General features: G+C 40.9%; 11 protein-coding genes and 1 pseudogene across 13 annotated transcripts; 5 read left to right on the forward strand and 7 right to left on the reverse strand.

Moving 5' to 3' along the window:
* Nucleotides 1-7,386: 7,386 nt before the first annotated feature.
* LOC131294981 (phospholipase A2 isozymes PA3A/PA3B/PA5) lies at nt 7,387-14,531 on the forward strand. The gene is made up of 5 exons (XM_058323037.1): nt 7,387-7,460; nt 7,771-7,940; nt 8,494-8,688; nt 9,057-9,144; nt 14,429-14,531. The coding sequence occupies exons 1-5, from the start codon at nt 7,402-7,404 to the stop codon at nt 14,529-14,531; spliced, it is 615 nt and encodes a 204-aa protein (XP_058179020.1). The 5' UTR covers nt 7,387-7,401.
* A 1,886-nt stretch (nt 14,532-16,417) lies between these two features.
* LOC131293679 (uncharacterized) lies at nt 16,418-31,066 on the reverse strand. The gene is made up of 4 exons (XM_058321755.1): nt 30,980-31,066; nt 16,900-17,453; nt 16,676-16,822; nt 16,418-16,604 (listed from the first exon to the last, which is right to left on the reverse strand). The coding sequence occupies exons 1-4, from the start codon at nt 31,064-31,066 to the stop codon at nt 16,418-16,420; spliced, it is 975 nt and encodes a 324-aa protein (XP_058177738.1).
* A 9,273-nt stretch (nt 31,067-40,339) lies between these two features.
* On the forward strand, nt 40,340-44,629 carry LOC131288317 (zinc finger and SCAN domain-containing protein 12). 2 transcript variants are annotated; one of them, XM_058317442.1, is made up of 8 exons: nt 40,340-40,770; nt 40,847-41,435; nt 41,501-41,839; nt 41,924-42,051; nt 44,011-44,100; nt 44,188-44,277; nt 44,340-44,480; nt 44,545-44,629. In XM_058317442.1, exons 1-8 carry the CDS (start codon nt 40,630-40,632, stop codon nt 44,608-44,610), a joined length of 1,584 nt encoding a protein of 527 aa, XP_058173425.1. In that variant the 5' UTR covers nt 40,340-40,629; the 3' UTR covers nt 44,611-44,629. The 2 variants fall into 2 exon arrangements, with proteins under 2 accessions (XP_058173425.1, XP_058173433.1); XM_058317450.1 differs by having other exon boundaries at nt 41,501-41,827.
* Nucleotides 44,630-48,711: 4,082 nt separating this feature from the next.
* Nucleotides 48,712-54,157, forward strand: LOC131293680 (armadillo repeat-containing protein 2). The gene is made up of 9 exons (XM_058321756.1): nt 48,712-48,868; nt 48,983-49,297; nt 50,001-50,191; nt 50,256-50,399; nt 50,477-50,611; nt 50,692-50,794; nt 51,668-52,551; nt 53,335-53,887; nt 53,988-54,157. Exons 1-9 carry the CDS (start codon nt 48,712-48,714, stop codon nt 54,155-54,157), a joined length of 2,652 nt encoding a protein of 883 aa, XP_058177739.1.
* A 5,574-nt stretch (nt 54,158-59,731) lies between these two features.
* LOC131293681 (gustatory receptor for sugar taste 43a) lies at nt 59,732-61,988 on the reverse strand. The gene is made up of 13 exons (XM_058321757.1): nt 61,832-61,988; nt 61,715-61,769; nt 61,463-61,607; nt 61,241-61,349; nt 61,080-61,142; nt 60,868-61,011; nt 60,679-60,792; nt 60,502-60,595; nt 60,329-60,425; nt 60,174-60,269; nt 60,051-60,119; nt 59,880-59,969; nt 59,732-59,815 (listed from the first exon to the last, which is right to left on the reverse strand). Exons 1-13 carry the CDS (start codon nt 61,986-61,988, stop codon nt 59,732-59,734), a joined length of 1,317 nt encoding a protein of 438 aa, XP_058177740.1.
* A 4,096-nt stretch (nt 61,989-66,084) lies between these two features.
* LOC131293682 (uncharacterized) lies at nt 66,085-71,760 on the forward strand (annotated as a pseudogene).
* An 8,829-nt stretch (nt 71,761-80,589) lies between these two features.
* Nucleotides 80,590-91,006, forward strand: LOC131293683 (uncharacterized protein CG3556). Its single transcript, XM_058321758.1, has 6 exons — nt 80,590-81,508; nt 81,677-81,960; nt 82,073-82,392; nt 82,465-82,542; nt 82,608-82,690; nt 90,945-91,006. Exons 1-6 carry the CDS (start codon nt 80,590-80,592, stop codon nt 91,004-91,006), a joined length of 1,746 nt encoding a protein of 581 aa, XP_058177741.1.
* Nucleotides 91,007-105,626: 14,620 nt separating this feature from the next.
* Nucleotides 105,627-108,985, reverse strand: LOC131282355 (eukaryotic translation initiation factor 3 subunit C). Of its 2 annotated transcripts, XM_058311792.1 has the most exons (3): nt 108,883-108,985; nt 108,153-108,803; nt 105,627-108,110 (listed from the first exon to the last, which is right to left on the reverse strand). In XM_058311792.1, the coding sequence occupies exons 1-3, from the start codon at nt 108,973-108,975 to the stop codon at nt 105,990-105,992; spliced, it is 2,865 nt and encodes a 954-aa protein (XP_058167775.1). In that variant the 5' UTR covers nt 108,976-108,985; the 3' UTR covers nt 105,627-105,989. The 2 variants fall into 2 exon arrangements, with proteins under 2 accessions (XP_058167775.1, XP_058167774.1); XM_058311791.1 differs by having other exon boundaries at nt 105,627-108,803.
* Nucleotides 108,986-117,319: 8,334 nt separating this feature from the next.
* Nucleotides 117,320-118,164, reverse strand: LOC131291042 (chromobox protein homolog 1-like). The gene is made up of 4 exons (XM_058320235.1): nt 117,983-118,164; nt 117,792-117,912; nt 117,589-117,726; nt 117,320-117,519 (listed from the first exon to the last, which is right to left on the reverse strand). Exons 1-4 carry the CDS (start codon nt 118,076-118,078, stop codon nt 117,338-117,340), a joined length of 537 nt encoding a protein of 178 aa, XP_058176218.1. The 5' UTR covers nt 118,079-118,164; the 3' UTR covers nt 117,320-117,337.
* Nucleotides 118,165-120,262: 2,098 nt separating this feature from the next.
* Nucleotides 120,263-123,124, reverse strand: LOC131293684 (caprin homolog). Its single transcript, XM_058321759.1, has 3 exons — nt 122,772-123,124; nt 122,483-122,665; nt 120,263-122,416 (listed from the first exon to the last, which is right to left on the reverse strand). Exons 1-3 carry the CDS (start codon nt 123,015-123,017, stop codon nt 120,263-120,265), a joined length of 2,583 nt encoding a protein of 860 aa, XP_058177742.1. The 5' UTR covers nt 123,018-123,124.
* Nucleotides 123,125-126,604: 3,480 nt separating this feature from the next.
* Nucleotides 126,605-128,940, reverse strand: LOC131282421 (N-acetylglucosamine-6-sulfatase-like). The gene is made up of 7 exons (XM_058311886.1): nt 128,762-128,940; nt 128,606-128,665; nt 128,206-128,544; nt 127,969-128,143; nt 127,684-127,884; nt 126,852-127,279; nt 126,605-126,788 (listed from the first exon to the last, which is right to left on the reverse strand). Exons 1-7 carry the CDS (start codon nt 128,921-128,923, stop codon nt 126,639-126,641), a joined length of 1,515 nt encoding a protein of 504 aa, XP_058167869.1. The 5' UTR covers nt 128,924-128,940; the 3' UTR covers nt 126,605-126,638.
* Nucleotides 128,892-129,292, reverse strand: LOC131282424 (uncharacterized). Its single transcript, XM_058311890.1, has 2 exons — nt 129,145-129,292; nt 128,892-129,045 (listed from the first exon to the last, which is right to left on the reverse strand). The coding sequence occupies exons 1-2, from the start codon at nt 129,207-129,209 to the stop codon at nt 128,952-128,954; spliced, it is 159 nt and encodes a 52-aa protein (XP_058167873.1). The 5' UTR covers nt 129,210-129,292; the 3' UTR covers nt 128,892-128,951.
* Between the last annotated feature and the right edge of the window lie 13,283 nt (nt 129,293-142,575).

The following is a 142,575-nucleotide window of genomic DNA, read 5'->3' on the forward strand; positions in this document are numbered from 1 at the left end:
GGTATTTGGTTAGGTTTTTTAGTTAATATATCTTTTATATTTTTTCACTTGTTTTTTTATCTTGTTTAATGTGTATGCTAAACGGTAAACAGAGAATGCGAACGGTAGGATTGATGCATAATACATTGTAAGAAAAACGAATGTATGAACAAGAGTGAGTGATAGGGCAAGATAGTATATAGAATCCTGGAACAAGAACCATACATACTGATGAGCAAAGTTTCTAAGCAAGGTTCAAATACAGTGAACGTATAAGCATAAATATAAAGGCAGAGATTGACATAATAAAGAAAGGAGTAAGATGAAAAGATAAATAGAAATAAAAAAACGAATGCGAAAAAAAAGAAAAATGAAAATCGAACAGAAACAAATAAACCGATATGATATGAATATAAGACCGAGTAGATAGTGAGATAACACATAACTAATAGTAAACAAAAGAAATAAAGAGAAAAAATATAGTGTTTTAGTTAAAACATTATTCATTTAGTATAGAAGGTATTGTTCATGCTAACAACGGTAGATTGATTCCCTAGAGGCTACTTGTGCATATTTCCTTAAGCACAAGTTATATTGCTTTATCTCTGATGTTTTTAAAGGCTCTTGAAAGAAATTGGTTATATTCTGTACACTGCCACTATAGAGCGAAAAGAGCAAATTGCCGGGATAAAATTCGGAATCAAATGTTCTGCAATTTTTTCATTGTAATATCGTGTACTACTATTATATTACACGAAATTATGTTTCTGAACAATCCCGCCAGGGTGCGCTGCAAAAACCACATATTTTTGGACTTTTCTATGAGTGCATAATTTTTTAAATCTTTTTATATTACCCGGTTGACAAAAATTCAAATTTTTTGCAGTTGTCATGTAGTACCAGCAAGTTTTTCCATGGCAGATTGCTGGGACTCTTGCTGGAACTACATAGTACCAGCAACAATGTCAATTTCTGTCAACCGGGTACCTTAACGATTTTTTTAGTTTGATGTAAAACAAACTAAATTTACAATAAACTGTCTTTCAAAATATTGTTATCTGGAAAATAATTGATATTCAAAGCATCTAACGCGGACATAACGTCTCCTAACGAAGAGATATTACCTGAATATTATGAACTTGTACCATCATCTTCTTGGTTTTGAATTGGCAAGGGTCTGTTACTATTTTAGGAGCTGTAATCTGCGAAGAATGTTTTTACTGCGTCTGGGTATGGGATTTGCTTTTTATTTTTCAACGATTTATCCAGAGATAATGTTGAAATGTATGGATCGGATGATTGTAATGCTCTCAAAAAAATGTCTTTATGTTGTATTTCTAATCAATTCGTTTATTCACGGAGGAGCACACACGTCTTACCATTACCAGAGAAACTAGAAGAGAGAGAGCTGCCAGTTGTCAGGCCAAAAGCACGCCATCGCAACGCGCCAAAATAAGAGACGTCAAGCATTCTGACGTTTGACGTTTAATCCAGGTTGACTCATACACGCTTTCCAGACTGCACCGTCGCGTAACGCGACGTCGCCTGACAGGCGCTGTACTCCATGCAAAAAAAATCTAGCGCGATTCGCGCGACATCGCGCAAGGGTTTTTTTTATATGGAGTTCAGCTCCTGTCAGACGACGTCGCGCTGTAGTGTGGACCCCGAGATACACGCTTTCCAGACTGCACCGTCGCGTAACGCGACGTCGCCTGACAGGCGCTGAACTCCATGCAAAAAAAACCTAGCGCGATTCACGCGACATCGCGCAAGGTTTTTTTTTACATAAGCTGAAATTCGATTCCGGCCATTATTATAGGAGTTACAGACCTTCAAAGTTGATAGATTTTTTTCAATTTTTCACGCAATATTTTCACAAATCTTGACTTTGACGGGCTGTTTCTCAGAATCTGGAAGAACAGAGGCTCTAGTTTTTGCGTCATTTCTTAGTTTCATCTTACATAAAAAAAAATATTTCATTTTTCTGAAATCCAAAAATGAATTTTTGATTTTTATCCCGGCTTCGCTCCATCGTGGCACTGGTCATATAATGCTTGTAGATGTTTCTTAAGGCTCTTGCACACATTGCCAATGTTGGCGCCAACTTTCACTGCCAATATGCAGATTCTATGGTATCGCCATTTGTCGGAAAAATTTGCAACCAAATCTTGCTCAACCAAAACATTTTGGTTGCAACCCCGCTAGGCGGGTTCGCATGCAAGTTGTATTGCACTTGTTTCACCCAGGCCTCGGGCCAGCGAAAACGGAGTACGTCAAATGGAGATGTGTGCGTGCCTAGAAATTGTAGTTGTGTGAGTGTGCTCGGAGGTGTTTACTTGTGTTGGTGATACCTACCCATGTATGTTTAATGCTAACGATTTTCTTTCGAAGTGAAAGGCAACCTCTGGTTCATAACTGAAATTGTTTCTTCAACATAAACAGTCGCTTTATTCAAAAACGCAATGTACGCGTACACTTGCACTTTGCTGCATCGAATGCAGCAATATATGGGCTAATATCTTTTAACACTTTAAGCGCACAGCGCAAATCGCACTGCTTTCCGTTATGCCGGCGATTTGTGGAAACGTCGGCCTACCTAACGGGCTCTGTCGGTTTGAGCAGACCGACGCCGGCATACGCGAAAGAATGCTCTCGGCCCCACGGCACCGACGTACCGCTTAACGTGTTAACACAATAATAACCTCACTGTATAATGGGACCGCTTTTACACTAAGTATGAATAGTTTTCACTACATTTTTTATCTTACCAATTCCAATGTCTGTTGTCGCTGAATCCTCCGGAACATTCGCTGAACCCTTCTGCTCCAACAATTCTGATTCCACTTCCACTCTAACTCATCCAGAGAGCGAAGACATTGACGATATTTTCTTGATCACTATGCCATTCCCCAACACTTGCGCGTAGATAACCTAAAATATAGAGTTGTCGTTAGTGCGACTTGCTCTTGACTGAAATATGCGCGCCTACCTGACTTGTCAAATTTCCGCCGAATCGTCGAGCAATTCTCGCATCAACACAAGTAAAACAAACGAGTGTACAGATGCGGGTCGCCATGTTTTACACACCATGTTGGACCGAAGCGGTACGTACATAACACAGAAGAGGAAGATAGCAAAAAAATAGCCAGGGCGTGTAAGGGAGAAAGCATGCGCCGAGTCTTGTACACAACATCCAAAGTATAGGTCAGGGGTGGTTGCGGATCGAGGAATGTACTCGAAATCGCCTAGCGGGCGATCAATATGGACTGAAGTCTTGCGTTCGCGATAGGCACCATTGCTTTGGTATTACCTTGGCAGGCATTGGTCAGGTGTGCAAGAGTTTTACAGTCTTTTTGCTGTAGAAACATTTTCGTTAGATGTATTAGCGCAAAATTATATAGAACTAATAACAACTATGAGTTTTCGATGCGCTCTGCGTTTAGACAACGTGAATCAAAAAGCTGTGACTGTGAGCTTTAAATACCCAAAGCTCTTGGAGCTCAACCTAATCGTTGAGACAAAATGTCGGTTTACCGAGGTGCCACACGCAAGTGAACGAATGGGTATAACATTTTTTTTACCCCGAGCTTTGTGTGGCATTAGGTGTATAACATATTTATAATAGTGGGGTTTTTTTTTACCTCTACAAAGGGTAAGGTACAAACAATGAGAAAATCAAATGTATTTCAGCTTTTTGTTTGCTTTTGCATCCCGCTAAAAAGTTCTTAACGGTTTCTCTCAAAACTGCTCAATGCGAACACAAAATCCCTCATTTTTGTATGCGCCGAGGCGCGCTGTAACAAAATTAGGAGCTCGAAAAAGCAATTCTTTTCGAAAAGCTGGTCGAATGCTTGAAAACTTCCCTAATTTTGTTCCAGCCCGCTTCAGCCCAAGCAAAAATGAGAGATTTTTTGTTCCCGTTGAGGAGTTTGAGGGAAACCGTTAGAAAATTTCTAGCAGGATAGCAGCGAACTTGAAGGTTCGGGAAAGCTGTTCAATATCTTTAAATCGCAATAGTTCATACCTCAACCATGACAGAATTAAGATCCCAACGAGAAATTTTGGCGTTATTTTGGGGTAAAAGAATTCTCTTGAGAACTGATCGCTCTTCTTTTGAGAATTCTTTTACCCCTTCTTTTGCAGCAGATTTCCTATGCAATCTTGGATGTAAAACGACTTCTGAAAAGAAGGGTAAAACAATTCTCTTAATACTTGCGGGACACCGCATAAGAGAACAGTTTTGACAACGTGACTGTGAAACGTGTTTATAACACCTACTTCTGACTATACGCGCAAAAAACGTATACCCATTCGTAGTAGATTATATGACCTGGGTTCAGGATATCTTTTCTTTCCCAAAATAATTATTTTCATGCAGGAAAATATTTTTGATTGTTTTATTATTTTGATACATCGATAATATTACGTACATATCGTCCGGTGCGGAAGGCATTCTGGAGAAATGTTCAGAAATCGTCCGACGCCTCCTCTGGTTCGTGCTGGCAAACAGCGACCACGGATCGTAGCAAGCTCCTTCGATGTACGATGCAGCACCACTCCGTCATGCCCAGTGAAAACACGTAGAATGCATTCATATTTATTTCAAGCCGCTTCATCCTCCTTGTCGAGACACTGAAGTGTGTGAAAAGAACGGACAAATCATCATCAGTAAGAACTCTCTGCTGTGGGTTCTTACACACGTACTTACTGTCTGGTGCGAGTTAACCCGGCCCCGGTTAACCACCCCTAGTCGGTCGATCAAAGCGCTGCTATCGGACACGGGCCACCGATGCTATGCTACACCCGTTAACAACCGATGATCGCCGCGATGTCCAACCGACACCGACCAACTATTAACACTGAGTTGCAGTTTCGGCGCCTGTCGATAAGGGTCATCGTCTCATCCTGTTTCCTTTCCTGCCCTTTTCCTACCATGTTTTATGATGTTGTTTAACACATTGTTTAATAAACTTCACTTCGATTCCGACACCCAAACCCGCGAAAGCGTTATTCTTAACTCGCAGCTAGTTGGCCAGACTTGCACAGTGCCTCCGAAAAAAAAAATATTGGTAGGTTATGAGGAGTCCATGCCTACCAAAAATACACTTGGCAAGGTTCTTTTAGGTAGGCATGTATACCTTTGGTAGGAACGTGCAGCAAGGTTCTCCTTGGGATGGTCTTGCGAATGGCAGTGAAGAAGCAAAAATCTGAAACTAAGCTCGCAACATGGCTAATATTATCGCTAAGCAGCAAAGCAAATAGTTCTTCAAAGCAAACAATCGAGCAGATGACCACGGCCATCGCTCATCTTGAATTGGAAACGTGCAATCAACAACACTCCAGCATCAGAAGTTTCGTAGTGGTAGCACTCATCACGTCATCCGGTTTGTGTTAGCCGCACGAACGCACCTTCAGCGCGCATTCGTCCGCATGGTCGGCATGGTCCACATACTACACACATCAGTTGACATTTGACTTTGAACCGATACGGGTTGTGCCTGTAGGCGCGTTCCATATTTTTCATTCCGTGGAACAGATTCAGTACCTTGTAAAGTGTTTCGCGTTATTGTGTGATTCAAGTGTGTCACTCCGTGCGATAGTGGTAATTGAGATTTAGCAACCATTATAGAATAGCAATAGAAGGCTAATAACAAATCGTGAAACATTACATTCGTCTGGTTTTTAGAAAGCATTCGTTCCAAAATACAGTAGCTCGAGTCAATATATTACGGGACGTTATGGATCATGATGCGCACCCCATTCGAGTAATCAGGATCTGGCACGTCGTATACTTCGTCGCAAGTGAATAATTTGTTTTGATTGACGAATGAATGCTATCTGTTTTCTTAGGTGTCACTTTTTTACATACAAATCATTATCTGACGATGTTATTTGCATTATCAGGATTGTGTAGTGTTGACAAATGAACAAGTTTAATGAAACAACGTCAAAATGTGTTAACTTTGCCATAACGACTAAAGTTTCATTTGATATGATTTCATTGATCCATAGATTTATGTTTTGCTTTTCGAAATTAAATTGAAACTGATGGTTGTGTCTACGACTACAGTTAAAATATAAAACAAACTCCTCATTTTGGTATCAGTTCTCGATGTATTGCGGTTGTAAATGTAGATAGTTATCAGCACATTTGTATTCTTGTTAAGGTCTATAGAATATTGAACTACGGAACGTTTATGTAAGGCGTTTTAAAAGTGACCAAATTTACTTGATTATTGACAAGGTGATTGGAAGTTATATTTCAAGAAGACAAACACCCAGTTGATCGCTGTATCGGAGAATTTTGAAGGTTACTTCGATTAGCATAAAAGTGTTTGCAATCGGTGACCCAAACCTGATGCTGTTGATCGAAGATCAATGGACTTTTATCGGCGAAGTTGTAAATGTAAGCGCAAGAGTGAGGGAAACGACCCCACAGTATAAGGTGGCGTTCTCATAAATGTTGTTTGAATACGTATCGTTCGTTGATGATCACAGCCTCTCAAGGTCACTGTCACCAAGGTGCCGAATTTGCCTCATGTGGTTTGGTAGTGCCTATGAAAGATGCAGCATAGAAAATTAAAAACTTGCTTCCAATCCGAAAAGTCAACCCGAGACTGATCGAATACAACAGTGTCTGCTGGATTGCTTGTTCATCCATATTCATTGGTATTATAAATGTCAGGCTCTATCTACAATGAATACACATAAATATATAAGCATAAATTAACCCGTTTTAGGTTTTTTTGCGAGAATATATAGTTTCGATTTTTGAGCAAGAATTGCATAAGCATTACAATAGGTAAAGCTCAGTTTGCACAATGCTTATTGCAAATTGTACGGTCATTAAAAAGAGTTTTATTTTTAAAGTGACCATTACGCACGAATGTATTTTTTTTCTTGATTGAAGCAACCTGTTGTAAAGGGCTGAACCACTTAATTCTTATTCAGTAATCTTAATTTAAAAAAGCAGGCCTTTTCATAACGTTTATAGCAAGTATTATTTATGTTTTACAATTCTGTTTATTAACCTTTTGTTTGATTTCTATCGAATCAAACTGCGAGATTTTAATATAATTTCCGATTTCCTATTTTTTCAATCTTATTCAATTATAAAACTATGCATTTTATTTTCAATGACGGTAGTATGGTAAGATCGAGTAATTTATTGCTTACGCATGTTAGAGAGTGATATCGTGTAAGGCACTTTTTTTAATAATGGTGCCCCAAAAATTCTTATTTAAAACACAGTTCATTACCACACGCATTATAAGAGTATGGTTTTGTTTTGTGTTGCAGATGGCTGAATTCGCTGATGCCGAAAGGTGGCCCAGATTATGCTGGTTCATTGTTCTACTGGTGCTGGTGTGTCATAGCGTGACACGTGGTGCTTGTAGTTCAGTGCTGGTTGCAGACTTCCGGATGACGCGGATGGTCGAACTAAGTAGTCGACCTCCGTACTGCAAGATTCACTCTGACCGGTAAGTGGTGTCCATTTCTAGCATCTAAAGGTGGCTGACCCTTGGTGGAGATACCATAGCAGTCTTTGGTAAGAAGTAGTACCGTCACCAGAAACGCAAAAAGGATATACAATAACCGGTTTGTGTCCGAAAGTAACCTATGGCTCACATGTTTTCTGTGGAAGTTCAAGGTTACCACGTTCATATTGAACATATTTTATGCCGAGCTCGTGCGCCAATCGTAGTGCCCTCAACTGGCGGCCGGTTTTATTTGTTTGCTGCAAAATTTAACACCAATGTGACAATATGACACATGTGCATGTCTTTGCAGAGGGGATATCCAACGGATGTTGTTAGCATCAGATACGAAAAAAGTGCGTCAGGTACCACGAGAATCCGTCACTGCTCTGGAGGAAGTTTGCAGTGAAGCGAGCGGCATTTCGGGTGAACTGCAAGGCGGGCTGGGATTTATATACCCCGGCACAAAATGGTGCGGACCAGGTAAAGGAAATGTTATGATTTAATTAATTAAATTTTAGTTGAATCAGTTGACCAAACGTTACTAAACACGTATGTTAACGGCCGCGTCCTCCCGAAACTTCCGTACTCTTGTATTTCCGTACGCTCGTAGTTTCATACAGCAGAACTTACTATTCACGTGCATGAACCAAAACACCACGTAATTGGCAATCATGAGCTGAAATTGTTGCTTTAATCAGGCAAAAAGAAAAATATCCGGCAAACTGCCTCACACTAGAAGCCGTACGTTAATTGATAGACATGAAATCCTATCTAATCACTTGTTTCTTAACTGCTTGTTGAGATAAATTGCGGGTCAAACTAGTGACTAAAAATTCCTTTTATATCTTGTTCATTTTGATCTATATCATCTGCCTCATCTGTTAAATTTTTTCGGAGGTTTATTTCTATTGTTTATTAAAATCCAAAAAGCAGTTATTGATTTTTGGTGTTTGTCCAAGTAAATATTTTTGTTGTGAGTTGTCACACACATAAATCCCTTTTTTAAACACAACATAGTAAACTGTCTTTACAGGTAACATTGCATCGAATTTTTCCGACGTGGGACGTTACGAAGCAGAGGATCAGTGCTGCCGAGAGCATGATTTGTGCCCTAATATTCTGTTGCCAGGCGAGTGTCGCCGCGGATTGTGCAATAGTGGCGCTTTCACTCGATCGCATTGCGATTGCGACGCTCGTTTCCGAAGGTGCCTGCAAAATTTGAATACAGGTACGTTAGTGCAGAAAATCGTAATCTTTCACTGAACCGAGTGAGGTATTCATTTCAATCCTGCCAATCCTGAGGAACCTTGTACATAAACTGACTGTCATTATCTGGTGTAAAGATCGTTTCCGATCATGCCTGTATATCGAGAACTTACTGTGAGTGTTTCGTTTAGATGGAATCTTCGAAATTCTAAATTTTTTTCACATTTTCAAGAAGTTGTTTTTGAAATCGTTTTTAAACTATCCTTCTTAACATTGATCGAATATTGGATTTGGCAAATAGAAAAGTATAGAAATAAAATGTCGAGGTTTGATTGCAGTGTTTTGTTTTCTTGGTAGTTTTATGTTCCTTTGTTATTCTCTATTTCACAGAAACGGCTAACACACTTGGTGCCATATTCTTTAATGTCGTCCAGGTAACATGCTTCGGCGAGAGAAGACCATGCTCGGTTTGGCAAAGGTTAGTATCCACAATAGTTGCGGCGTTACAGCCATCAAGTTGTCTCACGAATCGTCATTTGATTAATGGGGTTATACAGGACGGGAAGCAATCGCTCTGTACGATCGCCGCCAATCACTACAGAGACACCGGTTCATATGGGAACGGCTGGCTGAGTAGCAAGAGTGTTGCAAGTGTCTTCCGAAATGGCAGTAACTCACCTGCTAGCGGTGGTGATTAACACACGGCTACGCTCCTAGGTGTAGATATCGGTGTCTTTCATGGGTGCTTCGAAACGATTCGTTTCGTCTTTATTTGAACTGCTTGGGCAAGGTCGCACCTAAGATGATGAGCCACCTCAAAAGAAACCAAGCTGAAATTTTCTGCAGCATCGATAAAGATAATTTGGCCTTCCAAGGGCCTGGACTATGTTGGTTCGGCGTTCATATGATGCCTTTTGACTGCGCTGTTTTTCGATAATTACTCAAGAATCACGATAGGTATTGATCATGTGAAATCAATTCGCTGAGTCATGTGCAGAGGACACGCCGGTACCATCGTTTGTCGCCGGAGAGATTGTACTGAAGGTTTAGGAGTGTGTGTTGTGGCTCCATCTTTGTGAAACGATGCTTGGCTGACCTTGACTCTGCGGGCTCAACTTGAGAAATGTTCGCTGTAAATGTAAAAAGAAAACGAAACTTTTCAAGCTACGTCGTGATAGGTACGTTGTGGTTTCAGGGTGAGCCGTAATTGATGCTGCAGGTGATTGAACGAGGAAAAGCGAAAGCTCGACATAGGTTAGTCTTGAATGGCCCGCTCACATTTCCGCCTGTCGTGAACTGAGCCAATCGTGATAAAGTTTAATACCAATTATTCCCAAGATGCAATAGTATGCTAACTATGCTGTTAGGATTTTTTAAAATACGGATTTAGTGTTGTGCCTTAGGAATCTTTTAGCGAGATTCATTTATATCAGTCTTACACGTACAAACTCTTGCACACCTGAGCAATGCCTGCCAAGGTAATACCAAACCAATACTTGACAACCTCTGTTTTTCTGCCAAAATATCACCTTGATAGTACTTGACATCATCGTGAATCTCTGATCAAAATCTTTGATTAAAAGATTCATGAATCCCTTACTCGGGATCCACACTACAGCGCGACGTCACCTGACAGGAGCTGAACTCCATATAAAAAAAAACCTTGCGCGATGTCGCGCGAATCGCGCTAGGTTTTTTTTGCATGGAGTTCAGCGCCTGTCAGGCAACGTCGCGTTAAGCGACGGTGCAGTCTGGAAAGCGTGTTACCCAGGGTCCACACTACAGCGCGACGTCCCGTCACGAAACGCGACGTCGCCTGACAGGCGCCCGAACTCTATACAAAAAAAATGTCGCACAAATCGCGCTAGTGTAGAAACAGAGAAAAACGCGACTACGCGCTAGCTCTTGTCAAATGTCAATTCGAAACGAAAACAAGCCGACAGCTGGATAAAACATAAACAAACCGAAACACAAACGCAAAAAAAACGAGCAATATTCTCCACGAAACATCGGATTTTTCGTTGTACTACTTATGTTTAGGCTTCACAAATGTAATTCAGTTATCAAACTCCGTTTTAATTGATATTTTACCAGGTTTTTTCGGGTGCCGAAACGTAAACAAACTGCTCTTCAACAAGTAGGAGATGATGTGGAAATATATACTTCCTACGGTGGGGCAAAATATCGTCGTTGTTTGTTTAAGTTTGTTTTCTCAGTGAATTTCAAATGTGGAAGCGCCAAACTCACTCAGGGTGCATAAAATACGTAGCTAAACAAATATCGGTAAAAGAGTAAATGAGGCCCCGGGCTAGATTCTCCTCTTCCTACTGGTTCACATTAAGCGCCTGAAGCTATGCAAAGCGCGACGCATGCATACTTTTCAAATATTTGATCGCTAACGGTTCGCTTAAAAGAACATAACGGTTTAAACTAATCACGCAGTGGAGGGTGAATGCGGGTTACTATACTTTTACATGTTGAGTTACTAGTAAGTAAACTATACCACAAATGATGGACAGCATGAAACAATAAGTTTAGCCGAAGAAATGATTTGGAAACGGCGGCGCGCCCGCAGCGAGCGCAGCGAGCGGACTTCGCTAGGTCTACCGAAAAAGAGAGTTTGTTATAGTTTTGAGAAATAAGGGGGGCTCGTGGGCCCCCCTCATACCGCACCGCTAGGTTGATTGCATACCCGAAATTAACGGTACACACTACGATTCAAATACTCGTAGGTTGAATTTAACGAATTAATGTATCACCAATTGCATATATTCAGTTTAAACGTCCACAAGAGGTGTAGCCACGATCGAAAACATGGCGGCCGGGGCCTCATTTACTCTTTTACCCAATTATCATGCATTACTACCTCAAAATTCAATAAAAAATTTTAGCCGAGTTTGCGCCCCAATGTGATACCTATTTCCTCATACTCCCCTACTTCTGTCGCGCTTGGCTTGCGCGATTGTTCTGCCGAAACTGGGCTACTTTTGAAGCTAGTTTGTTTGCGAGCGAGCGAAAGTTTGTTTGTATGTGTTACCGGCCTGCTACACGAGCCGCAAAATCCAACCGCAAACTCAAAAACCGTATAAGTTTACGTCAAAATCTTTGCGGTTCGTTTAGCCGCGTTTTGTGGTACCAATTCTGTGAGCCACGCTACACGAGCAGCAAACTCAAAAACTTTGCGGCGCAAAGAGGTTTTTGTTTTTGATTTTTCAGTTAACTCAAAAATCTTCCTTCAAAGCAAACAAGATCTTATTTCAATTCACACAAAAAGTAAAAGATGGATAATCTGTTGATGAGTGAAGTGTGGCTAATTACCCTATCGCGGGTCATCGAGTTGAGTACCCAAAACTTGCAACAACGCAACAGGCAACGCAACAGGCGTATTGTGCGTAGGCAAGAAGATGGCAACCGTTTGCTGGACAATACTGTAGCAGAGCAAGCAAATGAAACTATAATTAACTTTCTTCGCATGAAGAAGGAAGATTTTGATGTTCTCAAGTTACATAAAAAGTGGTAGGATAAAATATTTTAATCTTTATCATTAAACTTTTTGAAACTTTTGGATAAAATCAGTTGGTGGGCCGGACTTTGCCGACCCCTGATCTATGATGAATTTATAATTGATATTCTAGCTATAAAATGACAAAATATTACTGTAGCTGCAAAATAAACACGTAAATTTATCACCATATGTTCGATTATTTTGTTTATGAGATTTGTTATGTTTACATTTATTTCTTCTTCATCTTCTTCTTCTGGCGCATTTGAGTTTGCGGTTAGCTGCCAAAAACTTCGCGGGTGCAGTTTTCAGCTCACGGAGCTGAAAAGTTTCTGACGCAAACTTTTCGGTTGTTCCCCTCTTTGCGCCGAAAACTTTTTGAGTTTGCGGGTCGTGTAGCGGGGCTCTTATGATTTTTATTCTATGTTATTGGCACAGCTGATTGCTGAGCAATGTAGCGGTCTCCAGATTTACAAGCGTTCGAAATTGGTAGCAATCGCTGCACGGTTCAGTTTGTTTCAATAATGTGAATGGCGATTATTAACCAAAGGCTTTGGCTCACTTCTTTGAACCGAAATCCGATGAACCTTTACTCAAGCTGACACGAGCATACGTAAATTGAATTTACCTTAATCAACCCGTACAACATGCATACAGCGATTAACGGCATTATTGCGGTTGTTGTGCTAATGTGATAACGCAGTACTACCATATTTCAACCCATTGCAATTCATAAATTTTTAATCGTTATTTTAATGTAGTTCTTTCATTCATTCAATTCTATAGTAAAACGTACGAAGAACAAAGAAAATGAAGAAGCAAAACGACAAATAAAGAAATTACTTAGTTTCATGCATGCAATTTCATTCCATTAGCTTGACGCAATTTCATTCCGCAATCAAAACAATCCCCATGCATGCATCGAACACATACACCATTCATATCATTGACTACGAACAGCTGTGAGCGAAACCATCCGTGCTTACACCTGAGCGGAGCAAAGTAGTGCGCCATGATGGGAGATAGAATGGAACGTCATGGAAATCGATGTCCATTCCTCGTAGGTTAATATTGGATGTTAAACCTCGGGCATCGGCAACTGACAAATAGCCCAGAGTGATTATTGCACTGACTTATCCTATCGAGACAACAAGACGACTAAATAGTAGAAAAAGGACGCATTGGTGAGAATTGAAGACGAGCTGGGAGAAAGAGTGGGGCTGAGCATAGTAGCGAGCGGAATAAGAGAGCAACTATGTTTTTGCTCTTTTTTTGCCTGGTGCGCTTGGTGTGCGTGTCACCTCTGACTCACACCATTCGCAGGGTAGTTAGTGCCTCCTTTATCTTACATGAAATAATTCGTTACAACCTTGGATCTTTTGCACCGAAAGTATTACTAACTAATTAATGATACAATAGTAATAATGATATCGTTATTTATCCGCTTCTTTCAGTGGATCGGATTCAATATACAACTGCCCAATGCAATTCTACCGTTCTGGAACGTACAGTCTGCCAGACTTTGCCTCCTACGTCACACATAATTCAATCCGCAATTCACGTTCATTCAAAGTCGGAACGTCCTCACCGAATGATTTAGCGGCAGGTGATAGTCGCTTGAAAATCGATTCGTTGGGCTTGATTTCACAAAATCTATTTAAGGATCTTTTCATTAGGCCGTTGAATGGATACACAAAGTACTGGTTAACGGCTAAATCAGTTATTTATGGCTAGTTCAGATCAGCATAAATATGAGACAAAATAAATTTAGATCCCTGTCAGCTTGAAGCACTTAGTTCAAGTGCATCTACTCATTTTAGACTGAAAAAAATGCACTGCATTAAATACTCTACAGTATTACTACCTCACGCAGTTTGGAGCTTTCATTAGCGATTTTTTTATTTGAATAATATCATTAAAAAGTCTCGATAAAAGATAAGTGAGCAAAATTGCGGGTGTAGAGAACGGGTTCAATTGCTAGAAACAATAAAATCAAACAATGCAGTGGAATTATAAGGCAGACCGAAAGTAATATGATCTGTGCAGGAGTCGGGCCGGATATGATGGTGAGTTGAGGCTGGTTTTCTAATTTGTGCTGTAAATGGTGAAGGTTTTTAAATGAAGAGCTGTTTGTGTTTGAAAAAAAAGAAAGTGCTTGCTTTTTTAATTGGTAAAGGAAGCAATGGTTATTAGAGAATAATAAAAACATATTTCAAGAAGCAAACTAAATTTATTTACATCTTTCTCACTTTTCGATCAGGGTTGGGTTCAATCAGACTGAAGCGGACGAGCTGTGTTCTCGATGGAAGTATCGGCCGAGTGAAAAATACATCCCCATCATGCAACAAAAGTCTAACAAGTAATCATGACTCTATGGAGCGTTTGTCGCAATGCTAATACCACCTGTGCGACCACAAGAAACAACCAAAGAAAACCATCGAAATAAATAAAAGAACAGTGTAACTACAGTAGTATGTTATGATTGCAGTAATACAATTTGTTCTGGTTTAACTGTCCAAGACTAAATTTAAAATTTTCCCTTTGCGAATCACCTTCAATACGGGATGTTCTGTTTGATTTAAGTTTTGCCATTTTTAAATTGTCAAACTATCTTTATCTACTACATATTTTAGCTTTTTTTATGTATGGAGTTTTGTGTACACTAAAAACTCAACCAATACTGAACCGTCGCTTCTGAAACTCTCCACACATTAAGTTTAAGCACTTCAGATGTTGTTGAAAGTTTGTTTGATCATTGTTTTCCGATAAAATCATCTAAATTTTACTTTTTAAACTCAGTTTTACTAACACAAACAAAAGAAGCACAAACACAAATGTCAAGGTGTATCCACAATAGTCACAACAAGGTTTGTATATCATGTGGAAATTAATGAAATATCAAACATTTTAAATATGCCGTTATTGTAACCATTGAATTAAATCATAATTCTTAACGGTAAAAGAGTAAATGAGGCCCCGGCCACCAAGGTTTCGATCGTGGCTACACCTCTTGTGTACGTTTAAACTGAATGTATGCAATTGGTGATTCATTAATTCGTTAAATTCAATCTACGAGTATTTACACCGTAGTGTGTACCGTTAATTTCGGCTACGCAATCAACCTAGCGGTGCGGTATGAGGGGGGCCCACGGGCCCCCCTTATTTCTTAAAACTATAACAAACTCTCTTTTTCGGTAGACCTAGCGCAGTCCGCTCGCTGCGCTCGCTGCGGGCGCGCCGCCGTTTCCAAATCATTTCGGTTAAACTCATTGCTTCATGCTGTCCATCATGTGTGGTATAGTTTAGTTACTAGTAACTTAGGTAAAAGAGTAAATGAGGCCCCGGGCTAGATTCTCCTCTTCCTTCTGGTTCACATTAAGCGCCTGAAGCTATGCAAAGCGCGACGCATGCATACTTTTCAAATATTTGATCGCTAACGGTTCGCTTAAAAGAACATAACGGTTTAAACTAATGACGCAGTGGAGGGTGAATGCGGGTTAATATACTTTTACATGTTAAATTACTGTAAGTTACTAGTAACTAAACTATACCACACATGATGGACAGCATGAAATAATGAGTTTAGCCGAAGAAATGATTTGGAAACGGCGGCGCGCCCGCAGCGAGCGCAGCGAGCGGACTGCGCTAGGTCTACCAAAAAAGAGAGTTTGTTATAGTTTTAAGAAATAAGGGGGGCCCGTGGGCCCCCCTCATACCGCACCCCCTACATTGATTGCGTAGCCGAAATTAACGGTACACACTACGGTTCAAATACTCGTTGGTTGAATTTAACGAATTAATGAATCACCAATTGCATACATTCAGTTTAAACGTACACAAGAGGTGTAGCCACGATCGAAAACTTGGCGGCCGGGGCCTCATTTACTCTTTTACCCAAATTTCTTATTTTTGTATGGGCCGAGACGCAGGACGGCTGGAACAAAATTATGGAATTTTTCCAGCACTCGTGTAGTTTTTAAAGCATAATTACTATTTCGAGCTGCTAATTTTGTTAAAGCCCACCTCAGCGTTCGCGTTCCAGGAGGTTTTGAGCGAAACCGTTAGAAATGTCTAGTGGGATGTTCGCCATATTTGACACTGATTCACTATTTTTTTAACATTTCATTGAAGTTAAATGTATTAGTTTATGGAACATTTTATTATTTCTTGAAAATATGAACAATATTGCCACGGAACAAGCCGTAACGATTGTTGTCAGCATAATCTAAGGGAGCAACTATATTTTGTGTTATGTAGTCTCAAAACTTCGAGGTAAAGATGAGTTGAACCGATCTTGCTCAACATAATATTCCACTTCGGGAAAGAAAAATGTATTCGCGCTAAGATGCGGCAGGTCGAACCACTGCCAACATTTGTCCAAAGAATTATTTACCAAATAGGTTAAGCAGCGATCTGTGGAGAAAATGCCATCGTTTCTGTAAGGAACATTAATCAAAATTCAAGGTCAAAATGTAAAGTTCAGTAAGTATGTAAGTAAGAATTTCACCTTTTCTTGGTGCATTTCATCACTGGATACTCGTAGTCGAAGCAATTTGACTGAAACTTCGTATATATCCATGCAACTGCATAAGAGAAAAATGTTGCAATGTTCTGTAAGCAGCGTATAAAATCCACGTCACAGATGCAGCGAAGTCTGTGGAATAACAGGTATCCTTTGTTATTACTATAAGTATTAAAACACTAGCCTAGTCAATACCCACTATACGCTACCTGGTAAACAACTGTGGTTTATAGGGGAGATTTTTATACCGGCGGTAGTCACTACGATCCACTATTGTATATGGGCACTCGTCGTGTTGCTTGCAGCACTGATCTAAGTTAGAAAAATATGAATTTTGCACTGTATTTCCATCAACGGACCAGTTTCCCGGGCCGCAGTAGTTGGTAACAAATTTGAGACCACCATGTATAGGCAGCAGCGAAACTGGGTCGGCGTGTGGTTGATCATTTTCGTACGTATCATCGTCCTCCTCTAGCTGGCTCTGCAAGGCGATTATCAGCTTCTGATCGTAGTGAGCGAAAGCTGGATTTCTCCACGCTACTAAGCTGTTGGTACTGTTAATTCGAAGGTAGTCCTCCAGGATGGCTGCCAACATAAGCCGGTAGCTTTCATCATTCAAGATATCGTATAGAGCCCGGGCTGAAACACGGTGGTCATCGCCATTAACCGATGTCGGCAAACCCGAACCAAAATAGCAAAATAGTAGGATGATGTTGGAAACAAACACGGCGTTCAAACGCACCATTTCATTACCAAACACTAACTAAACCTTTCTCACGGTTGAATGACGACCAATAGTGGGTGCTATTTATTCTAACCTCATATTAGTGTAACAAGAGAGCAGATGGCGCTATAGAAAAGAGTTCATTGTTGTAAGAGATAGCATTCTGCGCAAGAAAGAAAAGGAAAGATACTAAAAACATGTAAATTTAAATAGTGTGCGTAAGTGTGCACGATAGTGAACGAAGCCTTCAACGTCGGTTAAAGAGGCAGTTAAGCCGTCAGGAGCCCTCCAAGCCAGAAAACGGAAGGTCAAATTTTGTCACACTTATCTACATTTATGAATTAATAACTTTATCTTCTGCCTCTGCCGGTGCGACACATTTGTGTTCTCGAAAACAGCAGCGTTCGAAAACAAACTAGCGAGAATATCTAGTTGATGAAGGTTATGCCCAGTGCCACAAAATCTCACTGGTGAAAGCTTTCTCACCATAGTGAAAAAGTGGCCTTTTAGCTGGCCCCATTTTGGTTCTGCCTTCATGCCCTGTAGGAATTGGCAAAGCTTTGAAAAAAAGCTCGGAGCGTAAGCTTTGACCAGCCACGCCCCGCGATTGCTTCGCATTGACTTCTGCGTTGGTGGTCGTGCACCCGTGGCTCGGTCACCGTTCGCGCCTCTTCTCTGTCTCATCTCTTCTTTCTTTCTTTCCTTAGCCAGCTTGACATCCTGAATCTATCGCGCGTGTCTGTTCGGCAGTATGTCCACAGCGCTGGTACGATGCAGTCTCAGTCGGTTGGCTATGCGTGCTCCGTCCGATTTGCGCACACGTTCTTCCATGCATGCATGCGGCGGGGGTCTTCTATGCGGTGCGATGTCGTCGCGTGTCGATCCCGTTCCTTCCTTCTGAAAATAGCAAACTATACACGTTAGGCCATCGCTGGCTCCAACAATCACCGTTCTTGCGTCCAATATAAAATACGTTTTGATGCGCTCAGGCATCACAAAAAAAAAATTCTAAGTCCAAATACAGAATTTTTCAGTATTTTTTTTTGTTTCAGAAATCGAATGTGCATCATCTGACGACATACTGATGTAATCGATTTGTTCGTGACCCAAAGGGAAACAGTTTTTCGGCTCTAACGGGCAAACGGTTGAAGATAGCTATTTGCGGTCTTCGACAAAGTTTTGGTTAACAATAAATTACAACTTTTTTACTTGCACCACTTTCGTCTCCGAGGCTGCCTTCACCCAATATAAATAAAATTAATAAAACGTTAATTTTTTTTTGCATTCAAAAAATTAACTAAAACTTTGTCCTTGACTGTAAGGTACTGCAAGAAACATAATGAAACGTTTAGGAAACAGTTTTATCCGAGCGAAGATCATATGTAATTTTGTTCTAATTGAAATGTTCTGTACAGGTATTGCGGCGGTGGCAACCGCGTGGCAAGTGTACGGTTGAGACCGCAGCGTGTTTTCATGGTCGATACGGACATTTAATAAAGCGTGTCCAGGAACGAAATTCCGATGCAATGTATGGCCTGCTACCGCGTCGGCTAGCAGCGATAGACTGAAGAGTATATTAACATCATATCGCACGGATGTGAACGCACTGGAAACGAATGAAAGAATGAAGAGAAATCCAGAAACGCGGTACGCGTCTGCTGGTGTGCGTCTGCTGGTGCGAACGAATGGTTGAAGCTAAACCTATACACATTTACACATCGTAAATCGCAGGGGGTACCCTGCTGCAGGTGTGAAAGCGAGGGAAAAAAATAAAAAGGAGACAAAAGTAGTAAAGCTTATTTTTAATTGCGCCGTTCGACGCTTTGAACAGAGAACGACGCAGAATGAGCCAAGTGAGAATCTCGCCTCATCAACTTTGTGGGAGAGGGGTGTTGGAGAGGAATGAAAGGGGAGCAGAGTGAGCAGCTCGCCCGTGTACAGATAGGACAATACATACAAATATTAAAGCTCCCGACTGATTCTTGCGGACTGGGTGGTTGTTCCTAAGTAAAACCATTGATGGATTATTCATAACCGATGGTGTTAATGAAAGATAGTTGGAAAATAGTGTAGGTTTGTTTGTACTTCACAGCAACCCGTTTCACTTGTGCGGTGCTAGATTTGTCCGAGTGCTTTGCTAATTTTTACAAAATAGGTTAAACTTTGGTTCGGAATGTTAACACTAGAATACATTGCTTTGGAAACTTGCCCGAATGCTTTTTAGGGGTCATTTTGACCCCTATTTTGAAAACGCTATAACTTCACTATTTTTGAAGATTTTTCAAATCCGTAAACTGTTACGTTTTAGTATATTTATTGACTATCTTTTGGCGTTTTTCATTTTTTGATATACCACTTCACCATTTCGCTAGCTCGGTGTATAGCAAAAAAGATCGTTATGAGTCGAATTTTAATCCTTTTCAACTTTTATTCTTTCAAAATGTATCATGTAAATTTAGAAAAAAAGTGTGCGCTATGATGTTGATATATTAGGTCACCTTTGAAAAATAATATCATATTTTGTAATTAACAAATAACGCCACAACTTGATCTTGAAGATGTGGATTTTAACATTTTCCATATGAAGTTTCCGTTCTGCGCTTTGTTCTGTTATTCCGTACGCGAGCGTTTCGAAGCGTTATGCGCGATGCGCTACTATGGGAATTGGCGTTATTTTTAATCTTTGCGGCCAATTTATGGAGTCATTTGTAATGGCAAAAATACCAATTAATTTTTGAAATGTTGCTCAACATACTAGCTTTCTAGCGCACACTTTTTTTCTAGATTGACATCAAAGATTTTGAATGAATAAAAGTTGAAAAAAACGCAATTTCGACCTTTTTTGCTATACATTGAGCTAGCGGAATTATGAAGAAATTCATCGTAAAAGCAAAAACGTCAAAAGATAGTTAACAAATATACTAAAAAGTACCAGTTTACGGATTTAAAAAAATTTCAAAAATAGTGAAGTCATAGCGTTTTACAAGTAGGGGTCAAAATGACCCCTAAAAAGCATTCTAGGTATAGTCACGTTGGTTCTCGGAACTGGTCACACAGAAAAATCTGAAATTTTTGTTTTAGATATAGCTTTGGATTTTAAGAAAAGCTTTATTTTTTTTGTAAAAATATTCAGCCGTTTTCGAGATATTAAAATCGAAAACTGCGTTGGGGTCAAAATGACCCCAGTTTGGATTCTAGTGTTAAACAAATGGTCACCATGGTTTACTGATTGAGTTGGTACAAACATTAGAATTAAAAAAGCGGCCATTTTGAAAACTTCGTAATTTTCGTTTTAAATTAGCGAAAACCATAAGGGGTTTTGTTAATTTTTCCAAAGAAAAACTGTGTAGGAAACTAGGAAAAAGTTTGCTCTGGAATAAAAAGTTTTAAAGCATTTAAAAAAATAGTTACGATGAAAAGTGACGCTATAAATGGGCCTCTAGGATCAAAAGCAACGCCAATTGCCATACTAACCCTTCCCGCATAACCCAGCGAAACCCTCGAGCACGGAACAATGCAACAAAGTACCCAATAGAAACAAACTATAGAAAAGACAGAAATCCACAAATTTTCCCGCATAACGCATTGAAACGCTCGCGTACGGAACAACGGAATATAAAGCTGGCCGTAAACGTTGCGAACTTGTTCGCGCGAACAATTTGACAACCAGGCATTGCCTATGTTAAGGAAAGGAAAGGAAGATATAAGAAGATATAAGATATAAGAAGATATCTTCCGTTCCTTTCCTTAACATAGGCAATGCCTGGTTGTCAAATTGTTCGCGCGAACAAGTTGCCTATGTTAAGGAAAGGAAAGGAAGATATAAGAAGATATAAGATATAAGAAGATATCTTCCGTTCCTTTCCTTAACATAGGCAATGCCTGGTTGTCAAATTGTTCGCGCGAACAAGTTCGCAACGTTTACGGCCAGCTTAACACAGCACAGAAACGAACTCTAGAAAAGTCAGAAATCCACAAATTAAGGTCAATTTGTGGTGCCATTTGTCATCTTAAAAATGTGAAGTTGGTTTTTAAAGGTTGCGCAAAGTTTTTTCCCGTGAAACACCATACTCGGGGTCCACACTACAGCGCTACGTCCCGTTACGAAACGCGACGTCGCCTGACAGGCGGCCGAACTCCATACAAAAAAAATGTCGCACAAATCGCGCTAGTGTAGAAACAGCGAAAAACGCGACGTCACGCTAACTCTTGTCAAATGTCAATTCGAAACGTAAACAAACCGACAGCTGGACAAAACTTAAACAAACCGAATCACAAACGCGAACAAAACGAGCAATATTCTTCACGAAAGATCGGATTTTTGGTTGTACTACTTATTTTTAGGCGGCACAAATGTAATTCAGTTATCAAACTCCGTTTTAATTGATATTTTTTCCAAAGTTTTTTCGGGTGCCGAAACGTAAACAAACTGCTCTTCAACAAGTAGGAGATGATGTGGAACCCAAGCGCCACAAGCTTCGGGTCGAGGTAGGAAATCAATGGGCAAGAGCGAGATGGTGATAGCCTTGTCTGTTTTACACGAACGCAGCCAACCGCAAACTCAAAAACCGTATGAGCCCCGCTACACGACCCGAAAACTCAAAAACTTCTCGGCGAGAAGAGGGGAACAACCGAGAAGTTTACGTCAAAAACTTTTCAGCTCCGTGAGCTGAAAACTGCACCCGAGAAGTTTTTGGCAGCTAACCGAAAACTCAAATGCGTCAGAAGAAGAAGACGAAAAAGAAATAAATGTAAACATAACAAATCTCAAAAACAAAATAAACGAACATATGGTGATAAATTTACGTGTTTCTTTTGTAGTTACGGTTAGTTAATATTTTGTTATTTTATAGCTAGAATATCAATTATAAATTCACTATAGATCAGGGGTTCGCAAAGTCCGGCCCACCAACTGATTCCAAAATCTAAAAGTTTCAAAAAGTTTAATGATAAAGATTAAAATATTTTATTCTACCACTTTTTATGTAACTTGAGAACATCAAAATCTTCCTTCTTCATGCGAAGAAAGTTAATTATAGTTTCATTTGCTTGCTCTGCTACAGTATTGTCCAGCAAACGGTTGCCATCTTCTTGCCTCCGCACAATACGCCTGTTGCGTTGTTGCAAGTTTTGGGTACTCAACTCGATGACCCGCGATAGGGTAGTTAGCCACACTTCAACAGATTATCCATCTTTTACTTTTTGTGTGAATTGAAATAAGATCTTGTTTGCTTTGAAGGAAGATTTTTGAGTTAACTGAAAAATCAAAAACAAAAACCTCGTTGCGCCGCAAAGTTTTGAGTTTGCGGCTCGTGTAGCGTGGCTCACAGAATTGGTACCACAAAACGCGGCTACACGAACCGAGAAGATTTTGACGTAAACTTATACGGTTTTTGAGTTCTCGGTTGGAGTTTTCGGTTCGTGTAGCGGCCCGGTATAAGTTTACGTCAACATTTTTGCGGTTCGTGTAGCCGCGTTTTGCGGTACCAATTCTGTGAGCCACGCTACACGAGCCGCAAACTCAAAAACATAGCGGCGCAAAGAGGTTTTTGTTTTTGATTTTTCAGTTAACTCAAAAATCTTCTGGGGAGCTATCCCATCACTACACTGATTTGTCTTTAGACAGCAGGAATGCTGACGGCTACTATGGAAAAATACGATGGTCAAAAATAAATCTAATTGGTGAGCAAAAAACGTGTTTGCGAAGAAATAAACCATAAAAAAATATTTTTGATTGGATACAATTTATTTGTAAGTGCGTCCGGTTGTATATATTGATCAATCGAACTAAAAATCGGCAGTAACATTGTCAAAAAATATCCGGAATAAAACTTTGACCAGATGTTAATCAAACCTTCCTACTGTGGCAAATGTAGTTAGGATTCGAGGGGAGTGAGAGATATTTGAACCATGGATGCCATAGGGGGTGAAGCAGGAAGACGGTGGGTGAAGAGTAGCTAGCAGTTGTGTGCAAGCAGCCCTAGTAGCAATTTTGAGTGGCAAATGTATTTCCGTCTCACTCCAGCGCACGGTCGAGCCTACAGCGCTACCTACCGTCGCTACCGCGACTCGTCTCCCTCGTCCATCAATTGACCCGAACTCTGAAAAGTTCTTGCCCCTCTACGTTTCCTTCCTATCCCGCGCCTATCAATGAGATTGGCGTTGGCTGTTCGTCGTCGATTCACCTTCGCCCCATTGATCCGCACTTCCTACCCCACCCTAGAATGAATCGTTCGTCAAACCGAACTGTTATGCGTTTTGCCCCTCTACCGTTTCGTCCCTATCCCGCGCCTATCGATGAGATTGACTTCAGCTGTTCGTCGTCGATTCACCTTCACCCCATCGATCCGCACTTCCTACCCCGCCCTAAAATGATTTGTTCGTGCAAGTTTTGTTGTTCTCGTTACCTTTTCACGGTAACCAACACACTTTTTTAAATTAATTTAGCGTGTTGCTTCTTTGTTTTTTTGGGGTATGAATCTGCTGAAATTGAAAATTGAAAATTGTTTGAAGAATGAAAATAGGTCAAGGCCATAGGAACGTTTGCTTAACGCTCGAGGAATCGGAAAGTTTGCACGGGTTGAACGAACTTTCCTAAAATAATATCAAATATAGAATAGTTAACTTTATTTCTACAACATAATTTTAAAATAACTAACAACAATGAAAAATGTTATAAAAAGTTATAAAAAGGATCGAAGGATGCAGCTTCGGCCTTTTTCCACAATTTGTAAACCCACATACATTGTGTGGCCATCGTTCATAATCTGTATTGTCAGCTTTCATTTGATAAAGTACAAAAAATGCGGACTTGTGTACAAATAGTAACGGTTTGAATAACCATTCTGCGCCTTTTCGGCCAACACTTGATTGGCGAACATAAATAGCACTTATAAGACAAACAATTTTTCTAAATACTAAATTGTTCATTTACTTTTGTTGCGTTTAAATTGCAGAGGTGGTGGAATAAAAAAGAATAACCAACTTTGTATTCTTGTCAGTTCAAACTTTTCGTGCGAAGCTTCTTTATCTTAAATATGATTTGAAAAATATTTAAAAAAATACTTTCCTGAAAGTAAAGTAAAATAAAGATCTAGATAAAGTTAAGTGAAATTAAGATCTCGTCGAAACTAGGGTAGGTTTTGTATGTAGTAAAATAATGTGTAGTAATCAGAATTCATAATTTTTAACTATGCAAATTGAGATAGGCAAAATGTGTTAGGCTAAAGGTAAGGTAATTTTAGAAACCGACCAAAACGAGAAATAACAACTTGACTATTTAGTTTTTTTTGTTCACACTCTTTATGGCAACTGGTTTTTAATTGACCCTGTCTATATAGTCGGTCTATTGTGTGAGATATTTTTTTAAATATATGTCAAGCATTTCCAAACTTAGATGCCTCTTATACGACGTGCTAATCAATTAAAAAATGTCATTTATACAAAAAGCACATTTCACGTTTATGTCTGTAATGATTTTTAACGTTTGATATAATAATCACCATCATTTATGTTGGGCGTGACCTGCAAAAAAGCTTGCTTCCCTGGGAATGGAAAAGTCAGCTGAATGATTGCGATGGAATGCAATGATCCCGAGGAATGGACGACGATATGAACCCGATGATTCGCAGTGCATTATTTGTAGCATAATAGCATGGCTGTAAAGATGTGAATTATAAACACACTTTTTAAAAACAGATTGCTTGCAATATTTGAAATCAATCAGAACAAACAAATCACCTTACCCAAAATAAAGCGCAAAAATTAAAAGCCAACCCGGCGCCAACGACGTCGATGGTCTTTTTAATTCTAAACAACCTCCAAATGAAACAGCTATTCATTATTTCCTTGCACACTATCCGTAGTATGAAAACAAAAAGTTCTGTAAATCGCCTGCGGAATCGTTTGCAGCAGCGACACAAACAAAAGAGTGCGAAAGCGAGCACTATACAATTGGATGCACAACCAAAAAAAAAGCAGAAACACACGCGTACACTTCGCTGCTTCAAGAAATTTGCCTGTTCCAAATTTTCATCGAACGATACTGGACAGCTTGTAAGTGGCACTTTTTCCAACTACGCGATGGCCTCATGGTAGTGTGCAAGAAGCTCTAACAGGGACACCTCGGGATCGAGACAGATTTGTGTAAGTATCAATAAAAATTATGAATCATTCTCACATATGCAGCCCTAGCAAAAATTCACATTCATAAAAAAAAGTATCCACCAGGCAACTAGACAGCCCGAATCGACCAGAGACGGTGTGGGGAGCGAGAACAACAAGCACAAGCATGAACCGGGTAGAAAAAAAGAAGGCCTGCGGGAAGTAGCGGAGAGAGCAAAAGCCGAAAGCCTTCTGCGAATCACTTTTTTTTTTTTGCTCCGGTTCCCGAACGCCGGGCGATCGGCGCCGAAGCTGCGCTCGGCAACCATTCGGGAAAAAATCTTCGAACGGTCTGCCGCGTTCGAAGATTTGCTTCATTCGTATTGGAGAGAGGGAGAATCCAATAGGAAAGTCACTCATTTTTGCTATTAGGGAGCAGTTTGTTGGGTAGGGTGGGTCCCTAATAGCAAAAATGAGTGACTTTCCTATTGGATTCTCCCTCTCTCCAATACGAATGAAGCAAATCTTCGAACGCGGCAGACCGTTCGAAGATTTTTTCCCGAATGGTTGCCGAGCGCAGCTTCGGCGCCGATCGCCCGGCGTTCGGGAACCGGAGCAAAAAAAAAAAAGTGATTCGCAGAAGGCTTTCGGCTTTTGCTCTCTCCGCTACCCTACCAACATTAGCTTCGGGTCGAGATAGGAAATTAATGGGCAAGAGCGAGATGGTGATAGCCTTGTCTCTTTTACACCAACGCAGAAATTCCCCCGTCCCGCCACCGCCAGAAATCTCTGGCCACCGCGCCCATCTGTTGCCGCGACAGCCGATCCGAACTGAAAAATCGAGGTTTGTGCATCAAAGTGCGCATGCGCAATGCAATACGATACGAAGTTTAAATGCCCTGCGCGATCGGGTCTTCGAAGACCCAGCGCGAGCGATCGAAAACCCAGCGCGAGCCATCGTTGACCAGTCGAATGCCCAGCGCGGTCGAATACGGACGTATGGGTACCCGTACGGGTATACCCAGCGCGAGCGGTCATTCATTCATACGTACGCAGCGCAAGCGATCGCTAAACGAAGAGCAAAAGCCTCTTACGGTGGCCATATGAATTCGCTCCGCGAGAGGTTTAAATGGCTAGAGCGGGTTGAGCGCGAACGATGCATTCCCATACAGTCCATACAAACGACTACGCACTAGATATATATTGGGCCTTTAGCACACCGTTCTCAACAAAGAGCGACGGTCTTGCGGTAGGTGCGCAGAGACCGGAGTGGAAACAACGCGGTTCAATTCCGCGTAACAGCTCGAGACATGAAAATGTGTAGAAGGAAGAGAAGGAAAAAAGAGGGAGGGCCCCGAAAGGGGCCTCCATTTTTCGTTTTTGTCGTGGCAACTTCGGTTTTGCCTCGGCAATTTCCAACCAAATCTTTCAGACTATTCGTGTCCCGATTGAGTGAGAATTTGGCTGGGTTTACTTCGTGCAGTGTTTCGGGGGTACTTCCCGCAGGCCTTCTTTTTTTCTACCCGGTTCATGCTTGTGCTTGTTGTTCTCGCTCCCCACACCGTCTCTGGTCGATTCGGGCTGTCTAGTTGCCTGGTGGATACTTTTTTTTATGAATGTGAATTTTTGCTAGGGCTGCATATGTGAGAATGATTCATAATTTTTATTGATACTTACACAAATCTGTCTCGATCCCGAGGTGTCCCTGTTAGAGCTTCTTGCACACTACCATGAGGCCATCGCGTAGTTGGAAAAAGTGCCACTTACAAGCTGTCCAGTATCGTTCGATGAAAATTTGGAACAGGCAAATTTCTTGAAGCAGCGAAGTGTACGCGTGTGCTTCTGCTTTTTTTTTGGTTGTGCATCCAATTGTATAGTGCTCGCTTTCGCACTCTTTTGTTTGTGTCGCTGCTGCAAACGATTCCGCAGGCGATTTACAGAACTTTTTGTTTTCATACTACGGATAGTGTGCAAAGAAATAATGAATAGCTGTTTCATTTGGAGGTTGTTTAGAATTAAAAAGACCATCGACGTCGTTGGCGCCGGGTTGGCTTTTAATTTTTGCGCTTTATTTTGGGTAAGGTGATTTGTTTGTTCTGATTGATTTCAAATATTGCAAGCAATCTGTTTTTAAAAAGTGTGTTTATAATTCACATCTTTACAGCCATGCTATTATGCTACAAATAATGCACTGCGAATCATCGGGTTCATATCGTCGTCCATTCCTCGGGATCATTGCATTCCATCGCAATCATTCAGCTGACTTTTCCATTCCCAGGGAAGCAAGCTTTTTTGCAGGTCACGCCCAACATAAATGATGGTGATTATTATATCAAACGTTAAAAATCATTACAGACATAAACGTGAAATGTGCTTTTTGTATAAATGACATTTTTTAATTGATTAGCACGTCGTATAAGAGGCATCTAAGTTTGGAAATGCTTGACATATATTTAAAAAAATATCTCACACAATAGACCGACTATATAGACAGGGTCAATTAAAAACCAGTTGCCATAAAGAGTGTGAACAAAAAAAACTAAATAGTCAAGTTGTTATTTCTCGTTTTGGTCGGTTTCTAAAATTACCTTACCTTTAGCCTAACACATTTTGCCTATCTCAATTTGCATAGTTAAAAATTATGAATTCTGATTACTACACATTATTTTACTACATACAAAACCTACCCTAGTTTCGACGAGATCTTAATTTCACTTAACTTTATCTAGATCTTTATTTTACTTTACTTTCAGGAAAGTATTTTTTTAAATATTTTTCAAATCATATTTAAGATAAAGAAGCTTCGCACGAAAAGTTTGAACTGACAAGAATACAAAGTTGGTTATTCTTTTTTATTCCACCACCTCTGCAATTTAAACGCAACAAAAGTAAATGAACAATTTAGTATTTAGAAAAATTGTTTGTCTTATAAGTGCTATTTATGTTCGCCAATCAAGTGTTGGCCGAAAAGGCGCAGAATGGTTATTCAAACCGTTACTATTTGTACACAAGTCCGCATTTTTTGTACTTTATCAAATGAAAGCTGACAATACAGATTATGAACGATGGCCACACAATGTATGTGGGTTTACAAATTGTGGAAAAAGGCCGAAGCTGCATCCTTCGATCCTTTTTATAACTTTTTATAACATTTTTCATTGTTGTTAGTTATTTTAAAATTATGTTGTAGAAATAAAGTTAACTATTCTATATTTGATATTATTTTAGGAAAGTTCGTTCAACCCGTGCAAACTTTCCGATTCCTCGAGCGTTAAGCAAACGTTCCTATGGCCTTGACCTATTTTCATTCTTCAAACAATTTTCAATTTTCAATTTCAGCAGATTCATACCCCAAAAAAACAAAGAAGCAACACGCTAAATTAATTTAAAAAAGTGTGTTGGTTACCGTGAAAAGGTAACGAGAACAACAAAACTTGCACGAACGAATCATTTTAGGGCGGGGTAGGAAGTGCGGATCGATGGGGTGAAGGTGAATCGACGACGAACAGCTGAAGTCAATCTCATCGATAGGCGCGGGATAGGGACGAAACGGTAGAGGGGCAAAACGCATAACAGTTCGGTTTGACGAACGATTCATTCTAGGGTGGGGTAGGAAGTGCGGATCAATGGGGCGAAGGTGAATCGACGACGAACAGCCAACGCCAATCTCATTGATAGGCGCGGGATAGGAAGGAAACGTAGAGGGGCAAGAACTTTTCAGAGTTCGGGTCAATTGATGGACGAGGGAGACGAGTCGCGGTAGCGACGGTAGGTAGCGCTGTAGGCTCGACCGTGCGCTGGAGTGAGACGGAAATACATTTGCCACTCAAAATTGCTACTAGGGGTAAAACAGTCAGTGAAACGGGTGGAAATTGTGTGCAAGCACTCATTTTGTACCGCGGGGCTTGCACTTGCCGACGTGCGAATCAGCCTTAACAATACCCGGTTGAAAGAAATTGACATTGTTGCTGGTACTATGTAGTTCCAGCAAGAGTCCCAGCAATCTGCCATGGAAAAACTTCCCGCTAGGCGATTTCGAGTACTTTCCTCCATCCGCAACCACTCCTGACCTATACTTTGGATGTTGTGTACAAGACTCGGCGCATGCTTTCTCCCTTACACGCCCAGGCTATTTTTTGCTATCTTCCTCTTCTGTGTTATGAACGTACCGCTTCAATCCCACATGGTGTATGAAACATGGTAGCTCGTGTCTGTACACTCGTGTGTTTCCTTGTGTTGGTACTAGAATTGCTCGACGATTCGGCGGAAATTTGACAAGTCCAAAGCGCCATTTGTAGTCAAGAGCAAGTCGGACTAACACGGTTGTGCACCAACGGCGCGGACCGAAAGTTTAAGGAGAAAAGAATCATTAAAAGACTAAAGTGATTGACGCAAAGTGCTGGGAGTTGTCCCATCATGATGGAAAGTTTTAATATCGGGGTACGAAGGACTTCCAGCTGGCTGTTTGGAAGATCGGCTCGCACTTCGAGATGGCTGATCATTTTGCGGATGGCATGGAACTCCTTCGCGATCTCCGGTGGCCCTGGAGTGCCGGGTTCCTTTAGTGATAAAAGCAACTGTAATTTTTGTACCGTAAGTATTATTAGACTTTAATAATTAAAAGTGTTGAGTGCTGTCTTACCTTGAGTATGCGGCGGACATTTTTGTGTAAAGTGTATGAAACCTCAATCAAAAATTTGAATATTAAATAAATTTTTCATAGTTTTTCGAATTGGAGTCTGACATGTTTATTTTGCGCCACTATCCCGAAAGAAACCACGTATCACAACTACATACATAAACCTGGGCTGCTCGTTTTCACTCACACACTCTCAAATAGCACAAATTGATGCACGCACACATCCCCATTTGCTTTTTTATTCGACTACTCGAACGTCCTCCATCGTTCTACCGCGTGCAAGCTCCCATATAAAAACGTCCTCCCTTTACCCAGGCCCGAGGCCTGATGACACAAGTGGAGGACAACCCAGCCCAAGTGACAGAAAACACGATTTAGATAATTTTCGCCAGGCTTAGAAAGGGGCTGCATAGAAGATTAATAGCAGACTTATTAAGCCAAAATTGCAAGTGTGTGCGTGAAAAATGAACCCACCGTGGGTGCACTGATCCGATCCTTACTATTATAAATTGAACCCTTCCATCCCAACTCCGGAACTGACAGCTCAAAGCCATCAAATCAAAACAAAATATAAATTCGAATTCAAACAGAGGATTTATTTTAACAATCTCAGCAGTTTTTCTGGAATAGTTTCTTCGCGTGTTCCAAAAACCGTCTAGTTGCAATTCGTAGTCATGAAACGAAAAATACGAAAAGGTAAATATAGAAAAGTACAAATATACAAAAAATTACCTGTTTACATTTACCTTGCTTGCAAACAGGATAATCTTCCCCGATGAACTCGAATTCAACAAAATCGCAAACACTGCATTTATCGAGCTACCATGGAGTAAACCTGCTTCCTAGCTTGCTGCTCGTCCTGTATCATAGGGTTAGCTGCATCTTGCGGCGAACAGAGCGTCTGCATCATCATTGCATAAAGTTCATCCCTCGTCGATACAGTCACTGGAAATATTGGCCTACCCTGGCTTTCCAGCATTATTTTGGCTTGTATGTCCTGTCTCGTTTCCGAAATCATAGCCTCTACAAGCAGCAAACGATCCACCACGGTCAATACGAGCAATGCAGAAACCTTCCGGCATTAGTTGTTGAAACCTGCTGGACGGTTGCAAATAACACTTTCCAAATAAAAATTATCGAGTGCTGAAGCGATAACGCAAATAAATCAGTAAACTTACCATAATCGATAAACTGCCTCATCACAATCTTGCTTGGCCCTGGGTAAACGTGTTGTTGGCTTTCATACTGCTGATCCACTCGCTGTTTAATCCGCCTTCTGGTCGAGAAAATTAGAGTCGCATCTCTGTTTATCTTCGAACCACAATGTTGTTTTTGGTACAGTGCAAACGGCTGAATCGAGAGAGATGTGGAAATATGTTATTCGCAGAAAGAGACGCAGGTGGGACATTTCAGTCCAGTCATTGCTGATGCTGTGCAGGAGTACCATGACAGTGCAGCGAAATCACTCCGTCGTGTAGCTTCATAGAATACTTTTTCCACTGGATCGTATGCCAGAGGGCAATTGGGCTACGTTCTATCGGTGCCGCAGGACAAGTAAGATCGATCAGTCCAGCCTAAATACCCATCTCGAGAATGCAAGCGCAAACTACGATGCGAGCATGGTTAAGCTAATGCAGTCTGACCTAGCCACAAACTGCTCGTTACAAGGCACAAGAGGTTATCTGCGTCATTTTCTTCAGCGTACTTCACACCCGGCGACTCGACACTGTTTCCAGCGCTGCTATCCAACTTTTCACTACGCTTTGTGAAAGTAACATCTTTCATCACCGACCTACCCGATTATCGAGAGGAAACATTCTCCTCGCTGCTGCTGCTGAGCGACGAGTTTTTCTTACGACTTAGCGAACGTTAGCGAACCGATCGCGTCCTGTTTGTCACCAAGTAGACGGAAGTGATCGAAGAGGTGATATTCTTCACCACCGCATCTTACACCGTATCCTCCTGCTCCTTGATCACCATTGCCTCCTCAGACATGAACGATTTCGGTCCATGCTTACCGCCACCGTCGTGTACGTGTACGCATCAGATCGTCGCCAGCACCATTGATCGCCGACGATTCACCTTCACGTTTGACCACCTCATCCATGTCGATCAAAATATTACCCTGATTTTGCTCCCTCGCGCCTCCGTGGACGCGGTTTTCCATCCGATTTTTGTTCAACAATCGAGCAATCGACTCCTGCCAGCCAATCTGTTTCACGATCATCTGCGGAGCTTTCGGTTTGGTAAAAGTGTTGGTCATCAACCGTCGCGCATTTTCAAGCTTCAGTGACAGTTTGGCCAGATTGGTGTGATAAATCAAACAGAGTGCCCCGGCGTATGCCATCTCGGTGTCGGACCCAAGGACGAGATCCCGCAAACCCAAAATAACGTGCGGCTCCAGCTCGAACGGCAGCGTGAAGGAAAACAACCCCGATTAAAGGTTGTGGCACTCAAGTGATGGATCGTAGAATCGCAGGACAGCATTTTTTTGTTGGAATTTCACTTTGTGTTTAGCATCTGTAATGAACTTGATCAGCTTCCCCGGCGCCAAAGTGTCATCAACCGTAGCCTCGTGTTTCGTTGTGGTGGTAAGGGTGAGCTCAAATGAAATCCAAAACGAGAAAAATAGGAAAATGAATAAGCTTGTCCCCTGCATCTTACGAACCTTTTCAATGTTAAACTCTTTTCGGATGTAACACTTCACGTTTGTCAATAGTGACTCCAGTACCATTTTGGTATCCTGCGGCGGAAGTGCCGTACCTATCGCGAAATTCTCCTGTACCACGTCCAACATCTACTGACGTGACGCCGACAATACTTCCGACCGTCCTTGATAATCGTACTGATGTATTGTATGTGCCCAGAATTTCACCCAGATATGCACCGAACTAACGATGGCGATCACATCGTTCATCAGCACATTCTCCTTGTTTGTTGCGAGTTTGTAGAGAATTCCCGAAGCCACCAAGTTCGTTGTGCGAAGTTCTACTTCTCAAAAAACCCTATATCGAATATGAAGTTCAAGAGATGGAACATTTTAAACAAAACTTCCTTCAACGGTTGTGATTTATTCACTCCCGTCGTGTCAACAAGTTTTGATACAAACCTCTGGTTTGTTGACGTTTTTTCATTCAACACCTACATTCGACCGACGTATGATGATGATGCTAAATATGTTTCCGGAAAAAGGCTTCTCTTACCTCTTTTCATGTTATTCCGTGAAAACATGTGTGATTAATAAAGATTATCATCTTTTATTTACGCTGAACAAGTCCGCACGATGCACAGTCACATTACCAAATGAAAACACCAATGACAGCTCAAAACTGGTGCACAGCCAGCTTAGAAAAATGTTCAAGAAGAAAACATTCATCAGTCCGTGTATGTACACGGCGATACGAAATTCCGCACCCATACATTCAAACATCGGTGGGATTTAGGGCAATTTCACTGCATTTTTCAAAAATAACCGTCAATTTTGTCACCTGGGAGGTAACCACGAGCTGTCATCTTTGGAACATTCAATGTTTATACCATGTGCGAGAGCGAGAGCGCACGACTAAGGAAGCAATTCCACTGTGCCTCTCCCTTTCCACCGCATCACACAAATTTGTAAACAAAATCGGAAGCAACGTTGCAAGCTTCCAGCACTTCGGAAATTTTGATTTTATCAAAAGTGGTGTCCATAACTAGTGAAAATGGCATACAAAAACAACTTTCTAGGGCAGCTTAAGCGTTCAGGTAATTTGTACAAAGTGAATGGGAAAAGATTTGATCAGGAGAGCCAACATTCTTGTGGAATGGATCGTAAGTGTTTGTGCTTGTGCTGCTCAATATTTGAATGCGAAATTTAAATAAATGATTATTTATTTTAGAAGCTCCTAGTACCAGTGTGGGTCAGCTAGAGATTAATGATGATTCTTTGATCGTCTTCGATCTAGTTGTCGAAGGAGGCCTCGGAAGAAGAAACGCGTTCTGGAGACGATCACGGTCAAGACGAAATCTCAAGAATCGATGGTTTACCGGATAACGTGAGCAGTGTAGATAGCTTAGATAGTAGTACAACATGACGATGGAGGAATGTATAAGGTTTTTGGCAGTTGTTCAAAATCTGTTTAATTCGATTGTGAACAAGATATTAGATATTTTACGAGAGAATCAGCTGCCGAAGAACGATTGTACTCTTTTGAAATCTAATAAGACCGTCGCGAACATTATTGCAGTGAATGGTGGTCTATATTGGCACAAAGCCATCCTATGTAGTTTGTCCAAACGATTCAGGTAAGATGATTGAAATACTAGTCGAATGCGCTAACACATTCGTGATGTTGAATTATTATTTATTTCTAGCAATGTGAAATGTCGATATCTCTAAATTTATGTATCGATGGGTTGCCACTACACAGACGTGGCCTGAACACGTTTTGGTCGATTCTTATGAACATCCATGAGCTACCAGAAGTGGCTCGGTGGCAATCTTCAGCGGCTCGTCAAAGCCGCTAAGGGTCGAAGAGTTCCTAAGACATGTCTGCAGGAGCTTAACGACTTTGATTACGGAGCCATCATCAACGAAGTGTAACATGAGATAAAAGTTCGTGCAATTATAGCTGATGCAGCGGCACGAGCATTTATTAAAGGTAAGACTTTCTTTCTCTCTAATTGTTACTTTACTCATCTTTGTTACGTCCGTTTTCAGGTGTGACAAACTTCAATGAGAAACATGGTTGTTTAAATTGTACTACCGAAGGCGAATATAATTTGAATTCCCACACATTGATTTTGAAGGGCGTTTGTTAATCTATGTGAACCTACTGGCCTAAATGTTTGACTAGGTTTGTTTACCTCACTGAGTGGAACCAATACCAGGGAAATAAAATACAAGCTTGCGGCCATTGAAGTAGATGAGGAGGGTCAACATCTATTTATACGTTAATCTCATTCATTAGTGGAGTAAGTTAAGAAACTACTAATCAATCAAAAGAATAATATAAACATGTAACATATATGGGCATCCAACATACACAATAAATACAAAATATTGGTTTTTCGTTCCATAACGACACCGATTCATTTTAATTAGAGTTTGACTTTCAAATATTTCTACACATAAAAGAAATATCGTTAATTAGTATACATAAACACTAGAGAAACCAATAAACAAAATGTAAATCACAATAGTGTAGTTAAAAAAAACCCAATAGCAAATCACTTTTCAGTTTTCAATTCACAATCATTCCATGGAATTATGAAAAGCACCATTCGGATTTGGAAAAGTAGCCAAATCAATGAAACACACAATGAAAATGATGCTCCACCAAGTGATGCGCCGACATGAATCTCCACGGAATTACCCAAAGCAAGCAACCAAATTTTGATCCACAAAACGCACCTGCAAAACCAAGATCAAAAAGAAAAATTTAATCGTTTGGTGGCAGCATATAATGAATCAAAGCAAAAGCAGTGCATCAGCATACAGATACATACAGATGTATTGCGGCTACTTTTACAGGCTGGTGCTTTTCGTTGTGCCAACTGTGGTCATCACCTGTTGAAAATGTTTGTTGATAGATATTGTCAATTAAGCTACCAATCGTCGAAGCGGAGCGTGGCTCATGTGATTTGGTGAGCCGACAACAACATACCTCTTCTTGTCCCAAGCAGTTCGAGTCTCAGAAGCAGCAAACACCAACACAAGTAAGTAACAATACTAGTTATAAAAAGATTTGAACAAAATGATCCATATTCCCCTCTAATAGGTTGGACAATAATAGTTGCAACTAAATGACAAGCGAGACCGGTGGAAATACAGCGGCTGATCCCAAAGAGTGGGAGATGCAAGATCGTCAAGTGGAACTACAAACAATTTTAAATTCACCGTTTTTTTTTATTTCATATCGCTATACTTTTTCACCGGGTTTGACCGTCGGTAAAAATGGCCGCCTCCATGAGTTGTCAAAACTCAAATGGCTGGGTTACAGTTCTTAATGTAGCGGTTTATTGGAAGGTGCAAAAACGTTCTAAAGATCAGACAGAATGTTCCAAAGATGCTTGTCAATTGTTAGTTGGGCAGTGGCTGATCCCAAAGAGTGGGAGATGCAAGATCGTCAAGTGGAACTACAAACTATTTTAAATTCACCGTTTTGTTTTATTTCATATCGCTATACTTTTTCACCGGGTTTGACCGTCGGTAACAATGGCCGCCTCCATGAGTTGTCAAAACTCAAACGGCTGGGTTTACACTTCCTAATGTAGCAGTTTATTGGAAGGTGGAAAAACGTTCTAAAGATCAGACAGAATGTTCCAAAGATGCTTGTCAATTGTTAGTTGGGATTTTTCATGGTATCATCAGAGTTCTGATGGAACCCGGGAAATATGTTGGTTGCGTGACAAAAACGGCATCACGCGATGTTTTGTACACAATGCGCGGTGTTTTAATGGGGGCGATGTTTTCAATCACACGATGTACAGACCAAGGTGGGTCCTGAAGGAGGTGAGCTCAAAGGCCTGGTAGTGGCAGCCATATTGAAGTTGATTTTTGACAATCACTCTGAGTTTTGTTTACCAACAAAAGGACAACCATGTGTTAGCAAGCGGATAGTTCCACGGTTAGGCTAGTGTCAGTCTGTACCACGTCTGGTTTTGACTGGCGAAAATGTATGAGCCCCGCTACACGACCCGAAAACTCAAAAACTTCTCGGCGAGAAGAGGGGAACAACCGAGAAGTTTACGTCAAAAACTTTTCAGCTCCGTGAGCTGAAAACTGCACCCGAGAAGTTTTTGGCAGCTAACCGAAAACTCAAATGCGTCAGAAGAAGAAGACGAAAAAGAAATAAATATAAACATAACAAATCTCAAAAACAAAATAAACGAACATATGGTGATAAATTTACGTGTTTCTTTTGTAGTTACGGTTAGTTAATATTTTGTTATTTTATAGCTAGAATATCAATTATAAATTCACTGTAGATCAGGGGTTCGCAAAGTCCGGCCCACCAACTGATTCCAAAATCTAAAAGTTTCAAAAAGTTTAATGATAAAGATTAAAATATTTTATTCTACCACTTTTTATGTAACTTGAGAACATCAAAATCTTCCTTCTTCATGCGAAGAAAGTTAATTATAGTTTCATTTGCTTGCTCTGCTACAGTATTGTCCAGCAAACGGTTACCATCTTCTTGCCTCCGCACAATACGCCTGTTGCGTTGTTGCAAGTTTTGGGTACTCAACTCGATGACCCGCGATAGGGTAGTTAGCCACACTTCAACAGATTATCCATCTTTTACTTTTTGTGTGAATTGAAATAAGATCTTGTTTGCTTTGAAGGAAGATTTTTGAGTTAACTGAAAAATCAAAAACAAAAACCTCGTTGCGCCGCAAAGTTTTGAGTTTGCGGCTCGTGTAGCGTGGCTCACAGAATTGGTACCACAAAACGCGGCTACACGAACCGAGAAGATTTTGACGTAAACTTATACGGTTTTTGAGTTCTCGGTTGGAGTTTTCGGTTCGTGTAGCGGCCCGGTATGGGATTTGACAGCGGCAAGGTTCGCACGATTTATTAAGCAACCCGTAGACGTTGCGAACTTGTACGTGCGAACAATTTGACAACCTGGCATTGCCTATGTTAAGGAAAGGAAAGGAAGATTTCCTCTTATATCTTCCTTTCCTTTCCTTTACATAGGCAATGCCTGGTTGTCAAATTGTTCGCGCGTACAAGTTCGCAACGTCTACGGGTTGCTTTAGGTTCATCCAGACGACAGCAATGTTTCTCGGCAATGTTGACGTTTACCGTATTCGTACACGATTTCGTTGACTGTATGTGTGTGCCAAGCAACATTGCCGAACGAATTAGCGAGCTATCCATGGGTCAATGGATAAGCTAGGAACATTGACGAGCAATGTTGGTAGCGATCCATTTGGCATTCAACAAGTTAACGAAGCTAAGCTATATCCTGTACGAACCTTAAGTAAATTATTAAGTAGAACGAGTCAGTTTCATGTGGGCAAGTGTTGGTTCAGTTTTTCTATCATGCCACTAATTAAATTCACTTTTGTGATGTTAACTAGTTACCATTTGTTGTTACTATCTATTGATACATATTTTACCAAGATAACTTTAGGCCATAAAAAATGTTTAGAAACCTTGAACATAGTTGGAAACATTGATGAACATTGATTGCCATCGTATGGACAGAATCCACCATTTTTGCACATGGCTGACAATCATGTTTGAATGTGTGCGAAAGATTGCCGAAAAGATTGCCATCGTCTGGAAGGGCCTATTCGCATGATAAAATCAAAATCATTTGATTTTATCGGATGGACGCATCCGATTTTATTTGTCAACAAAGTTGGACTTTATAAACTCGGTGTTGTGGCTTTCATCTAAGAAAAATAATAAAATTCATTTCATCATCTTAGAATTTGAAAAATTACAGAAAAATTGGCGGACCTGTCGGCCGACAAAATATCATTGGCCACAACTTTACTGAGAACATCATATATATTTCGAAGCCATCCTGGTGCCATCGATCCACGATATAGTGAATGAGGTTGGACGACATGGGGACGACCTGGACATGCTATTAGATGCAGGTCTGAACAAGCGGTACTGGGGTGAGGCGGTGATTACAGCCGGAAACTTGCAAAATAGACTTCCGTCGCGATCTGTTGGTTCAATCCCGTAAGAAAAACGGTTTGGAAGGAAACCTGATTTGGGACACCTGAAGATATATGGGTGTCCGGCGTATGTGCACATCCCAAGTGTAAATAGAGGAAAGTTCGAGAGAAAGGCTTAGAAATTGATATTTATTGGCTATACCGACCAGCTCTGTTTCAAATTGTAATTCCATTATGCTTATTTTAGTATTATTTAAAATACCTGTTGGTTTCAATCTCCGAAAATTATTGTTTAGTTTCATCAAAGGCGACTTTTCTAATTGATAATCGTCACTTGTAAAATGAATTGAGCAAACAGCACTAGATTTAGATGGAATCCAATTCTCGGTAAAAGAGTAAATGAGGCCCCGGGCTAGATTCTCCTCTTCCTACTGGTTCACATTAAGCGCCTGAAGCTATGCAAAGCGCGACGCATGCATACTTTTCAAATATTTGATCGCTAACGGCTCGCTTAAAAGAACATAACGGTTTAAACTAATCACGCAGTGGAGGTTGAATGCAGGTTAATATACTTTTACATGTTAACACTTTGTTGACGGGCGTTTTTTTCTCAACACTAGCTGCTGTCACCGGGGCCAACAAGGTGGTATGTGTACAACGTACATGTCCGTCTTTCCGTCCTCAACGTTAAGTCAAAAACAGACGAAGATCTTCGTCTCCCGTCAACAAGGTGTTAAGTTACTGTAAGTTACCAGTAACTAAACTATACCACACATGATGGACAGCATGAAACAATGAGTTTAGTCGAAGAAATGAGTTGGAAACGGCGGCGCGCCCGTAGCGAGCGCAGCGAGCGGACTGCGCTAGGTCTACTGAAAAAGAGAGTTTGTTATAGTTTTGAGAAATAAGGGGGGCCCGTGGGCCCCCCTCATACCGCACCCCCTACATTGATTGCGTAGCCGAAATTAACGGTACACACTACGGTTCAAATACTCGTAGGTTGAGTTTAACGAATTAATGTATCACCAATTGCATACATTCAGTTTAAACGTCCACAAGAGGTGTACCCACGATCGAAAACATGGCGGCCGGGGCCTCATTTACTCTTTTACCCAATTCTCTTCTTGACTACAAAATTGAAACCATTTACGACTCATTTCATCTTCTGCCGGAAATTGATGGAATATAACATCGACCCCACGTTTTCTTTCATTCCATGCGTTATTCTGGCAAAAAGTAGCTGAACAAGAAAAATACGGCATTTTTCACACTATTGGAAACAACAACCAGCAAATTGAAAACATAAGCTTAACTCAAAGCGATTGTCAAACTTTTCCTTTATTTTTCTAATCAAATCCTTTTCGTTTGTTCGGAATGATCCCACCTGAGTAGTAATCATTTTGGGGGTATTTGTCTGCCAATGATTGTTTTGGAACTGTGGATTCCAAGATGGCGCTTGGGCTATGATCGTCTGTCAAACCGCTCTACTTGAACTAACCTTGAGAATAAAGTGTTGCTTCGCTATAGTAATCTTGGACGCTGCCATGTTTGCCAACTTGCGATTGATAAAAGTTTTTACTTTTGTTTACATCGAGGAGTAGAATAAAATTGTCGATAAATGCTGCAAACTTGGTGTCCCTGCTATTTGTCGTAGAGGAGTTCGGAGTTTAATGTATCAGTATTATCTAAACGATGTACTATATGCTTTTGCGAACCGGAGTAACAGCTTGATCGCAGGGCGTGTGTAGACCACCAGTGTCGAGCGTGCACTGTCGGAGAAAAACCTCACAAAAAAGTGTTTAACTGCAAAGCAAAACAGTGTGGGACAAGTTCTGCGAAAGTGAATCCGATAACATGACCGACATGGAACAATTAACGGTGAAGAATATCGAGCTAGATAAGATCTGTCGCATTTGCTTGGTGGTGAAAAAAGAAATGCGACCCCTGTTCGGGGAAATGGTAGCTGAAATGCTCATGGAAATTGCTAAAATACAGGTCTGTAGCATACATAATTGCCTTGCTATGATAAGTTATATGTAGTAAGATGATAATTTGTATAAATCTTTTCTAGATTGAACATATGGACGGCTGGCCAGACAAAATTTGCGTGCAATGCATACATCAGGTGAGCAGATGCCATGCGTTCAAAACGCGTGTGGAAAAGTCTGATATTGCGTTAAGACAGTATATCAAAGGCATAACGGTAGTAGAGGAACCAGAACCGAAAGATGTTATACCCGTAGAGATGCCGAAAATGAGCTTAAGCCCACCAAAACTCCAACAAATGGCGCCAGCATTAGTACCACAACAGTTGCATGAACTCCATATTCAGCGAACAGACGTACAAGCCATCCAAGCTGAGGCTCCAGTAGCCGCGCCAGCTATGATACTGACCAGCGCACAATTAATCAATGCTGGTGCGCAGATAATTAATGCTGGCCATATCATCACAACGGCTACCGGACAGCAGATTATACAAACGACCCCACAGTTTCAAGCTACCTCGATTGGGCAATTTATACAGGGTCCAAACAATACTGTGCAAATGATAACACAAAACGGACACCCGGCCCACGTCTTACAAATACAGCGAACGGCTGACGATCGCTGTGAAATCATTGTGCAACCGGAAATAACTGAGGCACAGTACCTCGAAAACGGTAACTTCTGTTGCTGTTAGTTTTGTATATGGAACCTTTATAATCTGTTTTCATTCCCATTACAGTAGCATCGATGCCAGTGATGGTAACTGGCCCAAACACTGCATTACCTGCTGAATCATTGCACATGCATCCTGCGGATATGATGCATCATCACGCTCACTTGGAAAGTCACGAACCTGAGCAGATAGAGTTAGAGGACAGTGAGGAAGAAGCGCACATGGAGGAAGAAAAGTTGGAAGAACCTGACGACAACGATTGCATGATAGCAGATGATGAAACAGTTGAAACCGACGAAATGATAGAAGAGGACGGTGGAATCGATGACACTGAGATAGAATATTACGCCCAGACGGAATGCGAAGAAACAGACGAAGAGGAAAAACAGATAGGTGCGGACACAAGTAATAGAATGTTTTTCTTGCCAGCTTAAGACATTTAAAAAATGTGCTTAAAAAAATGTTAACTTATTTTTGTTATATCAACAGCGGATTTCGTCACGTTCCAAACATCGTGTCCTAGTCCAGGCCGGTACGTCTGCAATCTCTGCCATAAGGAATTCAATCAGCCCAAATGGTTACAAATGCACATGTCTTCACATGCAAATTGGATTAAGGTAATTATGGCTGCTTGAATGTCATTATTTCCTGCTCTACGATTGAATGAGCTCATCACCACAATTTACACACGTGTTTAATCCCAAGCTCTTTGAAATGTGGTAAAACTCTGTTATTGAAACTCATCTTTTTATGATCATGAACTGCCCTAAAACATTTTATTTTAAACCTGGCTTTACGCAGGACTCTTGTAAATAGAAAGAGTAGATTATACAATGTGATCTAGACTACACAACAAAGATGAAAAGTGGACTTTTATCTAATAATTATAAAGAAACTAGCTGATTAACCCGATTTCTTCCGGGTAGAAATAAATTCCACACGGAAGAGTGTTTGCATTCAGTATCAGTTTTCAGTTTAACAATCTTAAATTTTGCTATGTGCTGAAAATTTTAGTATTACCTTTAGTCGACGAAACCATGTAAATATACATATTGCATACATTACCTAACTATGCTTCCAGCTTAGTGCAAGCATTTAAAATTAATCTATTAAAGCAAGCATGAGAAAAACTGTGCCCAAACCTCTGTTGGACCAGGACAACAGATAATCGACGATTATTTAAGAGCACTTCTACCATCATCCCGCGATATTAACGGTGTCAAATAGTGTCTTTGTTTTAAACCCGTCGCATCTGTCGTAAGGTGGATGTCATCATAAATTTTTAGATATTTTATATCGTTCAAGTGATAGAAAGTTGTAGGCAGGAAGGAAGCATAAGAATGTTGGACATTTCAAACTTGAAAAATTGGCTTTCTTATAATTATGTTTGATTGAATTGATTAGACAGATTTTGTGTAATTGAGAATATTTGCTACGTAGGAGAGATGAGATTGAGCACACAAACTGTGACCATTCGATTTAGTGACCCCAAATTGTACGAAATTGATACCCATATTGCATTGTAACCATTGTTGAGCCAGGGAGTACGATGGTAGTCCCCCTTACCCCTTCCGCCAAATGGATAAAATTTTATCACAATATGGCTACATGTTGAAGTAGTATGTGTACCAAATGTTGTAAAAATCCATTCCATAATTGTTGAATTATTATTATTTTTCATCTTTTTGTATACCTATGTATTGTGAAGGGGGAAAGTATACCTATGTATTGTGTGCCTTGTATTGTGAAGGGGGAAAGGGAAGGAGGGTATTAGAAAAAAAATGCTGCATACGTGTGATAAGAATTAACATTTTTAGTTTTGAGCATTGCTATTTTTTACTGAAGAGGAGAAGGGTAAAGGGAGACTGGGCTAAGATTGAACATTATGAGTGACGCCATTCGATTCAGAAACCATAAATACTGCGAAATTGATACCCATATTGCATTTTAACCCTTTTTTTAGGGTAGGGGGTAGTATGGGAGCCCCCCTTTCCCCTTCCCCTAGAAAGATGAAATTTTAATCCATGCTATGTTCCTACGTAAGCAGCATGTTTATCATTTTTTATGAAAATCCAATCACTAATGGTGGAGCTATAATTGTTTTTCATTAATTTTAGAGGGTAGGTGTTCGGGAGGGGTAGGGAGGATTGGAGATATCAACAAACGAAAATCAGATCATTCAATCGTGGAAAATTAGCTACCTTCCTGCCAAGTTTGGTGTAAATCGGCCCGGTAGATTTTGCGTGATGCGATCACATACATACATACATATATATATATATATATATATATATATATATATATATATATAAGAGATATATATATATATGTATATATATATAAGTGTATATATATATATATATATATATATATATCTATATATATATATATATATATATATATATATATATATATATATATATATATATATATATATATATATATATATATATATATATATAGATATATATATATATATATATATATACAGACAACGGTGACTTTTATATAATAGAAGATTTAGCGATGTGCATTAACTTGGAAAATTTAATAGTATGTTTATTATTCTATTTCAGGCAAATTGTAAAAAACAACCAGAATGTGAAATTTGTCATAAAAGCTTCCGCGGGCCTGGAATGCTTCGCATGCACATGAAAACACACGAGGTAAAATAATTTTCCAACGGTATAGACTTGCTTGAGCTAATGTGATTATTGACGTATGATGAATTTTTTTTTCTTAAAATTTTCCAGAAGGTGAATAAAACTCCAACATGTAGCATTTGCAATAAGGAATTCAAATCAAAATCCATACTCTATCGACATCGACAAACACATTTTGAGGTATGCTGAAAATCGGTGTTGTGTATATGCTTTACCATTTTCTAACAATCTATCGTTTGCAGAAAACATTTGAGTGTTCAATGTGCGAGAAAAAATTTAGTTCCAAGTATCAGCTGAATATGCACGAGCAACGTCACAGAAAGCAGCGAAGTCATAAATGCCCGCACTGTGATAAGGCGTTCTTTCACGAGTCGGAACTGAATGTAAGCTAAACTATTTATGTTTAAATTGTATGACTTAAGTTATAACCCAACGTTTCTCTTTTAGAACCACATCCAGCAACATTTGGGGATCAAAGTAAAAACAAACAAAAAAAATTCGCCCAGCAGTTAATCAATGAGTGCTAAGTGTATACCCTGCCATTTGGTCAGCCGGAAAAACGTATGTTGGTAAACAGGTAAATGCATACTGGCTCAAATTTTCACTAGTACAGTTGTTTGTTGAAAACAGGGGTTACAAAAGAAGAGATACAGTAGTAGATTTAAATTACAAAGCATATAACAGAGCTTATCGAACAGGTTTCGAGATCTAACCTGCTAATCTTGGCTAGTATGCCAAACATGAGCATATTAGTTCGTTCATTACTGTGTTTCTTTTAACTCGTCTTCGATTGGTGCAATTCATGTGGCTCAATGATTGTCATAAGAGGCCACATTACCTATTTAGATATATCCATACTCTATGGACTCTGCGGACACAGGCGATATCTAAAACCTAACATAACTATCGAGCAAACACTATATACTAAGTACGTAGGTTGCCTTTTAAGTTTCAGGATTTGAAAAAACTGGTGATGCAATCTACCAACTAACAATGTTATCGTAAAGTTTGACGTTTTTGGGGTTATCCATACTCAGAATGTTTTGACATACGAGCGCTATTTGTGTTGTTAAAAAAATGTTTGAAGTTTCAATGTCCGCCAAATTGTGGAATTGGGTCGTGGACATTTTCGTGCGATTATTTTTTGTAACTTTCGACGTGAATTGACACAGCAGTAGTGCATGAATGAACTTAATTCAACTTTTGGCGATGAAGTTCCATCGATGATCAATATTTATCGATGGTTTGGAGAATTAAATCGTGGCCGGAGTTCACTCCAAGATGAATTTCGTGAAGGTCGTCCAAAATCAGTTGTTGTTCTGAAAAACATTGATGCTGTGCGTGAATGGGTATTGCAAGATCGTCATGTGACTTATCGTGAGATAGAGACAACCTTAGGTATTACTGGGACCAGCATATACTTAATATTCCATGAACATTTAACTGTAAAAAAAAATTGCTCGTGTTGGATTCCACACAATTTGTCAATCTCTCAAAAACAGACTCGTGTCGATTGGTCGGAAGAAATGCTCGAAAAATACGATTGCGGTGCTTCAAAACTCGTCTTTAATATCGTGACAGGTGATGAGTCGTGGATTTACGCGAATGAGCCCGAAATTCGAACTGCAATCGACTGTGTGGATGTTTCAAGATGAGCTGAATCCAACCAAAGTAATTCACGCACGAAGCACTTCCAAGCAAATGGTCGCATGTTTTTTTTTCTGAAAAACTGGATATATCGCAACCAAACCTCTAGAACAACGCAGAACAGTCTATTCTGAGTGGAACACAACAATTTGTTTGCCAGTTGTCTTCCAAGAAATCAGGAAATTCAACCGCCGTTGACCCGGATCACCCGTCACCACGACAATGCGAGCTCTCACACATCGGCTCAAACAACTGCATTTTTGAGTACTCAAAACATCGATTTGATGGGTCATCCGCCATATAGTCCTGGATCTAGCACCAAATGACTTCTTTTAATTCCCGTACGTAAAAAATAAACTGAGGTCAACGTTTTTCAACACCTGAAGAAGCGAAGATCTCTCAAAAAAGACTCGTGTCGATTGATTCTTTAAACATTTTTTAACAACACAAATAGCGTTCGTATGTCAAAACGTTCTGAGAACGGATAACCTCAAAAACGTCAAACTTTACGATAACATTGTTAGTTGGTAGATTGCATCACCAGTTTTTCGAAATCCTGAAACTTAAAAGGCAACCCTCGTATTTGTTTTCAAATTTCGATTTGGTTATTCGGGAAAACCAATCGATAAATAGCAAATCATAGTTAAGATTTTTTTCAACGTCTCATTTTAAAGCATAAAATACAGTCATTAGGCACACCTTACTGAATTCAATCATATTTAAAGGTGTTCTTAGTGACTGGCAAATACTGTATATTATGGTAATATCACATAAGCTAAAAAAACACAGCTTTCTGTATTAGACTAAAATAATGTTGGGTTAGTATGAAAATGTTTGGGTCTTGTAGATAATTAAATTATTCAAATAAATCTTCTTTGCGCACAATGTTGCTTTGCAGCTAAATTCTTTTTAAGAGGCTTTGCGAAAATAGTGGCGTAAATAATCACTTTATCAGAATGTTTCATTCTTCTTTTAATAAAACTCAAATGGTGAAAAGCAAAGCGAATGGTGTATTTCTATTACCGAAACATTTCCTTAATTTTGGTAGATACACATTTTATTGATGATGATGATGAGTCCCACCTCTTATCCCAACATGGGTTTGAGAATGGCGGAGTTATCTTAAGTAACACATAAACTTCAAAGCAAATCACGAAGTGGTGGGATCAAAGTGACCCTTCACGAAAAAATACCAGTCAGCTCTCTTTGCCTTGCGTACAGCGGTTAGCACAACTTCCAAAAGATAGAAATCGTGGAACCACTCTCTGGAGTGCGCGGCCAAAAAATGCTCTCTCCTACTTGTCTATCTCTCTTGTCCAACATAGAGGGGCTTTACCACTTTCCAGGATTGGTAAATTAAGCAAACATTAGGTGAAATATCATATGGATTTGTTTATTTAACCATCGTTTAATTTGCCATCTAGCGTTCATTTTCGATTAATTGGATGCATTTGTCAATCGTTTTCGTCGAAATTAATTGTTGTTATAATCAGTACAAACGATCGTTACTCCCCCAGACTAATTTACAGTTCCTAGGTCCTAGTTAAAATTAAACAAATCCGTATGCGATTCCTCATATTATCCATGAAACAGTTGATCGCATCAAAAAAATCATCAATGGATGAATTCGAGGCGCCTGCCACGTGATTGCACAAGAGCGACTGATGCAGGTCCTACAAAAAGATCAACTTTCCACTTTTACGCGCGCGTGTGTCAAAGATATGTTGTCTCATGTTATTCCGATGTTGCTAGCAGTATGAGTTGATTTGGCATGTTTTAACAATATTTTTATACAGTGCTTCAATTACCCTTCTCTTCATTATAGCCTTCGCTAGAAACTGGAAAAGTACGAATGATGCGAGTAGGGTGTTAGGCAAATGTCAAGCACAAAGATCCTGATTTTAATATTCATATTTCTAGCGAAATACGCCCGATTGATGTTAGCAAATTTGTTACATTTTGCGCAAAAATATACACGTTCATGCAAGAGGGCATATATTTTTTGTATAAATTATAACATACGTAAGTAATTTTAGTGCTGCAGTTAATGCCATAGTGCTGATTTAGTAAATTTAAGAATGCTGGTCCGCGACACCCGAGCGGTAACGCCAGTTAGAAAATCGGCCCATGAGCGCCGGGGCTCACCACCTCGACGGCGTGGGTTTCGATCCCAACCGAAACCGGACGCTCCCCTGTACGAGAGGACTGACTATCCACGTACACATAGGGTAAAAGTCTTGTAAGTCCTTAACGGGCAGGCATGACCAACATGGTCGTTACGCCAAGAAGAAGAAGGATGCGGGTTCGGATACAGTTTCGTCGGTTCGAGACCGCTCGGCGGTGGCTCAATCGGGAAGGGAACCATTTATGAAGAAATATGGTCTCGAAAATTGAATCCTATAGAAATTTTCTTGACAGAATCTTACTTTAGCCAGTTGCTGTCATATGAGTTGAATGCAACACAAAAATCTCTAGCGAATATTTGGTATTGATGTTGACTCTTACATGCTGTTAACATTTTTATCTTGAGTTCACCTGGATGACAAGGTAAATCAAGTTAAAATTGGAATAGCACTGCAACTGTGATGCTGTGATTTTGCTTATGATAAATTATGAAACGAAATATAATCGAATGCTGTCATATTTCACATTTCTAGTTGGGCGATGAACCCGACTTATTCTATGTTTTTAAAATACTACCCTAGCAACCAAACATTAAGTTGGCGCATGCTTGGTCAGTATGCACATTAAAAAAAGCGTTCTAGCATGTAATTGGAACGGACCTCCAAGTCAATACGCAATTTCTAACCCCTGCTGAATAAAGCGATAGTTTCAACCCAACGTACAATAAGGTTTCTTAAATGTAATTCGCGTCATAAAGCATGCATTTGTTCGAAATGTGAGAATTCATAGTGCTATAAGGACCTACCACATATAAGCAATACGGAATCAGCAATTTGCAGGATAATGAACAACTTACGGCAACAAAAGTTGAACCCGTTGGTTATTAATGCGGAAGATGAGCCTTTCTCATTTAGCATTCAGCGGTCAAGCGGGTCGGGACGATTAGTTCGTAAAACCAGTGCAGAGATAGTGAGTGAAGCGAAAAATATGCTTGCCGGAGGTATGTAAAGCCAATGTTACTTGAGACACAGTGAAGGGAAAAATTTGTTTTTAATTGGTGACTTTTTCCGTTGTACGATGCTTCTGTCCGCTTTGGGGTCTTTTCTTTGTACAGGCACACGGTTGGTTTCGGCCCAAAGGCCCATCACTCCGCGAGAATCTCGAAGGCAACTTTACGGTCGAGTCGCACTTCCCGGCAGACCACCAAGCGCCATCAATTTAAAATACTTGCAACAGGGAACCCACACCTTGCCCTTATTGGAACCTATACAGACGAGCGCCATACGGTCAGATTCGGTTGATGAAAACGCTGGCAAAGATGATAAAAGAAGCAGCATTGTTGGCAGGAGTGCGCCGCCTCTTCTTGTAAGCAGGGAAAAACTTCCGGCTTTACACTGTGTTCACAAGGCGACGGGGTCACTAGAAAACTGTAAGTATTTGGGTTCAGTGCACAGCATGACCCTTTGGCATGGCTTCTCTTTTCGCGTAGGTCATGAAACGTTAGCTAAAGGTCAATTGAATGAGTCATGAGTTTTTAACATAACGTAATGTGACGTAACACGATAGATAGAGTTCAAAAAGGGGTGAATGGAAATTAAAAGTTACATTACAATTTTGTACGAAATCGTTCGCATTCATTACGATAAGAATAATTCACGTCTTATATCCAACACAACCGAGCTGTATGACTAATTCGAATGACCGGACAGACACTCTGGCTAAACCACTGTGCGGTGCACTAAGAGATGGCGATGACTAGTTCGTTTGGAGGCTAATGACTGAAGAGTTTGCATAATCTCCCGGACGGCTTCTTATGGATTCTGCTTAACTTGATCTAGATTCATACGTTCTTGTGTTTTCCGCTTTCTGCTTCTTCAAGATGCTATTTTTTTTATATTCAGTCCAACGTCCCTTCACAGTTTTGCCCTAGCCTGCCTCAGGTAAGCGAATGGAATTTATACTGCTTTGCCCGAGCCTGGCTCTAAATTCTGCGGTTAAACTCATTAGTTCATGCTGTCTATCCTGTGTAGTATAATTTACAAGGTACCTTAATATGTAAAAGTGTATTTATTAACCTGCATTCATTTACTATTCAACAAAAAATTCGGAATTATCTACTTTCGTTGTTTCAGTATCAGATTATCCTAATTATGAAAATAAAACGTTATGCAACAACAACAACAACAACAAATCATCTACAAAGTTAAAACCATCAGACACCTCTAGCCTGCAAAGCATAGTGAAGAACCATCCATTGAAACGCCGACAAGTTCAATCGTTCGATGACCAAGTAACAGCAAACACTGGATCTGACCAACGGAAGGTATGTCGGAGGCATGAACAGAATATCGTTTAGAATAACGCTAGCTGACTTTTTTCTCATGTAGAATACAGTTGAAGAACAAACAAAACTGCTGCGTAAAAGACACGATCTTCTTGTACAATCGTCAACAGAGTGCTTGATAGATATATTGAAGGCTTATTCAGGTCTTAAAGAGTGTGATGAGAGTACAGTCGCCTACATAAGTGCGGTAAGCATATTTTCCGAGGATAACTTGTTAAACACTAGAGTCAATGACGGTCGATTGATTGTGTGTCAACTACGTAGATTTTAGATGAGATATACGCAAGAACCAAAGGATCGAAAGGCAATTGGCGAGGGGCAGTTTTAGGTGCGTTGTACGGATTAGTTGAATCCTCCTCACCGAAGATTCTTTTGTCTGTGGCATGTGTCGTGTTCGCGGTATGTATCATTTTTTTTTTGCTTAGTCAGCTTCAACAGTTATTAACGCATTAAATACCGATTCACGTATTACTTTGCAGATAAATGTCACGGGAAGCAACTTGACCGGAGCATGCAAACTGGTGTTCAAAATTGCTCGTAATGAACGTAACGACAGTTTGTTCATAGATAGTGACGTTCCAGGTTCGTATATATGAATCAAATCATACAATGACACAATGCAGCGTTCGTACAAGCCTTGTTTGTAGGAGTGATTTAAATGTTGTTGAAAATTTGTGAATATAAGTTTAGCATCTTAGAAACATATGGTTTGTAATATATGGTAGGTAGATATTGTTGGTAAACATTTTTTTTACTATGATGATAATCAGGTAATCAGTAATCAGAAAAACCATTAATAAAAAATACAAAATTATGTAAGTGAAATGTTAGGGCAGCAAAGTTAAAAAGAACAAGTAAAGGTCCAAGTTTTAACTGAAAACTAACGCCAACTTATCATTATTTGCAAGTAATTGATATTTCTGATCAAACATCAAAGTTTCTCTACACGGTTTATCAAAGTCCCACATAAAAAGTTTAAGAAATGTTATGGACCGTTTTGGATGTTTGTTCAATTACTTTTAGATATGAACTTTTATTTTGAAGTAAATTGGGCTTTTTTGAAAAACAAAACTTATAATAATAATAACAAGCATGCAGCTTTAGCGTTTGAACATGAAAAATACCGTATTTTATCGAGTATAGTGCGCACTTTTTTTCAAATAAAAGGTTTATGAAATACTATCTGCGCACTATATTCGGAAGTTACCCAAGCAGCAAGTAACCAAAACGAACTCCTCAATACTTTTGTTTTGGCTTAGGTGCGCACTATACTCGTATGCGCACTATACTCGATAAAATACGGTACTAAACGGACCTACATTAAATATGTTGAGCTTGTATTCACTTTTCATTTAGAAAAATCAAAGTAACAAAGAATAGAGTGTTGCGTTGAAAAGATACCTACTCATTTTTTCAATACAACGAACAACTTATGTAAACAATTTATTTCCGTAGAACTGTTAGTGGATGGACTCGGACGTGCATCGCCTATTGACGATCCTGAGGCGTGCATCTACGGATACGGTGCCGTTCGCTTCCTCACTGGTTCTCCCAATGTCAGCTCCCACGGAGGCAGTACTCAACGTTTCCTAGTGTTCCGTCTGGTGAAACATGGCCTGTATCAGTTGATGGTTTTACATTTGAAGATAATTAATGAAGTAGCTTCAACCAGGCGACTGTCAGGTTCACCATTGCACGCTCTATTTCAGCTCTCAGGTGCGTTGCGAACATTGGCCGGAAGCCCAGAAACGCAAGGGTTGCGCAATTGCCATCAACCAAACAACCAACAATTTACGACGGACGCAGAAGAAGCAGAACAGCTAGATCTTGGGCAAACTGAACAAGCTGTGCCATTGTTAGTACGCGCTGCTGAGATATGCATCGACGAACCGGAAGTCCAGGCAAATATCATCCGTACTCTCAGTGTATTGTCGGAGCACGCAGAGTGTTGCGAGCGTTTGGCCGAAACAGCCTCTCGACTTGGCATTCTTCTTGGTTCGATCATTCAAACTAGCGCTACAGTAGAGAAAGGACTAGCGAATTCGAATCGGCTGGGTTATATCCTTGGTAATGTGATGTCTCGTTGGGATTCCGCACGAGTGCAATTTTACTGCTGCGAAGTTTCCCTTGATGCTTTGCTTGCAACATTGGAGTACTACGCGAACAAGAGCTTCAGTTTAAGAAATCAAATGGGAGACTCGATCGTTCAGGTGATGACAAAGCTGATACGTGTCGTGGCTAATATGTGCGTCAATGGAGATGTTGGGTATGGCATGAGCAAACGGTCGCCCTTAGGGGAAATTCTCCTTAATATATTACTCAAAGTAAAGGAACCCAAGGTAAGTTTGATTAAACTAAACGTTACAAGGCACAGCAAAACTGGCACTTTGATCTTAAATTCGTTGAGTGGGTTGCTATAAGCTCAAACGAATGTTGTTGCTATTACAATATTATAATCGAATTAATTGGATTATGGTCAAATGAAAACAAGAAAAATGTTTGTTTTCTGCGAAGATTGTGGAATTTTATTTAAAACTCAAAATACATCAACTGGTAGATCAATCATTTTAAGAACTTACAGTGCCAGTAGCTTTTGAATTTTGATGTTAATTCTGGCTTGCAATTAATTTTCACCAGCTTTGAAACACCAAAATTTAATTATTTGATAATTGTTTATCCATGCCATTTCCAGTATGGCTGTAAATACATTCAGAACGTAGAAGTAGTGGGACAACAGAAGGTCCTAAAGTATCGCTCATAGCATAGCGAATGCATTTTCTATCTCCAAAACTATGGTCGGGTCTTTACATGTGTTTCTTTTGAAATTTAATATGACTTTGTGCGGATATACGAATGTTCAATAGAGGCTTCCACGCTCAGTTTTAGCTTTTATGGAAAATTTTAATTAAATACTCTCTAGAGAGGATTAGTCTTTTCAATCCTATGTATGGGTGGTTAAGACAGTATCGATCAAATCATTTACGTAGGGAAATTACACATTACAGTTTCTGTTGAACACATTTTGCCTCGCACGTTTTTTTGCACTCTTATTTTATCACAAGCTATATTTGTATTTTACAAAACTTCCACACACCCGTGCTTGATAAGAACTATATTTCTAGACGGCGGAAATGGAAGAGTTATTATTCGCTACACTTGGTGCTTTGCACAACCTGTCATACTACTACGAAAGTACCGAAACAGTGGCAATAGGGCATAGAAGCCCGGGAAGCATTTGCGACCGCCTGAAAGACATCTGTGGAACACTCTGCAGCATTTTGGGCAATGAAAAAAATCCGGCCCGTGCGGAAGTTGCTAGAGTGTTGGGAAATATGACCAGAACCGGAACGGTGCGTCAAACATTCTGTGTGGAAAATGGATTGAAAATCTTAACGCGGTGCCTTACCTCCACGAGTGACGAGCTAGTTGTTACCTCTTGCGGCGTGGTAGTGAACGTCCTCGGCGATTGGACCACAAGGACTACATTCCGTGAAATTGATGGACCAGCGATGCTGAGATGCATCCTACAACGTGGCATCGCTAACAAGGATTGGATCATGGCGGGAATTGCATGCCAGGCAATCTGGAATTATCTAATCGACACCGGTAACTTTTTGCAGGTGTTGGGGCAACCCGAGATCGACCTGATCTGTGGAAACTTGGCAGAGGGACTAGGTACGCTAAATTATGAAGTTTGAACATGTTTTGTATGTACTTTATGTACTTTAATTTGTTTGTATCTTCTTTCATCACCCACATTTTCTCTATTTCAAAGATGAGGAACATCTTTTTGAAGGAAAAGATCCAGATAGCTTCTGGGATGACTTCGCGTTAGTGGGCACCGATTTGCTGGAACGGTTACAGCTCGGCATATCCGGTAGGAATACGCCTTGCGAAATGTCTGATGATGAAGCACCCGAGGTGAATGCTACAAAGCATTGGTGAGATATCAAAATCGAAATGTTTAACGCAAATTTATGTATAAGATAAATAAACCAATTAGAGTTGAATTTGTTGAACCTTAATACCCAACTGGCGAATTTTGTCTCGTTATCATATCGTTACCATCTCGTTTGTTAATTTTCGATCTCCATAACGAGACAAAGTGTTGCACCAAAAAAGGGGGTGGGGTGCAACATTCAATCGGTTATTTTGTGGTGGTGTTAGTGCCAAACAGAGGTTACGAATGTGTGCGTGCTATTTCACCATAATGGCACGCACACAACTATATAATCCATTTCGGATGTCAAATGAGACGGAGAAGACGGTGTTGTATTCTGCTCGAGCCGCCAACACGGAAATTTTTATTTTTCGTAGAATTCCTCCGCTTCTTCAACATTCTGCTCTCCCAAGGGCGGTTTCTTCCTCCGGTGTTATTTCTGTTGAACGAAACAAACTAAGGAATATAATTAGTGAATCGCTGTTATAAATGGTTATGATTTTACACTACCACTTTGTTTACTTACCGATTCTAAGATCCGGCCAACGCATTCGTGGACGATCGAACTCCCCATCCGTTTCCCGGACCAGATCGCACATGAGCTGACACTGTTCCCGACTTGTTGATGGATCCTATTAGTTTCCGTTTAGACGCCATGAACATTGAAAATTCAACACACTCTTGAAGGAACAACACTTTACACTTTTTCACTCGACTGTTCAGGCGCTGGATGTTTCGAAGACTGAAAACTTCATCGCGTCGCGATTGACAGTTGGTGCGTGATGGCATTCATACAGACGACCTTTTTATTCTCTACATGATTGACCGACATAAAGTGCACCAACACACATTCGGGTTGCTGTGCAGTGTGGGAATGCTACACGATCGGCTCCGCTATTGTAATGTGTCAGACTGAAAGGGAAGATGTGAAAGGGCAGATGTGACTTCTCCCCTAGCACACCGATTCATCATTAGAACGAGAAGGGAGACAAAGTGTGCAAGAGAAAGCTGACAGTTCTGGACTCGCGGGGGTAGGAATCTGTGGAAACGGGGCAATGTTGCATGTCGCCGTCAGTTGGGTAGTTCGAAGTATTATTTTGCAATTGTCCTGAAAGAAATGAAAGTGATCGAGTGAATCAACCTGAATATGTAATATGTATAACCACATAGTAGTAATTTGTATTTCTTTATTCAACTAGGAGAGATGTATACTACTGTGTCCAAAAAGTAAGGTGACTTTGGTGCTCATACTGGGTGCGTCAAAGGTATTGGTAGATTGTTATTTTTTTATTGTTGCTATATGTGTTTTTGATTTTTACAGCAAGTTTCATGTAAAAATATTCATCCGGATAGGAGATACGATTTATTTTGTGCGGTACTACACGTATGACCCTCGTTTGTCTAGTTTTTTGGTTCTGGCTTATTCCTGGCACGCTATTTATTCGATTGATTGATTGTTTTGAAGTCTGAACCATAGTTCCAAGTCTCGTCTACAGTAATAATGCACTTCGTCTTGTCAATTTAGTCGGATAGCGCTGTTTCACCCACTTCAACGCAACGCCTTTTTTCAAAAAAATTCAGCGATTTTGGTAGCAGTCGAATTCCAGGCCCAAAACCTCCTCTAAAATGATATTTACTGATACTTTCGATAATTTAATATTATCGGTGAAGTCTCTAATCATCAATCGACGATTATTTAACATTGATTTCCTAATATTTTGAACGTGAGCTTAGTCAAATGATGAATCGTTGAGGATAATGTGTCGCTTGACGCCCTTTTGGCTATTGTGGCCCTGGCGGCCATTTTGGAATTCACTAAACCCGTAGCAAACTTTTTTTTTCGACATTACTGCATCGCCAAAAGCTATTTCAACGAATCCGCAGCTAAAAATTAGTTACGCATACACAATTTTAAGCAAATTCTTTGCTCCCCAAATGTGTCCAGAGACGAAAAACGAGGTTCATACGTGTAGTAGGCCACAAAAAAAATCATATCTCCTATCCTGATGAATATTTTTACATGAAATTTGCTGAAGAAGTCAAAAACACATATTTCAACAATAAAAAAATAACAATCCACCAATACTTTGGACGCGCACAGTTTGCGTACCAAAGTCACCTTACTTTTTGGACACAGTAGTATAAATATGAGACAGACAGAGGCGGATCAACCTATACCGAGCCCCCAAGCGGTAGGATAATCCAGACATTTCCGTGATTCTAAATGTTGTCGATAGGGGGTCAGCGACAGCCGAACGGTAGCGCCTGTTCGAAAATCGGCCCTTGAGCGTTGGGGCTTACCACCTTTACGGTGCGCGTTCGAATCCCAACCGAGACCAGGCCCCTCCCTCTATACGAGAGGACTGGCTATCTACGTTCACATAGGGAAAAAGTCTCGTAAACCCTCAACGGACAGGCATGATCAACACGGTCGTTACGCCAAGAAGAAAAAGAAGAAGAAGAAATATTTCTATACCAAAGACAAAAGAAGTACTTATTTGTGTTATAAGAGCTTTGTAATCCATTATACAGGTTTGCAGTATTATCATATAATTGCATGTGGTATTTTACGTAACTGAAAAAAACTCATTATGTTCACCTAAACAATCTAAACAAGTAAAAAAGTGCCTAACTATCCGAATCTTGGTACTCGCGGTCCACACTGCAGCGCGACGTCCCGTTTCAAAAGTAGCCCAGTTTCGGCAGAACAATCGCGCAAGCCTAGCGCGACAGAGGTAGGAGAGTATGTGGAAATATTGTATGTGGCTAAAATTTTTTATTGAATTTTGAGGTAGTAATGCATGATATTTGTTTAGCTACGTATTTTATGCACCCTGAGTGGGTTTGGCGCTTCCACATTTGAAATTCACTGAGAAAACAAAATTAAAAAAACAACGACGATATTTTGGCCCGCCGTAGGAAATATATATTTCCACATCATCTCCTACTTGTTGAAGAGCAGTTTGTTTACGTTTCGGCACCCGAAAAAACTTTGGTAAACATATCAATTAAAACGGTGTTTGATAACTGAATTACATTTGTGAAGTCTAAAAATAAGTAGTACAACGAAAAATCCGATGTTTCGTGAAGAATATTGCTCGTTTTGTTCGCGTTTGTGATTCAATTTGTTTTCGTTTTGTCCAGCTGTCGGTTTGTTTACGTTTCGAATTGACTTTTGACAAGAGCTAGCGCGACGTCGCGTTTTTCGCTGTTTCTACACTAGCGCGATTTGTGCGAATTTTTTTTTGTATGGAGTTCGGCCGCCTGTCAGGCGACGTCGCGCTTCGTGACGGGACGTCGCGCTGTAGTATGGACCCCGAGGTATTCATTACGGCCTTCAAATCCTACCGAGCTGACATAATAGTTTTCTATTGGAAACTACGCTTTGCACCGATAATTTCTTTATTTTCTTCTGCTTTTAACGCATTCAAATCTATTCTTTTATTAATAGAACATATGGTAAAAGAGTAAATGAGGCCCCGGCCGCCATGTTTTCGATCGTGGCTACACCTCTTGTGGACGTTTAAACTGAATGTATGCAATTGGTGATACATTAATTCGTTAAATTCAACCAACGAGTATTTGAACCGTAGTGTGTACCGTTAATTTCGGCTACGCAATCAATCTAGGGGGTGCGGTATGAGGGGGGCCCACGGGCCCCCCTTATTTCTCAAAACTATAACAAACTCTCTTTTTCGGTTTCCAAATCATTTCTTCGGCTAAACCCATTGTTTCACGCTGTCCATCATGTGTGGTATAGTTTACTTACTAGTAACTTAACATGTAAAAGTATATTAACCCGCATTCAACCACCACCGCGTAATTAGTTTAAACCGTTATGGTCTTTTAAGCGAACCGTTAGCGATCAAATATTCGAAAAGAATGCATGCGTCGCGCTTTGCATAGCTTCAGGCGCTTAATGTGAACCAGTAGGAAGAGGAGAATCTAGCCCGGGGCCTCATTAACTCTTTTACCATATTTTGGAATATTTTTTGTTCAGCTGGATTGTTTGTTCAAATGTGTCTCAGATGTTAGACTTTAGACTAACTCGCCTTACAAGGGAGAAAGTAAAGGTAGACTAAAGTGTAACTCACCTAATATAGGTATTTAGGTATGCGCGATGACGAAGTGGTGTTCTGGTGGTTTTGCAAGCAATATTCGTCGTCTACTCGTTAAGAAAAAAGACAATAGGTACTTTGAATTGAACATAGTAAACCGTATGAAAATTATTTTGATACGGATACGATTTGTAGAATCATGAGAATATTTCTTAACCCGTTAACCGCCATGTCAGTCCCTGGGGACTGACGGTGAAGTTTCCGTTCACGCCACGTTGGTCCCTAGGAACTGACGCATCCATGAGTCTCGTCAGTTGATCGATGTCAGTCCGCCAGCGTCGGTTCGCCAGTGTCAGTCCACCAGTGTGCTTCATGTTCATGCACTCTCTTCGTTTATGTCTTTCCACTTCGTTTCTTTTCACCGGTGCTTATCGTGAAATGCAGACCGAGTGGCGTAAACGGAAAGTGTCACAAAATAGGCTGGGTGGTTAACGTGTTAACCCTGGAATAGTAAGAGAAGGCAAACAGGGAGGTCTGCAGCAAAAACAAGATGGGCCAAAATCATGTACATCACATACAAGCTTTGATCGAAGAGGATTGTTCTATCACATTCATGATTTTGCAGACGAAACAACGTGAAGAATTTGGCGTTGACGTATCATCTATACCAATTTCGTGAGAGATATCGGGATTTAATAACTGGAAAAATGTTAGAATAGTAATATTTTCATTTAGAATTATCAGAAAGAAATTCTCTTGCATTTTTAAAGAATTTCCCAGTAAAACAAAAAATATTTGAAAATATTGATACGTAACGGAAAATTCAAACCACGAAATGAAGCATCCACCTCTACAATCAATTCTTTGAACAAAAGCGCTCACAAAAGGCTCGCAAAAATGACTGCCGCTAAAAGGCGTGGCGAACGGTCTAATAGGTGCGGTCAACGCGCAAAGGGTGCTCCCATTATCTTAGAAGGGTCTGTCATCTTCTTAATGCTTTGGATGGAGTCTCTAAACGTTTTGGACGGTGTCACTAAAGGCCTTGGCCATCGCGCTAAACAGTGGTAAAAGGTGTAATGTTTTGATTCTTAGGTGGCAATACCATGCTTGCAATAGCTATATCAATTTTGAACCGGGCAATCATACTTTGTAGACATCAACAAACAAAAGAGCTACTTCTTCTTCTTCTTCCTCTTCTTGGCGTAACGACCTCTTGGTCATGCCTGCCCGTTAAGGGCTTACGAGACTTAGTTCCCTGTTGTACGTGGATAGTCAGTCCTCTCGTACAGGAGAGGGTCCGGTCTCGGTTGGGATTTGAACCCACGCCGTCGAGGTGGTGAGCCCCGTCGCTCATGGGCCGATTTTCTAACCGGCGCTACCGCTCGGCTATCGCGGACCCCAGCTACTTATTTGGGTAAATTACTACTTCAGCTTAATTTTATTATACATACATACAAATTTATAGTTTCCCGTGGATAAATCTGTACTGTTATAGTAATCTGTGCTTTGACTAAACTATGCTCAATGCGATGTTTTAAGAGAATTGTCGTCCGCTTCTTTGAATTGGATTAAAATTACTAAGTAGGTAGCAATCGCTCCGCAGTACTGAAAAAATGCAATTCAGAAAGCTGTATAAGGGTGTCGTTCATCAGACCAAATTTCGTCTTACCGATGTGATAATCCTTCGATCAATAGTGCAAAGCCCACAAGCTGTAAATGAAACATTGTTTCCTACAAGTTGCTGCCAAAACATGTTTATCTATAAAAAAAGGGTTTATGGACTCCATCACAATTCGCATTGTTTTGTGTACATACAAGCTAAGGAAAAAGAATAACTTACGCTTTCCACGATCTCTGGATTCTTGCAAGCACGTCGCAAATTGTTGATGATGACGAGCGTACGATTGCACTGGAAGATTGGAAGGAAATAAGAACAGAAACGAACATAATTTACCAAACGTACTTCGGTATTGGTAATGTGGCACGGTTCAATGGTCAGCAGGAACCGGAACATATGGATGAATAACCATAAGGCTTGAATCCACGCAAAGACGGCGTCCTACAACCAAAACAAATTTTTGAATATTATCAACTAACATGCTAATACGTTGATATCACCTTATCGCCAACAAGCTCAACCATTAAGAAGTAGGACGTTGCAACCAGATGTAGTAAGCATGATCCAAGCACTGTTAACAGAGCAATACCAAAGGTCCTTCAGGGAGAACCGAGTGGAGGATCGTTAAAAAAAGGAATACTCAGCTGGATAGAGGAGTAAATTAATAGCATACTTCGATACTAGCACCACGCCGTATGACAGGGAAGCATGTATTTCAGCTAAGTCTGCTATAACTCTTCGTGGTGAGTTACGTTGTTTCATAAGTCCTACAGACAAACATACATCGTATACAGTAAAAACTAATCTTCTTACAGTAGTACGTCCGACCAAGGCACTTGTTGACCCATACCATGAACAACGTTGGTAACACCCTTTCGACATTCGATGTCTACTGGCACTCTTCTGCCAGGATCGAGGTTGATGGATGAAATTGGAGAAACATCTATCTGTGGCATTCTGTTGACTGACATTGGATAAACATTAGAAAGAGATCTTCAGAACGATAATAATGATACTGGAAATGTATGGGAAATCTTACAGTCGGGAAACGTTTCATATAGGGCTACATTCAAGTCTCGATATCTGTTGCCGATGCCCAACGCTGCTTGTGCGAACAGTACGTGGAACATCATGAGGATATAATAAAGGCAGTAGAATGGAAAATAACCCAACACATTCGCACCTGAAATTGAGGGTAAATGCTTTGTTGGCTGCATACTTAACGAACATTGTATGGAAGGATATACCCACTTGAATCGCTGTACTCATTTTTTATTTTGTCCGCTATTCTGTACCAGACCCAGATATCCAACGCTACGTAGGTGGGAATTAAGAAGCGATTAGTAAAAAACGCCCATCTTCAATTGACGAGGGACTTGTTTTATCTTTGTTAACCAAAAAGTGTTCCTTACACAATGCTCCAGTGATGATGAAACTGACTAATCCCAGCATGAGAACGCCTTTATGTTTTCGTTTGCTTCGGTTCCGTCCACTGATGTATAAGGAGAGCATTTCATCTGCCTAGCAAACATAATTACAGTAATAACCTTAATTTCCTTGAACTCCCTTGTTTTGTAAAATTTATCGTCTCTTTTGAAGATTTTAATACCTCAATAAGACGAAGAGTTAAATACCTCAACAAGACGTTGGTTTAATTCACGCACAAACTGCAAACCCCATATGCCGCTCAGTGCACCACAAATGCAGGCTGATACCACGACCGATACATCCAGAATCGTGACCACCTTTGAAGTAGCCGTTTTCATTCTGAAAACGAAACTTTCCAAATGTAGTTGTTGCTTAGTATTGCTTAAAGTAGGTTGTTAACGATCAGTACGGATCATGCAATTGAATTTTAAACGGCACAAAGTTAAAAAAAAACTCACCGTATGGGTTTCTTCGAAGTGACGTCGAAAAATATTCCCTTATATGTGAGTCCAGCTGGAAAACGAATACTAGGTCACTCCGCATAATTTATGTGCACAGAATTAAATGTTTCCTACCCAAACAAAACACCAAGCTAAGACTGTAGGCAATTAAAAACATATTACGCCGATAGTCCACTATTTGCCCTTTGGCGGTTCGTTTTATAACGTACGGGGCTAGACCAAATGCCCGACTCACATAGAAAATCAACTTAGTGGGTTCTGATATCTCCATTACGATGGAGGTATGGAACTGAAATCGAAATAACCGAGATTCAAACTAAAAGCTCATGTGAAATGAAACTGCTTTTTATAGGATTCAGCACCACCCGCCTAACCATACATCTACTAAGGAGTGTTGTAGGTTTTAAATCAATTTGTTTACACTCGATGTGACAAGCTGGTTCCGGTTATCTTTTATCAATTGGCCTCATGATAAGTGTAGTGCAAAGGCTTTTAAATTATTAAAAAATATATCATACATCGGTCACTTGTTTGTTTATTTTGCCTTCCCGTAAGAGAACGCACAGTGACCGACATTGTTATAAGAGCGTGGTAGATTATTTATGTTTTGTTTTTGGCGAAGTATATAGTAAGAACACAAGACAACCTTTCAAGGTTCCAACTTCCACTTCATTTAACCCCTGGTCACAGCTTTGCGCAACCGCATGCGGTTGCGTTTTTTCCCATGGGAGAGATAGGAGCTGTCATGGGCTGTCACCGCAGACGCAAGACCTTGCGGTTTCTGTACCAAAAAATCAAACGAGTTTGATTCTTGCCGCAGACTCTTGCGTTTTTATATGTCAACAGTAAATATTGTTCCTAGTAGACTTTAATGAGATTGTATGCTCATATAAGTGGTATATTCAAACATTAAAGTATTATTTTTGGCGAAAAGCTGTGCTCGTTTGACAGATCAAAAACGCAACCGCATGCGGTTGCGGAAAGCTGTGATCACAGGTTTAGCGTTCGATTGAATAAAAACATCAATAGTTATATATTTATAACATAATATAATATATGGGGGTCCGCGACAGCCGAGCGGTAGCGCCGGTTAGAAAATCGGCCCATGAGCGCCGGGTCTCTCACCACCTCGACGGCGTGGGTTCGAATCCCAACCGAGACCGGACCCCTCCCCTGTACGAGAGGACTGACTATCCACGTACAACAGGGAATCAAGTCTCGTAAGCCTTTAACGGGGCAGGCATGACCAACAAGGTCGTTACACCAAGAACAATTTATTTATAAAAAGTTCGTATGACATATTGTTAATCTAATGAATGATAATGTACTGGTGATATTGGTTACCTATTGTATTATTACACTACACTTCTGGTGCTTCAGTAGTATTACACTATATTAATATAGTACTGTTTGGTTCGTTGGCTGATGCGGATTGTTAACTTTAGCATGTGTGGTTTGTTCCGTGTACAGCATAGCATTACTATTTTCAGCGAATTATAAGGATAGATAATAAAAAGAAATAAACGAGGTGCCCATGGCGCAGCGGTAGCGCGAGGAAACACCACACCGCAGATGTGGGATCGAATCTCGAGTCTGGCACCCTCCGGTATTACGAACGGCTGACCACCGATTTTATAGTATACCGTCTTTTGGTCATGCAAACTCTCTTGGGAGAGAGGCCTTGTCCCACTAGGGGATGTCGTGCCACATAAAAAAAATAAATAAAAAGAAATGGGGGTATGGCGCAGCGGTAGCGCGAGGAAACACCTGGCTACAGGTTTGGGATCGAGTCTCGAGGCTGGCACTCCGCGGTAGTTACGGCCTTGTCCCACTAGGGGGTGTCGTGGCGTTTGGTTTGCTTACTATATACCAACCAAACATTTCATACATATCCAACCAAACATTTCAACCAAACATTTCATACATATATATATATATATACCAACCAAACATTTCATACATATATATACATATATATATATATATATTCATTTGGATATATACGTGTGTTACGGCCCCGGACGTTATATACGAGTAGTTGTAAGATAGTGTAAGGTATAAGTGTGCGTAATGATAAGATTAGATTGTATTTAGTCGATAAGCATCCCAAAATATAGTTCAGTTGATTCTCGAAGCTCGAACGAGCAAGGACCATCTCATAACTGGCGCAGCCAATAACCGTTCCATCTGGAACCCTGCATAACGTCATCCTATCCCGGATTTTTCCACCCCTGAGAGCATATCAGAGGACTTGCGGAGGAAGCAGCAGATCCAGAAGAAACGCCCCGACCTTCGGGTTACAAAACGACACCAAACAGCGAAAGCAACTTATAAGTATAAGTATTATTATACTCAGAACGCTCCAGAGCACGCGCTGCAGCACCAAAGGAACCCTACTAGTAATTTTGAATGAACTCAGGCCTATCCCCGTGGATCGGAGTGAGACGCAGCGACTGACTTATGCTCCGTCGCATTCGCGCTGTAGGGCCGACAATTTTCGACCCGCCCGCGAGCGTAACTTATATGAAGAGTGAGCAAAACTTGTATGAAGCCTGAGCACGCGTGGATACAAACAAGTGCGAAGCCCTCAAAGAGCGTAATTCGCTCCATACAATTACACGCTCTCCACCGTACGGCAGTGCAGAGAGTGTACGCGAAGACCCCGCGAGAGCCTTAACCCTACTACCAATTTTGAATGAACTCAGGCCTATCCCCGTGGATCGGAGCGAGACGCAGCGACTGACTTATGCTCCGTCGCATTCGCGCTGCAGGGCCGACAATTTTCGACCCGCCCGCGAGCGTAACTTATATGAAGAGTGAGCAAAACTTGTATGAAGCCTGAGCACGCGTGGATACAAACAAGTGCGCAATTCGCTCCATACAATTACACGCTCTCCACCGTACGGCAGTGCAGAGAGTGTACGCGGAGACCCCGCGAGAGCCTTAAATGGCCTGCTCTTGGTTGAGGCCTACGCTAGCGATCGCTAACGATGCATGCAAACGCATGTAGCTAGATATATATTGTACATTTAGCGCGCCATTCTCAAGCAAGAGCGCCGGCCCTACTACCAATTTTGAATGAACTCAAGCCTATCCCCGTGGATCGGAGCGAGACGCAGCGACTGACTTATGCTCCGTCGCATTCGCGCTGTAGGGCCGACAATTTTCGACCCGCCCGCGAGCGTAACTTATATGAAGAGTGAGCAAAACTTGTATGAAGCCTGAGCACGCGTGGATACAAACAAGTGCGAAGCCCTCAAAGAGCGCAATGCGCTCCATACAATTACACGCTCTCCACCGTACGGCAGTGCAGAGAGTGTACGCGAAGACCCCGCGAGAGCCTTAAATGGCCTGCTCTTGGTTGAGGCCTACGCTAGCGATCGCTAACGATGCATGCAAACGCATGTAGCTAGATATATATTGTACATTTAGCGCGCCATTCTCAAGCAAGAGCGCCGGTCTAGTGGTTAGCGTACACAGACCGGAGTTGGAGAGGTTGGGTTCGAATCCCGCTGTGTGCTCGAGGCATGAGAGTGTTGTAGAAGGCAGAAGAGAGAAGGGGGCCCATCAGGGCTCTCCTCTTTTTGTTTTTGCCGGCTTTGCTCCGAATGAATTATCCCGGTTTAACTGGACGATCGTTGAGAGAACCGTTGACAAAACCGGGACCCATTTTGTATGGAGAAATGTTCATTTTGTGTTGGATGGGGGTCTAGTGGTTAGCGTACACAGACCGGAGTTGGAGAGGTTGGGTTCGAATCCCGCTGTGTGCTCGAGGCATGAGAGTGTTGTAGAAAGCAGAAGAGAGAAGGGGGCCCATCAGGGCTCTCCTCTTTTTCGTTTTTGCCGGCTTTGCTCCGAATGAATTATCCCGGTTTAACTGGACGATCGTTGAGAGAACCGTTGACAAAACCGGGACCCATTTTGTATGGAGAAATGTTCATTTTGTGTTGGATGGGAAATGGCCTGCTCTTGGTTGAGGCCTACGCTAGCGATCGCTAACGATGCATGCAAACGCATGTAGCTAGATATATATTGTACATTTAGCGCGCCATTCTCAAGCAAGAGCGCCGGTCTAGTGGATAGCGTACACAGACCGGAGTTGGAGAGGTTGGGTTCGAATCCCGCTGTGTGCTCGAGGCATGAGAGTGTTGTAGAAGGCAGAAGAGAGAAGGGGGCCCATCAGGGCTCTCCTCTTTTTGTTTTTGCCGGCTTTGCTCCGAATGAATTATCCCGGTTTAACTGGACGATCGTTGAGAGAACCGTTGACAAAACCGGGACCCATTTTGTATGGAGAAATGTTCATTTTGTGTTGGATGGGAAGCAGAGCAAATATTCTAGCCGTGAGTAAAGTGTGTTTAGTGGAAACAATGGAACCAAACTATACTCAGGAAGAGTTGCTGGAACACATTCGGCAACTCACCAACGCGCAAAACGAACTCGTCAGGGAAATGAATAGCCTGAAAGCGAGGTCAAGCGAGTCTATTATCTATTTTAGAACGCCGGACAGCATCCGCTACCTACCCACTCACGAAGAAAAAAAAACACGAAACTCGCGCGTGGATCGAGGACGTAGAGAGTGCGCTGCAACTCCTTGACGAGTGGTGTTGAGAAAGGAGCGAAAGAGCTGGCAACTAGTGTTGTGAAAATCTGCTCTTTTTGAAGAGCGGAGTGGACATATTTCGCTCACCAAGAGGAGCGGAGCGAGCTGGCTAGCTCCGAAAAGTGTTGCACGACATTATTGCTCCTTTCCGCTCCTTTCCGCTCCTTTCGCTCCTTTCGCTCCTTTTTACTCCTTTCGCTCCTTTTCGCTCCTTTCGCTCCTTCCGCTCCTTTGCGCTCTGTTATGACCTGGTTGTAGAGCGCTGGCGGAATGTGTGAAAACCGATAACAGTTAAAACGGGTACCAGTGGGGTCGATACCGTGTCTACACCATGAACATGTTGTAAAAACGTCATTCGAACTAGGTGAGCAATGTCAAAATCTATGAAAAGCAATAACTGTATAACCGAGGAGCCACACGTGAAGCTTTTTACACCGAACGAACGTTTTTTCGAGCGGCTGGAGCTTACCGTGTGTCAGCAATGCCTCTCGCTCTAATGATAGATTTCTCTTTCCTTCCTTCGGTTCACGTTCGGTGCTCAGAATTCGAGCGAACGTTCGCTAGCGCACAGAAAAAGTCGAGCGAATTTTTTGGGCATTCTTCCCCTTCCATGTACGGGTAAAAAAAACAGACCAACTGTTATAAATATGGTATACAGCGATTGCCGCAAAAAGCTCGGGCCAAAAAATTCGTTATACGCGTTCGTTCGCTTACGTGTGGCTCCTCGGTAACGATTAACCACGATGGCAGCAGTGCTACCGTACTTCATGACAATACAAAAGAATTAAACAAAGCATTCAAGTGCATAGCATTGAACCGACACCGGTGAGATTAGTCGTCAGTATGTCGAAAAAAACGTAAGTTTCGTCCCCCCAAACGCGAAAAGTAATGAAAAATAACGATACAGCACTGACGGCCATACAAAAGAATAGAACAATACAGTCGATTACGGTGTGCAAACCCGGCACCGGACAGCACGGACAAAGCAAATTGTCGAAATGAGGATGAGGGTATGAGGGAGCGCAATGAAACGAGCGCATTGAGCGAAAGGCATGAAAGGAGCAAAAGTAGCGAAAGGAGCGAAAAGGAGCGAAAAGGAGCGAAAGGAGCGAAAGGAGCGCAAAGGAGCGAAAGGAGCGAAAGGAGCGCAAAGGAGCGAGAATGTCGGGCAACATTTTTTGGAGCTAGCTTCGCTCACAAATGAGGAGCGATTTTTTCGCTCCTTTCGAGGAGCGGAGCGTGGTTGCCAGCTCTTTCGCTCCTTTCTCAACACTACTGGCAACCTCACTCCGCTCTTCGAAAGGAGCGAAAACATCGCTCCTCATTTGTGAGCGAAGCTAGCTCCAAAAAGTGTTGCACGACATCGCTCCTTTCGCTCCTTTCGCTCCTTTCGCTCCTTTCGCTCCATTCGCTCCTTTCGCTCCTTTCGCTCCTTTAGCTCCTTTGGCTCCTTTCACTACTTTCGCTCCTCTCGCTCCATGCGCTCTTTTCATCGCGCTCCCTCTTACCATCATCCTCATATCGTCAAATTGCTTTGTCTGTGCTGTCCGGTGCCGGTATTGCACACCGTAATCGAATGTCTTGTTCTATTCTTTTGTATGGCCGTGCGTCCCGCATCGTTGTTTTTTATTACTTTTTGCGTTTGAGGGGTCGGAGCTTGCGTTTTGTTCAACATATTCTTGGCGACCAATCTAACCGGTGTCGGGTCAATCGTGGGCACTTGAATGCTTTGTTTAATTCTTTTGTATTGTCATGAAGTACGGTAGCACTGCTGCCACCGTGGATAACCGTTTTACAGTTATTGCTTTTCATAGATTTTAACTTTGCTCACCGAGTTAAAATGGCGTTTTTTCTACATGTTCATGGTGTAGACTCGATATGGACTCCGCTGGTACCCGTTTCAATTGTTATCAGTTTTCACACATTTCGCCTGCGCTCTGCAACCAAGTCATAACAGAGCGCATAGGAGCGAAAGGAGCGATAGGAGCAAAAAGGAGCGAAACGAGCGAAAAGGAGCGAAAGGAGCGGAAAGGAGCGATAATGTCGTGCAACACTTTTTGGAGCTACCCAGCTCGCTCCGCTCCTCTAGGTGAGCGAATTATGCCCGCCCCGCTCCTCAAAAAAAGCCGATTTTCACAACACTATTGACGAGTATAACTGTGCATTTCCACATAGCGAACTCTCCTCCGACGAACTGACGATCTCAGTTCCCGCAACAGCTGGGAAACTCGTAGGAAACTGGTAGGAAACTCTTGACAGCACTAGCAAAGCCCCTCGTTCTGACGTCTAATAACTGACGGATTAAGAAGAAGCGAAGAAGACCGAAACAAATGCGTGTCCACTTAGCGAACTCGGGAAACTCGAAACTCCATACAAGTTTGACAGGAGTTTCACCAGAGTTTCCTATGAGTTCGCTATGCGGAGATGAACAGTAAGAATAGTGCAATATACAGTATATATAGTGCAATACCCCGGCGGCAAAACCAGCATGCTTTCTCGTTCTGTCGGTATCTATTGTCAATTGGACAGAACGAGAAAGCATGCTGATTTTGCCACTAGGGTAATAGCAGTGGCGTCTCGTGAGAAAATGAGATGGCTGTGCACCTTCAACAAAAGTAATACCGACTTAGGTAAACCATATAAAGTGGTTCAAAACGCCACGACATACGACGACGATTTTGGTCAGGATGTTAAGTGAAAGAATAGTTTGAGGAACCTCGAATGATCTATTTAGTTCTGCAATCATTAATTGCTTCTTTAGGTAGATGAAAAACGAGTTTAACAGCTCATCTACGATGTCCTGCTCAATGTCGATGTACAAATTGACTGGTAATTTCACGCTAAATACAACAATTGCATGAAAAATCGTTTGAATGAAAGTGTGTGCACCATCAGTATTGCCCAGTCCAACGTGCCTGCTTAGACATTTTTTAATTAGCTTTAAGTTGTTGACTATATTTGCGTGTTTGTTTCCTCGATTTTATTTCAAAGTTTTACTTTTTTCAAAATTTACTTGACGAACGTCAATATCTACTCGAAAAATATATCCGCCGTAAATATTTGTGAATCAAATTCTTATTTGGCAAGCCAGACTCTCCTCGAGCCCGACCTGAGTACAATTTAATGTGCACAGGAAAGGCACCTATGCATTGACAATTTCACATGGACGCATTGAACACATGCACGAGAGAACTAATGTGTACATATACGATTGGCTAGTGCACTGGCAGAAGTGCCCACCCGTAAACAAAAATGATCGACTTTCCAGCTGGATTTTGACTCTTGCTAACAAGAAAACTAGCGCTTCTTCACCGTTCGTAATGAGAATTGTATTATGAGACTGTGGTTAAGAGAACTGTTCTTATTTGATTAAAGATGCACCAGCAAAAGTGCCCAGCGCAACGTAAAGCGTTAAGTAGACTTTGAACGCAACTATTACGGGTGGAAATTACAATACCACAAATAAACAAATAATTTCGTGATTCATTTTAAAAATTCATGACTGTGCAGTGCACAGGTTGCTCAGGTGGACGAGACGCCACTGAATAATAGAGAAGCAATAATTGCCGCCGGGAATATTAGCACGTGGCCCGAGATAAAGGAAGTATTGCAAAACTTCTTCGACGATAAAAGGGATTTAGCTTCCCATTTCCAAACCCTTTTCTATGAAAAGCAGGGAAATAAGACCCTGCTAGAATATTATAATAACTTAAAAAGTGTTTCATCTAAAATAAGGGCAATCACCGCAGTGACCGAAGAATATAAAAATTTTATTGAAGGGGTCCATCATTTGATTGGAGTTATCACACTCACACGCTTCATCGATGGCCTTGAGGGATCGTTATCCTCGTACGTTAGGTGTAGCAAACCGAAAAATATAGACGAAGCGTATTCAATATCCGCAGAATATACGAACTAGTGTTGTGAAAATCTGCTCTTTTTGAAGAGCGGAGTGGACATATTTCGCTCACCAAGAGGAGCGGAGCGAGCTGGCTAGCTCCGAAAAGTGTTGCACGACATTATTGCTCCTTTCCGCTCCTTTCCGCTCCTTTCGCTCCTTTCGCTCCTTTTTACTCCTTTCGCTCCTTTTCGCTCCTTTCGCTCCTTCCGCTCCTTTGCGCTCTGTTATGACCTGGTTGTAGAGCGCTGGCGGAATGTGTGAAAACCGATAACAGTTAAAACGGGTACCAGTGGGGTCGATACCGTGTCTACACCATGAACATGTTGTAAAAACGTCATTCGAACTAGGTGAGCAATGTCAAAATCTATGAAAAGCAATAACTGTATAACGATTAACCACGATGGCAGCAGTGCTACCGTACTTCATGACAATACAAAAGAATTAAACAAAGCATTCAAGTGCATAGCATTGAACCGACACCGGTGAGATTAGTCGTCAGTATGTCGAAAAAAACGTAAGTTTCGTCCCCCCAAACGCGAAAAGTAATGAAAAATAACGATACAGCACTGACGGCCATACAAAAGAATAGAACAATACAGTCGATTACGGTGTGCAAACCCGGCACCGGACAGCACGGACAAAGCAAATTGTCGAAATGAGGATGAGGGTATGAGGGAGCGCAATGAAACGAGCGCATTGAGCGAAAGGCATGAAAGGAGCAAAAGTAGCGAAAGGAGCGAAAAGGAGCGAAAAGGAGCGAAAGGAGCGAAAGGAGCGCAAAGGAGCGAAAGGAGCGAAAGGAGCGCAAAGGAGCGAGAATGTCGTGCAACATTTTTTGGAGCTAGCTTCGCTCACAAATGAGGAGCGATTTTTTCGCTCCTTTCGAGGAGCGGAGCGTGGTTGCCAGCTCTTTCGCTCCTTTCTCAACACTAATACGAACGCTGCATACCGAAAAAGTTAGAACGCATACCGATACAGGATCGAAAACAAAAGCCGGATACATACGAGCTACCGTCAACGTCGTACGGATCGCGTAAGATAGGACAAAGTTAAAAACCTTTATCTGGAAAGTTCAAGCCCCTACAGATTACGGCTAGTGATGCCTCGATGAGAACCGTGAGTTCTAAAATGCAAATAAATAATAACGACGTAGAACAATTTGCAAACACAAACGATACTGAACTGGATGAGCTAAATTTTCGGATGGATCAGGAAAAAAAAGGAAGAATTTTGATAAACAAAAATTGTATTCCCTATTTAGAAATATTCACAACTAAGGGAGTCCTTACATTTTTGATTAATACAGGCGTCAACAAAAATTATATATCAACTGCTCACGTGAATCTACAGAACTGCAAAACTGAAAAAAGATATATTCGTGACAAACGTCAAAGGCAAACACATTATTACAAAGTCAGCATCTTTCGACGTATTCAAAATAAATAAGAAGATTAAATTCTATATTTTCGATTTTCATAATCTTTTTTGACGGCCTAATAGGTTATGAAACTTTACGAGACATACACGCTTCACTGGATATAAGCAAAAACACTCTCAAAATAGGAAGGAAAATATTTCATCTCGAGAAAAAGCACCTCTCACAAGAGACATGCACTCTTAATGCCCAAGAAAGTCAACTTATTCCAATACTGACAGAAACGGAAGGCGACTTCATTGTAAACGATGAAATAAATCTTAAGGAATTGCCTATCCTTCCCGGCATTTATAACAGCAAGGAAGGTAGAGCTATCGTAGCAGTTAGAAACAATTCAAACGATGACATACGGGTACAGCACGGACTACGATCGGATAAAATCCGTTCGACGGTCGGTGAAAAATGAACTCTGTGCGTTTATACCTTACATGTTCAAAGGTTCCTTTGAAGCCTCCAGCTTCGTTTATACCTAAGGCGTTGAAGTGTTTCCATGTAATTGATGATTGTTTATATATCATAGATTCACTATATGCAGATCGAATTATAGAGAATCCGATCTGGTAAATATTTGAGGGTATTTTAATTGGGAAGACGGAAACGATACGGACTGTCAGATTTCTCGTCGCGGGCCCATACAAAAGGTAAACAACACCTTTGAAAAAAGCGAAAAAATGGCTAGCCGCGTCGTTTCGTTTCCGCGCATCGTCTCGACACGTAGGTGGCGTCGTTTTGGATCGTCGAGACGGCCAGCCATTTTTTCGCTTTGTTCAAAGTGTTGTTTACCTTTTGTATGGGCCAGTGTCGAGAAGTTTATCGTTTCCGCGCTCCCAATCGTGATACCCTCAATTATTAAAGAAAAGGCCAATGCAAAAGGGATTAGCTGTATCCATTGTCCACTATCTTTGGTTCAATTGATACAGGAAACATATCGCAAACACTTTTCCCAAAATAATGCTTTCAAAATGGTTTACTCTCCCCTTTTGCTCGCCGACATAGCAATGGCTTGCGAGCAAGACAATATCATAAAAATGGTACACGAGAGCGCTCACAGAGGAATAAAAGAAAACGTCGCTCAAATCCTCGAAACATATTTTTTCCCCAATATGGAAAATAAAGTTAGAATTTTTTTAAATAACTGCATAATATGCAAGCGATGTAAATATGACCGAAAACCGCCTAAACTAATAAGAAAGTCACCTAATGCGGAAAACCCGTTCGAAAGAGTACATATTGACATATTTGTTTGAAGGGAAGAAAAATGCTGACTGTCGTGGATGCCTTCTCTAAATTTGCAAGCGTAATTCCTTTAGAAACAAGAACCATTGTCGATCTGAAGAAAGCAATTGCCGATCACATACAGGGATTTTCAGATGATATCATAACGGTAGCAGTATTTATTCCAACTGCAGCACATGATATTCCAACAGTACCAGTTGATTTTATAACGCAATCATGTTTATTATAACTGTGTCAGTTGAAATCAGAATCGTCGAAGTTGATATTATAAAAGTTGGTATTGGCAGGTCGACGTAACTACCAAGTATAAACGTACATCGCACGAATGAGACTCTAAGGTAGTTCAACATATCAGGTGAGCCCAATTCGCTGGAATCGCTTTAATTTCATTAGAAAACGAAAGGAATTTGTAAACAAGCAGTGCTGATTAATTTTCATGTTAACTGCATGTCATTTTTCACTTATTTTTGTGAGCAGTTTCGTTCCAATGAAATCGAAGAACTTCATTCTTTTTAAACCCACCTGCTGTGTAGATTAACCTTGGGCTGTTGTTCGTGCGATATACGTTTACACTCGCTAGCTGCGTACTTCACTTCAGCTGCTGTACCAGGAGGATTATAATATCAACTGCGACGATTCTGCTTTCAACTGACACAGTTATAACAAACATGATTGCGTTATAAAATCAACTGACTCTGTTGGAATATCATGTGCTGCAGTTCGAATAAATACTGCTACGGTTACGATATCATCTGAAAAACCCTGTAAGAATTTTCGGACGGCCAAATTCAATAGTTTGCGATCAAAAGCCTGCGTTTGTCTCAATCGAATTTATCGGATTCCTTCAGGATTTGAATATTGGAATACACCATGCTAGTTGCAGTAATTCTAATGGAATCGTGGAAAGATGTCATTCCACTTTGATTGAATTGTTTGGAACTTTGCAAAATAGACATCCAGATTTTGACTTTATAGACAAAATAAACATATTTGTAGATATTTATAAGCGTACAAGCTGACCCGACGAACTTCGCATCGTCCAATAATAATAATACACTAATATTGAAAAAACAAAGCATTACAATTCATGGGAAGCCCCATTGATTTGGTGTCTGAAGATGTCGACACATAACAATAACAGATCCATCTTTCAGTCAGACAAATCGAAAGAATGTTTTAAAATTCCAGTGAACGATTCATTTTCAATACGGTTAATCAATTTATATGAGCGCAATGGTCCAGCTGGAGTCATTAGCATAGGTTTTTAAGCAGCTAATATTGTACGTGCACTCAACCAATCTTCGTTTCGATACTATGGAGCACATTTGTGATAAATCAGTTTTAGTTGAACCGAATTGGCAAATAGCGGGTTGCAAGCCCACATTACTATTCACAGAACAGAACATTTTTAATTCGAAGATTGGTGCTGGCATTTGAATTTCAGTCAATAGAATGCTACTACTCATAAACAAACTCCCAGTTTCAATCAACACCAATGCTTCATTAGATCATTCATTTTTTGTTCAAAATTTCCCTTTCAAAAGCGATGTGAAATATCTTCGGCGATGTCATTTTTATACGTATCTCACAATCAACAGGAGTTTTTATGGCTTCATTGAAATAATCTTAATATTAAGTATAGACACTTTAGTTATTGCAGTTCGTTTATAAATTCCAGTGATTACCACTGTCATGTACATGCTTCTCTCAAAGTTGCACTCCATACTCATCGCTATCCGGAATGGCTCAAACAAATCGGAGGTATTCGTTTTCGGTGGATTGTGTAAATTTGTTCTAAAGCAAAATGAAAACACATCTCTATGTCCATGTACCGGGCCCCCTTGCTTTTGAATAATCATTTCTCGGATGCATTTAATTCATATGCGAAGTAACTGCGAATCAAGCAATAATCTCGGAATAGAATCGCTGCTGCCATTTGAAATCTTGCTTCTTGGTTTTTTTTTGCTTGCTGTACTCCTGACTCAAGAGTCCTTGGTGAATTCTTTAACCATTCTTTAAATGAACTGAACGATGAAATAAAAAACAAAAACTGTGGAATGCACAACAACGTATCAGTTCGTTTGACACTTATCTCATCACCTTCAATGGCAAAAACCGGCATATCCTTTCCGGCGACGTACTTGCAAAATTGTTTGATAGATTTCCCTGAACTTAAATACTCAACATTCATATGTGTTTTGCAACAAAGCTCTCAGCTGCCACTCAACAAAATACATTCAACACCTATCAGAACCTCAGATCAGATACGTGATCTAGGGGATCGCTTGTTGATTAACCGAGATGAAATTATTCGATGATCTGTGAATTCGGACTCATGATTTGTCACAATTTTCATTGGTATGGGTAAGAAGGAAAAAATCATTCCATTACTTCGTAAAGATTGGTCAAATAGTTTTTTAGTTTAAGTTATACATCGTATATTTGATTTGATTGTATGGAAAATGCTATTTTTACAAATCTTTCCATTTTCCGGCTTTTCCTTAGGGAATGTTAAAGATGTCTTTTCTTTAAACCATCCATGAAAAAAAAGGAACAAATAATCTGATTACATCGTCAAGATCGGCTCATCCGATTTGGGTTTTAGCGTCAAACAAACCAACACTCATTTTTATAAGTTTAAATTTTTTTGGAAAAAAATATTTTTCGACTTTTCTGTGTTCCTGGTTTTCCCCAAGTATTTTTCTAACTTGCATTGTTTTTATTGGGCCAAAAGAAACAAATCATCAGGAGACTTTCTTGGGATAAGTCCAACCGTTTTCGTTAGAGAAGGTAAATTTTATTTTTTTTTATAAGAAAAAGCCGTTTATACCGAGTTTTCCCATTTTCCGGCTTTTCCTTGGGAATTTTCAAATTCTCTTTTTTCCTAAACCTTCCTTGGGTAAAAAGGAACAAATCATACAAAGACGTCATCAAGATTGGTCCTGCCGATTTTGAGTTTTAGCATCACGAACATACAAACATTCATTTTTATAGATATAGAGAAGATAGAGAAGAGAAGAGAAGAAGAAGATTTATAGACTCTTCAAGTCTACTAAGATTTTAGACTTAATGAGCGGTTTTATAGCTATCCTCAAAAGGTTTTAAGGATGTCAAAATTATTAAAACTATTTTGCCTGCTGAGAAACCTCTATAAAACCAATTGGACTTGGTACACCCATGTTAAAACATTGATAAAACTCGTTAAAGTCTAATAGGTCTTGGAAATGTTACTTGGGTATACATTCAAATACGGGGATGAAGCCAAGGCAAGCTCAGTGCATAAAAAGAATACAATCAAATATAAAAATAAAGTTAAAAAGTCAGCAACAATCTCTCGATAAAGCTAATGTAGGAAAAAAAGGAGCCTCCATCATTGCAAGAAGGCGAACAGGTCTTTGTCAAAGTAAATCAGAGAATAACAAAAGACAAGGAATCATATAAAGTATCTAGGGTTCAAAACGACAATGACTTCACGTTTCAAGACGGGTTTGACGTTAAAATTCATAAATCTAGGCTTAAGAAATAAATGTAAGGATAATTAATCATCTAAGGTAAAGTCGAACGAGGACGCTCGAAAGCAACAGGGGAAGCGTTACGGCCCCGGACGTTATATACGAGTAGTTGTAAGATATTGTAAGGTATAAGTGTGCGTAATGATAAGATTAGATTGTATTTAGTCGATAAGCATCCCAAAATATAGTTCAGTTGATTCTCGAAGCTCGAACGAGCACTTATATATAATACAGTCGACTCTCGATAATTCAAACGTTCGATAATTCGAAACTCTCGATAATTCGAAGTATATCAGTAGTCCCTTGGAAAACTCTTACTATTTCGAATAAAAACAATACGATTTGGTACACTCGATAAAGCGAAGTAAAATTCGAAGCAAGGTTGCTCTCTTCACGCGATAATTCGAAGCTGTATCCACTCTACTCGCAACAATTCGAAGTTCTGGGGAAGTTGAAACGTAATAGAACGCGTCACGATGCGGGTGCCCTGTAACACTCTGTTGAACGGGGACGCAGATTTTCGTCCGAATCAGACTACATGGTGTAGACGGGCGGACGGACATATTTGGGGCACACATGCTTTGTAGAAAGGTGCACAAAGAAAAGTGAAGCAAAAACAGCTAGCGAAAACGGTGGGTAAAGGTATAGCGTAAATCAATACACGCATCCTTATTTCCAGTTCATAACTCAGCAACCGTAGCTGCTTATTTCCTACCACTCTTGATAATTGGAACTCTCGATAAATCGAACTTTTTTCTGGGTCCCTCCAACTTTGAATTATCGAGAGTCGACTGTATACATATATATGTATATATACTAGCTTGACGCCCCGGCGTTGCTCGGTGAGGAAAGGATTGAGAAAAGTATTATGGTTTTGACTAATACTTGAAAGATATGTTTGAATTTAATAGTTACAATAACGACATATTTAAAATGTTTGATATTTCATCAATTTCCCCTTGATGTATAAACCTTAGGGTAACTATGTTGGATACACCTTGACATTTGTTTACATACTTGTTTTGTCTGTGTTAGTAAAACTGTGAGTTTAAATTGTAAAATTTAGATGATTTTATTAAAAAATAGTGATCAAACAAACCTTCAACAACATCTGCAGTACTTAAACTTAATGTGTGAAAAGTTTCAGAAGCGACGGGTCAGTTTTGGTTGAGTTTTTAGTGTACATAGAACACCATACATAAAAAAAAGCTAAAATATGTAGTAGATATATATACAGTGACCGGCAGGAAAAAGTGCCCACTTCGAATTTTGTTGATTTTCGCTCAATATTTTTTTCTCAATCCATTTAAATATACTGCAAGTATTGCAAGAAGATCCACTAATGAGTAAGCGAAAACAAACATATTTTGATTTTGAGTAAAAAAATAATAAAAAAAAGAATCACACATAAAAGAAGAAAAAAAACAGTGGAAAAAAAAAAAACCCACTTTTAAAATTAGAGCTTTGCATAAACTTTTCCATTGAGGGCTAACCAATTTATTGCGTTTTAATATTGTGAGGTCTAAGTTGTTATGAAGCCCTTTTATAGCGCTGCCGTTGCTGCTCCGGGTGGTCTTCTGTTTCGACGTGTTGCTCTGCGATTGGTGACGAAGTCTTTCTCACAGTTGTTGTTCTGCACAATTCATGTCTCAACTCGTTCGCGATCGTCGTCAGGTTTCTACGTCGAGTGGTTATGTCCTGTCGCAAGGGTTCGCGCTGGTGTCTGCGTTGAGTGGTTGCATCCGTAGCGAGGGTTCTCATAGAATGCGGTGACATCCTGTCGCGAGCGTGGAATATGATACGTTGGCTGGTTTCCTGTTGTAACGTATATATACATATGTATATAGTAACTTCGATTATGCATGAACAGGATGAGATCACTTGTTACATTTATCGATACATGAATGTTTTCTGTATTGCATTCCATTATTCTACGATAGCATTCAATAGAGCTTTCTCCTTTATAAAAGAAAGGTAGGTGCTCTGTAGGGATTTGAAAGCTGTTTAGGGGTTGCCCGTTCGCTCATGGACTACGATGTCCATGCCAATACATTAGCTACACTATATTTAGTTACACAGATAAAAAAATCATTTTAGATACATCTCAGGGTTTGGTGAAATCAACATATTCCTATGAGACTATATAGCTTTCTTTCTTTAAAACAAATAAAAGTTAAATTAAAGTCATTCCCAATCATGCAACAGTATCGAGTACTTCTTTTAACATGTTTTTAATAACAAGATTAAAATGGGAAAATCATATTAAAATAATGAAACTATTATTATAAGAGAAAAATCATACTTAAACGAAGTGCTTCTTACAAAGTCAAAATTAAGACAAATTAGCATTTTATAACATATTGCACAAAAATCTTCCGATTATTTAAAATAAAAAAAAAACTATTTTTAAATTATTTAATTGTGGTATACATTGCACTAAACCAACATAACGAGTAACTTCCTACAGCATTCAAACATATTGCTTCAACTATTGCCAACATTCCAGTAACGTGATTCATGCAAGTATGAATTGGATTTAATGCGCATGTCTTCCGGTTGTCGTCGAAGGCATATTTGCTCGCCTTCTGTTTATGACTATCGCTCCGGAGCTGGGTTTTATCTCTCCTTTTCTCAGACAACCTAAGTCTTCTTTATCAAGTGCACCGCCAGAAAAATCGGCTCGAAAGGAAACCGTTTTCCTCTGTCAACAGCAGTTGTTCGAGGGTATTTACGACGGACGCTATATCGAGAGTAAGTGGTTCTAGTGCTTTGTGCAAGGTTTGTGCATTAATTTCTGTAATGTATTATTGAATATGCGGTGCTCTTTAGAACAAGAAATAGCGATTCAAAGGGTTATGGTAGAAACAAACGATGCTTTTCCCTAAATCCAAATACTCTCATTACGACACACATGCTCCAGAGTACGCCCATCGTAAAAAAAAACTCTATCGTGTGGGTGTTTTTAAGCTATAGTGTGCGTAAGTTGTCAATAGCATACTATATATTCCGATTAGCAGTGTTACAGTTTCCGGTCTGCATGATATTGGAAATTTTGATTTTTTTTTCACACCGGTTCAGTTACGAGATGTTGTGAATTCTTTAGGAGAAACTTATAGAACTAGCCATAGGATAGCATCGACAAGTTTATTCACTAGGAGAATGGAAGGATAAAAAGGTCTAATACGTAGCCAATAAATCTCTTATAGTGATGTACAATATTGAATCTTTGAGACTAAGCTACACTGTTATTGACAAAATGTATGTGTTGTGAAACGTCCATATTTAAATAACGGGATAGTAAAGTACATGAACAAACGTATAGACATTGTACTGATGCAAGACATACTCGTATATCTTTATGAAACTTACGGAACATTCCAAACAAACTTACCGGGCAATTGTCTCATATTCGAACCATCAATTACATAATGATTATTGCAAATAATGGTTGATGCACAATTGTAACGAAAATACTGAACCATGATTTTCCAATAAATAACACACCACATCTTTGCATTTGTGTTGTAAAGGAAGTACATTCTTATTTCCTTTATTTTGCCATGTCCAGAAACGATAACTTGGAAATCTTTTTATACTGATCTTTTATGCGTAATTTTAGATGCATTCTAACACGTTTAATTTAACAACTGAGGTTGACACCCCTTCTCAACAGTTCCGATGTGCCCCCGAATAATACTGATAAGCATGAATCATTCCACAACCAATAGTAGCAGCTATTGATTTTACTTACTCCATCCTTGTGTAATAATTCATGTGTATGTGTGTGAGCGATTAGGGACATTCGTACGTGACGGCTTGTCTATGCTATCTCCTTAACCCTTAGCTGCCAGAAATGTGGAAAAATAAAGTGAATAAAAATAATGCCGATATGAATTAGCCGTTCGACCTGCTGCCGACAAGTATAGAAAATATCTTTATTATTTTTTAATTAGCGAGCACAGACTAACCAGGCCCACTTAGCTTCCAAGGCACATGAAAGTGACTGGTTTGTTGATCCTAGTCAAACTAATGTTTTGAGGATCACGATGACTTAACGTCCCTACATGATGGTTGTGTACTTTTACATATAATTTAAGACAATATAATGGATCAACATTAGTGAGGAGCAAATAAAATTGTTTTAACAAATATATTTAAGTTTCTCGTTTTTTATTTGCAGAAAAAAATATGAAGCACCGAATACATCTGCCAACGCTAGTGAAAGTAGTCGCTCTGCTGCTTTCCGAAGCACTCGGTGAGACAACTACTTCTGTTATTCCACCAACGGGCTTCCTTGAAACAACGCTCACAACTGTTGGTCATCCGCCCACGACAACAGCGAAACAACAAATACATGCGATGTCGAGCATTCCTCCTGAACATATTGGCTCATATGTAGGAGTACAGACCATTGGCACAAGCGGGGCACTCTTGCCAACTTTCACTACGGAGGCGTTTTTTACAACTCCCTCGCCACAGGCAGTTACTCCACAATATAACACATCAAATACTTCCTCACCTACGGTAAGCACAACCCAGCCAACCATTCGTCAGGATTCGATGGACAGTTTGCCGGTGGATATAACGCTCATCGAAGAAAAGCAGCTCGGACCTGGTGGACCAAATCAGGTAGAAAGTGCCAGCATACAGAGGGCGCTCACCTGGTTGCGAGAGAGAAGACTTCCTGACTTCAGCTGGGGCAACGATACGCACATGGTCATCCTAGCCAAAGAGCTTTCAGGTGGCAAAGACCCGTCGGAGAATGACAACCCGATACAGGCTGTGTCAGACTTGGAAAACCTGCTGTCGATCAAACAGATGGATATCGAGGTACTGACCATGCTTGATCGTCATCACGCTACTGCCAAGCAGCTGAACACGGATCACATCGCGAAGTACATTCTGGCTATGGGAGGGTTATGCAAGGACGCTCGACACTTCTACGGCCATGATCTGGTAGCTGCACTTGAACATCACGAACACGACCAGGGACAGGAGTACGAGTTTGCTCTAACCGCGCTGGCCATCTGCAGCTCGGCAACGCATGTTAGGAAGCGTCAGATACGTCGTCTCCTGGACATTGCCAGCGGGGAAGTGAATGACGTCGGTAAGTCTTAGGAAAAGTTAACTTTGAGGCCATTTTGAATATTAGAATTTTCGACAGCAATGGCAATCTGGCGTGAATTTTGTCTTTGCTCTTCTCTTTTTCTATTCATCTTTCTACTTTTAATATCATGTCATATCTGTACCTTACGTCCTGTGTCCCATTCAACAGATACGATTGCTATGGTATTATTAGCATTGCGTTGCATTGTCACTGATCATCGCCATCGACACCTACAACATTTTGTGCGGCGTCCGGCACGCGGTCTAGCGAGTCTACAGGGTCTGCAGGGTAGCTTTGGATCACTCCGCAGTACGGCATTGGCAATGCAAGCACTGCAGGATCTCGAACCGGATCCGGCTGGAAAATGGAACCGAACTGCCGCTTCCGAGTGGTTGCTTGTTAAACAGCGTACAGACGGAAGCTGGACGGAGGAACCTCTCCAAGATGGGCAGGTATGGAATCAGTTCGACAGCAGTGTAGAGAAGGGTGATAACCGCAACGACCAGTTCTCGGGCCATATTCAACTTTTTGTATTTAATGTTAATCCCATCTTCTTGTTTGCAGGATCCTACAATTGGAATTGGCCTCACTGCCGACATTGTCCTAGCTCTTGGCTGGCGAGGACTAGGAGCGGTTCGGGCATTACAATGTGACCACGTGATGCGGGAATCAAACGAACCTTCGGAAAACGGTGAACCTAAGCTAGCCGCACCGGTGGGCCTAGGCATATCGCCCGTAGAGGAAACGGAGCCAAGAAATGTGTCCTACACCTATACATTATGGGTTGGCACGAACGAGACGGAGGAGTATTACCTCGATCTGACGTCTCCGAAAAACACCACATTTTTTCGGGCCATGAAACAGGCCGCCGAAATCGATCCAAGGTAGTTAGGATGAAGTGAATCGAGCACGAAATGGAAATATTAAACTAGTTTCTTATCATTTCGTGCTGCTAGGTTTTCTTTCGAGGCACGCGAATGGCCCAACGGACACTACGTCCATACGTTGGCAGGGATGAAAGAGGAACCAAAAAGGTAGCGGACATTTAGCACATCTTTGTTAACAGAAAGAATGAACGGTGGATTTTTAAATCTTCCAGTTATCACTTCTGGCTGCTCTATCGTTTACCGGAAAGGCCAGACACCAAAAATCCTCCCGGAAATCAGTTGATAGCACCGCTGGGTAAGTTTTTAACTTGCATTTTATGTTTCTTTGTTTAAAACTGACTATATCGGCAAAAGAGCATGTCTAATCATAACAGCTACGTAAATTTGGCGAAACTAGTTTTTATCTTTTGTAAAGTTTTATTAAATAAATCTTTTTTCTTAATTTTTACAGAATTTGAAAAAGATCCTCTCGTTTATGCAAATTTTTCCAACTTCCGAAGAAAAACTGAACCTTATAAGTAAAGCGTACACAGCTGACATGCAAATTAGTATTAAAAAAATCATACATACGGTGTCCTCCACCAAAGTAGGGTTTTATTGGGCTTTCTTTCAATTGCAAGCTACATTTTTATAGATTTTTTTAATATTATTTTATTTATAGAAATTATACTGCCAATATTTGTTTTACCTAAATCAAACGCTTTTTAGTAACAGTGCCTTAACATTAACCAAAAAAAAAGAGTATACCTCATGTAAACACATTAGAATATACAAATAAATTAAATGAAAAAATAAATTTTCAAAACAAAAGTTTTTCGCTAAACGTACTAATGTATGTAAAAATGTATGTTAAATGACATATGTATTTATGTATCAGTTTTTCCTATTTATCGTTATTCGCATTACATCGAGATTGCTCTCAGTTCGATTGTCATCTACGATGCTATGCGAATAACGACAAAAACGAAAAACTGATACATTAATACATATGTCATTTAACATACATTATTTTTTATTGTTTAGTACGTTTAGGGAAAAACTTTTGTTTTGAAAATTTATTTTTTCATTTAATTTATTTTATACTTTTACGTATTACATGAACAAAGAAAACAGGATTTATTCTATTATATGAAAATTGTCATTAAGTTATTTGAGTCGGAGTGTTATAATTCATTATCAAACTTAACACGTTCCGTATTGCGTCACCCAAATATGGGTGACAGCAGTTTTACTTCTAAAAAGTTTTTGACACATAGATAAATGAAAATGCAACATAAAAATTACTTTAATATTTTATATAATTTTTTTCGGAAGCTTAGGTTTTGCTTGGCCTTCGAAAACAATCCACTCTAAAATTGCGCTTAACCGCTGTTTAAACGTAGCTGGAATTCTCGGTGGCGGGAACGGGAAAAAGTAGCCCAGATTCGACAGGATATCCAGCGGGAACGAGCTTATTCGTCCGATCTGTCAAAGTGAAGTTTTGTTTACGTTTTAGTTTGTTTACGTGATCTAAATTGGCGGCAGGTAAAAGTGGAATTGTGAATCATTATCAAATATAAAGTTTATGAATGGTGTTGTTGAGTTCCTCCTCCAAAATTTTGCGTAGAAGACTACTCGCATTTTGGTTTCTCTCCAACAACATCGGCCACATCCATATACGTTGCCCATACCGACGTTGTTGTAGCAAGCGAATGAAACTTTTCATCAAACGTTTCAATTAAGCAAATGCGTCCGTTCCCGCCAGGTCGTAGTTTCGCGTTTTTTAAACATAGCGGGAACGAAATCCGTTTTTTTCATATGGAGTGCGGGAATATTCGTGCGATTACCGCTGTGTCTAGCCGTCGCATTAGAAAGCAATAACACCGTTGAACGAGCGAAGCGAGCGTGAAAGTGAGATGCACAATTCCTACGCTCCGGTTTTCCCACGCACTTTACGGTTTCCCCAGGCGCTATACTTTTGCTAAGGATACTATAGATGCAGGATGGTAGGGGAAATTTTTCTTGCGCTGAACGAGTTTTTGGTAGTCGATGGTTACTTTGCCGAAATAAAACAAAGCAAGACGTGAGCGTGCTACCGTAGATGTACCATATTTGGCGCAGTTAAGGAAATTCTTCATAAAAAGTTGAATAACCAAATCAATGTTCGGTTAAATCATACTACGTTTTGCACAGTGACATAGAAGACAAGAAAAAGAAGTGAGAAACTCATAAATTAATATTTCTTCAAGTTGCAGAAGCCCTTTCTGTGGCACATTATGTTCCTAACTTGGCGCATTGTTTTTGCAATGTTCCTTACTTGGCGCGATGTGTTCCTTACTAGGCGCACTTCAAACAAAATGGATGTAATTGTATCAGCTTTATTCAAAATTCAACTTAAAACAATAGAAACACTTTTCAACAGCAATTTAAAAAACAATTTAGCTTTTTGAGCCGCGGACTTTGGCTTCTCTCGTGAAAATAAAACTATCTCGTCGCTAACTTTTATAATCTCATTCATCAAAGCCTTCTATGATTCAAAAATATCTAGCAGTGTGAGCCAAACTTGGCGCAAAATATTTTCGCTTCAAAATTAGTATAAAAATCTCAAAAAGCGCCGAATCTAACCACGATTCGCTGGAAATACTTACATTTTAACAGTTTCTGATAAAAAAAATCCCTAATAATTTTTCCTTTGCGGATAAATGATTGGAAACAGTTTCACCATTTCCTTAGCAGCGTTGCTAACGCGGGTAAAAAATGGCGCACTTGTGGGATGGAATTTTTCATTTAATTAAATATACATTCAATAACAAAAAATCAATAACATGTTTTGATGCGGATGTATTGTACAAACATAAACAAATATTTGACTACATATTTTAAGCTGAAATGTTTTGGAAATAGTCTAATATCGAAGAAAATATTAGAAAGTGCGCCAAGTTTGGACCCGCGCCAAGTATGGTGCTTCTACGGTACACAGTTTCATTCAAAGTTTGCAGTATGAAGAAAATTAAAACGTTTTCGAGATTTCAGGGACAAGTTTTTGGAACATTTGCATTTACTCTTGGGAAAAGTGGTGCTGCACGGTGATCGAAATAACGAACGCAGAATAAAATTAAGCTAAAAACGGGCCGTATTACCGAGCCATGTAAACGGGTCCTGTAAACGGGCCGTGTTACCAAGGGCATGTAGCCGGGACCTGTCAACGGGCCTTACCTGGCCCTGTAATCTGAGTCCTGTAACTGGGCCCTGTTACCGGGCCCTGTAAATGGGTGCGAGAGCGAGATGCACTGCAGCATACCGGGTTTCCCACGGGTTCTGCTTTTGCTAAAGATACTAAGAATGAAGGGGAAATTTTTGTTGCGCTGTGATCGGGTGAACAATTTGATGAGCGAGTTTTTGGTAATCGATGGTTACATTGATTATCGATGGTTACTTTGCCGGAAAATAAAACAAAGCCAATTTTTGCAAAGTTTCATTCAAAGTTTGTAATAGAGGGAAATGAAACGTTTTCGTGATTGTGGAAACAATTTTTTCGAACATTGCATTTACTCTTGGGAATGGTGGTGCTTCAACATGATGAAAATAACTTACGCAGAAAAAAATTAATAATAAAACTACAACCATGAGGTTTGGCCCTGTAGCCGGGACCTGTAAACGGGCCCACTTACCGGGCCCTGTAAACGGGCACTGTAACCCGGCCATGTAAACTGACACTGTAACCGGGCCATGTAAACTGACACTGTAACCGGGCCCTGTAAACTGGCCCTGTAGACGGGCCGTGTTACCAGGCTCTGTAAACGGGTCATGTAAACGGGTCCTGTTACCGGACCCTGTCACCGGGCCCTGTAAATTAGCCGTGTTACCTGGCCCAGTAACCGGGTCCTGTAAACGGGCCCTGTAAAATGGGTCCAATAATTGGGCCGTTTTACCTAGTCGCTACACAAATTGCAGCAGCTAGGTGGTTCCATTAGATAGCACGATTGAGCGAAGCGAACGCGAAAGCGAGATGCACTGTTCTGATGCTTTTCTGATGCTAAGCTTAGAGAGCAATATACGTAGCAAGGAATGCGGAAGCGAGATGCACTGTTCTGACACTTTTTTTACGCTAAGATAGCAATATAGCAACGAACGAATGAAGCGACCCTACCGCCACAAGCTTCGGGTCGAGGTAGGAAATCAATGGGCAAGAGCGAGATGGTGATAGCCTTGTCTCTTTTACACCAACGCAGCAATTCCCCTGTCCCGCCACCGCCAGAAATCTCTGGCCACCGCGCCCATCTGTTGCCGCGGCAGCCGATCCGAACAGAAAAATCGAGACTTGTGATTGGCTAGCCGAACCCTTATGTGTGAAGTCATCAAAGTGCGCATATGCGCATTGCAATACGATACGAAGTTTAAATGCCCTGCGCGAAGACCCAGCGCGAGCGATCGAAAACCCAGCGCGAGCAATCGTAGACCCACCCGAGCGCCACCGCGCTTTGTAAAACGCGTCTCGTACGCATGGTGACTTTTACTTCGTTTTCAGATTTATCGCGACACCTAAACCGAAGCAAAACCGAAGTTGCCGCGGCAAAAACGAAAAATGGAGGCCCCTTTCGGGGCCTTTGCTCTTTTTCTCTTCTCTTCCTTCTACACATTCTCATGTCTCGAGCTGTTTACGCGGACTTGAACCGCGTTGTTTCCACTCCGGTCTCTGCGCACCTACCGCAAGACCGTCGCTCTTTGTTGAGAACGATGTGCTAAAGGCCCAATATATATCTACTGCGTAGCCGTTTGTATGGACTGTATGGGAATGCATCGGTATACGCTCAACCCGCTCTAGCCATTTAAACCTCTCGCGGAGCGAATTCATATGGCCACCGCGTTTCGGTTTTTGCTCTTCATTTAGCGATCGCTTGCGCTGCGTACGTAAGCATGAATGACCGCTCGCGCTGGGTATACCCGTACGGGTACCCGTACGTCCGTATTCGACCGCGCTGGGTATTCGACTGGTCTACGATTGCTCGCGCTGGGTTTTCGATCGCTCGCGCTGGGTCTTCGAAGACCCGATCGCGCAGGGCATTTAAACTTCGTACATGCAACTTGCGCATGCGCACTTTGATGACTTCACACACGAAGATTCGGCTAGCCAATCACAAAAATCGATTTTTCAGTTCGGATCGGCTGCCGCGGCAACAGATGGGCGCGGTAAGGAGAGATTTCTGGCGGTGGCGGGACGGGAGAATTTCTGCGTTGGTGTAAAAGAGATAAGGCTATCACCATCTCGCTCTTGCCCATTGAATTCCCTATCTCCACCCGAAGCTATGGCTGGTAGGGCCAGCGCGAGCCGATCGAAAACCCAGCGCGAGCAATCGTAGACCCAGCGCGAGCCGATCGAATACCAAGCGCGAGCGATCATTCATTCATTTCATTCCATTCATTCATTTAAATGAAGAGCAAAAACCGAAACGCGGTGGCCATATGAATTCGCTCCGCGAGAGGTTTAAACGGCTAGAGCGGGTTGAGCGTATACCGATGCATTCCCATACAGTCCATACAAACGACTACGCAGTAGATATATATTGGGTCTTTAGCACACCGTTCTCAACAAAGAGCGACGGTCTTGCGGTAGGTGCGCAGAGACCGGAGTGGAAACAACGCGGTTCAAGTCCGTGTAACAGCTCGAGACATAAGAATGTGTAGAAGGAAGAGAAGAAAAAAAGACGGAGGGCCCCGAAAGGGGCTGCCATTTTTCGTTTTTGTCGTGGCAACTTCGGTTTTTATCTTCGTGGTTCGCTGCATATTCCCCGCTCATGCATAGCGCAGTGGGGAAATTTTTGTTGCGTTCTGATCGGGTGAACGATTTGATGAGCGAGTTTTTGGTAGTCGATGATTACTTTGATTATCGATGGTTACTTTGCCGGAAAATAAAACAAAGCAAAGCGGAAATCTGCAGACACAGTTTCATTCAAAGTTTGTAATAGGAGGGAAATGAAACGTTTTCGTGATTATGGAAGTATTTTTTTCGAACTTGCATTTACTTTTGGGAAAGGTGGTGCTTCAACATGATGAAAACAACCAACTCAGAATAAAATCAACAAAAAAAATACATCCATAAGCTGAGGCCCTGTAGCCGGGACCTGTATACGGACCCTGTTACCGGGCCCTGTAAACGGGCGGTGTGACCGGGCCCTGTAAACGGGCACTGTAAACGGGTCATATAAACGGGCACTGTAACCGGGTCCTGTAACTGGGTCCTGTAACTGGGCCGTGTAACCGGGCCGTTTTACCTAGTTATAAACAAATTGTAATTTAAAAAGTTGTACTAAAAAGTGTGCGTCAAGTTAGCACACTTTTTTAGTACAATCTTTTTTAATATCTTCCTCTTGGCGTAACGACCTCTTGGTCATGCCTGCCCGTTAAGGGCTTACGAGACTTGTTTCCCTGTTGTACGTGGGTAGTCAGTCCTCTCGTACAGGGGAGGGTCCGGTCTCGGTTGGGATTCGAACCCACGCCGTCGAGGTGGTGAGCCCCGGCGCTCATGGGCCGATTTTCTAACCGGCGCATTAATATAATTTGTTTATAACATTTATTGGTAAAAGAGTAAATGAGGCCCCAGCCGCCATGTTTTCGATCGTGGCTACACCTCTTGTGGACGTTTAAACTGAATGTATGCAATTGGTGATACATTAATTCGTTAAATTCAACCTACGAGTATTTGAATCGTAGTGTGTACCGTTAATTTCGGCTACGCAATCAACCTAGGGGTGCGGTATGAGGGGGGCCCACGGGCCCCCCTTATTTCTCAAAACTATAACAAACTCTCTTTTTCAGTAGACCTAGCGCAGTCCGCTCGCTGCGCTCGCTGCGGGCGCGCCGCCGTTTCCAAATCATTTCTTCGGCTAAACTCATTGTTTCATGCTGTCCATCATGTGTGGTATAGTTTAGTTACTAGTATCTTACAGTAACTTAACATGTAAAAGTATAGTAACCCGCATTCAACCTCCACTGCGTGATTAGTTTGAACCGTTATGTTCTTTTAAGCGAACCGTTAGCGATCAAATATTTGAAAAGTATGCATGCGTCGCGCTTTGCATAGCTTCAGGCGCTTAATGTGAACCAGCAGGAAGAGGAGAATCTAGCCCGGGGCCTCATTTACTCTTTTACCCATTTATTAAACCAACGATTTTGGAAGGCTAAGTAAAAACTTAGCTTCCCGAAGAATTGATATAAAATATTAGGTAAAAGAGTAAATGAGGCCCCGGGCTAGATTCTCCTCTTCCTGCTGGTTCACATTAAGCGCCAGAAGCTATGCAAAGCGCGACACATGCATTCGTTTCGAATTTTTGAACGCTAACGGTTCGCTTAAAAGAACATAACGGTTTAAACTAATCACCCAGTGGAATGCGGGTTAATGTGGTTGAATGCGGGTTAATATACTTTCACATGTTACTAGTAAGTAAACTATACCACACATGGTGCACAGCATGAAACAATGAGTTTAGCCGAAAAAATTATTTGGAAACGGCGGCGCGCCCGCAGCGAGCGAAGCGAGCGGACTGCGCTAGGTCTACCGAAAAAGAGAGTTTGTTATAGTTTTGAGAAATAAGGGGGGCCCGTGGGCCCCCCTCATACCGCACCCCTAGGTTGATTGCATACCCGAAATTAACGGTACACACTACGGTTCAAATACTCGTAGGTTGAATTTAACGAATTAATGTAACACCAATTGCATACATTCAGTTTAAACGTCCACAAGAGGTGTAGCCACGATCGAAAACATGGCGGCTGGGGCCTCATTTACTCTTTTACCGTGGTTTTGGTATGAAGCACTAAAATTTTCTTACGGGCCGGATGAAATCAGTTGGTGTGCCGGATTTGGCCCGCGGGCCGGACTTTGCCGACCGCTGTCCTAGACGATCCAGTTCAAAGAGACCGTTCTATCTTCCGGATCTCCAGTGACAGGTGCTGACGAAGAGTAGATGCTTTATACTCGGGTCACACCTGACACTGCCCGTTATACCAGTTATAACTATATATAGAAAGTGGAATAACTGTGGCATGTCCACTACTGTTGAATGAAAAAAGTGTATGTATGTATTGGACTCCGTGTAATTTTACCATGAAAAATGTGGGGCATCATTTTTTCATGGTGATAGTTTTCATTATTTCATTCGAGGTCAAGTTAGTATGAGTTTACAAATGTTAGTTTCAGGCGAAGCGTTGAGAGCAATACTGTACTGTACTATAACTCTTATGATATTCCGAGGTACATTTATCGAATAGATGAATACATCAATTGAATCCAACAAAATGATAGTATTAATGCTGCTTTAATGCATGCCGCATGCTTAATGTTTAACGTATACGAAATATACATATCATACATATACATATTAGGAAAATGTCAATTACATATTTGAACTTTTTTTTACCCTTATATTGTTCCATTAAAATCAGAATCTCTCAGTGTTGGCAGCATAAAAACTAATAACAAAATGATGATACGAAAACTATTGTCCTACTTTTCATTCTTTCAAATTTCTTCATATATTTGATTTGCTAACCTTTTTCCGTTTCTTTTGTAGGTGTGGACGAACTTCTCGTAGAAGATGGTGAACATTATCTCTACTGGTACAAGAAATTGTAAAACCAGATATACAATAATCCAATGTACAATATTTCCATCCTTGTATCCCCACTTGATCAGCTAGAAAGCAAGTAAGCAATATTCGAAAGTCGTAACGAGCCGAGAAGGTAACAGCAAAATCAACAGCAGCAGCAGTAGAAGCAGAAGCTTTGTTCTAGTAGTTTTTTTTTAATGCAAAATACTAAGTACAGTGGAAGAGTGCACGATTAAGTACCCTCGCATGTGACTTGATTGATTTGAACGTTTTACACAAGTTCATGTTAACGACAGATAAGACATCCATCGATTAGTAAGTTATCGGTATGAATACGACAAGATATAAAACGACTATGTACAACTCAACAAGCATCGATAAATGACTGCCTAGTAAAAGGAAATAAGCTGAAAAACAAAGGACAACAGATAAATCCTTGTCCAGTTGGGCAGTGAACGAATAGGGAAGAGAAATTTAAATAAATTGTGGACCATCCGTGTTGTTTGAAGGGAAAAATGATAGGTACGGAATGATGCATTTCAAATCATACCGAACGACTAAATCGACAAACAATATACAAACTTATACATGATATACAAATATATCCATATATACATTCATAGATATACATCCAAGTATATATACACATTCGTACGTTATAAACCAAGGAAAGCAATGTAGTAGAACTGCTCATAGAATGGTAAACAACAAAGAAGCAAGGGTAATGAGGGGACGGTGATCCCATTGCCTGCAAAAACTTCATCAGGCATGTTAAGTGTGATGTGATGTATACTCGTATCAAAGTAGTAGTAACAAATAATGCACTCGAAATTGACAATAACTTATGGATGGATACAGATTGACCCGACAAGGTTGGATGGGTTCATGTTTGGTTTTACGAAAGGAAAGTGTACCAAAGTGATACAAATATTGGAAACAGCTAAGGCTTTATGTGAATTGATCACCAATGTCCAACATAATCGTACCACCATGTCGAACATAATCGTACGACACAATTGCTCAGACAAAGTACACCAAAAGGCTTTGGGGGGAAATTTCTCACCACGGAGTTTTAGATATTTTCTGAGTTAAACTCCTCCACAATTGAGTAGAAACGGGGTTGCAAATTGTTTCTGGACATAGTAAAATTGTTGGTAACTATTATCTTCAAGCCCGAACGTTTTATCAGATTTGAATTATCCACTAATATGCACTTTATCTTTAAATTTTGATATGCAAAATAATGTTTTTCCTTGCCGCTTAAAGAGTTTTGCAAATTCGAAAATAACTTCATGCTTGTCAAACTCTTCATTGTAACTCTTACACTTTGAATAATCGAACAGCAAATCATTCTTTGCGACATCTTCTTGAATGCTGTTATTCCTGTTTTTTAGTCGACAGTATGAGAAAAAAATTGCCAACTCTGGATGGAGCTATTGCTATTTTATGCTATTGTAATTTGGTAATGACGACGGCGTGGGTTCGAATCCCAAGCAGGACCGGACCCTCCCCTGTATGAGAGGACTGACTATCCACGTACAACAGGGAAACAACGCTCGTAAGCCCTTAACGGGCAGGCATGACCAAGAAGTCGTTACGCCAAGAAGAAGAATTTGGTAATGGGATGCTATAGTTTCAAAGCACATATATGCTAATAATACTGTTCGGTTCTTCAGAAGAATATTTAGAAGTTTATTGTTCGTTTGTTGAATATGTTGGATTGAGTTTTAAATCATACATTGGCTGATTTCGAATTTATATAAAAAGGTAATATTAGTAAATAAGACTCCTTATGAAATGCCGCTGTAATGCTTCTCACAAATGTAATGTAATGCCAAACAACAAAAGATAAAAACGTAGGGTCCATACTCGAACTAAGAAAAAAAAATCTTAATAAATATCATACCCAAGCAGCGATTACTGCATTCCATGACGACTGCATTGACCAGACACGGCTGCGAGAATGGAGACTATAAAATTATCAATGCTTGAAAAACTGGAAACTGGCAGATATTAAAACTATTTTGTAAAAACTATGAAGCACTCCCAACTAAATAAAACCTGTTCTTGCTCTTTTTTTAGCAGGAAAGTTCTACTATTTTTTACTGCTATCCACCAGTATCTTCTAATTTGTAGTAAGTAGTGTAAAGTCAAAATATTGTGGAAACTTCAGATCATAGTATGAAAATGATAGTTTGGTTGTAACAATTTATATTCTACGCTTCAAAACGCTATGTTATAGTGAATAACAGAACATCATGGATTATACATTATTAATGGTTCTGGCTAAATGGCCAAATGGTCTGGCTTTGTCAGTGAATTTTGATTGAAATTTATGAATAACTTCTAATGGTCTTTAATTTCATCTTCACTCATCAGTTGGAGGAAACTTAGTGGTAATTTGAACTATTTTTACAGCTTAAACTTATGCTCAGTTACTCAGATGTTTGAGGAAGCATTTAGCACGAAAAATATGTTTTAATTTGTTAACAGGTGCCAGAATGCCAGGCTTGCACCGACAGTCATGCCAAATAGCAGAAATCATTGTATGCGTGCGTGATTGTACTTAAGAAATAAAATAGTCACCATAACGATCGCTTGTGCTTTGTTAATTTCTTTTCTTAAGTAAAACATGCATATTTTGTGCATGTTCTTGTTATTTTGAGAACTATATCCTTCTCGATTGTCTAGCCTGGTGGTAGCGAGCGTCGTCATTTTTGTTCCTCTTCTTTTCCAATTCACCTTCTCGCCTATTCCGTGGACCGCCGATGTCTCTCGAGGGCTACCATAGGCTCTCTATTTCCACTCAATACATATCAGCATACCACCTCGACGGTGCACGATGGAGCGAAGCCGGGATAAAAATCAAAAATTCATTTTTGGATTTCAGAAAATTGAGATATGTTTTCTTAAACTACAAGATGAAACTAAGAAATGACCCAAAAACTAGAGCCTTTATTCTTCCAGGTTCTGAGAAACAGCCCTTCAAAGTCAAGATTTGTGAAAATATTGCGTGAACAATTGAAAAAAATCCGTCAACTTTGAAGGTCTGTAACTCCAAAAATAATGGCCGGAATCGAATTTCAAGCACAGTTTTGGAAAGGTATATTATCATGCTTTAAAATTGTTGACAGTTTAAGTAAATTGAAATTGAATGTCACAAAATATTAAGCATTGTATCGCAAAACTCCTGGAAAATTTTTCAATTTTCTGTTTTTAACCTTACGCCATCGCTAAGGATTGTGAAAGATTGTAATATGATGGATACCTACTCATAGTCTAGAATGTTTTGTAACAATAAATGATAGTTTTTTTTTTCTTTACGTTATTATGCACTTTATATGTGAAGCTTATAGTTTATCACCTATTAGGCGTCTCCATCATGCCATATGCCGCATCGTGTGTGGTAATAAATATTTGAAATTCTCATTCAATGAAGTATAGGTCGATGATCACATCGTAAAAATGTGAAGCAGGGTAGTGGATGAACATCACGTAAAAGGAGAAAGACAAGCCAAGTCAATGGCAAAGAATAAAATTTGGTTTGGTTTGCTTTGAATGTATTTGGTCACTTTTTCTTGTACTACAGCTCTCAAACCCATCTTTTTATACCCAAAATTCCTGTTAATAATGTATCCTACACCAACATTTTGTTTTGTTTGTACCGTAGAAGCACCATACTTGGCGCGGGTCCAAACTTGGCGCACTTTCTAATATTTTCTTCGATATTAGACTATTTCCAAATAATTTCAGCCTAAAATATGGAGTTAAATATTTGTTTATGTTTGTACAATACATTCGCATCAAAACATGTTATTGGTTTTTAGTTATTGAATGTATATATAATTAAATGAAAAATTCTATCTCACAAGTGCGCCACTTTTCACCCGCGTTAGCAACGCTGCTAAGGAGTGGGTTCAACTGTTTCCAATAATTTAAAGGCAAAACAAATATTATCAATGTTTTTTTTAACCGAAACTGTTAAAATGTAAGTATTTCCACTGAATCGTGGTTAGATTCGGTGCTTTTTGAGATATTTATGCTAATTTGAAGCGACAACATTTTGCGCCAAGTTTGGCACACAATGTTCCTAATTATTCTCCGTGGAGAATATGAATGTTTGCGCTGCTAGATATTTTTGAATCATAGAAGGCTTTGATGAATGAAGATTATAAAAGCTAGGGAAGAGATAGTTTCATTTGCGCGAGATAAGCCAAAGTCCGCGGCAAAAAAAGCCAATTTGATTTTTTAATTGCTGTTCAAATGTGTTTCTATTCTTTTAAGTTGACTTTTGAATAAAATTGTTGAATGTCATGAACCTACATCCAATTTGTTTTGAGTGCGCCAAGTTAGGAACACATCGCGCCAAATAAGGAACATTGAAAAATCGTGCGCCAAGTTAGGAACATAATGTACCACACAAAGAGTTTCTGAAACATGAAGAAATATTAATTTAAGAGTTTCTCACTTATTTTTCTTATATTCTATGGTAGTTAGGCCAGCACTGTGCAAAAAATGGTATGATTTGACCGAACATTGCTTTTGTTATTAATTTTTTTATGCAGAATTTCCTTAACTGCGCCAAATATGGTACATCTACGGTACCCTTACCTGTAAAAGTTGAAGTTAATCTCAGTGGCGTCTCGTGAGAAAATGAGATGGCTGTGCACCTTCAACAAAAGTAATACCTACTTAGGTAAACCATATAAAGTGGTCCAAAACGCCACGACACACGACGACGAGTTTGGTCAGGATGTTAAGTGAAAGAATAGTTTGAGGAACCGTGAATGGTCTATTTAGTTCTGCAATCATTAATTGCTACTTTAGGTAGATGAAAAACGAGTTTAACAGCTCATCTACGATGTCCTGCTCAATGTCGATGTACAAATTGACTGGTAATTTCACGCTAAATACAACAATTGCATAAAAAATCGTTCGAATGAAAGTGTGTGCACCATCAGTATTGCCCAGTCCAACGTGCCTGCTGAGACATTTTTTAATTAGCTTTAAGTTGTTGACTATATTTGCGTGTTTGTTTCCTCGATTTTATTTCAAAGTTTTACTTTTTTCAAAATTTACTTGACGAACGTCAATATCTACTCGATAAATATATCCGCCGTGAATATATGTGAATCAAATTCTTATTTGGCAAGCCAGACTCTCCTCGAGCCCGACCTGAGTACAATTTAATGTGCACAGGAAAGGCACCTATGCATTGACAATTTTACATGGACGCATTGAACACATGCACGAGAGAACTAATGTGTACATATACGATTGGCTAGTGCACTGGCAGAAGTGCCCACCCGTAAACAAAAATGATCGACTTTCCAGCTGGATTTTGTCTCTTGCTAATAAGAAAACTAGCGCTTCTTCACCGTTCGTAATGAGAATTGTATTATGAGACTGTTGTTAAGAGAACTGTTGAATTGAACTGTGAGAATTTGATAAAAGATGCTGGTTTGTAGCAGCGGTGCACCAGCAGAATTGCCCAGCGCAGAGTTGTAGAGCGTTAAGTAGATTTTGAACGCAACTGTTGCGGGTGGAAATTACAACACCAGAACTAAACAAATAATTTTGTGATTCATTTTAAAAATTCATGACTGTGCAGTGCACAGGTTGCTCAAGTGGACGAGACGTCACTGGCTAAAATACATCGAATGGCTAAAGGCAAAGGCACAGGTACCGCATTTTCTACAGTAATCTCCGTATCAGAGCTGGACAGGGCCGAAATGCTTCTCCTAAAGAAGGCCCAGTGGGAAAAGTATACAGACGAAATGACTCAGCTTTCCTTAGGAAACGCGATCAATAGCCGCAGTTCCATTCGCGGGCTCAATCCCATAATAGACGAAAAGGGGGTACTGAGATCCAAACGCAGACAAGAACGCATAGAGTTTCTGAAGTACGATGCAAAAATGCCGATCATACTTCCAAAAATGCACCATGTAACTAACCTTATTTTGGCGAGAAAACCGTGGAAACGGTGGGTAACTGAATATCTACCGAAACTCTCCGAACGAGAGAAACGGCGCAGCCCATCAAAACCACTAACAGTATGTAAAGATGTTACCTTCCCGGACGAACAGAAAAAGGGGAAGTGGGTCAAGGGAATAGTCTGCGAGGTATTCCCTGGGAAAGACAGACAGATTAGATCCGCACGCATTAGAGTTGGAGACCTAGAGGTTACGAAGCCTACAGTAAAATTAGCCATCCTAGACGTTCAAAGGGGTGAAGAAGAAAACAAAACAACGCAAGAAAACAATAATACTAAAGATAGGGAAAACAAGACATTTCCACATTGGGGAAGAAAACGTCGTATAGACATACAAGCCATTAAAGATAGAGCTGCCGAACTTGAAGCTATCGCCCCCAAAAAGGAACCCAGAAAGTCAATTCGGGCAGCAAAATGGAAAAATTATTGTTACTTGTCTCCTCCGGATAAATAGAGTAGAAATCAGCCTAACGTATAGCATCAAAAGCGAAGTCTTCAGAACGAATTTCAAATCTCAGGCCTACCTGTCTAATCTCATACAAAAGCAAACCGAAAACACTAAAGGCATTTCGAAGATAGTAATAATATCAGTGACCTTGGCTATGCTCGGCGCTGTACTTGACTAATCCTGCGCTGTACTATAACGACAATGATAATAATTAAATTAAAAGCACGATCCAAGTGCACCTTAAAACCCTTTAGAGCCCCCGAAGAATACGAATTGTAACTCCTCTACGCGAATTTACGGGGGTGGGGATGTCGCCAACGGAAGCAAAACCATCGACAAGGCGCATCGCCAGTAGGTCAGCCAGTAGGGTCTGAAACGGCGGTTTCGCCGACGGAAGCGAAACCGCCGACGAGGCGCATCGCCAGTAGGACGGTCGATAGGAGCCGGACAAAATGCCGACCAAGTAAATCAGTAAACCGGGCAAAAAACCAACTGTAACTAGGTTATGAATGACTATATAAGCTTAAACAGATAACCAATAAAGTTAGTATTCGACAAACGACAACTCGCCTATTAGCTCCTTCGTCGGTGGAAGTGCCACCCGTCGAGGGAAACGCGTCAAGCGTAACAGGTAAGATAAAATATTTAAAATTTTATCTTTAAACTTTTTTAAACATTTTCATTATTGTTTTCGTTGTGTTTTGATGTTTTTTTTTTCAACATATAACAGAACCACCTGGTTGAACAATATTAATCTTCATTTTTTGGAAGAAAATAAACCTGATATGGTGAACAAATTCGATAAAAATGTAGAATGGTTCTTTGTATAAGCACTAAAATTTTCTTACGAGCCAGATAAAATCAGTTGGTGGGCCGGATTTGGCCCGCGGGCTGGACTTTGCCGACCCCTGATCTATAGTGAATTTATTATTGATATTCTAACTACAGTCGAACGTCGATTATCCGGGCCGGATTAACCGGGGGGCGGATTATCCGGGTGTCTTGCAACTGACAACTGCACAATTAGGTTGAATTGTTTCCATGAATATCAGGTTGGTTCACAACTAACTGGAACTGCTCAAAAGTGAACTAGCGAAGACTCAAACCAGGTATTATAAACGTATTTTAGTATACAGTCAGTATCCGACTTACGCGGATAATGGGGACCAGAGAAATCCGCGTATCTCGAATTACCGCGTATCTCGAATATTGCTTGACACATAGGTAATACTGTTGAGAGAGTAATCAAAGTTGCGGCAAACGGCTCAGGAGAGGGAGAGCAGCGTGGGCTCCGCATGAGAACAGAATGGAATATATAAGGAACGAAAAGCGTGACATGTTTGACACACGCTAATAGTAGTAGAGGTGAAAGAGGCCACCCGGCTCAAAGCCTCTATAAAATATACCTACTACTACTACACGCTAATAGTAATCGGTTGGACGTTCACGTCGGTTTCTTCGGTTGTATAAAAGGTGTTCTAAATAAACGTTTGTATCTATACAGTTCCATAAAGTCCGTGTAACGTGTATCATCAAAGTCACAGTCCGCGTATCAAATACTAGGAGTTAAGAGATCGAGGTCTTGTGTACATGTATCATAGAATATTCAAAATTTTACTTTGTCCATTAATATGAATGGAATGCAAGCGTATTCAAACAATATAAATTTCAATAAACGAAATAAATTGCGTAAGTTATGTAAATGTGTAATTTACATATCTATTCGTGTAGTTGTACATCTCAAAAATTTACATCGATGTTATAAACCCAATCTTCTGTCAAATTTTGAAAACCGCGTCGAATTCTTAACAAGATTGTTGATTTTTGGAACATTTTCGTCCGTTTTTGAAGTTGGAGGGCACCCAGAACGAGGTTGGCCTCAGTTCCACTTGGCCATCTCACAAAATCGCCGAAAAAACTCAAACCGTTACACTGAAAAAAATCTCAAAGACTAGCGGATGCACTCACAGAAACTAAACTTTGCATACTGATCAAGAACATGTTAAGATTTAAAAAAAAAAAATTTGAACCCGATCCTCTTTCCCCCCTTTTCTCCCTGCAACCCGATTCCCGTTACTTTTGGGTCCGCCCTCGTACATTGTAGGATGATGCTTTTTGGAGATTTCAACGTTCCTGTAATCGAGTGGCACCCTGCGGGCAACTCTTACCAACCCTCGAATACAGTCACCTCCGCTACGCTGTTTTACGATACTATGAGCGAAAGCAACTTGCGCCAACTATCCGGGGTCCCAAACTGCCTACAAAGACAGCTGGATCTGGTTTTCGCCTGCGAAGTAGCTGCAGCCGCAGCATCGCCTGTGACTTCAACGCCAGTCCCATATCTGCCTTTGATCGCTACCACCCTGTTCTAGTGACCAACTTTACCTTGAACGTCACTACATCATCCCCGAATGAAGTGCACAGCCTGGACTTCAAGAGGGTGGTTATGCCAAGCTTAAAAAAACCATTTTGGAAGCCGATTGGACGTTTCTGGACGCTACACTGCACATCGATGAAGCTGTAACAAAATTCAATGTAATATTAACCTCCGCTTTCCCCTCCTGCTGTCAACGCTCCAAACCTATCCCATCACCACCCTGGTCAAACAGAACAATGACATCCATAAAAAAGGATCGCAATCGCACACTACGAATCTACAATCGTACAGGTTCCCCACACCACGGTGGCATATTCAAATATGCTTCTAATGCGTACCGTTTGTACAACCGGGCCCACTATGATAGATATGTAATCGGACTGCAGTCGCGGTTCACCCGAAATCCCAAGTCCTTCTAGAGTTTCGTCAACGGTCGGCGAAAATCCCACTCCTTCCCTCCAATTGGTCGCTTGGTACTACCACCGCGGCCGAACCAACAGCCTGTTGTGAACTGTTCGCTAAGCATTTTTCAAGTGTCTTTGCCGGACCGTCTAGTTGTGCACCGATCACTTCACAGAGGGTGCCGACCACGTCGACGGACACCGTAGATAGTTCCAATTTAAATATTGACCTACGCAATGTACTCGATGCAATCAGGAAATTAAAACCCTCTCTTGCTCATGGTCTGTTGAAAATACTGAGTAATGTCTTTTGGTTTCTGTGGAAATACTCCACCCTTGGATCAAACACCAATAGAGGAAAGCAGCAAGAAAACACGTGTTGTCTCTTTGAAAGTCCAGTAACAATAATTTATTTCATACAGTTTAGTTACGTTGACAGCCAAATGCAGTGCTGCCAACTTTAGTTCTTTTCTGCCCAAGGTTTATACGCAGAGGTATTCACCCATTTCCAACACTCCTCCTGGGTGAGTACCAACCTTACTACATTGCAAGCCCTACTTTCGTTAGGAATACATTCAACTTCGTTGGTCCTACTGGTTTAGTGAGGCTATCTGCTATCATCTCCTCACTTGGACAATATTTCAATTCAATAGTATTTCGTTCGCATAACTCGCGGATGAAGTGCCTTCTTGTATCTATATGTTTTACCCTACCACTACAGCGCTCTGTTGTGGCGAAGCTTAGACACCCCATGTTATCTTCAAACAAAACTGTCGGTTTCTTTTCTGGCATCCCTAGCTCCTCTAATATTCGTCTCAGCCAAATCGCTTCCTGACAAGCCAAAGATAACGCGTTGTATTCGGCCTCTAAGGACGAAAGGGCAACCGAATCTTGGCCCTTACTGATCCAGCTGACGGGACCATCTCCATAGAAGAATATAAAACCAGTAGTAGAACGGCGAGTACGTCGGTCGCCGGCCCAATCCGAATCAGAAAATCCTAACAGTTTCCATTCTTTCTGTGATCCATAACTTAGCTTGAAGTCTTTCGTTCCTTTCAAGTATTGTAACACGCGCTTTGCCGCACTACAGTCACTGTTGTTAGGCTGACTGGCTTTGCGTCCCCTGTACAGTGTTATGTCTTCGAACGGTTTGCTTCCTTCATTTTCCGCTGTGTACCCTGGATCTATTGGAGTTCTTGGCACGTTCGACAGTCAACTTATCTTCGAGTCTGTCGACTTCCTTCTGCAACTTCTGAACGGAACGTTCAGCGAATTCAGCGCGAGCTTCAGCCTCCTTGAGACGCTGATCCAACACTCTCACTTGACCACCGTACGATTCCTCCCGTTGCGTTGCCTTTTCTTCCGAAACTTCCAGCGACTTCAGGTTGTTACCGACAACGCGGAGTTCCTCCTCAAGCTCGACGATCTTGCTTTCGTTCATCTCGACCTTCTCCTCCGAACGCTTGAGGTCCTGTTCCATGAGCACTAGTTTTCTGGCCACCTCTTCATATTTTTTGTCTGCATCTTCTTGCTCTGATGCTCTCGGTTGTGACAGGGTCCCTTCATTCTTGTTGTCACATTCAAACGGAAGATCTTCGTCACTCTCTAATACAGGATCATTCAAAACATGTCGCTCCTCCTGTTTCATTAGGTTCTTTGTTGCCGCCTGTTCCCCGCAGGGGTCGCCGTATTCGCCTGGCGTCGGACGCTCCATAGGACTACAGAGATCCGTGTGTATGATGTCCATTGGTCGCTTAGATTTCCGCTCTAGAACCTGCGGAAAGGGCTTCCGCACCAGCTTTCCCAGCATGCAACACTCACACACCATCCGCTCTCGGCAGTCTGTCATTCTTACTCCGTCAACTAGCCCTTTATTCACCATCGTGTTCACAGCCTGCATGTCACGGTGTCCCATTCGCCGGTGCCACGTGTGTTGACAGTCTACACCATGATAACGCGTTGCTGTCATACACGATTCTACCACCTTTAGCTTATACTGGTTGCCGACTAATATACCAACAGCTACGGTAGTATTTTGTGCTTTTATTTCGCAACCTTTTCTTCCGAATACTACCGAGAAACCCTTTGCTGCGAGCTTTCGTACAGATATAAGCCCACCTTCTAGCGCTGGAACTAACAACACGTTTTCCAGTGTGATGGCCACACGTTGACCATTGCCGTTCATGCCTACAATCACACCGCTCCCAATTCCGGTCGATTTTGTTTTCGTTCCATCTGCTAGAGTCACATCACCCAAAGGTTCTCTTTTAAATTCGGCGAAAAACTCAGGGTCATTAGTCATGTGACATGTGCAACCACTGTCAATCGTCCATGCACCCGGTATGACGTCACCCGCTATGAAGCACACAGCTCCAACAACCGCCGCCTGCTTCTCCTCCGACGAGCGTTCGCCTTCCATTTGAACCTGTTTCACTTTCGGCTTGAAACTCTTTTCACTGCCGGATTGCGCCAGAAATTTGCGGCAGTTTTTCTTTAAGTGTCCAGGTTTCTGGCAAAAGAAGCACTTCCTTTGCTCGCTCCGTTCTGTCACTTTCAACACCATTTCTTTTTCTGAGACGTCATTAGAATTGGAACGTTTCTGGAACTCGTCCCGCAACCGCGCAGTTACCAGATCTAAGGTTAGATCCTCCTGCGGCCGATTCTCTAATGCAGTAACGAAACTGCTGTAAGACGGTGGGAGACTGCGTAGCATCATAATTATGCGCAGCATTTCGCTGAGCTCTACCCCGGCGTTGTCGAGGCGCTCAAACAAGTCCTCAAATTCCTCGAGGTGCTTCTCCACGTTACCGCCTTCACACAGGTTTTTGGAACATATCTTTTGAAGCAACATTACCTGATTACCAATGGTGGCTTTTTCGTGGTAAGCCTGCAGGTTGCGCCACATGTCACGAGCCGTCTTGCTTTTCTTTATAAAGCGAAGTTGACTATCTTCAACAAGAAGGGAAATCGTCGCTCGCGCTTTGACGTCTTTCTTTTTCCAGTCTGCGTAATCATCATCATTTTCTTCCGGCTTCGGTAATTCTATCATTTCCCACAATTCCTCGCGTTCCAGCAAGGACTGCATGCGGAACCTCCATGTTTGATAATTACCGTTCCCGAGCTTCGCAAATGTTGCCTTCCAACCGTCCGCCATTGTTACTTTTTCTGCACACCGTTTCTCTTCAGGAATATCACAATTGCACTTCCTGGAAAACCTTGTCCTCAACCAAAAACTTTAACACACGCTCCGAAGCACTGGGGCTGGGCCCATAACCTGTTGAAAATACTGAGTAATGTCTTTTGGTTTCTGTGGAAATACTCCACCCTTGGATCAAACACCAATAGAGGAAAGCAGCAAGAAAACACGTGTTGTCTCTTTGAAAGTCCAGTAACAATAATTTATTTCATACAGTTTAGTTACGTTGACAGCCAAATGCAGTGCTGCCAACTTTAGTTCTTTTCTGCCCAAGGTTTATACGCAGAGGTATTCACCCATTTCCAACATGGTCCAGACGGTATTCCCGCCGTTGTACTGAAAAAGTGTAGCACCGTCATTGCTCCCTTACTGCTTAAATTGTTCAGTTTATCTCTAAATTCGTCATCTTTCCCAGCAGTAACGAGACAGGGCTGGCTTGTTCCCATACCCAAAAAGGGCAATTCGTCAATTGCCTCCAATTATCGTGGCATCTTCTATGTGCATGTGCCAAGGTGCTTGAAGGGATTGTTCACTCGTCCTTACTATTCAGTTCCCGGAATTGCATCGTCCAACAACAGCACGGGTTTTGCCCTAAACGCTCAACCCTAACTAACTAACCTTCTTTTTCAACTTTTATTTCCACCAAATTTGAAGCCGGTTTGCAAGTAGATGCAGTATATACTGATTTTAAAGCAGCATTTGACCACATCCCTCATGCGCGTCTCCTTGATAAGCTGTCCAACATGGGATTCAGCATATCCATTGCTGGATGGCTGGAGTCTTTTATATGCAATCGTTCATTTCGCGTCAAAATTGGATCTCATCTCTCTCAACCTTTTTCCCCAGCAGCTGGAGTCCCTCAAGGAAGTGTATTAAGCCCTTTACTTTTCGTTTTATATATTAACGATATTAGTGTTGCCCTTCCCCCCGACTATTTCTTGTGCTACGCAGATAACATCAAGATTTTTATGCCAATATCATCTCCCAGCGATTGCATAAATTTGCAAAGGCATCTCAATCTTTTCAATGCATGGTGTACAGAGAACAATCTCACCCTCTGTCCAGAAAAATGTAACGTACTTCATTCGTACAAGTCAACAAGACTAAAGACTTGGGTGTGTTAGTCGATAGTAGATTAACTTTTTTCGGCACACATCGATGCCGTCATCACTTCGGCCCGTAGGGTTTTGGGCCTAATTAAACGTATGGCAGGTGATATCTCCGACCCACTATGTCTCAAAACTTGATTCTGTTCGCTGGTGCGCTCAATTTTATTAGAATACTGTGCTGTCCTATGGGCCCCTACTACAAGATCTGGTAGCGACAGGTTGGAGGCGATCCAACGATCGGTTACTCGATTCGTGTTTCGTAGGGCGGGGAACACCTCTCCTTTGCCACCCTACGAATCTGGATGTCAAATGCTGGGGTTAACAACATTGGAAGGGCGACGCACCTTAGCGCAAATAATGTTCATTGCCTCAACCCTCTCCAACGCGTTTGATGCCCCTCATATCCTTTCTGCTGTGGGTCTCGCTGTGCCTTCCCGCGGTCTACGCCCTCGTCAACCTCTATCCATTCCTACACGCCGTACTCCAGCCGGTTTTAACGATCCTCTACTGCGCGCTCTGCGTCTTTTCAATACTCATAGCCATCTGTTTGACTACCATATCCCACGATCCTCCTTCAGAGCCTGCCTCCTAGAATCTCTTATATCCTAACCCACCCTTTACTCCTATTTGTAACCCTCTCTCTTCGGCGGAGTTCTAGCATAAGTTGTTAAGACAGCAGGCGGACAACTTGAATACTGTCCTACTATACTGTGTACTGAAACAAACAAACATATCCTGACAGAAGCCTTTGGCAAGACCATGTTGGTAGGATTTAAGATGGTTGAACCAATAAGAGCAAAACTAAATAAATAAATCAATAGTCGACACAAAAAACTCACCTTAGAACAAACAAACAAACAAACATATCCTGACAGAAGCCTTTGGCAAGACCATGTTGGTAGGATTTAAGATGGTTGAACCAATAAGAGCAAAACTAAATAAATAAATCAATAGTCGACACAAAAAACTCACCTTAGAACTTTTTGCAAAACACACAGAAAGCTGATAACAGAATAAAAGAACAAACAAGAATACAATGGCAATCTAACTTCATACCCATGGTGTCTGTTTCAAGAAACAAAGGCTTTCTTTCGAACATATTAAAAACAACTTTGTTCGCTCCATTGGTACGGTGCCAAGTGCCACACATTGGATGGGTGCCACAAGAGGGTATACCACAAAGGATGAAGATTTTTACACCCAATGGTGGCACCGTATCGTACTTTCTTAATCACGTTCGTAAAGAACCGCTTTACAAATATGGATATAGACCGCGCAATGTGGAGCATTTTTTGGGGTATTGTAACTATTTTGTAAATTTAATGTGGTGTTTCCAAGCAACCAAACGCCGTCAAAGGTAAAGAGTAATGGATCCTCGTAACCGCAAATGCCTCTTCGAAATATATTATGATTGATGCAACAACCTTACCACGTCTGACAATGTTACAATTTCTCGTATATAGTGTCAATAAAGCTTTTCCGATGTTTAGGCTTTGCTCTGAAACTCAACGTTACGCATTGCATCGCGCTGCTGGTGCTGTTGTTCTCTAAATTCACGTTGCTGCTCCCGTTGCTGTTCGCGTTGCTCGCGCTGCTGCTCGCGGTGTTCACGTTGCTGCTCCCTCTGTTCTCGTCCTTGATGGTCACGTCCTTCACCACGGTTCTGGTTGCCACGGTTTCCGCGATTGCGGTTATCCTGGCGCCGGTTGTTATTCCAGTTTTGGTTCTGGTTCTGATTGCGATAGTTTTGTCGATCGCGGTTGTAACCCTGGTTGCCTCCGCGCTGGAAGAAGTTTCCTTGCTTCATCTCGAATATGCGCTCGTTCGCGTCGACCAGATTAGTCACTTTGTCCGCGAGCTGCATCGAGAGGGCCTGCAGGCGCGATGGTTCGGAACGGTGCATGACAATCGTCTCGGTTGGATCGTCCAGCGAAGCCATCAGCTCTTCGTTGATGATCATCTTGCTGATCACCGAGTGAACCTTACTCTTCGGCAGCTTGAACATATCCGCCAGATGGGGCACGCTAATAGACGCAAACACGTTTGAATACGTGAACAAGTAGGTGCGCAGTGATTCTTCCTTGATGAACTTCACCATCATTTCGCGCACACGATTTGCTTCAAAGAACAAATCCCACACCTTCACGTTCATCTTCTTGTTCACAATGAAGTTGGCACAAGCGTTCCAATCGCCATGGCGCATTGCCTTCGCTGCCGCCACCACATGCTCTCGCATCGACTCCGGAGGACCAACGAGTGATTGACGCTCGGAAGATCGAAGCTGCTGGTAGAAGGTCTTGCTGATCATACGGCGTCGGGCATCGAACTCGTGAGCGGCCATGTACGGAATCTCCAGCAACATGGCCGACACGAGGTACACACATTCCAGCAGTTCCAAATTTATGTGCATGTGGAACGGCATCTGCCGTTGTTTCTCCACTTTTTCCTGCTCCAGCGAACGCTCGTGCTGACGCTGTGGTACCAATCCCTGGGCAAGCAATTCCTTCGGCTTGCCAGTCATCATCAGATCGACCAGGCAAAGGTGAGCATCTTTAATGTTGCCGTGACGGAACGCACACAGTCCCAGGTTGGCCATCATGCGATTGTAAAGTATCTGCGTAGATGGATCGGAGTGGTGAATCGTTTCCTGCAGATGCGACATCAGCACGAGATCACGAGCCTGGAACCAGTTGTCGTGCAGCGCATGGTGGAAAATGTGCGAAAGAATCGCACGGGTGCGCAGACGATCCGTCTGATCCTTCGCATAGATGTAGCGACAAAGCTTATCCATCTCCTCCACCGAAGTGACCGTGTTGGCCGGCAGTTGGCCCTTCCGCTTCTTCAACACATTCGGATCGAACTTGTAGTAAAGATGATCAATTTTGCGCAGATAGATGCGACAGATTTCCGTTTCGTTATCTAGACGCTCTACATACTTCACGACTTGATCGATAATGTTCGTCACCGTGACTTCGTCCTTCAGCCGATCAACGTATTCGTTACTGTGCGGGTCACACTCTTTCAGCAACTTAGTAAACTCATCATCCAGACGTTCGACGGCGGTCAACATACAACCACGTATTTTGTACGGGGCCGTTTCATATTCTTCTAGCTCATCCAAAATCGACTCGGAAAGATGAACTTCCTCATGCTCCAACAGCAATTCCAAGAGTGCTTGGATTTCCTCTAACAGCTTACTCCAGTGCTCCAACTTCATAGGGCCGGATACCTTTGGATTGTAATCAAAGATAGCCGAAACGATGTTGAAACGAATCTTGGCCGCCACTGCCGGGCCCAGATTATTCGCCTCGGCGATGACACGCAGCTCACGTAGAAATTCAATCTGCAGCTTACGATCGGTACGCTTCTTGCCGCGAGCGGCCATCACCTCGTTCAACTTATTGACAACCAACTTGGTGTCAATTTCGGCATCCTTGGCGAACATTTTGGGCTGCTCAGATGCGCCGGACCTCGATCCGTTCACCACCTTCCAGCCTTCCTCTTCCTCTTCGTCATTTTCGTCAAACGCTTCTTCCGGTTTCGGCTTCCTAATTTTTTTGGTCAACGAATCGGCGGTCTTCTTCTTTTTCTCTTTCTTAAATGCGTCCTCCCCGAGGGCGCCAGTTGGAATAGCTGCTGAATCATCCACATTCTTCTCAGGCTTTTTCAGGAAACGGTCGCGAAGAGTCTGATACTTGGAGTCCTCATCCGAAGATGTGCTATCCGAATCGGAATCACTACCCCAGTCGGAAGAATCCGAATCATTTGCCGTTTTAGCCTGTTTAGGTTTTTCGGGATCTTTTTTGAACGACACGGCCTTCGGAACTGGAGCTTGCTCTATCTTTTCGTCCTCGCTTTCAGAATCTTTCTCCTCGTCGCGCTCGTCATCTTCGTCTTCTTCCGCGAAATCCTCCGGGGCCGCACGGAACCGGGTCATATCAGACTCGAAATCTTTGATGTACTTGCGGAACTTTTGACGCAGCGTACCGAGTGCCTTGTTGTTATTCTTTGACAGACTCTTGCGATTGTCCTTGTCGTCCCAGCTGTCATTGATAAAATCTTCCAACTCGGCGAGGGCCCGAACGACAATGCGAGGAGTAACGCCATTCTCCTCCTTCATTACAACCGGTAGGGCTTTAGTGTAGGCACGTACAAACTCCTCAAAGCTGGTCAAAACACTCGACATGTCTTTGATCTTCTTGTGGTTCCGTATGCTCTTAATAATGTTCGAGAGGTCCTCGTAACGTTTCTCCTTCTTCGAACGCACAACGCGTTTAACGTCCTCTTCATCATCGCTAAACTGAGGAGACAAACAAAAACCAATGATGATACGAGAGGATCATTTGGGCACTATTACGATAAGCGAAATTTTTACTTACTGTAAACTGTGCCGCTGGTTGACGAACCACTGGCTCACTTTCCGACGAGCTATCGGAATCGGAATCCGAACCACCAGCAAAAAATCGGGACATCTTAACACCTGCTGTGGACGACTAGAGTAGAATTACAGACGCAATTAGAATGATACAGTAGTAGGACTTTCTGTATATTAAACACAAATTTATCCCGGTCTTTCATTTAAGAAAAGCTCGTAACACGGCAACTTTTCTAGGTTAGGACAGGTTGTATCTGCCACGCAAAACTCCGGGTGCAGCTCTCCAGGTGCTATGTATTTTCTTCTATGTTGTCGCGCGATCCGTACGAAAATAAGGTTTTAAAAGATGGGCCAGATATTTAAAAACCCAATTCAGATAAGAAAAAGTAAGAGAACTTACTATACACAGGAATTAAAGAGATTTTAAGCCACTCTTGAAGTTGGAATGCGTCACGAACTGGTATCGTTTTCCGAAGGAAAGTTTAGTGATGGCAAAATTAAATTCGGAAGATTCGAAGACTCGATCTCTAGGTGGATTAAAAGGATTGGATCCCATTGACCGGATTCGAATCAAATATTATTCAGTTGATTCAAACTACGAAGAAGTCGAATAAGGCGGGTGACAGTGCTCCGACGCATACGATTTTATTATTTGTTAAATTGTAAGAGAAAGATGATTTTTTCCGGAAAAAAAAACCATTAGAATGTAAAGTATTGTAGAGTTCCAATATTTAGCGGTGAACAATTTAACGATGACGACTTATAACGAGTCAATCCGAAGCCGAAGGGTTTAATTAGCAGAACAGTTCAATAAGCCGAAGGTCAGACGCACGTCTTTCTTGTTCAAAGGCACACTCAAGAGCAAAGTGATTACTATCCAGGTGGGTTCATGCCGAACAAATCGCCTTGATTTTTTTAGAAAAATAAAGGAAAAATTTGACAATCGTTCCGGGTTTTGTTTATGTTTACAATTTGCTAGTTGTTTTTTCTTCTTTCCGATAGCGTAAGAATGCCGTATTTATCCTGTTCAGCTGTTTTTTGCAAAAATAACTCATGGAATGGGAAAAATGCGATATAATGAAGATATTGTCGTGTTAACAAACACGTTTCGTGTAGCATTGTAGCAACAAAGTGTTAACATATGTGCCTTTGGACGCCTGCCTCAGTAAAGTTGTGGCTAATGAGGGCAGAGTCTTCCGGTAACCGTATCAACTGGAACCAGCTGCTTACTAACGCGTCGCAATCCTTTTGTTGGTAAACAAAACCAGGAACGATTGTCAAACATTAGTTTCAAAATGGCTGCCTCGACCAGGTTTTTGAGCTCACCTCCCTTAGAACCCACCTTGGACCCACCTTGCTCAAGACCCGGTTGACAGAAATTGACATTGTTGCTGGTACTATGTAGTTCCAGCAAGAGTCCCAGCAATCTGCCATGGAAAAACTTGCTGGTACTACATGACAGCTGCAAAAAATTTGAATTTTTGTCAACCGGGTATGCTTTGTCCTGCTCACCTTATGTATTCAAACTGAATCCAGCATTTTAAGGTTACAGATAGTAATTACAGGCAAATAAAAACAATATGATTCGTTTTACCACATTGTTTCACGACTTAGAAAACATGAGAATATTTTTATCAACGTATTGAATGCTGCATAACTCCTTTCAAAACGAAATAGTTGTTGGATTAAGAACTATGACCAACAGAGCGGGTAGAAAAATTTTAAGCAAATACATCCCGGTTGACAAAAATTCAAATTTTTTGCAGCTGTCATGTAGTACCAGCAAGTTTTTCCATGGCAGATTGCTGGGACTCTTGCTGGAACTACATAGTACCAGCAACTATGTCAATTTCTGTCAACCGGGATCGTATCAATTATTATAAAAGAAAAAAACGATGAAAAGAGAACGAGTATTTTTGTTTGTTAACGCCTGGTTGGAACGACAGTTGCAGCGCATTATTTTCATCCATGGAGTAAAGTTGTCGTGTTTCAACAATATTATGGCACGGAAAAATAATAATAACAGTTTTAAACTCCATCATGATTCTAAAATATGCTATTTCGTTCTATCAATTAACTTTTTGGAGATGCTCTTCACAAATTAACTGATAATTGCTCGACAAGTTCTTGCCAATATGAAAAGTCGAGCACTTCATCGAGCTCTTTCGAGCACACCATCGTCAGCCAACCCAGAAGTGCTGGGTTGCATTTGGTATGGTATGGAGCTCGACCGTACCAAGTTTTTGGTATGGTACGGCTAATGTGGTCACGCGGTGAGTGTGTTTCTTGTTGGAGCGACCACAGCATCATGTATTTGCCCCCGATTTTTGCGGTGTTGCGGTGTGTTTAGGGTGATGGGGGGGTGTGTTTAGGGTTGCATAAAAAAAAATCTATGTCGTATTTGTTTTGCCCGTGTTCTCCCTCTCTTCGATTATTTCTCCTGCTTTGTACTTAAGCTCCGTGCTCCGTGCTGACTCAGAGAGTCTAGACAGCTGTCTGCTTCTCGTTTGCTCTTACACGCGGGGGTATTTCGTGCCTGTGGGCCTGTGGCGGTGGCGTGAAAGGAAGCGTCATATCATATTATTCTAATTGATGAGCAAACTTTTACGGTGCAATTGTCCCTGAAAGAAGGCAAGTAAAATTGATTATCGTTATTAGATGGTTTATATTTACCCATGGAACGAAGTGTTTTCCAGTTGTGCTGTCGGCTGCTCTTCTGCATGACCAGTTGGTGATTCAATATAAATAACGAAATGTTTGAATGTAAGCATAATTCAGTTTACACCTTAAAGTGCTACGCAATCCAATATCTAATAATTTTTCGAATCTAGTGCCATTACATCGATTCGTGCTTTCTTTTCCGCTTTGTGTAAAAAGTTCTCCACATTTAAATTGACAATAATTTTACTAGAGGTCGTTCTCAAATCCACCAACCAATTCGGATTTGTCACAGGTCGTTGACTTGTATCAGCTGATACCAGTGCAACCTGGTGCATCCTCAATAACTTGTCTAGATACCAGATAGTAGAGTGAGAACGACTGCTCCTTACTCTCTCATCCTTATCAGGAGTTTCCCTCTAGCGGCAATTTGTTCGACTGGTCAACTGTCATCGAACCGTTCGTGATCGATCAAGCAGCATCCAAGATCGATTAAATTACATTATTTTCATTATTATTTGTTTATTCAAACCTTGCTCTTCATTTCCATCATCATCACCATCAAACTATCCTGAAGCAATGGATCCAAAAGCGATGGAGTTATTTGTGTTTCTTTTTTATATTTGTTTGTTTTACAGCTGTGTAAATTAATTAGCAGAATGTTATTGTTAATCAGAAATACAATTCATTTGCTTTACCTACCCACACCTTGTGCTCTACACAAAATCCAATTAGAATGGACAACAATACAACAATGCAAACTCTAAGGCCGCGTCCACACGGCATCGTGTCTATGTCTGAAAAATTTGAAGAGAAGTTCACTAAACTAGAAAATCAGAATAAAGGACTTCGACTTCAAAATGAGAGGCTCGAAGCCAAACTGGATTTAGTTCTGCGCAACACTGCGACTACGAATGTCACTTTGAACACGATGGTGGCAGTCAGATGGTCTAGAGAAGGTCTCATCCGTAAGTAGACGGATTTTGAATTTTCTCCTATATCTAGCACAGAAGCACTTTTGAAGCTTGAAGATGACCTAAAAAACGTTCAATACAAAAGAAAACTGTTGGCTTGGTTGCAAAGTCAAGTCACGCGCGCAGAACCTTCCAATTGTATACACGATTCTATTGATATTATTTTTGCTAAGCTATTTTTTGCCAGTATTAATTGGTCGGGTATCAGTAGGACACCTAGGCAAGCAACGACAGGTTTGATTAATTTTAAAGAGGTGGTGAGTATTTTTAAGGAAATAGGCAGTAATGAGCATTAAAATAGTAGCTGACAAACATGTTGCTAACTTTTTGATGAAGAAACTGCAATATGCTGCAGCCAGAGTGCATATAAAAGATAACAAGAGGACATCCTGTCATACTAATAGAATTCGATTCTAAATAATCCGTTAAGTTCGGATCTTCGGAATGAATGGATCCTTCTCCTTGATGCTCTTGTGGTTCAGATGGCATATCGGTGCTATCCGAAGGATTAACGGCATGTAATTGTTGTGACACTGGAAAATAAAGCTTTGACACTAATTCAATATTACTAAATCATTATTTTCACTCACTCAATCCACTTGCCCCTGCTTCTTCATCGACTGGTAAATCGATCTTCAGGTACTTTGCGACCCTACGACTGAAATTGCCAGTTTTTTCATTCTATCAAGATCGGACATTTTGGTCCAACGCAAATTATAATTTTGCACTTTATAAACACTGGAAAACTTTGTTCACTTGTAATCAACGCAAATATGGTTTTAAATCTACCGCAAGTGATAACTAAAATCGTATTAAACAAATGCAATGTGACGTCACTTCATAGTTTTGGCACGAAGCCAAATGATGAGCAAAAGAGAAAATAAGCGCAAAAAAGACAGAAAGCGATTTAAAACGACAGACGCATGGCAACGACCGCGGGGCATGAAGAATGGGAAAACGAACGATACAAGTTCGTGGGACCCAAAGGGGGGATGCGTGATGCGGGGAGTAAATTCATGCATGGCTTACGCATACACTCGCAGCTCGGTGCCGCGGCAGAAAGTGGTTGCATACCCTTGTGCGAGTGGAAGCAAGAGAGAAAGTGCAGATTTAGAGTGAGAGGTCCGAACAATATCCGATTTTTGCGATTGGGTACCTGAACTCTCAAATTTTCTTTTTCTTTCGGACCCCCCGATATCCGCTTAACGGGGGTCGGATTACACGCACACAACGTTGAGTCAGAGGTGACATGCACACCACGCGCGCCAGACAAAAAAGAGCAAAAACATAGTTGCTCTCGTATTCCGCTCTCTACTATGTCCAGCCCCACTCTTTCAGCAATCAGCTGTTCCAATAACATAGAAAACTCAGAGCACATGACAAACAAACATAGGTCCAATAAGAATTAAGGAGATAGCACATTTGAGGCATGTTCTTTTTGCACATAGCAGAAAGCATTGAAAGAGAATCCTAAACACGCATACAATGCATATGCCTTCCGCTCCACGCACACCATAAACCGGTTTTTATTCCGCGTTAACCACAAATGCAAGACCCAATGAGGAAGAAAGAGTCAGGGCATAGCATCAATAGCAGCTATCTTGTTCTTGTCCACAGTAGAGGGTCGCGGAGGTGATATTCTCCCTACCCCTTGCCTGTAAAATGAACTGATTCGAGCAAAACCGTTCGCAGGGTAAGTTATTTCTTTATTTGTCATTTTAAAGGGTGTCCCAGAAAGTATAAGCACGATTTCTAAATTACGTTTCTGGAAAACGGATGACGCCAAACAGTTGATTCTTCGGTTGTTTGATTGTTTACATTCAAACCTACTAGATAGTGCATCCAAACTATTTTGTTAAACCGTTTCTGTTAAAATGCGAGGCATTTCCGTCAAAAAGCGCAAAAGCGTTCTGCACAAATGGTGTTCGACTCCTTACATTTCGCTAAGGAAATTGGCAAAATCGGTAGGTGTGAGTATCGGAACCGTACGAACCGCCATCCAAAAGTTTCGGGAGGAGTCCAGCTTCAAGGATACGCTTAAAAGTGGCCAAAAACCTGGTCCTATCGACCAACAGTTGAACCGGGAAAGAGCAAAAGCAATCAAGCAAAAATAGGAAAGTTCCATTCGCGATGTGGCTCAACAAATGGGTACGTTAAAAAGTAACGTCCAATGAGACAAGGCAAGATTGAATTTAAAATCGTACAAAATCCAAAAGAAATCGAAACGGACTGCAAATTAGGCTGCATGCATTAAACATCGGGCCCGGAAACTGTACGACAAGCTGCTGTGTGGTCAACCCTCATGCATCAGTTCGACGAAGAGTCGACCAAGACCAGACCAATTGAGATATTTTGGGCGCTAACGAAGGCACACTTGAGAAAACATGTTAAAGCAACGGAAAACATCAACAGTTTTCAAAAAAAGTGTAAAACCGTTCAAAAGTGTCGAAAACCGTTCACGACAAGTATGTGCTGAGCCATATCGGAGGCGACAGATAAAAAATGCGGTCATTAGAATACGATTAAATTTTTAAAATTTTTATCTTTCGCAAATAGTACTGAACAGAACCCAAACACAATTTATGAAACAAAAGTTCAGTTTCTGGAACAGGTTTTATTTTTTACCTAATTTTGAAATCGTGCTTATACTTTCTGGGACACCCTTTACTTCTTCTTTACTTCTTTCGTCGTACGTTTTACTATAGAGTAGAATGAATGGAAGAACCAAATTAAAGTAATGAGTGAAAAATGTATGAATTGGGACATGCTGAAATGCGGTAGCAATTAAGGTTATTGTAAATTCAATTTACCTATGCGAGTGCCAACTTGAGTAATGGTTCATCGGATTTCTGCTCAAGGAAGTGAGCCTTTGTGAAAATTTTCACCATTCTCATTATTGAAACAAACCGAACGGTACAGTGAATGTTATTAATTTCAAACTTGATATTTGAAATTAAATTTAAATCTGGATCTCTCTACATTGTTCAGCAATCAGCTGTGGCAATAAAATAGAAAAAAAATCAGAACACATGACACGCAAACACAGGTCTAATAAGAGTGAAAGGGATAGCACATTTGAGGCTTGCAGTATACTCTTTTTGCACATGGCCGAAAGCATTGAAACAGAATCCTCAACAAGCGTCGAGTATGCACATGCCTTCACGGGCACCATCAACCGGGTTTTACTCCACGTTAACCGCAAATATATGACCCAACAAGCTGACCCAACGAACTTCGCCTCGTCCAATAATAATAATACACTAATATAGAAAAAACATAGCATTACAATTCAAGGAAAGCCCCACTGATTTGGTGTCTGAAGATTTCGACACATAACAATAACAGATCCATCTTTAAGTCGCGGCATATCACACAAATCGAAAAAATGTTTTAGAATTTCAGTAAACGATTCACGGCTTCGTTTTCATTTTCAATACAATTAATTTTAATAATTAAAATTTGCATTGTTCTGATTTTTCAGGTTATTTCAGCTTAGATTACGGTCGAAGTTCCTTCGGTTCTTTTTCCCACGCAGTCACAATGTAATTTTCTTCAAAACCTCATTTTTCCACAATAAACTTTCTGCAAAATCCTTCTTTCGAGCAAGCTATTTGTTGTTTTCTTCCGTGATTCTTTAACTCGTTGACTGCCACGCTTATTTTGGTCATGTTTCCCTGCAGGCCAAACTTTTTCTTCATACAGTATCGCTGGCTATCATTTTTGATAGCCATGGCCTGCTGGGAAGTGCACAGGTGCTCGAAGCGCACACACACAGCTCGGCAATTGATATTTTTCAGGTTTTTTGCCTTTAACACCTTATTGTTTATTTCTATTGGCGTTATTATTAAATATATAGCGCCTCAAGATTTCTCCAATAAACGACTTACGTATTAGCAGCGTGACTGCATCCGTCTCGTTCACCCAATAGACACGCAACGACATTAAGCGAAAGAGACAACGCGATTCACATGTGATTCAATAAACAAAAACCTTCCACTAAAACAGCTTGTAACTTTTTTCATACCACAGTTATTGTAAAACCAACCACAAATTAAGCTAGACAAGAGATGAAACTATGTAACTACCAAAGGATTTGTAGGTAAGAGTTGTCATTTAGAAGATATAGTACTTCAAAAATCATGGTAGGTGGCTATCAAAAATGATAGCCATGGCCCCCAGGAAACATCACTGGCTATCAAAAATGATAGCCATGGCAGTCAACGTGTTAAACGCTTGGATGAGATCGTCACAGTCCAAGCTCTCCCCGCTAGGCAGCTCCTAATATCGTCCTCAAAACGTTCTACGCACGAACAAACGTCCTCCTTTTTTGTATGGGGATGAAACAAAAGGAGAACGTTTTTCGAGCAATCGTCCTACTTGTCCTACTCACCATACAAAACTGCTCGATGTTTGTGTCACGTAGGACGTTTTTTAGGACGATTTGCTCGAAATTGCCTAGCGGGTCTTCCAGCTCCCACGAATTTTCATCGGAAGAGTAACCCTTCCACTTTAGGAAGTACCCAACCTGAATGTAATACCATTGAAGCATAATGTGTCTACGAACATTTAATTTTTTCCATCTTTTCTACAAATTATAGAAAACTAACAAACTTTTTTTACGACAAAGTGAACGCATTTTGTACTCCGGAAAAGTAAACATTTTCATTCGCTATTTCTTTTAATATGTAAAAATTATGTGTATTTTACATGAGTGTAGATTTCGTTGCTTACACGACTTACAGCTAGTTCTAGTGGTTTGTACCGTCTATGGCCGTCGAGCAACATATTTTGAAAAAAAAATTATTAAGAGAAAAAAATATTCGCTAACTATGCATCGTCATTACTCTCTACTTTTGCTTCCTGAGTCTGCCAAGACAATCGTGATTCATAAAACTTTATGACTATCTGTGGACATTTGATATTGGCTTGCTCGGCAGGCACTAAGTCTGCATTGGCTGCATTCTTCCATCTCATCAGAAAGAAAAGTTTTCCGTTCTGATCAGTCGCTCCTAAAATGGACGTACAATTTTTACAACCAGTCGGTTTAGAAAATAGCATGTTTTACGGTTTCAACTTACCTACTATCTCTTCTGGGGTTAATCCCCGGTCAAATCCCAGTTTCTTTTCCGACGTTGGTTTTCGTTTTGCTGGAGCAGCTTTACCATCCTCCGATGCTTCTTTGAGCTTGCTTCTTCTACCGGAGCTATCCTCTTTCGCTATGTAGAGAGAAACGAAAATGTTTAATGAAATCTATTGGTTTTCTCTAGGATTCTCCAATTACCTTCTTTTTTCTTCCGAGATTCTTTAAACGCTTGGATGAGATCGTCACAGTCCAAGTTCTCTTCCGGCTCCCACGAATTTTCATCAGAAGAGTACCCCTTCCACTTTAGGAAGTACTCAACCTGAATGTAACACCAATGAAGCATAATGTGTCTACGAATATTTCATTTGGTGAGACGATGTAAAACTTACTTTTCCATCAACCACTCGGCTGTCCAAAATCTTTTCAACAGAAAACTCCACCGGCCCTTCGTCCGGTTCCTCCGTCTTCTGCTTTTTGTTGCTCATCTTACACTGTACCGCAGCGCAACGCTCTATTACCTTTGCCTTTTACGGGTAACTGAGGTTAGAATGACGAAAACCAACTGAAACCTATGAAATCAGAAGGCGTAAGCACTGATATGCCGGTAGAATGAGCTTTAACAACGTTTATTGCCAACTGAACACTATGCCTTATTACACTTCTTGGAAATCAAAGAAACAATACACAGCGAAGCCAGAATTTGCGCCCTTTCTTCTTCTTCGATTGTTCGTTTCCAGAATTGTATTTTCAGGTAAAACGATTTGACTTTTTTGACATATAGCTAGGCTAGTGATGAACCCCTGGTCAGAGCTTTACACATGCGTTTGCTTTTTGCATCTGTCAAACGAACACATTTAGGTTCATCCCAAGATAAATACACACTATATAAGGTAGCGGAATGTGGAGCATTTTGACGTCTACACTGCAAAAAATCGAAAAATAGCTTTTGACAGTATGCTGATACTCAAATTTGGCGGGAATCGCCCTTAGAAGATAAACAAACAACGCTCGAGAACCAAACAAACCGATTCTTCAATTGCTTTCGTTTTGTTTGCATGGAAAATGGTTAAGAAGCCGTCGGCCGTAGTGGGTCACCGATTTTTCGACGAAATGTATCGAAGTTTCACCTCACGTACCTTCTCTTTACTCGCATAGTTGTTCACATTCTATGCTGTTTACAGGGTTTGACAGGCCAACATACAACTGGGGCAACGTTCCTTCTAAATCGCACCTTCTTTCAAAACAATAACAAAATTGAAGTTCTAACGTCAACTGGGTTATCGATCAGCGTCACGCTGTAACTTGACACGGAGGGCGTAACCGATCAGTGTCAAAAAGGAACTTGTCGATGAAATGAGCGTTCTAGACACGGCAGAAAATCATCACGCTTCTGATGTTTCATATTGTTGTACTTTTTTCATTGGAGTTTACCGCTGTATATATTTTAAAAATCGCGCGCTTTTTTGTACGTCTGGTTTCACATACCTGGTGAATGTGTGTTTGTGTGCGGTAAACTGATAACTGCTCGACAAGTTCTTACCAATATGAAAAGTCGAGCACTTCATCGAGCTCTTTCGAGCACACCATCGTCAGCCAACCCAGAAGTGCTGGGTTGCATTTGGTAAGGTACGCTGGAGCTCGACCGTACCAAGTTTTTGGTAAGGTACGCCTTATGTAGTCACGCGGTCAGGAACTTTGCGCTTGCATTGACTGGCGGCAGAATTGGTACCGCAAAACGCGGCTACACGAACCGCAAAGATTTTGACGTAAACTTATACGGTTTTTGAGTTTGCGGCTCGTGTAGCGGGCCGGTCTCACAGTGAAACAATTATTCGTTGCTTATCATTTTACCGACTTACTTTTTTATAGTTTCGGATCGATAAAAGCATCTGCTTTTCAATTATGACAAATTTTATATTAATACGTCATGTCATTTTACGTAGCAGTATATTCCATTTGGATTAATTCCTACCTTGCGAATGGCAGAATTATGCCGCTAATATATTCAATGAGACACAAAGCAGTTTAATATTAATTTAATAACCCAATAAGATGGAAATGACTTACCCACTACGTTACCGAAGTGGGATAAATTTGCGAATAAATCCTAACTAGCAGTTCAAATTATTCGAATTATTATTTCATGTTTTGTTATTAATGAAGATATCATTGATTGTTTAGCAAATCGTATAAACTGATTATTTTGAGATTTTAATTCAAACATTCACACCTGACTGAGTACGAGCACTTGAGTCTTTTCGCGATTGGTTAGGGAATGCCATATTTTCCGAGTTGTTGCGTTGTTGCGAACGTGTCAGTAAGCCACCATTATTTCTATTATTATTATTTCTGGGACGCATGTTTTGTGTATTACGATAGTCCTGGGCTCCCGCCGCTGTGGCGCCATTTCCAGCTCCGACTGAACTGTTCGTGGTGTAAGTACTGCTGTTATTTAGTCGAGTTCCGGCATTTCCACTAAGATGTTCAGACCGACCTTTGAACGATGCACCTCCACGATGTGCACCATAGTTATTTTGATAAAATCGTTCATTGTTTTTGAAAAATGTGGGTGGATTTCCGCCCGAGCTGCCATTTTCTGAATTGAAACGTCCTACGTCAGAAAACAAAAAAACAATACATAACTATATATACATGGTTTCTAAACAACATTACGCGTACATACCATTGTTAAGCCCATTTTGGGAATACTGCGTATTTGAAGAACGATTGCTGCGATATCCTCCTGCATGCGGTGAAGTATGAGAAATATTAGACCCTACATTCTGTGCAGCTGCAGATCCGCTCGCCAATTTTGCACTTGCAGCTCCCCCGTTTGAGTTATTTTGTTCAGATGGTAGCATCCCTGCTCCTGATTCATTGCGAGCAGCATGCCCATTTCCTGACGGACGAGTGCGATGGAAACTATTACGACCTACACTACCATCATCAGTTTTTAATTGCGCTTTAGCCGAGCTTGAGGCTGGTGAGGGCCATTGATCATTCTTGTCAAGGTTTTCGCTGGCTCCTGCAACTTTGACCCATCCTTTTCGTTCATCCAGATTTCCTTTCGCCACAGATGACTTTTTCCTGTTTGTCTGAGCATCACACTTCATCGGGAATGTTCCGGTGGAAGTATTCGAATCCAATGTATTTTTTTCGTTAGTTTTGAGAGATTTGACCCCTAATAAACCATCTTTTCCAGATGATTGATTATGATCTTTCGAGCTTACATTGAGAGAATCCGGATTATTATTCTTCATACCATAATCGGCACGCATATTCGGCATCTGAATATGGGCAACAATATTGTTATCGATAGCAATAGCTGTGTTATTCATCATTTGTAGAGGTGCATTTTCTGGAGCGAGAACTTGGTTTCCTGGCACTCCATGTGGTTTATGTGTTTGTACTGAAGCGTGTGCGGCTCCAGGAAGATTGTTCGGCTCTTGTACTCGAGTCAGAGGCAATGTCGACGAAACGATCGCATTAGAAGATAGGAATGCAGGCATATGATTGCGTTCGTGTTCATTATCATTTGCACTTATCAATGCGTGTGGGTGCTGTTGGCCATAGGATACGCTGGCCATGTGCATTAGTACAGGTTGTTGATTTGGAACATGTTGCAAAGCTCCTGGTAAGACTTGCAAATCCTTTAAACCACTTTGATTAGATGTAGAAGTGGTGAGCGGTTGTGCATGTATGATTTGAGCTTCGTTTGGCAACTCATTGTGGTTGGTCATTGGTCTATTGGAACCATTCGAAATAGCTACATTTGGTACTAAATCGGAATGTGGCGGGGGGGGGTTGGGCATGGGAGGTTTCGCGGACATCATCAATTGTGGATCCTGCACACCTGCGAATTTCTGAAATTCGTGTCCTGCAGCATTCAGCGGTATATTAGGAGTAGTTTGGTCGATCGATACGTAAGTGCTATGCATTGGCAGAATGTCGGGTTTATCAATTTCCGACTCTTGCAAAAAGAAAAAATTAGCGTTTCCCAGCACTTCGTGCAATGGTCTCAGGTGATTTTGAAGATAGTGCTGATTAAAATAAGCATTTTCTACAGCTTGGACTGTAGTGGCAGCGACTGGTGTTGGAGGTAGTTGCAAACCAGGATTTATTGGTGCAACTACTGGTAGATTGATATTAGGAGGAGGAATAACGACGGCAGATTGCATACTTTCCTCCGTAGTAACGAGTGTATTCACTGGAGATGGTTGAGGCTGGATTGCAGGAACCACAGGGTGCGGAGCGCACACATTTGTGTGCTCATTTGATTGCAACGGAAACGATGGTGTTGGCACAGCAGTTGCCGCAGGAGCCTCCGCAAAAATATGTTGCTGATTCTGTACACATTTCTGTTCGTTCATGCTCATTGGAGTTTCTCCTACGACTGGCAAACATATTTCATTCTTTTCTGTTTGGTCTTCTTTCGGTGATTGAAACTCTGTCTCCTCGAGTGTAACGTGTTTTTCGAAGTAGCCACAATTTTCAATTCTGCTCATGATTGATTTTACGTGTGCATAGTTTGAGCTCCCAAAAGCTTTAGCTCTTCCATCCACGATCCCGGAAAGAATCTCAGCAGCGCTTCTAATAGAACTGGAAAATGGTACATCTGTGCTTTTCATAGGGCGCCTTGGCTTAGTTTGCTCGAGAACCATCATCACCAGCTCAACATCCGTTTCAGCTAGTTGACACGCACCGTTGGTGCCATTGAGAAAATCTTCACGAACTTCATCAGCAGTGAAGCGACTCACGGTATCTAGCACCACTAGACATTCCCGTATCTTTGCATTCTCTTGTTGCACCTTGAGATACGCGTTCTAAAGAAACCGAATTTTATCATAGGGGGGGATCAGCAACATAAAGAAATTTTTTTTTCAACTTACCTTCTTCGCTTGCCTTTTGGCATCTCGGGTCGCCACCGTAGCTATAGCGGAGAATTGTTTACAAAACTCACGAGCTAGTTCTAGCGATGTTACACATTCGTCGTACTTCAAAATTGCCATCTTTTGATCATTGGAAAGCAGCTTTCCTTCCTCTTCAAGTAGTTTGTAAGAGTCGAGCTTATTCTGCAGAATGAACGGATCATAATAGCATCCATGATTGATGTGTTGCCATACAGGAGGATGTCAGGGTATAACAAAAAAATAATCACATATTTTTAATAGTTGTTACCTTCCGTTTCTCAAGGTTACGAATCTTGTGCTCAATTATCAAACACATTTGTTGAACAGGACTAAGAGCATCTTTATCGTTGTTGATATTATGAGCGCTAGGCTGTTGCTGCTCAACAGCTGCCGGTGGCGAATTTTCTTTGGATGCTTCAATACAAGCAGCAATCGGACCAGCATCCGAAGCTGGGATAGATGTTTCTTTCGGTACAGACATCTTTGTAGATTCCAGTTGCTCAACACTTGGCATCCTCTTATTAGACAAATTGTATCACTTTAAAGGCCAAACAGTTATACTGGGTACCTTGATGTTGAAAGTACGTCTGCCAGTAAGTTTTAGAAAAGAACGCTTCTTGTGGAAATCAGCAAAAGCAGACTGAAATTATTAGTGTTGGCAGAATCGGGATTCGGAACACTTGAAGACCCGATCCCGTGACGGATTCCAAAGGATTGGATCTCATTTGATGGATTCGAAACAAACTTGATAAGTTTGGGATTTGAATCAGATTTGATTCGATTCTGATTTGCTTCGAATCGAATTTGAGCTTGATGTAACTCGATTCAGGCACGAGGTGAGTCGAACTAGTCTTGCTACGAGTCCCATGTTAAGCCAATGTGACCGCGTGACCACATTAGGCGTACCATACCAAAAACTTGGTACGGTCGAGCTCCAGCGTACCTTACCAAATGCAACCCAGCACTTCTGGGTTGGCTGATGATGGTGTGCTCGAAAGAGCTCGATGAAGTGCTCGATTTTTCATATTGGTAAGAACTTGTCGAGCAATTATCAGTTAATTTTAGAAGAGCATCTCCAAAAATTTAATTAGAGAAAAAATAGAAAAAATAGCATATTTTAGAATCATGACAGAGTTTAAAACTGTTATTATTATTTTTCCTTACCATAATATTGTTGAAACACGACAACTTTACTCCATGGATAAAAATAATGCGCTGCAACTGTCGTTCCAACCAGGCGTTAACAAACAAAAATACTCGTTCCCTTTTCATCGTTTTTTTTTCTTTTATAATAATTGATACTATGTATTTGCTTTGTTTCTACCCACTCTGTTGGTCATAGTTCTTAATCCAACAACTATTTCGTTTTGAAAGAAGTTATGCAGCATTCAATACGTTGATAAAAATATTCTCATGTTTTCTAAGTCGTGAAACAATGTGGTAAAACGAATCTTATTGTTTTTATTTGCCTGTAATTACTATCTTCTTCTTGGCGTAACGACCTCTAGGTCATGCCTGCCCGTTAAGGGCTTACGAGACTTGTTTCCCTGTTGTACGTGGATAGTCAGTCCTCTCGTACAGGGGAGGGTCCGGTCTCGGTTGGGATTCGAACCCACGCCGTCGAGGTGGTGAGCCCCGGCGCTCATGGGCCGATTTTCTAACCGGGAGTTGGAGTGAGAGGTTTCGTGACTACACTTGCATCGCTCGATTCTGACAGAAAAATCGGTTTTTGACACTAGGAGCGTACCAGTTTTTTGGTATGGTACGCCTAATGTAGTCACGCGGTGATGGCGTGACTACATTAAGGGTACCATACCAAAAACTTGGTACGGTCTAGCTACAGCGTACTATACCAAATGTAACCCAGTACTTATGGGTTGGCTGACGATGGTGTGCTCCAACCCTGCAAACGGTTTTGCTCGAATCAGTTCATTTTACAGGCGAGGGGTAGGGAGAATCCCATCGCCACGACCCTCTACTGTGAACAAGATCGAGATAGCTGCTATTGATGCTATGCCCTGACTCTTTCTTCCTCATTGGGTCATGCATTTGTGGTTAACGCGGAATAAAAACCGGTTGATGGTGTGCGTGAAGCGGAAGGCATGTGCATTGTATGCGTGTTGAGGATTCTCTTTTAATGCTTTCTGCTGTGTGCAAAAAGAGCGTACCTCAAATGTGCTATCTTTTTCACTCTTATTGGACCTTTGTTTGTTTGTATGTGTTGTGATTTTTTTCCATGTTATTGGCACAGCTGATTGCTGAGCAATGTGAATGTCTCCAGATTTACAAGCGTTCGAAATTGGTAGCAATCGCCGTACGGTTCTGTTAGTTTCAATAATGTGAATGGCGATTATTAACCAAAGGCTTTGGCTCACTTCTTTGAACCGAAATCCAATGAACCTTTACTCAAGCTGATACGAGCATACGTAAATTGAATTTACCTTAATCAACCCGTACAACATGCATACAGCGGCATTATTGAGGTTGTTGTGCTAATGTGATAACGCATTACTACCATATTTCAACCCATTGCAATTCATACATTTTTATTTCTTTTTTTAATGTAGTTCTTTCATTCGTGCAATTCTATAGTAAAACGTACGAAGAACAATGAAAATGAATAAGTAAAACGACAAATAAAGAAATTACTTAGTTTCATGCATGCAATTTCATTCCATTAGCTGGACGCAATTTCATTCCGCAATCAAAACAATCCCCATGCATGCATCGAACACATACACCATTCATATCATTGACGTCGAAAAGCTGTGAGCGAAATCATCCGTGCTTACACCTGAGCGGAGCAAAGTAATGCGCCATGATGGGAGAGAGAATGGAACGTTATGGAAAACGATGTCCATTCCTCGTAGGTTAATATTGGATGTTAAACCTCGGGCATCGACAACTGACAAATAGCCCAGAGTGATTATTGCACTGACTTATCCTATCGAGACAACATGACGACAAAATTGTAGAAAAAGACGCATTGGTGAGAATTGAAGACGAGCTGGGAGAAAGAGTGGGGCTGGGCATAGTAGAGAGCGGAATACGAGAGCAACTATGTTTTTGCTCTTTTTTGCCTGGCGCGCTTGGTGTGCGTGTCACCTCTGACTCAATGTTGTGTGTGTGTAATCCGACCCCTCGTTAAGCGGAAATCGGGGGGTCCGAAAGAAAAAGGCAAAAAACTGCTCGATTTTCAGAGTACCGCCGTTCGCTGGGACATGACAGCAGCAAAAAATTGAATTTCTGTCAGCCGGGTGATACGCCTGATGCTACCTGGATCGTTAAAGATATCTTCGAAATTCACTGAGAAAACAAACTTAAACATACAACGACGATATTTTGCCCCACCGTAGGAGGTATATATTACTCTGTCATCTCCTACTTGTTGAAGAGCAGTTTGTTTACGTTTCGGCAATCGAAAAAACTTTTCTAAAAATAGCAATTAAAATGGAGTTGAATAACTGAACTACATTTGTGAAGCCTAAAAATAAGTAGTACCACTAAAAATCCGATGTTTCGTGAAGAATATTGCTCGTTTTGATCGCGTTTGTGATTCGGTATGTTTACATTTTGTCTAGCTGTCGGTTTGTTTACGTTTCGAATTGACATTTGACAAGAGCTAGCGTGACGTCGCGTTTTTCGCTGTTTCTACACCGTATGGAGTTCGGCCGGCTGTCAGGCGACGTCGCGTTTCGTGACGGGACGTAGCGCTGTAGTGTGGACCCCGAGTTAGAGCTGAACATAGGTGGCAAACCCTGTATATTAGGACGTTTTTCGAGCGATTGCTCGAAATCGCCTAGCGGGATATGTTTGAAAATTGACACCTCGATTCGATCGGATTCATTCCATCGAAGTCCACGCCGAGGCTGATTTCCATGTGATTTATGGACTCAATGGAGTATTTTTACTTTAAAAAAGGCTTTTTATTAGATCCTAATAAAAAAAACATAAAAGGCGTCAATTTTTTTAAATTTTTAGGTATGAATGGATACTTTAATTATTTCAATTGGTATTGTTACAAAAACTATATAAAATAAAGTTAAGTGCAGGTTCAGTTCGGGTTTAAAGTAGATTAACTGAAAAAACAAATTCGGTTAGTTGGTTAAAACCGGACGCTTTACGCTGGATCGCATCAATAAACAACATGACATGTTGGTCCAGCACACGCGGTTAGATTCATTAAAGCTAGGCTGTATTTCGCACTGACGGATGGCAGAATATCATAACCAACATTTACCATTTGATACAGGTCATTCGTTAGATCGTAGGCCTCAACAAAGTGCTGTAATTTAAAAAAAATAAACAAGATTAAACATCCGATTAACGTAAGGACAATAATATATACCTCGTTATCTTTAAATTCGCAGTAAATAAAATTGAGATCTTCCCGCAAATGCCGAACGCAATTGTACGTGTTGTTCCATGCATCTTGGCAATGGCATGCAGCATCTAAGGAACACAGCTGAAGCAGATCCTGCGCTTGCCATGGGCATTCTGAATTATACGTTTCCAACGAGCCTTCCCCCCAATATTCAATTAGAATTTGTCGTTCTTTGATACCCTTTTCTTGGATGTCTAGAGGTAATGGTCGACCATCCATGGTAGGTGGAACTTCTAAGTCGGTTAGATGTAAAATTGTAGGAACAATGTCTATAAGAGCTACTGGATCTTGCTGCAGTGTTTTGGGGGTAACTGCAGGACCTCTAACAATAAGGGGAATACGTATATCTGTTTCATATGGTTGGCGTTTATCGTACGCTTGAGCAAATTGCCCTGAAAATAAATTAGATAACATCAATAAAAATTTGGCTGAAGCTTCTAGTGAGCTGAGAACGAGAATTGCTGAAGCTTCTAGTACTTTCGAAACTTCTTTGTACTAACTTGACTTTGATACGACGTTATTCACGATCGTGATATTTACATTAGTTTACGTGGAAACAGAATAACTTATTTGTGATTCACAATGTGTCATTTTGTTATGTAGGCTTTTTTGATAAATCATATTGTTTCCATTTAAGCTCAATATAAACAATTGTGGTGATTTGGAAGATTTTTAGTACGGTTTCAAGGAATATTATAAATCGTTGGGACATGCTTTTCATTGCAGTTACAATTACTTACATTATACTATAATAACATAGAACAAAAGTTTGTAAAATGTAAGTTTATCAATGTACCTATATGATACCCGTTGTCTGATGTGTAGAAAATATAGGTGTTATCCAATATATTTTTCCGCTTTAAGCTGGTAACAATACCATTCACCATATCATCCACTGCCATCAATGTCTGCCACCTTTTGCGTTGAATAACGTCCAACTGTTTTATGAGGCCTAGGGGAAGAGTTGATGGTTGCATAGTTAAAAGCCAGTGTTTTTCTGTTGGATAAAAGGAAAATATATGTATGTTTGGATTTTAACTATAAACAATATCAATGGGAGCGTGCCATGCTCAAACATTACCTAGTGGTCCAGAGGGCATATTGAAGTTCGGTGTACGAATAGCTTTTACGTCCGGGAAAAGATCTTTGTGTCTGTCTGATGGTGTATACGGTGCATGTGGTGCTGGTGGTGCGATCATGGCGAAAAATGGTCCATCTTGACCTACCTGATCGATAAACTCTACAACTTTTGTATGCTGCAAAACAACGAAAGTTTTCATTTTGTCACAAAAACGGATTGAAGGAAATTAACACAAACCAGATAATCAGTGAAGTAAAGGTTGTCGTAAGTGACGATTTTTCCATTTTCCGTTACAGTAAAGTTGTAATACCGAGAATTTCCATGTAAACCGTACCACTGAGACCATCCAGGTGGTACCGAATCGCTGAAATATTCGTTTAAATATTTTCCGGCATAGAAGGTCTGGTATCTTGCCTTGGAGAGCATTGTAGGTAGTAACGTTGGTTCTATATGCTGTTGCCAGAACGTACCATAACATCCGCCAGAACGGGAGTTGTTGGTTGTTTTATGATTATGCGCATATGTCCCAGATAAAATTGAGCTTCGAGATGGGCAACAGACTGGAGATGTAGTAAACTGTACAAAAATAGGAACACAGTTTGGTTGAATTGTACGAGGAATATGTGTGCAAACGTACGGCATTAACAAACGTTGCTCCTTCATTTGCTAACAGTTGAATAGTATTCGTCATTGGAGTCTATAATATAATAAAAGCACAAACCAGACATTTCAACCTAGTAGACTCTAAACATATCTTTGATATGGGAAAATGTTGTACAAATCTGTAACCTACCAGCCCTTGTAGCATAACATCTTGGTCGTCAGTAAGAATGACTACAAAATTATGTTTGCCTTTCTGGGAACTGAGCCCAAATGAGAAGTGAAACGCACTTACTAGCAGAGCAAAAGAAAGACTCAGTGAATACGGCATAACACTATTTATTATTCCCTTCATCGCTGTTATTTATGGTATTTGGCAATTATTAATGTGGCGCCGATGGCATCAACTCAAGTCCAGCACATTCCTGCGCTAACCGTACACCGACAATAAACAGCGAAGCACTTTTCACAAGAGCCCTGGAAATAAACAAATCGATAAAAACACATTACGTGAATGTGACAGTTCGCATCATCGTGCCAGCGGCCATTGAAACTCTGAGCAATGTTTCATCGTACCATTTATACTCATCGTAGTACACGCTTTTAAAAAATCCGAACAATCCAGTGCCTTTTTGAACCATTTTAAAGAAATTGATTAAATTTTCACTGATTCTAGCTCTGATGTTACAACAGATGAACAAATTCGACAGAAGTTGCTGTTCTATGTCTACTTGATTAGAACAATGACAGATATGGCGATGATTCCCATAAAGCCTGTATCACACGATAGCAATTTTCTCGTCAATTTTTCTCACTCCGGGTCCACACTACAGCGCGTTGTCGCTTGACAGGAGCTGAACTCCATACACGCTTTCCAGACGGCACCGTCGCGTAACGCGACGTCGCCTGACAGGCGCTGAACTCCATGCAAAAAAAAATCTAGCGCGATTCGCGCGACATCGCGCAAGGTTTTTTTTTATATGAAGTTCAGCTCCTGTCAGGCGACGCCGCGCTGTAGTGTGGACCCCGAGATATAAAAAAAACCTTACTCGGGGTCCACACTACAGCGCGTCGTCGTCTGACAGGGGCTGAACTCCATATAATAAAAACCTTGCGCGATGTCGCGCGAATCGTGCTAGATTTTTTTTGCATGGAGTTCAGCGCCTGTCAGGCGACGTCGCGTTACGCGATGGTGCAGTCTGGAAAGCGTGTTACTCGGGGTCCACACTACAGCGCGACGTCGCCTGACAGGAGCTGAACTCCATATAAAAAAACCTTGCGTGATGTCGCGCGAATCGCGCTAAATGTTTTTTTTTTGCATGAAGTTCAGCGCCTGTCAGGCGACGTCGCGTTACGCGACGGTGCAGTCTGGAAAGCGTGTCACACATGTGTCATGAATGCATTCAGACATGGTTGTCAAACATGAAAAAATGAAGGATTCCACCAAGGTGGGTTCTAAGAGAAGTGAGCGGAAAAGCCTGGTGGTGCACAAGGTGTATAAATATAGAAGGTGACTTTATGTCGCTTTGGAAGGGGTGCCATATTTGAGAAGAGTTATGTCAAAAGCCCAATCCTTTTCCGATACCCCCCCCCTCAAAACCCATATGAACCCACTCCAGAAGTGTTATGTCAAGTCATGAAATGTCATTTTACACTGGACGACTTCACCTTCTAATTTATACACCTTGGGTCGTGCAGCCATATTGAAGTTGATTTCTGATAATCATTAGGCTGAGCGAGGGTATTTTGGCCAACGTATGTAATTTTCGCCCACTAGAAAGTAGATCAATTATTTCAATGATTTCAAATAAAAATGCCCCCTTACATTTTTTTTAGTGTTGAGGTCAATTTATTCTTGTTAAATACCAAATTTGGAAGCGATTGCATCAATATTTTTCGAGAAAATCGCTTAAAACTACGAAGCTGTTTCTTTTTCAAAAAACCATGCCGTAGGCAAATAGTTCGCCCACCTTGAGATATAAGCAATCACTGCGTAAAAAATTCTGAAGTAATGTTTTTCTAAAGCTTGAGTGTTTTTAGGAATTATCAAAACGTTACTTAAATTTTTAGAGCACGAGAAATAATTTTAATTTCGATGCAAAAGTGGTCCAAAATAGATGCAAGGAAATCTCCCAAGCAACGCTCCGGCTCTGAGTTCATTTTCTCTACTTAAGGCTGATTCGCACGTCGGCAAGTGGCAAGTTGCCGGGTACCTACCCCGTGCGAATGAGGACCTAGCAAGTAGCAAGTGGCAAGTAGCTACTTGCTACTGGAATAGAACCGAGTCTATTTGTCGGGCAATTAGCTGGATGTATTGGTTGACAACTCGTGTAAATACAAGGTGTCAAACAAAAACTGTTTCATTTTCGTGATTTGTTTAGGATAATTTTCGACAAATGTTCTAGAAATATTATTTGATCGTATCGTTGATCGATCTTTTCATTTATTGATGATGAAATAATGGTAAAATAAAATTTATTCGTTATTGTGTACTTGTGTGAGTGATCAAGTTACCGGCAAGTACTTGCCTGCAGTGCGAACGGCTACTTGCCACTTGCCTGCTTACTTGCCACTTGCACTTGCCGACGTGCGAATCAGCCTGAACTCCATATGAAAAAAAAACAGCCTGTCGACTCGCCGCGTGAGAAGTTCACTACAATGTGGACAGAGGGGGGAAAGGAAGGCAGAAGGTCCTCTCACAGGCGGGTGCGGGGTAAGAATGATGAACGCACCGGCAGATGAATGTTCGTCAAACGTAACGAATGCAAACTTTTAAATACGGGTGTAAATTTGTGTGTTTGATTGTGTGAGCAAGGGGTTTGATTGTATACATGTGCCGATCCGGACGTTCGGAGCAACGGTCAAAGTTTCTATAAATACACGTTCGGAGCATCAGCATCAATACCATTACGCACGGACCCATCGGGTATAGCAAAGCCTGCTCAATACCATTACGCAAGGATCCGGACGTTCGGGTATAGCAAAGGCTGCCCAACACTATCGCACATCATTTGCACATACAGGTTGTTCATGTTTCGTCTACGCCTTGCCGCGTAGCGAATAGTACAATGGAACAGGAGCAGCTGACCTTGAAAGGCGATAAATCGCAACTCCAAAACTACAAATGATTGAAAAACGTTTTCTTCGACAAAGTTGTTTCTGTTCAGTATATCTTTCATTTGAAATGTCGTTTGTAAAAATCGGACAAAGAACAAAAATGTTGACAAAATTGAATTATTTAGCAATCTGCAACTTTTCAACTGCTTGACGGGTTTCCACAAACGACATTTCAAACGAAAGATATTCTCAAGAGAAACAATTTTGTCGAGTGAAACATCTTTGTAAAATAATAAGATAATGCAAGAACGTCTCGCTAATATCCCAATCGCAAAAATCGGATACTGTTCGGACCTCTCACTCTAAATCTGCACTTTCTTTCTTGCTTCCACTCGCACGAGGCTATGCAACCACTTTCTGCCGCGGCACCGAGCTGCGAGTGTATGCGTGAGCCATGCATGATTTACTCCCCGCATCACGCATCCCCCCTTTGGGTCCCACGAACTTGCATCGTTCGTTTCCTCCATTCTTCATGCCCCGCGGTCTTTGTCCTGCGTCTGTCGTTTTAAATTGTTTTCTGTCTTTTTTGCGCTTTTTTTCTCTTTTGCTCATCTTTGGCTTCGCGCCAAAACTATGAAGTGACGTCACATTGCATTTGTTTAATACGATTTTAGTTATCACTTGCGGTAGAATTAAAACCATAGTTGCGTTGATTACAAGTGAACAAAGTTTTCCAGTGCTTATAAAGTGCAAAATTATACCTTGAATTGTGCCAAAATGTCCGATCTTGATAGAATGAAAAAAACTGGCAAACTCAGTCGTAGGGTCGCAAAGTATCTGAAGATGGATTTACCAGTCGAAGAAGCAGGATCAAGTGGAGGGAGTGAGGGCAAAAACTCGCGGGTTTTTTTATCTAATTTGGATATTACACATAGAAAAATTGGATATCCAAATGAGCCCCTAAACAATCGCCAAATTCAAGATTTTTGGGTGTCGTGGTCGAAGCGCGCCGCGTTATACACACACATGAGCACTTGCCATCACCCGATTTTTGCGGTGTTGCGGTGTGTTTAGGGTGATGCCGGATTGATGACGTCACAAACGCGTTGCATAAAAAAAAATCGGTGTCGTATTTGTTTTGCCCGTGTTCTCTCTCTCTTCGATTATTTCTCCTGCTTTGTTCTTTAGCTCCGTGATCCGGAGTCTAAACAGCTGTCTGCTTCTCGTTTGCTCTTACACGCGCGGGTATATCGTGCCTGTGAAGCGTCGTATCATATTATTCTAATTGAAGAGCTAACTTTTTACGGTGCAATTGTTCCTGAAAGAAGGCAAGTAAGAATTGATTATCGTTATTTGATGGTTTATATTTACCCATGGAACGAAGTGTTTTCCAGTTGTGCTATCGGCTGCTCTTCTGCATGACCAGTTGGTGATTCAATATAAATAACGAAATGTTTGAATGTAAGCATAATTCAGTTTACACCTTAAAGTGCTACGCAATCTACTATCTAATAATTTTACGAATTTAGTGCCATTACATCGATTCGTGTTTTCTTTTCCGCTTTGTGTAAAAAGTTCTCAGCATTTAAATTGACAATAATTTTACTAGAGCCAAAGTTTAAAAATTTTCGCTATGCAGAACGAAAGAACGGTCGTTCTCAAATCCACCAACCAATTCGGATTTGTCACAGGTCGTTGACTTGTATCAGCTGATACCAGTGCATCCTGATGCATTCTCAATAACTTGTCTAGATACCAGATAGTAGAGTGAGAACGACTGCTCCTTACTCTCTCATCTTTATCAGGAGTTTCCCTCTAGCGGCAATTTGTTCGACTGGTCAACTGTCATCGAACCATTCGTGATCGATCTAGCAGCATCCAAGATCGATTAAGTTACATTATTAGGTTTTCATTATTATTTATTTATTCAAACCTTGCTCTTCATTTCCATCATCATCACCATCAAACTATCCTGAAGCAATGGATCCAAAAGCAATGGAGATATTTGTGTTTCTTTTTAATATTTGTTTGTTTTACAGCCGTGTAAATTAATGAGCAGAATGTCATTGTTAAGCAGGATTACAAATCATTTGCTTTAGCTACCTACACCTTGTGCCCTACACAAAATCCAATTAGCATGGACAACAATACAACAATGCAAACTCTAATAAATCTTGTCTATGTCTGAAAAATTTGTAGAGAAGTTCACTAAACTAGAAAATCACAACAGAGAACTTCGACTTCAAAATGAGAGGCTCTAAGCCAAACTGGACTTAGTTCTGCGCAACACTGCGACTACGAATGTCACTTTGGACACTATGGTGGCAGTCAGTCAGCCTAGAGAAGGCCTCATCCGTAAGGAGACGGATTTTGAATTTTGTTGCAAAGTCAAGTCACGCGCGCAGAACCTTCCAATCGTATGCACGATTCTAATGATATTATTTTTGCTAAGCCATTTTTTGCCAGTTTTTATTGCTCGAGTATCAGTAGGACACCTGGGCAAGCAACGACAGGTTTGATTAATTTTAAAGAGGTAGAGTATTTTTAAGGCAATAGGCAGTAACGAGCATTAAAATAGTAGCTGACAAATATGTTGGGAACTTTTTGATGAAGAAACTGCAACATGCTGCAGCCAGAGTGCATATACAAGATAACAAGAAGACATCATGTCATACTAATAGAACTAGATTCTAAATAATCCGTTAATTTCGGATCTTCGGAATGAAAGGATCTCTCTGCTTGATACTCTTGTGGTTCAGATGGCATATCGGTGCTATCCGAAGGATTAACGGCATGTAATTGTAGTGACACTGGAAAATAAAGCTTTAACACTAATTCAATATTACTAAATCATTATTTTCACTCATTCAATCCACTTGATCCTGCTTCTTCATCGACTGGTAAATCCATCTTCAGTGAAATTGCCAGTTTTTTTCATTCTATCAAGATCGGACATTTTGGCACAATTCAAGGTATAATTTTTCACTTTATAAACATTGGAAAACTTTGTTCACTTGTAATCAACGTAACTATGATTTAATTCTACCGCAAGTGATAACTAAAATCGTATTAAACAAAAGCAATGTGACGTCACTTCATAGTTTTGGCGCGAAGCCAAAGATGAGCAAAAGAGAAAAAAAAGCGCAAAAAAGACAGAAAGCGTTTTAAAACGACAGACGCACGACAACGACCGCGGGGCATGAAGAATGGAGGAAACGAACGATGCAAGTTCGTGGGACCCAAAGGGGGGATGCGTGATGCGGGGAGTAAATTCATGCATGGCTCCCCTACTACCAATTTTGAATGAACTCAGGCCTATCCCCGTGGATCGGAGCGAGACGCAGCGACTGACTTATGCTCCGTCGCATTCGTGCTGCAGCACCGAAATTTTTCAACCCGCTCTTGAGTGAAACTTTGCATGAAAAATGAAATAAAGCGAAGGATGGAAAGCATAAACCGTTACAGTTTGAACGGAAAGTTTATTTTTGAACTTTGGATGGCACCGGTGCTGCCACCAACGGTAGAACATTTTCCATTGTAAACAATATTGACGCTTTCAAATCTATTATCGATGCACAATAAAGAGAAGAAATAAAACAAACATAGCTCCTCAATGGTTATTCCTAGCCAAGTGCATCATACAGACAAAAGATAGTCGCACTAAATACCTTTGCATTAATATTTATATCATCTCGATTGCCACAGAAATGATTGATTTTATATGATCAAAGATGTATGATTTCAAAAGCATTCGAAGCATTCTCGTGCGGTCTCTTCAAGGCAACACTTGATAGAATAAAGAATCCTTCGACAGAATTTCTATATGTGGGAATGTTGTCATTTACGTTATTACAAAATCGTGTTTGTGTGTTACATACTTATAATGACAACGAGAAAATAGACAAATATTATTCAATTCGAACGATCTGTTAGCGCATGCACAAGCACATGCATATCAGCAATTCCAGCGCTAGAAAAACAAATCACAAGTTTTCTAGTTGCCGGTTCAAGCTGTGTTCTAAGAAGGGCGGATGAGATTGTTTTCCTCCCGCATTCAATTTTTACTCTTCTCCCGCAGTTGCTACCATTGCTACCGCTGTACGTTTTACACCTGTGAATAAACGAATGCATATCAAACTAACAAATGTTCGGCTATTCACAAAGTGTGTCCATTATATTCAAAACATAAAAAATATAACCCAGCGATACATTGATCATTTGAATCAATGATCTCGAACGCCAATTATTGCGAGGTGTTCGACGCTATGGATTCATGTTCGCCATTTGATATTTGAAATATAGAATTCTTTTTCGAGTTTTATCTTCGGGCGTGAAAGATATTCAAAAGTGGGGCATTTAATTTTTTAAATAATCGACATAGACTGTCCTTATACCGATCAAATCTTGATTAGTGACAAACGTTTGCATTTCGGGAATATTACAATAACGTTTGCATTTAAAAAATGAGACAAATTTTAACGACTTTTCATGAAAAAACGGAACACGTTAGCAACTGTCTGTTAAAAGCAAATTAAAAAGTAGCTTTTCGTTTAAATTTAGAACAAGTTTGACAACAACCATCTACGTTTGATTTTGTGTTAAACATCCAGCTTAATAGCGGACCTCGTGACCAACGATTATTTAAAACCAGAAGAAGACAAGTGGTAAAAAAACCTAGTACTTTATATTACTTTTGAAGCTTGTTACAGTATTTTTAAAGTGTTTTGTGGTCCCTAAACTCCCATAGAACGGCATATCGTGGATGAAAATCAGCGAGAAGGATTTGCCCAAAGTCGCTGTTCTTCCTGTTTAGACTTCCGGCGTATGGAGAAGAGTATAGTGTGCAGTGTCTTCCGGAATAAACCAACTTTATCAGAAAACACGATAAAGAGCACGATTCAGTGGTTTGGACGTACCTAGCCACAGTAAATCATATGTAAAGAGGATCGGAGGAGTTGAACGGGTTAAATATAATTAAAATATCACACACTGCTAACCTTCCTCAAGCATATCAACTACAACCAATCGAAAAAAAAACATTTACAGCAACTGAAAACATTCCTACATGGTTGGTTTAGTTGGCTAAGCCAAAGTTTCGGCCAAGGCCAATTGGCCGTCGGAAATTATTTTGAAAGTACTAAAATCTTAATCTTACAATAAAATTTACTTTATTCAATACACGTGTTTGATTTTTTTCTGATCGTCGACGAAAATTTGTCTATTTTTTAATGCAAACGTTAAGGCCGTGTTTCTCAGATCAAAGGTTAATTCCAAAGTAACGGTAATCTTTGTCCGGCAGTGGTTAATTTTCTATCCACCTGAGCAGTTGCTACACGAGTTTATGTATTTATATTAGGGTTACCAGCATTAAAAAAACTAATGCATTTTGACTAAGGAGTGCCATCAACCTGCTCTCTTTTAAACTGTCAATACATGATTTCACCTTATGCTGGGAAACGATTATGTCTCCGGCAGAAGAAGATGTTGGAGCGCATTTTGCACACAAAAGTAGCTTTTGATAAGAGCTAGATTTTTATCCGTTACTTCCGAATGCTGTCTCCAATTGGTTCATAGATTTATGTGTAGATCTTTACTAGTTTCCAAAAGACGTAATCTCATGAAACAATCAAATGCTAAGCAATGAAAAATGCGAGGCGACATCGAAATCTGAAAAAAAAAATCATTGCAACTTGCAGTTGGATGTAGTGGATGTAGGTAAGCTGTGCAGTTAGTTTTTAACCAGATTTTGGCATGGCCTATCTTTGTAAAAGTAATTTCTTATCTATAATATATTTCAAGCTAGATATGAAGCAAAGTTCCTCGTAGAGGAAAAAGTTCCTCGTATTTTGCGATCAAGCATGAAGCAAAGTTCCTCGTAGAGGAAAAAGTACATCTTTCATCATTCGTACTGTTCTTGCTCCGCATCCACTTTTGGTTTGCATGTTCTTAACGTATAAAGCACATGTTACATAAAAAACATGCAACTTAAGCGCTTGGTCACTGTTAATGACGCCGGCAGTACACTGGGCCTAGCGCCAGTTTGTATTGAAATTTAAATCAAACATTTTGCGGTCATATTTTAGTACCTTTTATTACATGTTAAAAATGTGACGAACAACTGTAATGATAACACAAAGAAATTCCATGCGCATATGTATATTTAATGCTGCGCGAAAATATAACAAAAATAATCATACGGTGCGATCGGTTGTCGCCACACCAGTGTGGCAAAACAAGAATCAGCTGGTTCTTGTTAGTGGTTCTATTTACAAGGTCAACGCGCGTGCGTTATACACATGTGTGTATCAAGCGACGCGTGCGTGTACTGTCACGCAAACACCAAAGCGATTAAAGAAAACCCTAGTTAAACCCGAGGGTGTACAAGATTCTCGGTGGACTACTGGAACAATTCGAGATTAACACCCCACACGCTTCGGACTGGCAGAATCAAATGGTAAGTAAAAACTTTAATAACAAAGACAAATATATACATCTTTCACCCTCAGGCAACATATCAACTCCCAAAGCCGAAGGAACGGCGGAACACCTGCTACCAGGCGAGCAGAACACATCAGGAGGTTACAAGAGGACCGCAGAGGGGAGCGAGGCAGCAGCAGAACGAGAAAGGCAGAACAGAACAGAAGAAAGAGAAACAAACGGAACAAGAGTTGTGAAATGTTTTTTGAACTTTTTCACATTTTTTTGCAAAGGTTCAAAACAATGCTTAAATTTGTTGAATTATTTCATTAATTATTTCATACGCTTCAATTATTTCATGAACTCCGGTGCTGCATCAGAAATGAACGGAGCTGCTTTAATAGGAAAAGTAGCCGAACACTTCACAGAAAAGCAGCGGTCATTTTCCATAGCGAAATGTTGGTGGGGTCACGCATACCAGGGTAACACAAAATGAACTTTTCTCCATACAAAATGGAAGCCGGTTGTCTGTCCGGTTCTCTGCACGGTCTTCCAGTAGAAACGACTAAATTCATTCGATCCGCGATACCGATTACACCGTGTTGCATGCTTATAGGAGCTGAGAAACCCGGGTTTTGTCCCGGGTAATGGGGATCAGTATGCAAAAGGCACGCACAAAACCGCAAAAAAAAGTTCCCACGCTTTCCCCCATATCGGTTCTTGTCTTGCCTATGTCTTCTCTTTCGTTCCGCTGGCGTGTGCGCGTACGCTCGCACTCAGCGGTCGGAGACGGGTCGGTCAGTCGGCAGTTGATGCTCCTGCGGAATGGACGTGTATTGGGGGTATTGGCTCTGGCCGCACATGTGTTTCCGTCTCGTTCGCTCTTGCATCGTCGACGTGTATGTAGCGCTGTTGACGTCCCGAACCCTTGAAATGGCATGATTGAATCTGAAAGAAATACTGGAAACAAGGTAGGCTATTGCCAACCATAAATCCAACACGTTGTGTACCCAATATATATCAACGAGTTTGCAAAACAAAAAAAAAACAAACAAGATAGATTATCTTGGCTATGGAGACGCCCGGTCAGTGATGTAGTCAAGGTGCAATCAGGGATGTATTGAATTGATGGTCGTCATTTTTTATTCGAAAAATATATATTTTTTGACCAAAAAATTTTTATTCAAGAAATCGAATGCGCGTCATCTCATTGTGTACTGATGTCAATGACTTTTGTAGGATTCAATGGGAACATGTTTTTTGGCACTTGCGCTCAAACGGTGGTAGATAGCGGCTTGCGGTCTTAGACAAACTTCAAGTCCTTTTTAAAACACAACTTTTAAAGTTCCACGAAGATTCCCTCAGACCCTTCCTTCTGCCCGTAAATACAACCCAAATGTATAAATAGGTGCCCTTGCAAAAATTGTCACAAACCATTCAAAACAAAATACAACACTCGTTTTACCACTCGGTCGGTCACACCACTGTGATGTGAAGGCAAACACACACTATAAAAATTAAAATCATCCACTCGGAATCTTCTAGTGTTGTTAGAGTAAAATTGTTGCAAAACGATGCAAAGGTGGTTATAATGTAACAAGTTCTGTTTATTATGAAAAAAAAGGAAAACGATAATACCATGTGCCAGCGGATATGATGCAATGCGGGATAACGATTTTCAAAGCTATGATTTTTCCACAAGGAACTTTTCTTCGTACTTAGCTTCCAAAGATTAACAGACCGGATAGATCGGGTAATGATAACGATATTTACAAGACATTTCACAGTATTTCCTTCTCTCCTGCCACCCAGCACCGCCATGTTGCCATGCTTTTTATGCAGAAATCGGCTTCGGATCGGATTTTTCAGCCTAGCTTGCCATTTGAGGAAATCAGAGCGTCTTCTACGCTAGTTTTGATCCCAACATTAGTTTTCACTCGCGCGGTTTCCTCTTCAAACGTTAGCAATTTGCAACATATCTATATTGGTATTTTTTCCTGTATTATGATGGCTTCAAGCAGGTGATGCAAATGTTAAAGAGAAAAGATTTCGTCAAGCTAATGTTCTTGATGTAAAATTTGGATTTAGGTTGGAAATTCCACAATATTATTTTGCATGTGTTTATTTCGGCAATTATTGCAATTATTGCATTTGTTTATTCAGCGTAGGTAAAGCTGTTGCAAAACATAAAGTTCTTGCACACATTGCCAATTTTAAAGACTGTGCTTCATTGAGAGATGAATGACCGAATAGGTCAAAATCTCTAAAATTAAAAAAAAAAAAAAAAAAAAAAAAAAATTGCCAATTTTGGCGCCAACTTTCACTGCCAATATGCAGATTCTATGGTATCGCCATCTGTCGGAAAAATTTGCAACCTAATCTTGCTCAACCAAAAAATTTTGGTTGCAACCTCGCCAATGTTTGACAATTCAATATTACCTAGTACAGAAATGGTAAACAAACCAGTATACCAAGCGTAAACAACTATTCGCATTCAAACACAATTGGTGTTGTTTATTTTTAATGTAAAAACGAGTATAGAATGGAATTTAAAACAATGTTGTCGTCGCCAACTTGTCGACAACTTGCGCTGATACTTCACACATGAGCAATGCCAAGGCAAGCTATTCTGACAGAAAAACAGAGGTTGTCAAGTATTGCTTTGGTCCCGCTAGGCGAGGTCGCATGCAAGTTGTCCTCCACTTGTGTCATCAGGCCTCGGGCCTGGGTAAAAGGAGGACGTTTTTATATGGGAGCTTGCACGCGGTAGAACGTTGGAGGACGTTCGAGCAGTCAAATAAACAGAGCAAATGGGGATGTGTGCGTGCATCCAGTGGCACAGAAATTGTAGCTGTGTGAGTATGCTCGGAGGAGTTTAGTTGTGTTTGTGATACCTACCCATGTATGTTTAATGCTAACGAATTTCTTTCGAATTGAAAGGCAACCTCGGTTCATACCTGAAATTGTTTCTTCAACGCAAAGAGTCGCTTTATTCTAAAACGAATTGTACCACTTCTGCACATCCTGGCAAGATCCTCCATTAAGTATTAATGCGTTTTTCACTTGCTCACGTTTGTTTACGCCGGCATACGAGAAAGAATTCTCTCGGCCCCACGGGACCGACGTAGCGCTTAACGTGTTAACACAATAATAATCTCACTTTAAAATGGGTCCGCTTTTACACTACGTATGAATAGCTTTCACTACATTTTTTATCTTACCAATTCCAATGTCTGTTGTCGCTGAATCCTCCGGAACATTCGCTGATCCCTTCTTCTCCAACAATTCTGATTCCACTTCCGCTCTAACTCCTCCAGAAAGCGAAGACGATGCCATTCCTCAACACTTGCGCGTAGATCACCTAAAATATAGAGTTGTCGTTAGTGCGATTTGCTCTTGACTGAAATATGCGCGCCTACCTGACTTGTCAAATTTCCGCCGAATCGTCGAGCAATTCTCGCATCAACACAAGTAAAACACACGAGTGTAAGATACGGGTCACCATGTTTCACACACCATGTTGGATCGAAGCGGTACGTTCATTACACAGAAGAGGAAGATAGCAAAAAATAGCCTAGGCGTGTAAGGGAGAAAGCATGCACCAAGTCTTGTACACAACATCCAAAGTATAGGTCAGGGGTGGTTGCGGATCGAGGAAAGTACTCGAAATCGCCTAGCGGGGGGTCACCATGTTTCACACACCATGTTGGATCGAAGCGGTACGTTCATTACACAGAAGAGGAAGATAGCAAAAAATAGCCTAGGCGTGTAAGGGAGAAAGCATGCACCAAGTCTTGTACACAACATCCAAAGTATAGGTCAGGGGTGGTTGCGGATCGAGGAAAGTACTCGAAATCGCCTAGCGGGGTATTACCTTGGCAGGCATTGCTCAGGTGTGCAAGAGTTTATACGCTTGTATTGCTGTAGCAACTGCACGGGCGGATAGAAAAAAGATCACTGCCGGACAAATTACCGTTACTTTGTAAGTTTCCTATGAACACAAATGCCTAGGGTTTGATATTACACGGCCTTATTGTAATATTGGAGTTCGTCTAGTGATGCGATTGTATTACGAAAATCGATCGAGTGGGTTATTGAAAACATGAAGTCTTTGGATAACACGTTGGTATGCATTCAACTATTCAGTGTTGGTGACATTGTTGCAAAACATACAGCATTATCGGATGTAGCATCTACATGAGAGGAGTAATCAAGGCTGGAAAAATAATACCGTTATGTTGTACCTTTCCTTTAAGCGCAGGAAATGCACATAGTTTAATTGCGCATTGCTTCCACTTTTCATACAAAGTGCTTTGAGCCTGGCACTACTTGAGCCCGATGCAATGGAAAAGTTGTGATTTGTTTGTTTGTTGATTGAAAACGAGAAAGTGCATGGTTGGATTAAAAATTCAACGTGGTCGTCAGAATTTTAAATTCATCAACTTTACTTTCATGTTATAAATACAACATATAAATATTATAAATGACTCGATTGTGTCTTTGTTGTACTTTGTTTCCGTTACAAACGTTATG

This window comes from Anopheles ziemanni, chromosome 2, assembly GCF_943734765.1.
Source record: "Anopheles ziemanni chromosome 2, idAnoZiCoDA_A2_x.2, whole genome shotgun sequence".
NCBI classification, from domain to species: Eukaryota; Metazoa; Arthropoda; class Insecta; order Diptera; family Culicidae; genus Anopheles; species Anopheles ziemanni.

Bases quoted from the DNA above. Each gene is read 5' to 3' on its own strand.
- LOC131294981 (XM_058323037.1), top strand. From the start codon at position 7,402: ATGACGCGGATGGTCGAACTAAGTAGTCGACCTCCGTACTGCAAGATT. The intron at 8,689-9,056 runs GTACGTTAGTGC...TCTATTTCACAG, and splicing joins CCTGCAAAATTTGAATACAG to AAACGGCTAACACACTTGGT. The intron at 9,145-14,428 runs GTTAGTATCCAC...CTTTTCGATCAG, and splicing joins CCATGCTCGGTTTGGCAAAG to GGTTGGGTTCAATCAGACTG.
- LOC131293679 (XM_058321755.1), bottom strand. From the start codon at position 31,066: ATGATGCAGACGCTCTGTTCGCCGCAAGATGCAGCTAACCCTATGATA. The intron at 16,823-16,899 runs GTAGCGTATAGT...GTTATTCCACAG, and splicing joins AAACCACAGTTGTTTACCAG to ACTTCGCTGCATCTGTGACG. The intron at 16,605-16,675 runs GTGAAATTCTTA...TGTTCCTTACAG, and splicing joins ATGAAATGCACCAAGAAAAG to AAACGATGGCATTTTCTCCA.
- LOC131288317 (XM_058317442.1), top strand. From the start codon at position 40,630: ATGACCGACATGGAACAATTAACGGTGAAGAATATCGAGCTAGATAAG. The intron at 44,101-44,187 runs GTAAAATAATTT...AAAATTTTCCAG, and splicing joins TGCACATGAAAACACACGAG to AAGGTGAATAAAACTCCAAC. The intron at 44,481-44,544 runs GTAAGCTAAACT...TTTCTCTTTTAG, and splicing joins TTCACGAGTCGGAACTGAAT to AACCACATCCAGCAACATTT.
- LOC131293680 (XM_058321756.1), top strand. From the start codon at position 48,712: ATGAACAACTTACGGCAACAAAAGTTGAACCCGTTGGTTATTAATGCG. The intron at 50,612-50,691 runs GTATGTATCATT...ATTACTTTGCAG, and splicing joins TGGCATGTGTCGTGTTCGCG to ATAAATGTCACGGGAAGCAA. The intron at 52,552-53,334 runs GTAAGTTTGATT...CTATATTTCTAG, and splicing joins TCAAAGTAAAGGAACCCAAG to ACGGCGGAAATGGAAGAGTT.
- LOC131293681 (XM_058321757.1), bottom strand. From the start codon at position 61,988: ATGGAGATATCAGAACCCACTAAGTTGATTTTCTATGTGAGTCGGGCA. The intron at 61,770-61,831 runs GTAGGAAACATT...TTCGTTTTCCAG, and splicing joins TAGCTTGGTGTTTTGTTTGG to CTGGACTCACATATAAGGGA. The intron at 61,608-61,714 runs GTGAGTTTTTTT...ACATTTGGAAAG, and splicing joins ACTTCGAAGAAACCCATACG to TTTCGTTTTCAGAATGAAAA.
- LOC131293683 (XM_058321758.1), top strand. From the start codon at position 80,590: ATGAAGCACCGAATACATCTGCCAACGCTAGTGAAAGTAGTCGCTCTG. The intron at 81,961-82,072 runs GTATGGAATCAG...TCTTGTTTGCAG, and splicing joins AACCTCTCCAAGATGGGCAG to GATCCTACAATTGGAATTGG. The intron at 82,393-82,464 runs GTAGTTAGGATG...TCGTGCTGCTAG, and splicing joins GCCGCCGAAATCGATCCAAG to GTTTTCTTTCGAGGCACGCG.
- LOC131282355 (XM_058311791.1), bottom strand. From the start codon at position 108,975: ATGTCCCGATTTTTTGCTGGTGGTTCGGATTCCGATTCCGATAGCTCG. The intron at 108,804-108,882 runs GTAAGTAAAAAT...TTGTCTCCTCAG, and splicing joins AACCAGCGGCACAGTTTACA to TTTAGCGATGATGAAGAGGA.
- LOC131291042 (XM_058320235.1), bottom strand. From the start codon at position 118,078: ATGAGCAACAAAAAGCAGAAGACGGAGGAACCGGACGAAGGGCCGGTG. The intron at 117,913-117,982 runs GTAAGTTTTACA...TGTTACATTCAG, and splicing joins GCCGAGTGGTTGATGGAAAA to GTTGAGTACTTCCTAAAGTG. The intron at 117,520-117,588 runs GTAAGTTGAAAC...CGTCCATTTTAG, and splicing joins AACCCCAGAAGAGATAGTAG to GAGCGACTGATCAGAACGGA.
- LOC131293684 (XM_058321759.1), bottom strand. From the start codon at position 123,017: ATGCCAAGTGTTGAGCAACTGGAATCTACAAAGATGTCTGTACCGAAA. The intron at 122,666-122,771 runs GTAACAACTATT...TTCATTCTGCAG, and splicing joins GTAACCTTGAGAAACGGAAG to AATAAGCTCGACTCTTACAA. The intron at 122,417-122,482 runs GTAAGTTGAAAA...CGGTTTCTTTAG, and splicing joins CCAAAAGGCAAGCGAAGAAG to AACGCGTATCTCAAGGTGCA.
- LOC131282421 (XM_058311886.1), bottom strand. From the start codon at position 128,923: ATGAAGGGAATAATAAATAGTGTTATGCCGTATTCACTGAGTCTTTCT. The intron at 128,144-128,205 runs GTTTGTGTTAAT...GTTGTTTTGCAG, and splicing joins TTTACTTCACTGATTATCTG to CATACAAAAGTTGTAGAGTT. The intron at 126,789-126,851 runs GTATATATTATT...TTTAAATTACAG, and splicing joins GCGAATTTAAAGATAACGAG to CACTTTGTTGAGGCCTACGA.
- LOC131282424 (XM_058311890.1), bottom strand. From the start codon at position 129,209: ATGGTTCAAAAAGGCACTGGATTGTTCGGATTTTTTAAAAGCGTGTAC. The intron at 129,046-129,144 runs GTACGATGAAAC...GTTTATTTCCAG, and splicing joins TACTACGATGAGTATAAATG to GGCTCTTGTGAAAAGTGCTT.